We start from the raw sequence: 144,179 nt of genomic DNA on the forward strand, positions 1-144,179 counted from the left end.
CCCAGACTCCGAATAATGCACACATTCACTCAGATCTTAATGAAGCCCAGACCCCGAATGATGCACACATTCACTCAGATCTTAATGAAGCCCAGTCCCCGAATAATGCACACATTCACTCAGATCATAATGAAGCCCACACCCCGAATAATGCACACATTCGCTCAGATCTTAATGATGCCCAGACTCAGAATAATGCACACATTCACTCAGACCATAATGAAGCCCAGACCCGGAATAATGCACACATTCACTCAGATCTTAAAGAAGCCCAGACTCAGTATAATGCACACATTCACTCAGACCATAATGAAGCCCAGACCCCGAATAATGCACACATTCACTCGGATCTTAATGAAGCCCAGACCCCGAATAATGCACACATTCACTCGGATCTTAATGAAGCCCAGCCCTCGAATAATGCACACATTTACTCAGATCTTAATGAAGCCCACACCCCGAATAATGCACACATTCACTCAGATCTTAATGAAGCCCACACCCTGAATAATGCACACCATCACTCAGACCATAATGAAGCCCAAACCCCGAATAATGCACACATTCACTCAGATCTTAATGAAGCCCATACCCTGAATAATGCACACATTCACTCAGATCTTAATGAAGCCCAGCCCTCGTATAATGCACACATTCACTCAGATCTTAATGAAGCCCAGACCCCGAATAATGCACACATTCACTCAGATCTTAATGAAGCCCACACCCTGAATAATGCACACATTCACTCAGATCTTAATAAAGCCTACACCATGAATAATGCACACATTCACTCAGATCTTAATGAAGCCCAGACACCGAATAATGCACACATTCACTCAGATCTTAATGAAGCCCAGACCCCGAATAATGTACACATTCACTCAGTTCTTAATGAAGCCCAGACTCCGAATGATGCACACATTCACTCAGATCTTAATGAAGCCCAGACCCCGAATGATGCACACATTCACTCAGATCTTAATGAAGCCCAGTCCCCGAATAATGCACACATTCACTCAGATCTTAATGAAGCCCTGACCCCGAATAATGCACACATTCACTCAGATCTTAATGAAGCCCAGCCCTCGAATAATGCACACATTCACTCAGATCTTAATGAAGCCCAGACCCCGAATAATGCACACATTCACTCAGATCTTAATGAAGGCCAGACCCCGAATAATGCACACATTCACTCAGACTTTAATGAAGCCCAGTCTCCGAATAATGCACACATTCACTCAGATCTTAATGAAGCCCAGCCCTCGAATAATGCACACATTCACTCAGATCTTAATGAAGCCCACACCCCGAATAATGCACACATTCACTCAGATCTTAATGAAGCCCAGACCCCGAATAATGCACACATTCACTCAGACCTTAATGAAGCCCACACCCTGAATAATGCACACATTCACTCAGACCTTAATGAAGCCCACACCCTGAATAATGCACACATCCACTCAGACCTTAATGAAGCCCAGACCCCGAATAATGCACACATTCACTCAGATCTTAATGAAGCCCAGACCCCGAATAATGCACACATTCACTCAGACCTTAATGAAGCCCACACCCTGAATAATGCACACATTCATTCAGACCTTAATGAAGCCCAGACCCTAAATAATGCACACATTCAATCAGACCTTAATGAAGCCCACACCCTGAATAATGCACACATTCACTCAGACCTTAATGAAGCCCACACCCTGAATAATGCACACATCCACTCAGACCTTAATGAAGCCCAGACCCCGAATAATGCACACATTCACTCAGATCTTAATGAAGCCCAGACCCCGAATAATGCACACATTCACTCAGACCTTAATGAAGCCCACACCCTGAATAATGCACACATTCATTCAGACCTTAATGAAGCCCAGACCCTAAATAATGCACACATTCAATCAGACCTTAATGAAGCCCACACCCTGAATAATGCACACATTCACTCAGACCTTAATGAAGCCCAGACCTCGAATAATGCACACATTCACTCAGATCTTAATGAAGCCCAGACCCGAATAATGCACACATTCACTCAGACCTTAATGAAGCCCACACCCCGAATAATGCACACATTCACTCAGACCTAAATGAAGCCCACACCCCGAATAATGCACACTTTCACTCAGATCTTAATGAAGCCCAGACCCCGAATAATGCACACATTCACTCAGAACTTAATGAAGCCCACACCCTGAATAATGCACACATTCACTCAGACCTTAATGAAGCCCATACCCCGAATAATGCACACATTCACTCAGACCTTAATGAAGCCCACACTCCGAATAATGCACACATTCACTCAGACCTTAATGAAGCCCACACCCTGAATAATGCACACATTCACTCAGATCTTAATGAAGCCCACACCCCGAATAATGCACACATTCACTCAGACCTTAATGAAGCCCACACCCCGAATAATGCACACATTCACTCAGACCTTAATGAAGCCCAGACCCCGAATAATGCACACATTCACTCAGACCTTAATGAAGCCCAGACCCTGAATAATGTACACATTCACTCAGACCATAATGAAGCCCAGACCCCGAATAATGCACATATTCACTCAGATCTTAATGAAGCCCAGACCTCGAATAATGCACACATTCACTCAGACCTTAATGAAGCCCAGACCCCGAATAATGCACACATTCACTCAGACCTTAATGAAGCCCACACCCCGAATAATGCACACATTCACTCAGATCTTAATGAAGCCCAGACCCTGAATAATGCACACATTCACTCAGACCTTAATGAAGCCCACACCCCGAATAATGCACACATTCACTCAGATCTTAATGAAGCCCAGACTCCGAATAATACACACATTCACTCAGATCTTAATGAAGCCCAGACCCGAATAATGCACACATTCACTCAGATCTTAATGAAGCCCAGACTCCGAATGATGCACAATTCACTCAGATCTTAATGAAGCCCAGACCCCGAATGATGCACACATTCACTCAGATCTTAATGAAGCCCAGACCCCGAATAATGCACACATTCACTCAGATCATAATGAAGCCCAGACCCCGAATAATGCACATATTCACTCTGATCTTAATGATGCCATTACTCAGAATAATGCACACATTCACTCAGACCATAATGAAGCCCAGACCCCGAATAATGCACACATTCACTCAGATCTTAATGAAGCCCAGACCCCGAATAATGCACACATTCCCTCAGATCTTAATGATGCCCAGACTCAGAATAATGCACACATTCACTCAGACCTTAATGAAGCCCGCAGCCCGAGTATTGCACACATTCACTCAGATCTTAATGAAGCCCCGACCCCGAATAATGCACACATTCACTCAGATCTTAATGAAGCCCAGCCCTCGAATAATGCACACATTCACTCAGATCTTAATGAAGCCCAGACCCCGAATAATGCACACATTCACTCAGATCTGAATGAAGGCCAGACCCCGAATAATGCACACATTCACTCAGATCTTAATGAAGCCCAGCCCTCGAATAATGCATTCACTCAGATCTTAATGAAGCCCAGACCCCGAATAATGCACACATTCACTCAGATCTTAATGATGCCCAGACTCAGAATAATGCACACATTCACTCAGACCTTAATGAAGCCCACACCCCGAATAATGCACACATTCACTCAGATCTTAATGAAGCCCAGACCCTGAATAATGCACACATTCACTCAGACCTTAATGAAGCCCACACCCCGAATAATGCACACATTCACTCAGATCTTAATGAAGCCCAGACTCCGAATAATACACACATTCACTCAGATCTTAATGAAGCCCAGACCCGAATAATGCACACATTCACTCAGACCATAATGAAGCCCAGACCCCGAATAATGCACACATTCACTCAGATCTTAATGAAGCCCAGACCCCGAATAATGCACACATTCCCTCAGATCTTAATGATGCCCAGACTCAGAATAATGCACACATTCACTCAGACCTTAATGAAGCCCGCAGCCCGAGTATTGCACACATTCACTCAGATCTTAATGAAGCCCCGACCCCGAATAATGCACACATTCACTCAGATCTTAATGAAGCCCAGCCCTCGAATAATGCACACATTCACTCAGATCTTAATGAAGCCCAGACCCCGAATAATGCACACATTCACTCAGATCTGAATGAAGGCCAGACCCCGAATAATGCACACATTCACTCAGATCTTAATGAAGCCCAGCCCTCGAATAATGCATTCACTCAGATCTTAATGAAGCCCAGACCCCGAATAATGCACACATTCACTCAGATCTTAATGATGCCCAGACTCAGAATAATGCACACATTCACTCAGACCTTAATGAAGCCCACACCCCGAATAATGCACACATTCACTCAGATCTTAATGAAGCCCAGACCCTGAATAATGCACACATTCACTCAGACCTTAATGAAGCCCACACCCCGAATAATGCACACATTCACTCAGATCTTAATGAAGCCCAGACTCCGAATAATACACACATTCACTCAGATCTTAATGAAGCCCAGACCCGAATAATGCACACATTCACTCAGATCTTAATGAAGCCCAGACTCTGAATGATGCACAATTCACTCAGATCTTAATGAAGCCCAGACCCCGAATGATGCACACATTCACTCAGATCTTAATGAAGCCCAGACCCCGAATAATGCACACATTCACTCAGATCATAATGAAGCCCAGACCCCGAATAATGCACATATTCACTCTGATCTTAATGATGCCCAGACTCAGAATAATGCACACATTCACTCAGACCATAATGAAGCCCAGACCCCGAATAATGCACACATTCACTCAGATCTTAATGAAGCCCTGACCCCGAATAATGCACACATTCCCTCAGATCTTAATGATGCCCAGACTCAGAATAATGCATACATTCACTCAGATCTTAACGAAGCCCAGACCCCGAATAATGCACACATTCACTCAGATCTTAACGAAGCCCAGACCCCGAATAATGCACACATTCACTCAGATCTTAATAATGCCCAGACCCCGCATAATGCACACATTCACTCAGACCATAATGAAGCCCAGACCCCGAATAATGCACACATTCACTCAGATCTTAATGAAGCCCAGACCCCGAATAATGCACACATTCATTCAGATCTTAATGAAGCCCAGACCCTGAATAATGCACACATTCACTCAGATCTTAATGAAGCCCACACCCCGAATAATGCACACATTCACTCAGATCTTAATGAAGCCTACACCCCGATTAATGCACACATTCACTCAGACCTTAATGAAGCCCACACCCTGAATAATGCACACATTCACTTAGATCTTAATGAAGCCCACACCCCGAATAATGCACACATTCACTCAGATCTTAATGAAGCCCACACCCTGAATAATGCACACATTCACTCAGATCTTAATGAAGCCCAGGCCCCGAATAATGCACACATTAACTCAGATCTTAATGAAGCATACACCCCGAATAATGCACACATTCACTCAGATCTTAATGAATCCCAGACCCCGAATAATGCACACATTCACTCAGATCTTAATGAAGCCCAGACCCCGAATAATGCACACATTCACTCAGATCTTAATGAAGCCCAGACCCCGAATAATGCACACATTCACTCAGATCTTAATGGAGCCCAGACCCCGAATAATGCACACATTCACTCAGATCTTAATGGAGCCCACACCCTGAATAATGTACACATTCACTCAGATCTTAATGAAGCCCAGACCCCGAATAATGCACACATTCACTCAGATCTTAATGAAGCCCAGACCCCGAATAATGCACACATTCACTCAGATCTTAATGAAGCCCAGACCCCGAATAATGCACACATTCACTCAGATCTTAATGAAGCCCAGCCCTCGAATAATGCACACATTCACTCAGATCTTAATGAAGCCCACACCCTGAATAATTCACACATTCACTAAGATCTTAATGAAGCCCAGACTCCGAATAATGCACACATTCACTCAGATCTTAATGAAGCCCAGACCCCGAATAATGCACACATTCACTCAGACTTTAATGAAGCCCAGACTCCGAATAATGCACACATTCACTCAGACCTTAATGAAGCCCACACCCCAAATAATGCACACATTCACTCAGATCTTAATGATGCCCAGACCCCGAATAATGCACACATTCACTCAGACCTTAATGAAGCCCAGACTCCGAATAATGCACACATTCACTCAGACCTTAATGAAGCCCACACCCCGAATAATGCACATATTCACTCAGATCTTAATGAAGCCCACACCCCGAGTAATGCACACATTCACTCAGACCTTAATGAAGCCCACACCCCGAATAATGCACACATTCACTCAGACCTTAATGAAGCCCACACCCCGAATAATGCACACATTCACTCAGATCTTAATGAAGCCCAGACCCTGAATAATGCACACATTCACTCAGACCTTAATGAAGCCCACACCCCGAATAATGCACACATTCACTCAGATCTTAATGAAGCCCAGACTCCGAATAATACACACATTCACTCAGATCTTAATGAAGCCCAGACCCGAATAATGCACACATTCACTCAGATCTTAATGAAGCCCAGACTCTGAATGATGCACAATTCACTCAGATCTTAATGAAGCCCAGACCCCGAATGATGCACACATTCACTCAGATCTTAATGAAGCCCAGACCCCGAATAATGCACACATTCACTCAGATCATAATGAAGCCCAGACCCCGAATAATGCACATATTCACTCTGATCTTAATGATGCCCAGACTCAGAATAATGCACACATTCACTCAGACCATAATGAAGCCCAGACCCCGAATAATGCACACATTCACTCAGATCTTAATGAAGCCCTGACCCCGAATAATGCACACATTCCCTCAGATCTTAATGATGCCCAGACTCAGAATAATGCATACATTCACTCAGACCTTAATGAAGCCCGCAGCCCGAGTATTGCACACATTCACTCAGATCTTAATGAAGCCCCGACCCCGAATAATGCACACATTCACTCAGATCTTAATGAAGCCCAGCCCTCGAATAATGCACACATTCAATCAGATCTTAATGAAGCCCAGACCCCGAATAATGCACACATTCACTCAGATCTTAATGAAGGCCAGACCCCGAATAATGCACACATTCACTCAGATCTTAATGAAGCCCAGCCCTCGAATAATGCACACATTCACTCAGATCTTAATGAAGCCCAGCCCTCGAATAATGCATTCACTCAGATCTTAATAATGCCCAGACCCCGAATAATGCACACATTCACTCAGACCATAATGAAGCCCAGACACAGAATAATGCACACATTCACTCAGATCTTAATGAAGCCCATACCCCGAATAATGCACACATTCACTCAGATCTTAATGAAGCCCACACCCCGAATAATGCACACATTCACTCAGATCTTAATAATGCCCAGACCCCGAAAAATGCACACATTCACTCAGACCATAATGAAGCCCAGACCCCGAATAATGCACACATTCACTCAGATCTTAATGAAGCCCAGACCCCGAATAATGCACACATTCACTCAGACCTTAATGAAGCCCACACCCTGAATAATGCACACATTCACTCAGATCTTAATGAAGCCCAGACCCCGAATAATGCACACATTCACTCAGATCTTAATGAAGCCCAGACCCCGAATAATGCACACATTCACTCAGATCTTAATGAAGCCCAGCCCTCGAATAATGCATTCACTCAGATTTTAATGAAGCCCAGACCCCGAATAATGCACACATTCACTCAGATCTTAATGATGCCCAGACTCAGAATAATGCACACATTCACTCAGACCATAATGAAGCCCAGACCCCGAATAATGCACACATTCACTCAGATCTTAACGAAGCCCAGACCCCGAATAATGCACACATTCACTCAGATCTTAATGAAGCCCAGACCCCGAATAATGCACACATTCACTCAGATCTTAACGAAGCCCAGACCCCGAATAATGCACACATTCACTCAGATCTTAATAATGCCCAGACCCCGCATAATGCACACATTCACTCAGACCATAATGAAGCCCAGACCCCGAATAATGCACACATTCACTCAGATCTTAATGAAGCCCAGACCCCGAATAATGCACACATTCACTCAGATCTTAATGAAGCCCAGACCCCGAATAATGCACACATTCACTCAGATCTTAATGAAGCCCACACCCCGAATAATGCACACATTCACTCAGATCTTAATGAAGCCTACACCCCGAATAATGCACACATTCACTCAGACCTTAATGAAGCCCACACCCTGAATAATGCACACATTCACTCAGATCTTAATGAAGCCCAGACCCCGAATAATACACACATTCACTCAGATCTTAATGAAGCCCAGACCCGAATAATGCACACATTCACTCAGATCTTAATGAAGCCCAGACTCTGAATGATGCACAATTCACTCAGATCTTAATGAAGCCCAGACCCCGAATGATGCACACATTCACTCAGATCTTAATGAAGCCCAGACCCCGAATAATGCACACATTCACTCAGATCATAATGAAGCCCAGACCCCGAATAATGCACATATTCACTCTGATCTTAATGATGCCCAGACTCAGAATAATGCACACATTCACTCAGACCATAATGAAGCCCAGACCCCGAATAATGCACACATTCACTCAGATCTTAATGAAGCCCTGACCCCGAATAATGCACACATTCCCTCAGATCTTAATGATGCCCAGACTCAGAATAATGCATACATTCACTCAGATCTTAACGAAGCCCAGACCCCGAATAATGCACACATTCACTCAGATCTTAACGAAGCCCAGACCCCGAATAATGCACACATTCACTCAGATCTTAATAATGCCCAGACCCCGCATAATGCACACATTCACTCAGACCATAATGAAGCCCAGACCCCGAATAATGCACACATTCACTCAGATCTTAATGAAGCCCAGACCCCGAATAATGCACACATTCATTCAGATCTTAATGAAGCCCAGACCCTGAATAATGCACACATTCACTCAGATCTTAATGAAGCCCACACCCCGAATAATGCACACATTCACTCAGATCTTAATGAAGCCTACACCCCGATTAATGCACACATTCACTCAGACCTTAATGAAGCCCACACCCTGAATAATGCACACATTCACTTAGATCTTAATGAAGCCCACACCCCGAATAATGCACACATTCACTCAGATCTTAATGAAGCCCACACCCTGAATAATGCACACATTCACTCAGATCTTAATGAAGCCCAGGCCCCGAATAATGCACACATTAACTCAGATCTTAATGAAGCATACACCCCGAATAATGCACACATTCACTCAGATCTTAATGAATCCCAGACCCCGAATAATGCACACATTCACTCAGATCTTAATGAAGCCCAGACCCTGAATAATGCACACATTCACTCAGATCTTAATGAAGCCCAGACCCCGAATAATGCACACATTCACTCAGATCTTAATGGAGCCCAGACCCCGAATAATGCACACATTCACTCAGATCTTAATGGAGCCCACACCCTGAATAATGTACACATTCACTCAGATCTTAATGAAGCCCAGACCCCGAATAATGCACACATTCACTCAGATCTTAATGAAGCCCAGACCCCGAATAATGCACACATTCACTCAGATCTTAATGAAGCCCAGACCCCGAATAATGCACACATTCACTCAGATCTTAATGAAGCCCAGCCCTCGAATAATGCACACATTCACTCAGATCTTAATGAAGCCCACACCCTGAATAATTCACACATTCACTAAGATCTTAATGAAGCCCAGACTCCGAATAATGCACACATTCACTCAGATCTTAATGAAGCCCAGACCCCGAATAATGCACACATTCACTCAGACTTTAATGAAGCCCAGACTCCGAATAATGCACACATTCACTCAGACCTTAATGAAGCCCACACCCCAAATAATGCACACATTCACTCAGATCTTAATGATGCCCAGACCCCGAATAATGCACACATTCACTCAGACCTTAATGAAGCCCAGACTCCGAATAATGCACACATTCACTCAGACCTTAATGAAGCCCACACCCCGAATAATGCACATATTCACTCAGATCTTAATGAAGCCCACACCCCGAGTAATGCACACATTCACTCAGACCTTAATGAAGCCCACACCCCGAATAATGCACACATTCACTCAGACCTTAATGAAGCCCACACCCCGAATAATGCACACATTCACTCAGATCTTAATGAAGCCCAGACCCTGAATAATGCACACATTCACTCAGACCTTAATGAAGCCCACACCCCGAATAATGCACACATTCACTCAGATCTTAATGAAGCCCAGACTCCGAATAATACACACATTCACTCAGATCTTAATGAAGCCCAGACCCGAATAATGCACACATTCACTCAGATCTTAATGAAGCCCAGACTCTGAATGATGCACAATTCACTCAGATCTTAATGAAGCCCAGACCCCGAATGATGCACACATTCACTCAGATCTTAATGAAGCCCAGACCCCGAATAATGCACACATTCACTCAGATCATAATGAAGCCCAGACCCCGAATAATGCACATATTCACTCTGATCTTAATGATGCCCAGACTCAGAATAATGCACACATTCACTCAGACCATAATGAAGCCCAGACCCCGAATAATGCACACATTCACTCAGATCTTAATGAAGCCCTGACCCCGAATAATGCACACATTCCCTCAGATCTTAATGATGCCCAGACTCAGAATAATGCATACATTCACTCAGACCTTAATGAAGCCCGCAGCCCGAGTATTGCACACATTCACTCAGATCTTAATGAAGCCCCGACCCCGAATAATGCACACATTCACTCAGATCTTAATGAAGCCCAGCCCTCGAATAATGCACACATTCAATCAGATCTTAATGAAGCCCAGACCCCGAATAATGCACACATTCACTCAGATCTTAATGAAGGCCAGACCCCGAATAATGCACACATTCACTCAGATCTTAATGAAGCCCAGCCCTCGAATAATGCACACATTCACTCAGATCTTAATGAAGCCCAGCCCTCGAATAATGCATTCACTCAGATCTTAATAATGCCCAGACCCCGAATAATGCACACATTCACTCAGACCATAATGAAGCCCAGACACAGAATAATGCACACATTCACTCAGATCTTAATGAAGCCCATACCCCGAATAATGCACACATTCACTCAGATCTTAATGAAGCCCACACCCCGAATAATGCACACATTCACTCAGATCTTAATAATGCCCAGACCCCGAAAAATGCACACATTCACTCAGACCTTAATGAAGCCCACACCCTGAATAATGCACACATTCACTCAGATCTTAATGAAGCCCAGACCCCGAATAATGCACACATTCACTCAGATCTTAATGAAGCCCAGACCCCGAATAATGCACACATTCACTCAGATCTTAATGAAGCCCAGCCCTCGAATAATGCATTCACTCAGATTTTAATGAAGCCCAGACCCCGAATAATGCACACATTCACTCAGATCTTAATGATGCCCAGACTCAGAATAATGCACACATTCACTCAGACCATAATGAAGCCCAGACCCCGAATAATGCACACATTCACTCAGATCTTAACGAAGCCCAGACCCCGAATAATGCACACATTCACTCAGATCTTAATGAAGCCCAGACCCCGAATAATGCACACATTCACTCAGATCTTAACGAAGCCCAGACCCCGAATAATGCACACATTCACTCAGATCTTAATAATGCCCAGACCCCGCATAATGCACACATTCACTCAGACCATAATGAAGCCCAGACCCCGAATAATGCACACATTCACTCAGATCTTAATGAAGCCCAGACCCCGAATAATGCACACATTCACTCAGATCTTAATGAAGCCCAGACCCCGAATAATGCACACATTCACTCAGATCTTAATGAAGCCCACACCCCGAATAATGCACACATTCACTCAGATCTTAATGAAGCCTACACCCCGAATAATGCACACATTCACTCAGACCTTAATGAAGCCCACACCCTGAATAATGCACACATTCACTCAGATCTTAATGAAGCCCAGACCCCGAATAATGCACACATTCACTCAGATCTTAATGATGCCCAGACTCAGAATAATGCACACATTCACTCAGACCATAATGAATCCCAGACCCCGAATAATGCACACATTCACTCGGATCTTAATAAAGCCCAGACCCCGAATAATGCACACATTCACTCGGATCTTAATGAAGCCCAGCCCTCGAATAATGCACACATTTACTCAGATCTTAATGAAGCCCACACCCCGAATAATGCACACATTCACTCAGATCTAATGAAGCCCACACCCTGAATAATGCACACATTCACTCAGACCATAATGAAGCCCAAACCCCGAATAATGCACACATTCACTCAGATCTTAATGAAGCCCAGACCCCGAATAATGCACACATTCACTCAGATCTTAATGAAGCCCAGACCTCGAATAATGCACACATTCACTCAGATCTTAATGAAGCCCAGACCCCGAGTAATGCACACATTCACTCAGATCTTAATGAAGCCCACACCCTGAATAATGCACACATTCACTCAGATCTTAATGAAGCCTACACCATGGATAATGCACACATTCACTCAGATCTTAATGAAGTCCAGACCCTGAATAATGCACACATTCACTCAGATCTTAATGAAGTCCAGACCCTGAATAATGCACACATTCACTCAGATCTTAATGAAGCCCACACCCTGAATAATGCACACATTCACTCAGACCTTAATGAAGCCCAGACTCCGAATAACGCACACATTCACTCGGATCTTAAAGAAGTCCAGACCCCGAATAATGCACACATTACCTCAGATCTTAATGAGGTCCAGACCCTGAATAATTCACACATTAACTCAGATCTTAATGAAGCCCAGACCCCGAATAATTCACACATTCACTCAGACCTTAATGAAGCCCACACCCCGAATAATGCACACATTCACTCAGACCTTAATGAAGCCCAGACCCCGAATAATGCACACATTCACCCAGACCTTAATGAAGCCCACACCCTGAATAATGCACACATTCACTCAGACCTTAATGAAGCCCAGACCCCGAATAATGCACACATTCACTAAGATCTTAATGAAGCCCAGACCCCGAATAATGCACACATTCACTCAGACCTTAATGAAGCCCAGACCACGAATAATGCACACATTCACTCAGACCTTAAAGAAGCCCACACCCCGAATAATGCACACATTCACTCAGATCTTAATGAAGCCCAGACCCCGAATAATGCACACATTCACTCAGACCTTAATGAAGCCCACACCCTGAATAATGCGCACATTCACTCAGATCTTAATGAAGCCCAGACTCCGAATAATGCGCACATTCACTCAGATCTTAATGAAGCCCAGACCCCGAATAATGCACACATTCACTCAGATCTTAATGAAGCCCAGACTCCGAATAATGCACACATTCACTCAGATCTTAATGAAGCCCAGACCCCGAATGATGCACACATTCACTCAGATCTTAATGAAGCCCAGTCCCCGAATAATGCACACATTCACTCAGATCATAATGAAGCCCAGACCCCGAATAATGCACACATTCACTCAGACCTTAATGAAGCCCACACCCTGAATAATGCACACATTCACTCAGACCTTAATGAAGTCCACACCCCGAATAATGCACACATTCACTCAGATCTTAATGAAGCCTAGACCCCGAATAATGCACACATTCACTCAGACCTTAATGAAACCCACACCCCGAATAATGCACACATTCACTGAGATCTTAATGAAGCCCAGACCCCGAATAATGCACACATTCACTCAGACCTTAATAAAGCCCACACCCTGAATAATGCACACATTCACTCAGACCTTAATGAAGCCCAGACCCCGAATAATGCACACATTCACTCAGACCTTAATGAAGCCCAGACTCCGAATAATGCACACATTCACTCAGATCTTAATGAAGCCCAGACCCCGAATAATGCACACATTCACTAAGATCTTAATGAAGCCCAGACCCCGAATAATGCACACATTCACTCAGACCTTAATGAAGCCCAGACCCCGAATAATGCACACATTCACTCAGACCTTAAAGAAGCCCACACCCCGAATAATGCACACATTCACTCAGACCTTAATGAAGCCCAGACCCCGAATAATGCACACATTCACTCAGATCTTAATGAAGCCCAGACACCGAATAATGCACACATTCACTCAGATCTTAATGAAGCCCAGACCCCGAATAATGCACACATTCACTCAGATCTTAATGAAGCCCAGACACCGAATAATGCACACATTCACTCAGATCTTAATGAAGCCCAGACACCGAATAATGCACACATTCACTCAGATCTTAATGAAGCCCAGACCCCGAATAATGCACACATTCACTCAGTTCTTAATGAAGCCCAGACTCCGAATAATGCACACATTCACTCAGATCTTAATGAAGCCCAGACCCCGAATGATGCACACATTCACTCAGATCTTAATGAAGCCCAGTCCCCGAATAATGCACACATTCACTCAGATCATAATGAAGCCCACACCCCGAATAATGCACACATTCGCTCAGATCTTAATGATGCCCAGACTCAGAATAATGCACACATTCACTCAGACCATAATGAAGCCCAGACCCGGAATAATGCACACATTCACTCAGATCTTAATGAAGCCCAGACTCAGTATAATGCACACATTCACTCAGACCATAATGAAGCCCAGACCCCGAATAATGCACACATTCACTCGGATCTTAAAGAAGCCCAGACCCCAAATAATGCACACATTCACTCGGATCTTAATGAAGCCCAGCCCTCGAATAATGCACACATTTACTCAGATCTTAATGAAGCCCACACCCCGAATAATGCACACATTCACTCAGATCTTAATGAAGCCCACACCCTGAATAATGCACACATTCACTCAGACCATAATGAAGCCCAAACCCCGAATAATGCACACATTCACTCAGATCTTAATGAAGCCCAGACCCCGAATAATGCACACATTCACTCAGATCTTAATGAAGCCAAGCCCTCGTATAATGCACACATTCACTCAGATCTTAATGAAGCCCAGACCCCGAATAATGCACACATTCACTCAGATCTTAATGAAGCCCACATCCTGAATAATGCACACATTCACTCAGATCTTAATAAAGCCTACACCATGAATAATGCACACATTCACTCAGATCTTAATGAAGCCCAGACACCGAATAATGCACACATTCACTCAGATCTTAATGAAGCCCAGACCCCGAATAATGCACACATTCACTCAGTTCTTAATGAAGCCCAGACTCCGAATGATGCACACATTCACTCAGATCTTAATGAAGCCCAGACACCGAATGATGCACACATTCACTCAGATCTTAATGAAGCCCAGTCCCCGAATAATGCACACATTCACTCAGATCTTAATGAAGCCCTGACCCCGAATAATGCACACATTCACTCAGATCTTAATGAAGCCCAGCCCTCGAATAATGCACACATTCACTCAGATCTTAATGAAGCCCAGACCCCGAATAATGCACACATTCACTCAGATCTTAATGAAGGCCAGACCCCGAATAATGCACACATTCACTCAGACTTTAATGAAGCCCAGACTCCGAATAATGCACACATTCACTCAGATCTTAATGAAGCCCACACCCCGAATAATGCACACATTCACTCAGATCTTAATGAAGCCCAGACCCCGAATAATGCACACATTCACTCAGACCTTAATGAAGCCCACACCCTGAATAATGCACACATTCACTCAGACCTTAATGAAGCCCACACCCTGAATAATGCACACATCCACTCAGACCTTAATGAAGCCCAGACCCCGAATAATGCACACATTCACTCAGATCTTAATGAAGCCCAGACCCCGAATAATGCACACATTCACTCAGACCTTAATGAAGCCCACACCCTGAATAATGCACACATTCATTCAGACCTTAATGAAGCCCAGACCCCAAATAATGCACACATTCAATCAGACCTTAATGAAGCCCAGACTCCGAATAATGCACACATTCACTCAGACCTTAATGAAGCCCACACCCCGAATAATGCACATATTCACTCAGATCTTAATGAAGCCCACACCCCGAGTAATGCAATAATTCACTCAGACCTTAATGAAGCCCACACCCCGAATAATGCACACATTCACTCAGACCTTAATGAAGCCCACACCCCGAATAATGCACACATTCACTCAGATCTTAATGAAGCCCAGACCCTGAATAATGCACACATTCACTCAGACCTTAATGAAGCCCAGACTCAGTATAATGCACACATTCACTCAGACCATAATGAAGCCCAAACCCCGAATAATGCACACATTCACTCGGATCTTAATGAAGCCCAGACCCCGAATAATGCACACATTCACTCGGATCTTAATGAAGCCCAGCCCTCGAATAATGCACACATTTACTCAGATCTTAATGAAGCCCAGACCCCGAATAATGCACACATTCACTCAGATCTTAATGAAGCACAGACTCCGAATAATGCACACATTCACTCAGATCTTAATGAAGCCCAGACCCCGAATAATGCACACATTCACTCAGATCTTAATGAAGCCCAGACTCCGAATAATGCACACATTCACTCAGATCTTAATGAAGCCCAGACCCCGAATGATGCACACATTCACTCAGATCTTAATGAAGCCCAGTCCCCGAATAATGCACACATTCACTCAGATCATAATGAAGCCCACACCCCGAATAATGCACACATTCACTCAGATCTTAATGATGCCCAGACTTAGAATAATGCACACATTCACTCAGACCATAATGAAGCCCAGACCCGGAATAATGCACACATTCACTCAGATCTTAATGAAGCCCAGACTCAGTATAATGCACACATTCACTCAGACCATAATGAAGCCCAGACCCCGAATAATGCACACATTCATTCGGATCTTAATGAAGCCCAGACCCCGAATAATGCACACATTCACTCGGATCTTAATGAAGCCCAGCCCTCGAATAATGCACACATTTACTCAGATCTTAATGAAGCCCACACCCCGAATAATGCACACATTCACTCAGACCTTAATAAAGCCCACACCCTGAATAATGCACACATTCACTCAGACCTTAATGAAGCCCAGACCCCGAATAATGCACACATTCACTCAGACCTTAATGAAGCCCAGACTCCGAATAATGCACACATTCACTCAGACCTTAATGATGCCCAGACCCCGAATAATGCACACATTCACTAAGATCTTAATGAAGCCCAGACCCCGAATAATGCACACATTCACTCAGACCTTAATGAAGCCCAGACCCCGAATAATGCACACATTCACTCAGACCTTAAAGAAGCCCAGACCCCGAATAATGCACACATTCACTCAGATCTTAATGAAGCCCAGACCCCGAATAATGCACACATTCACTCAGACCTTAATGAAGCCCACACCCTGAATAATGCACACATTCACTCAGATCTTAATGAAGCCCAGACACCGAATAATGCACACATTCACTCAGATCTTAATGAAGCCCAGACCCCGAATAATGCACACATTCACTCAGTTCTTAATGAAGCCCAGACTCCGAATAATGCACACATTCACTCAGATCTTAATGAAGCCCAGACCCCGAATGATGCACACATTCACTCAGATCTTAATGAAGCCCAGTCCCCGAATAATGCACACATTCACTCAGATCATAATGAAGCCCACACCCCGAATAATGCACACATTCGCTCAGATCTTAATGATGCCCAGACTCAGAATAATGCACACATTCACTCAGACCATAATGAAGCCCAGACCCGGAATAATGCACACATTCACTCAGATCTTAATGAAGCCCAGACTCAGTATAATGCACACATTCACTCAGACCATAATGAAGCCCAGACCCCGAATAATGCACACATTCACTCGGATCTTAATGAAGCCCAGACCCCGAATAATGCACACATTCACTCGGATCTTAATGAAGCCCAGCCCTCAAATAATGCACACATTTACTCAGATCTTAATGAAGCCCACACCCCGAATAATGCACACATTCACTCAGATCTTAATGAAGCCCACACCCTGAATAATGCACACATTCACTCAGACCATAATGAAGCCCAAACCCCGAATAATGCACACATTCACTCAGATCTTAATGAAGCCCAGACCCCGAATAATGCACACATTCACTCAGATCTTAATGAAGCCCAGCCCTCGTATAATGCACACATTCACTCAGATCTTAATGAAGCCCAGACCCCGAATAATGCACACATTCACTCAGATCTTAATGAAGCCCACACCCTGAATAATGCACACATTCACTCAGATCTTAATAAAGCCTACACCATGAATAATGCACACATTCACTCAGATCTTAATGAAGCCCAGACACCGAATAATGCACACATTCACTCAGATCTTAATGAAGCCCAGACCCCGAATAATGCACACATTCACTCAGTTCTTAATGAAGCCCAGACTCCGAATAATGCACACATTCACTCAGATCCTAATGAAGCCCAGACCCCGAATGATGCACACATTCACTCAGATCTTAATGAAGCCCAGTCCCCGAATAATGCACACATTCACTCAGATCTTAATGAAGCCCTGACCCCGAATAATGCACACATTCACTCAGATCTTAATGAAGCCCAGCCCTCGAATAATGCACACATTCACTCAGATCTTAATGAAGCCCAGACCCCGAATAATGCACACATTCACTCAGATCTTAATGAAGGCCAGACCCCGAATAATGCACACATTCACTCAGACTTTAATGAAGCCCAGACTCCGAATAATGCACACATTCACTCAGATCTTAATGAAGCCCACACCCCGAATAATGCACACATTCACTCAGATCTTAATGAAGCCCAGACCCCGACTAATGCACACATTCACTCAGACCTTAATGAAGCCCACACCCTGAATAATGCACACATTCACTCAGACCTTAATGAAGCCCACACCCTGAATAATGCACACATCCACTCAGACCTTAATGAAGCCCAGACCCCGAATAATGCACACATTCACTCAGATCTTAATGAAGCCCAGACCCCGAATAATGCACACATTCACTCAGACCTTAATGAAGCCCACACCCTGAATAATGCACACATTCATTCAGACCTTAATGAAGCCCAGACCCCAAATAATGCACACATTCAATCAGACCTTAATGAAGCCCACACCCTGAATAATGCACACATTCACTCAGACCTTAATGAAGCCCAGACCTCGAATAATGCACACATTCACTCAGATCTTAATGAAGCCCAGACCCGAATAATGCACACATTCACTCAGACCTTAATGAAGCCCACACCCCGAATAATGCACACATTCACTCAGACCTAAATGAAGCCCACACCCCGAATAATGCACACTTTCACTCAGATCTTAATGAAGCCCAGACCCCGAATAATGCACACATTCACTCAGAACTTAATGAAGCCCACACCCTGAATAATGCACACATTCACTAAGACCTTAATGAAGCCCATACCCCGAATAATGCACACATTCACTCAGACCTTAATGAAGCCCAGACTCCGAATAATGCACACATTCACTCAGACCTTAATGAAGCCCACACCCCGAATAATGCACACATTCACTCAGATCTTAATGAAGCCCACACCCCGAATAATGCACACATTCACTCAGACCTTAATGAAGCCCACACCCCGAATAATGCACACATTCACTCAGACCTTAATGAAGCCCAGACCCCGAATAATGCACACATTCACTCAGACCTTAATGAAGCCCAGACCCTGAATAATGTACACATTCACTCAGACCATAATGAAGCCCAGACCCCGAATAATGCACATATTCACTAAGATCTTAATGAAGCCCAGACCTCGAATAATGCACACATTCACTCAGACCTTAATGAAGCCCAGACCCCGAATAATGCACACATTCACTCAGACCTTAATGAAGCCCACACCCCGAATAATGCACACATTCACTCAGATCTTAATGAAGCCCAGACCCTGAATAATGCACACATTCACTCAGACCTTAATGAAGCCCACACCCCGAATAATGCACACATTCACTCAGATCTTAATGAAGCCCAGACTCCGAATAATACACACATTCACTCAGATCTTAATGAAGCCCAGACCCGAATAATGCACACATTCACTCAGATCTTAATGAAGCCCAGACTCCGAATGATGCACAATTCACTCAGATCTTAATGAAGCCCAGACCCCGAATGATGCACACATTCACTCAGATCTTAATGAAGCCCAGACCCCGAATAATGCACACATTCACTCAGATCATAATGAAGCCCAGACCCCGAATAATGCACATATTCACTCTGATCTTAATGATGCCATTACTCAGAATAATGCACACATTCACTCAGACCATAATGAAGCCCAGACCCCGAATAATGCACACATTCACTCAGATCTTAATGAAGCCCAGACCCCGAATAATGCACACATTCCCTCAGATCTTAATGATGCCCAGACTCAGAATAATGCACACATTCACTCAGACCTTAATGAAGCCCGCAGCCCGAGTATTGCACACATTCACTCAGATCTTAATGAAGCCCCGACCCCGAATAATGCACACATTCACTCAGATCTTAATGAAGCCCAGCCCTCGAATAATGCACACATTCACTCAGATCTTAATGAAGCCCAGACCCCGAATAAAGCACACATTCACTCAGATCTTAATGAAGGCCAGACCCCGAATAATGCACACATTCACTCAGATCTTAATGAAGCCCAGCCCTCGAATAATGCATTCACTCAGATCTTAATGAAGCCCAGACCCCGAATAATGCACACATTCACTCAGATCTTAATGATGCCCAGACTCAGAATAATGCACACATTCACTCAGACCATAATGAAGCCCAGACACAGAATAATGCACACTTTCACTCAGATCTTAATGAAGCCCAGACCCCGAATAATGCACACATTCACTCAGATCTTAATGAAGCCCAGACCCCGAATAATGCACACATTCACTCAGATCTTAATAATGCCCAGACCCCGAATAATGCACACATTCACTCAGACCATAATGAAGCCCAGACCCCGAATAATGCACACATTCACTCAGATCTTAATGAAGCCCAGACCCCGAATAATGCACACATTCACTCAGACCTTAATGAAGCCCACACCCTGAATAATGCACACATTCACTCAGATCTTAATGAAGCCCAGACCCCGAATAATGCACACATTCACTCAGATCTTAATGAAGGCCAGACCCCGAATAATGCACACATTCACTCAGATCTTAATGAAGCCCAGCCCTCGAATAATGCATTCACTCAGATTTTAATGAAGCCCAGACCCCGAATAATGCACACATTCACTCAGATCTTAATGATGCCCAGACCCCGAATAATGCACACATTCACTCAGATCGTAATGAAGCCCACACCCTGAATAATGCACAAATTCACTCAGATGTTAATGAAGCCCAGACTCCGAATAATGCACACATTCACTCAGACCTTAATGAAGCCCACACCCTGAATAATGCACACATTCACTCAGAATAATGCACACATTCACTCAGACCTTAATGAAGCCCAGACCCCGAATAATGCACACATTCACTCAGACCTTAATGAAGCCCACACCCCGAATAATGCACACATTCACTCAGATCTTAATGAAGCCCAGACCCTGAATAATGCACACATTCACTCAGACCTTAATGAAGCCCACACCCCGAATAATGCACACATTCACTCAGATCTTAATGAAGCCCAGACTCCGAATAATACACACATTCACTCAGATCTTAATGAAGCCCAGACCCGAATAATGCACACATTCACTCAGATCTTAATGAAGCCCAGACTCCGAATGATGCACAATTCACTCAGATCTTAATGAAGCCCAGACCCCGAATGATGCACACATTCACTCAGATCTTAATGAAGCCCAGACCCCGAATAATGCACACATTCACTCAGATCATAATGAAGCCCAGACCCCGAATAATGCACATATTCACTCTGATCTTAATGATGCCATTACTCAGAATAATGCACACATTCACTCAGACCATAATGAAGCCCAGACCCCGAATAATGCACACATTCACTCAGATCTTAATGAAGCCCAGACCCCGAATAATGCACACATTCCCTCAGATCTTAATGATGCCCAGACTCAGAATAATGCACACATTCACTCAGACCTTAATGAAGCCCGCAGCCCGAGTATTGCACACATTCACTCAGATCTTAATGAAGCCCCGACCCCGAATAATGCACACATTCACTCAGATCTTAATGAAGCCCAGCCCTCGAATAATGCACACATTCACTCAGATCTTAATGAAGCCCAGACCCCGAATAAAGCACACATTCACTCAGATCTTAATGAAGGCCAGACCCCGAATAATGCACACATTCACTCAGATCTTAATGAAGCCCAGCCCTCGAATAATGCATTCACTCAGATCTTAATGAAGCCCAGACCCCGAATAATGCACACATTCACTCAGATCTTAATGATGCCCAGACTCAGAATAATGCACACATTCACTCAGACCATAATGAAGCCCAGACACAGAATAATGCACACTTTCACTCAGATCTTAATGAAGCCCAGACCCCGAATAATGCACACATTCACTCAGATCTTAATGAAGCCCAGACCCCGAATAATGCACACATTCACTCAGATCTTAATAATGCCCAGACCCCGAATAATGCACACATTCACTCAGACCATAATGAAGCCCAGACCCCGAATAATGCACACATTCACTCAGATCTTAATGAAGCCCAGACCCCGAATAATGCACACATTCACTCAGACCTTAATGAAGCCCACACCCTGAATAATGCACACATTCACTCAGATCTTAATGAAGCCCAGACCCCGAATAATGCACACATTCACTCAGATCTTAATGAAGGCCAGACCCCGAATAATGCACACATTCACTCAGATCTTAATGAAGCCCAGCCCTCGAATAATGCATTCACTCAGATTTTAATGAAGCCCAGACCCCGAATAATGCACACATTCACTCAGATCTTAATGATGCCCAGACCCCGAATAATGCACACATTCACTCAGATCGTAATGAAGCCCACACCCTGAATAATGCACAAATTCACTCAGATGTTAATGAAGCCCAGACTCCGAATAATGCACACATTCACTCAGACCTTAATGAAGCCCACACCCTGAATAATGCACACATTCACTCAGAATAATGCACACATTCACTCAGACCTTAATGAAGCCCACACCCTGAATAATGCACACATTCACTAAGATCTTAATGAAGCCCAGACCCCGAAAAATGCACACATTCACTAAGACCTTAATGAAGCCTACACCCCGAATAATGCACACATTCACTCAGATCTTAATGAAGCCCAGACCCCGAATAATGCACACATTCACTCAGACCTTAATGAAGCCCAGACCCCGAATAATGCACACATTCACTCAGATCTTAATGAAGCCCACACCCTGAATAATGCACAAATTCACTCAGATGTTAATGAAGCCCAGACTCCGAATAATGCACACATTCACTCAGACCTTAATGAAGCCCACACCCTGAATAATGCACACATTCACTCAGAATAATGCACACATTCACTCAGACCTTAATGAAGCCCACACCCTGAATAATGCACACATTCACTAAGATCTTAATGAAGCCCAGACCCAGAATAATGCACACATTCACTCAGATCTCAATGAAGCCCACACCCTGAATAATGCACACATTCACTCAGACCTTAATGAAGCCCACACCCTGAATAATGCACACATCCACTCAGACCTTAATGAAGCCCAGACCCCGAATAATGCACACATTCACTCAGATCTTAATGAAGCCCAGACCCCGAATAATGCACACATTCACTCAGACCTTAATGAAGCCCACACCCTGAATAATGCACACATCCACTCAGACCTTAATGAAGCCCAGACCCCGAATAATGCACACATTCACTCAGATCTTAATGAAGCCCAGACCCCGAATAATGCACACATTCACTCAGACCTTAATGAAGCCCAGACCTCGAATAATGCACACATTCATTCAGACCTTAATGAAGCCCAGACCCCAAATAATGCACACATTCAATCAGACCTTAATGAAGCCCACACCCTGAATAATGCACACATTCACTCAGACCTTAATGAAGCCCAGACCTCGAATAATGCACACATTCACTCAGATCTTAATGAAGCCCAGACCCGAATAATGCACACATTCACTCAGACCTTAATGAAGCCCACACCCCGAATAATGCACACATTCACTCAGACCTAAATGAAGCCCACACCCCGAATAATGCACACTTTCACTCAGATCTTAATGAAGCCCAGACCCCGAATAATGCACACATTCACTCAGAACTTAATGAAGCCCACACCCTGAATAATGCACACATTCACTCAGACCTTAATGAAGCCCATACCCCGAATAATGCACACATTCACTCAGACCTTAATGAAGCCCAGACTCCGAATAATGCACACATTCACTCAGACCTTAATGAAGCCCACACCCCGAATAATGCACACATTCACTCAGATCTTAATGAAGCCCACACCCCGAATAATGCACACATTCACTCAGACCTTAATGAAGCCCACACCCCGAATAATGCACACATTCACTCAGACCTTAATAAAGCCCAGACCCCGAATAATGCACACATTCACTCAGACCTTAATGAAGCCCAGACCCTGAATAATGCACACATTCACTCAGACCATAATGAAGCCCAGACCCCGAATAATGCACATATTCACTAAGATCTTAATGAAGCCCAGACCCCGAATAATGCACACATTCACTCAGACCTTAATGAAGCCCAGACCCCGAATAATGCACACATTCACTCAGACCTTAATGAAGCCCACATCCCGAATAATGCACACATTCACTCAGATCTTAATGAAGCCCAGACCCTGAATAATGCACACATTCACTCAGACCTTAATGAAGCCCACACCCCGAATAATGCACACATTCACTCAGATCTTAATGAAGCCCAGACTCCGAATAATACACACATTCACTCAGATCTTAATGAAGCCCAGACCCGAATAATGCACACATTCACTCAGATCTTAATGAAGCCCAGACTCCGAATGATGCACAATTCACTCAGATCTTAATGAAGCCCAGACCCCGAATGATGCACACATTCACTCAGATCTTAATGAAGCCCAGACCCCGAATAATGCACACATTCACTCAGATCATAATGAAGCCCAGACCCCGAATAATGCACATATTCACTCTGATCTTAATGATGCCCAGACTCAGAATAATGCACACATTCACTCAGACCATAATGAAGCCCAGACCCCGAATAATGCACACATTCACTCAGATCTTAATGAAGCCCAGACCCCGAATAATGCACACATTCCCTCAGATCTTAATGATGCCCAGACTCAGAATAATGCATACATTCACTCAGACCTTAATGAAGCCCGCAGCCCGAGTATTGCACACATTCACTCAGATCTTAATGAAGCCCTGACCCCGAATAATGCACACATTCACTCAGATCTTAATGAAGCCCAGCCCTCGAATAATGCACACATTCACTCAGATCTTAATGAAGCCCAGACCCCGAATAATGCACACATTCACTCAGATCTTAATGAAGGCCAGACCCCGAATAATGCACACATTCACTCAGATCTTAATGAAGCCCAGCCCTCGAATAATGCATTCACTCAGATCTTAATGAAGCCCAGACCCCGAATAATGCACACATTCACTCAGATCTTAATGATGCCCAGACTCAGAATAATGCACACATTCACTCAGACCATAATGAAGCCCAGACACAGAATAATGCACACATTCACTCAGATCTTAATGAAGCCCAGACCCCGAATAATGCACACATTCACTCAGATCTTAATGAAGCCCAGACCCCGAATAATGCACACATTCACTCAGACTTTAATGAAGCCCAGACTCCGAATAATGCACACATTCACTCAGACCTTAATGAAGCCCACACCCAAAATAATGCACACATTCACTCAGATCTTAATGAAGCCCAGACCCCGAATAATGCACACATTCACTCAGACCTTAATGAAGCCCAGACTCCGAATAATGCACACATTCACTCAGACCTTAATAAAGCCCACACCCCGAATAATGCACATATTCACTCAGATCTTAATGAAGCCCACACCCCGAGTAATGCACACATTCACTCAGACCTTAATGAAGCCCACACCCTGAATAATGCACACATTCACTCAGAATAATGCACACATTCACTCAGACCTTAATGAAGCCCACACCCTGAATAATGCACACATTCACTAAGATCTTAATGAAGCCCAGACCCCGAAAAATGCACACATTCACTAAGACCTTAATGAAGCCTACACCCCGAATAATGCACACATTCACTCAGATCTTAATGAAGCCCAGACCCCGAATAATGCACACATTCACTCAGACCTTAATGAAGCCCACACCCTGAATAATGCACACATTCACTCAGACCTTAATGAAGCCCAGACCTCGAATAATGCACACATTCACTCAGATCTTAATGAAGCCCAGACCCGAATAATGCACACATTCACTCAGACCTTAATGAAGCCCACACCCCGAATAATGCACACATTCACTCAGACCTAAATGAAGCCCACACCCCGAATAATGCACACTTTCACTCAGATCTTAATGAAGCCCAGACCCCGAATAATGCACACATTCACTCAGAACTTAATGAAGCCCACACCCTGAATAATGCACACATTCACTCAGACCTTAATGAAGCCCATACCCCGAATAATGCACACATTCACTCAGATCTTAATGAAGCCCAGACTCCGAATAATGCACACATTCACTCAGATCTTAATGAAGTCCAGACCCCGAATAATGCACATATTCACTCAGATCTTAATGAAGCCCAGACTCCGAATAATGCACACATTCACTCAGACCTTAATGAAGCCCAGACCCCGAATAATGCACACATTCACTCAGATCGTAATGAAGCCCACACCCTGAATAATGCACAAATTCACTCAGATGTTAATGAAGCCCAGACTCCGAATAATGCACACATTCACTCAGACCTTAATGAAGCCCACACCCTGAATAATGCACACATTCACTCAGAATAATGCACACATTCACTCAGACCTTAATGAAGCCCACACCCTGAATAATGCACACATTCACTAAGATCTTAATGAAGCCCAGACCCCGAAAAATGCACACATTCACTAAGACCTTAATGAAGCCTACACCCCGAATAATGCACACATTCACTCAGATCTTAATGAAGCCCAGACCCCGAATAATGCACACATTCACTCAGACCTTAATGAAGCCCAGACCCCGAATAATGCACACATTCACTCAGATCTTAATGAAGCCCACACCCTGAATAATGCACAAATTCACTCAGATGTTAATGAAGCCCAGACTCCGAATAATGCACACATTCACTCAGACCTTAATGAAGCCCACACCCTGAATAATGCACACATTCACTCAGAATAATGCACACATTCACTCAGACCTTAATGAAGCCCACACCCTGAATAATGCACACATTCACTAAGATCTTAATGAAGCCCAGGCCCAGAATAATGCACACATTCACTCAGATCTCAATGAAGCCCACACCCTGAATAATGCACACATTCACTCAGACCTTAATGAAGCCCACACCCTGAATAATGCACACATCCACTCAGACCTTAATGAAGCCCAGACCCCGAATAATGCACACATTCACTCAGATCTTAATGAAGCCCAGACCCCGAATAATGCACACATTCACTCAGACCTTAATGAAGCCCACACCCTGAATAATGCACACATCCACTCAGACCTTAATGAAGCCCAGACCCCGAATAATGCACACATTCACTCAGATCTTAATGAAGCCCAGACCCCGAATAATGCACACATTCACTCAGACCTTAATGAAGCCCAGACCTCGAATAATGCACACATTCATTCAGACCTTAATGAAGCCCAGACCCCAAATAATGCACACATTCAATCAGACCTTAATGAAGCCCACAACCTGAATAATGCACACATTCACTCAGACCTTAATGAAGCCCAGACCTCGAATAATGCACACATTCACTCAGATCTTAATGAAGCCCAGACCCGAATAATGCACACATTCACTCAGACCTTAATGAAGCCCACACCCCGAATAATGCACACATTCACTCAGACCTAAATGAAGCCCACACCCCGAATAATGCACACTTTCACTCAGATCTTAATGAAGCCCAGACCCCGAATAATGCACACATTCACTCAGAACTTAATGAAGCCCACACCCTGAATAATGCACACATTCACTCAGACCTTAATGAAGCCCATACCCCGAATAATGCACACATTCACTCAGACCTTAATGAAGCCCAGACTCCGAATAATGCACACATTCACTCAGACCTTAATGAAGCCCAGACCTCGAATAATGCACACATTCACTCAGATCTTAATGAAGCCCAGACCCGAATAATGCACACATTCACTCAGACCTTAATGAAGCCCACACCCCGAATAATGCACACATTCACTCAGACCTAAATGAAGCCCACACCCCGAATAATGCACACTTTCACTCAGATCTTAATGAAGCCCAGACCCCGAATAATGCACACATTCACTCAGAACTTAATGAAGCCCACACCCTGAATAATGCACACATTCACTCAGACCTTAATGAAGCCCATACCCCGAATAATGCACACATTCACTCAGACCTTAATGAAGCCCAGACTCCGAATAATGCACACATTCACTCAGACCTTAATGAAGCCCACACCCCGAATAATGCACACATTCACTCAGATCTTAATGAAGCCCACACCCCGAATAATGCACACATTCACTCAGACCTTAATGAAGCCCACACCCCGAATAATGCACACATTCACTCAGACCTTAATAAAGCCCAGACCCCGAATAATGCACACATTCACTCAGACCTTAATGAAGCCCAGACCCTGAATAATGCACACATTCACTCAGACCATAATGAAGCCCAGACCCCGAATAATGCACATATTCACTAAGATCTTAATGAAGCCCAGACCCCGAATAATGCACACATTCACTCAGACCTTAATGAAGCCCAGACCCCGAATAATGCACACATTCACTCAGACCTTAATGAAGCCCACATCCCGAATAATGCACACATTCACTCAGATCTTAATGAAGCCCAGACCCTGAATAATGCACACATTCACTCAGACCTTAATGAAGCCCACACCCCGAATAATGCACACATTCACTCAGATCTTAATGAAGCCCAGACTCCGAATAATACACACATTCACTCAGATCTTAATGAAGCCCAGACCCGAATAATGCACACATTCACTCAGATCTTAATGAAGCCCAGACTCCGAATGATGCACAATTCACTCAGATCTTAATGAAGCCCAGACCCCGAATGATGCACACATTCACTCAGATCTTAATGAAGCCCAGACCCCGAATAATGCACACATTCACTCAGATCATAATGAAGCCCAGACCCCGAATAATGCACATATTCACTCTGATCTTAATGATGCCCAGACTCAGAATAATGCACACATTCACTCAGACCATAATGAAGCCCAGACCCCGAATAATGCACACATTCACTCAGATCTTAATGAAGCCCAGACCCCGAATAATGCACACATTCCCTCAGATCTTAATGATGCCCAGACTCAGAATAATGCATACATTCACTCAGACCTTAATGAAGCCCGCAGCCCGAGTATTGCACACATTCACTCAGATCTTAATGAAGCCCTGACCCCGAATAATGCACACATTCACTCAGATCTTAATGAAGCCCAGCCCTCGAATAATGCACACATTCACTCAGATCTTAATGAAGCCCAGACCCCGAATAATGCACACATTCACTCAGATCTTAATGAAGGCCAGACCCCGAATAATGCACACATTCACTCAGATCTTAATGAAGCCCAGCCCTCGAATAATGCATTCACTCAGATCTTAATGAAGCCCAGACCCCGAATAATGCACACATTCACTCAGATCTTAATGATGCCCAGACTCAGAATAATGCACACATTCACTCAGACCATAATGAAGCCCAGACACAGAATAATGCACACATTCACTCAGATCTTAATGAAGCCCAGACCCCGAATAATGCACACATTCACTCAGACTTTAATGAAGCCCAGACTCCGAATAATGCACACATTCACTCAGACCTTAATGAAGCCCACACCCAAAATAATGCACACATTCACTCAGATCTTAATGAAGCCCAGACCCCGAATAATGCACACATTCACTCAGACCTTAATGAAGCCCAGACTCCGAATAATGCACACATTCACTCAGACCTTAATAAAGCCCACACCCCGAATAATGCACATATTCACTCAGATCTTAATGAAGCCCACACCCCGAGTAATGCACACATTCACTCAGACCTTAATGAAGCCCACACCCTGAATAATGCACACATTCACTCAGAATAATGCACACATTCACTCAGACCTTAATGAAGCCCACACCCTGAATAATGCACACATTCACTAAGATCTTAATGAAGCCCAGACCCCGAAAAATGCACACATTCACTAAGACCTTAATGAAGCCTACACCCCGAATAATGCACACATTCACTCAGATCTTAATGAAGCCCAGACCCCGAATAATGCACACATTCACTCAGACCTTAATGAAGCCCACACCCTGAATAATGCACACATTCACTCAGACCTTAATGAAGCCCAGACCTCGAATAATGCACACATTCACTCAGATCTTAATGAAGCCCAGACCCGAATAATGCACACATTCACTCAGACCTTAATGAAGCCCACACCCCGAATAATGCACACATTCACTCAGACCTAAATGAAGCCCACACCCCGAATAATGCACACTTTCACTCAGATCTTAATGAAGCCCAGACCCCGAATAATGCACACATTCACTCAGAACTTAATGAAGCCCACACCCTGAATAATGCACACATTCACTCAGACCTTAATGAAGCCCATACCCCGAATAATGCACACATTCACTCAGATCTTAATGAAGCCCAGACTCCGAATAATGCACACATTCACTCAGATCTTAATGAAGTCCAGACCCCGAATAATGCACATATTCACTCAGATCTTAATGAAGCCCAGACTCCGAATAATGCACACATTCACTCAGACCTTAATGAAGCCCAGACCCCGAATAATGCACACATTCACTCAGATCGTAATGAAGCCCACACCCTGAATAATGCACAAATTCACTCAGATGTTAATGAAGCCCAGACTCCGAATAATGCACACATTCACTCAGACCTTAATGAAGCCCACACCCTGAATAATGCACACATTCACTCAGAATAATGCACACATTCACTCAGACCTTAATGAAGCCCACACCCTGAATAATGCACACATTCACTAAGATCTTAATGAAGCCCAGACCCCGAAAAATGCACACATTCACTAAGACCTTAATGAAGCCTACACCCCGAATAATGCACACATTCACTCAGATCTTAATGAAGCCCAGACCCCGAATAATGCACACATTCACTCAGACCTTAATGAAGCCCAGACCCCGAATAATGCACACATTCACTCAGATCTTAATGAAGCCCACACCCTGAATAATGCACAAATTCACTCAGATGTTAATGAAGCCCAGACTCCGAATAATGCACACATTCACTCAGACCTTAATGAAGCCCACACCCTGAATAATGCACACATTCACTCAGAATAATGCACACATTCACTCAGACCTTAATGAAGCCCACACCCTGAATAATGCACACATTCACTAAGATCTTAATGAAGCCCAGGCCCAGAATAATGCACACATTCACTCAGATCTCAATGAAGCCCACACCCTGAATAATGCACACATTCACTCAGACCTTAATGAAGCCCACACCCTGAATAATGCACACATCCACTCAGACCTTAATGAAGCCCAGACCCCGAATAATGCACACATTCACTCAGATCTTAATGAAGCCCAGACCCTGAATAATGCACACATTCACTCAGACCTTAATGAAGCCCACACCCTGAATAATGCACACATCCACTCAGACCTTAATGAAGCCCAGACCCCGAATAATGCACACATTCACTCAGATCTTAATGAAGCCCAGACCCCGAATAATGCACACATTCACTCAGACCTTAATGAAGCCCAGACCTCGAATAATGCACACATTCATTCAGACCTTAATGAAGCCCAGACCCCAAATAATGCACACATTCAATCAGACCTTAATGAAGCCCACAACCTGAATAATGCACACATTCACTCAGACCTTAATGAAGCCCAGACCTCGAATAATGCACACATTCACTCAGATCTTAATGAAGCCCAGACCCGAATAATGCACACATTCACTCAGACCTTAATGAAGCCCACACCCCGAATAATGCACACATTCACTCAGACCTAAATGAAGCCCACACCCCGAATAATGCACACTTTCACTCAGATCTTAATGAAGCCCAGACCCCGAATAATGCACACATTCACTCAGAACTTAATGAAGCCCACACCCTGAATAATGCACACATTCACTCAGACCTTAATGAAGCCCATACCCCGAATAATGCACACATTCACTCAGACCTTAATGAAGCCCAGACTCCGAATAATGCACACATTCACTCAGACCTTAATGAAGCCCACACCCCGAATAATGCACACATTCACTCAGATCTTAATGAAGCCCACACCCCGAATAATGCACACATTCACTCAGACCTTAATGAAGCCCACACCCCGAATAATGCACACATTCACTCAGACCTTAATAAAGCCCAGACCCCGAATAATGCACACATTCACTCAGACCTTAATGAAGCCCAGACCCTGAATAATGCACACATTCACTCAGACCATAATGAAGCCCAGACCCCGAATAATGCACATATTCACTAAGATCTTAATGAAGCCCAGACCCCCAATTATGCACACATTCACTCAGACCTTAATGAAGCCCAGACCCCGAATAATGCACACATTCACTCAGACCTTAATGAAGCCCACATCCCGAATAATGCACACATTCACTCAGATCTTAATGAAGCCCAGACCCTGAATAATGCACACATTCACTCAGACCTTAATGAAGCCCACACCCCGAATAATGCACACATTCACTCAGATCTTAATGAAGCCCAGACTCCGAATAATACACACATTCACTCAGATCTTAATGAAGCCCAGACCCGAATAATGCACACATTCACTCAGATCTTAATGAAGCCCAGACTCCGAATGATGCATAATTCACTCAGATCTTAATGAAGCCCAGACCCCGAATGATGCACACATTCACTCAGATCTTAATGAAGCCCAGACCCCGAATAATGCACACATTCACTCAGATCATAATGAAGCCCAGACCCCGAATAATGCACATATTCACTCTGATCTTAATGATGCCCAGACTCAGAATAATGCACACATTCACTCAGACCATAATGAAGCCCAGACCCCGAATAATGCACACATTCACTCAGATCTTAATGAAGCCCAGACCCCGAATAATGCACACATTCCCTCAGATCTTAATGATGCCCAGACTCAGAATAATGCATACATTCACTCAGACCTTAATGAAGCCCGCAGCCCGAGTATTGCACACATTCACTCAGATCTTAATGAAGCCCTGACCCCGAATAATGCACACATTCACTCAGATCTTAATGAAGCCCAGCCCTCGAATAATGCACACATTCACTCAGATCTTAATGAAGCCCAGACCCCGAATAATGCACACATTCACTCAGATCTTAATGAAGGCCAGACCCCGAATAATGCACACATTCACTCAGATCTTAATGAAGCCCAGCCCTCGAATAATGCATTCACTCAGATCTTAATGAAGCCCAGACCCCGAATAATACACACATTCACTCAGATCTTAATGATGCCCAGACTCAGAATAATGCACACATTCACTCAGACCATAATGAAGCCCAGACACAGAATAATGCACACATTCACTCAGATCTTAATGAAGCCCAGACCCCGAATAATGCACACATTCACTCAGATCTTAATGAAGCCCAGACCCCGAATAATGCACACATTCACTCAGATCTTAATAATGCCCAGACCCCGAATAATGCACACATTCACTCAGACCATAATGAAGCCCAGACCCCGAATAATGCACACATTCACTCAGATCTTAATGAAGCCCAGACCCCGAATAATGCACACATTCACTCAGACCTTAATGAAGCCCACACCCTGAATAATGCACACATTCACTCAGATCTTAATGAAGCCTAGACCCCGAATAATGCACACATTCACTCAGATCTTAATGAAGCCCAGACCCCGAATAATGCACACATTCACTCAGATCTTAATGAAGCCCAGCCCTCGAATAATGCATTCATTCAGATTTTAATGAAGCCCAGACCCCGAATAATGCACACATTCACTCAGATCTTAATGATGCCCAGACTCAGAATAATGCACACATTCACTCAGACCATAATGAAGCCCAGACCCCGAATAATGCATACATTCACTCAGATCTTAACGAAGCCCAGACCCCGAATAATGCACACATTCACTCAGATCTTAATGAAGCCCAGACCCCGAATAATGCACACATTCACTCAGATCTTAATAATGCCCAGACCCCGCATAATGCACACATTCACTCAGACCATAATGAAGCCCAGACCCCGAATAATGCACACATTCACTCAGATCTTAATGAAGCCCAGACCCCGAATAATGCACACATTCACTCAGATCTTAATGAAGCCCAGACCCCGAATAATGCACACATTCACTCAGATCTTAATGAAGCCCAGACTCCGAATAATGCACACATTCACTCAGATCTTAATGAAGCCCAGACCCCGAATAATGCACACATTCACTCAGATCTTAATGAAGCCCAGACTCCGAATAATGCACACATTCACTCAGACCTTAATGAAGCCCAGACCCCGAATAATGCACACATTCACTCAGATCGTAATGAAGCCCACACCCTGAATAATGCACAAATTCACTCAGATGTTAATGAAGCCCAGACTCCGAATAATGCACACATTCACTCAGACCTTAATGAAGCCCACACCCTGAATAATGCACACATTCACTCAGAATAATGCACACATTCACTCAGACCTTAATGAAGCCCACACCCTGAATAATGCACACATTCACTAACATCTTAATGAAGCCCAGACCCCGAATAATGCACACATTCACTAAGACCTTAATGAAGCCTACACCCCGAATAATGCACACATTCACTCAGATCTTAATGAAGCCCAGACCCCGAATAATGCACACATTCACTCAGACCTTAATGAAGCCCAGACCCCGAATAATGCACACATTCACTCAGATCTTAATGAAGCCCACACCCTGAATAATGCACAAATTCACTCAGATGTTAATGAAGCCCAGACTCCGAATAATGCACACATTCACTCAGACCTTAATGAAGCCACACCCTGAATAATGCACACATTCACTCAGAATAATGCACACATTCACTCAGACCTTAATGAAGCCCACACCCTGAATAATGCACACATTCACTAAGATCTTAATGAAGCCCAGACCCCGAATAATGCACACATTCACTCAGATCTCAATGAAGCCCACACCCTGAATAATGCACACATTCACTCAGACCTTAATGAAGCCCACACCCTGAATAATGCACACATCCACTCAGACCTTAATGAAGCCCAGACCCCGAATAATGCACACATTCACTCAGATCTTAATGAAGCCCAGACCCCGAATAATGCACACATTCACTCAGACCTTAATGAAGCCCACACCCTGAATAATGCACACATTCATTCAGACCTTAATGAAGCCCAGACCCCAAATAATGCACACATTCAATCAGACCTTAATGAAGCCCACACCCTGAATAATGCACACATTCACTCAGACCTTAATGAAGCCCAGACCTCGAATAATGCACACATTCACTCAGATCTTAATGAAGCCCAGACCCGAATAATGCACACATTCACTCAGACCTTAATGAAGCCCAGACCTCGAATAATGCACACATTCACTCAGATCTTAATGAAGCCCAGACCCGAATAATGCACACATTCACTCAGACCTTAATGAAGCCCACACCCCGAATAATGCACACATTCACTCAGACCTAAATGAAGCCCACACCCCGAATAATGCAGACATTCACTCAGACCTTAATAAAGCCCAGACCCCGAATAATGCACACATTCACTCAGACCTTAATGAAGCCCAGACCCTGAATAATGCACACATTCACTCAGACCATAATGAAGCCCAGACCCCGAATAATGCACATATTCACTAAGATCTTAATGAAGCCCAGACCCCGAATAATGCACACATTCACTCAGACCTTAATGAAGCCCAGACCCCGAATAATGCACACATTCACTCAGACCTTAATGAAGCCCACACCCCGAATAATGCACACATTCACTCAGATCTTAATGAAGCCCAGACCCTGAATAATGCACACATTCACTCAGACCTTAATGAAGCCCACACCCCGAATAATGCACACATTCACTCAGATCTTAATGAAGCCCAGACTCCGAATAATACACACATTCACTCAGATCTTAATGAAGCCCAGACCCGAATAATGCACACATTCACTCAGATCTTAATGAAGCCCAGACTCCGAATGATGCACAATTCACTCAGATCTTAATGAAGCCCAGACCCCGAATGATGCACACATTCACTCAGATCTTAATGAAGCCCAGACCCCGAATAATGCACACACTCACTCAGATCATAATGAAGCCCAGACCCCGAATAATGCACATATTCACTCTGATCTTAATGATGCCCAGACTCAGAATAATGCACACATTCACTCAGACCATAATGAAGCCCAGACCCCGAATAATGCACACATTCACTCAGATCTTAATGAAGCCCAGACCCCGAATAATGCACACATTCCCTCAGATCTTAATGATGCCCAGACTCAGAATAATGCATACATTCACTCAGACCTTAATGAAGCCCGCAGCCCGAGTATTGCACACATTCACTCAGATCTTAATGAAGCCCTGACCCCGAATAATGCACACATTCACTCAGATCTTAATGAAGCCCAGCCCTCGAATAATGCACACATTCACTCAGATCTTAATGAAGCCCAGACCCCGAATAATGCACACATTCACTCAGATCTTAATGAAGGCCAGACCCCGAATAATGCACACATTCACTCAGATCTTAATGAAGCCCAGCCCTCGAATAATGCATTCACTCAGATCTTAATGAAGCCCAGACCCCGAATAATGCACACATTCACTCAGATCTTAATGATGCCCAGACTCAGAATAATGCACACATTCACTCAGACCATAATGAAGCCCAGACACAGAATAATGCACACATTCACTCAGATCTTAATAATGCCCAGACCCCGAATAATGCACACATTCACTCAGACCATAATGAAGCCCAGACCCCGAATAATGCACACATTCACTCAGATCTTAATGAAGCCCAGACCCCGAATAATGCACACATTTACTCAGACCTTAATGAAGCCCAGACCCTGAATAATGCACACATTCACTCAGATCTTAATGAAGCCTAGACCCCGAATAATGCACACATTCACTCAGATCTTAATGAAGCCCAGACCCCGAATAATGCACACATTCACTCAGATCTTAATGAAGCCCAGCCCTCGAATAATGCATTCATTCAGATTTTAATGAAGCCCAGACCCCGAATAATGCACACATTCACTCAGATCTTAATGATGCCCAGACTCAGAATAATGCACACATTCACTCAGACCATAATGAAGCCCAGACCCCGAATAATGCATACATTCACTCAGATCTTAACGAAGCCCAGACCCCGAATAATGCACACATTCACTCAGATCTTAATGAAGCCCAGACCCCGAATAATGCACACATTCACTCAGATCTTAATAATGCCCAGACCCCGCATAATGCACACATTCACTCAGATCTTAATGAAGCCTACACCCCGAATAATGCACACATTCACTCAGACCTTAATGAAGCCCACACCCTGAATAATGCACACATTCACTCAGATCTTAATGAAGCCTACACCCCGAATAATGCACACATTCACGCAGACCTTAATGAAGCCCACACCCTGAATAATGCACACATTCACTCAGATCTTAATGAAGCCCAGACCCCGAATAATGCACACATTAACTCAGATCTTAATGAAGCATACACCCCGAATAATGCACACATTCACTCAGATCTTAATGAAGCCCAGACCCCGAATAATGCACACATTCACTCAGATCTTAATGAAGCCCAGACCCCGAATAATGCACACATTCACTCAGATCTTAATGAAGCCCAGACCCCGAATAATGCACACATTCACTCAGATCTTAATGAAGCCCAGACCCCGAATAATGCACACATTCACTCAGATCTTAATGAAGCCCAGACCCCGAATAATGCACACATTCACTCAGATCTTAATGAAGCCCAGACCCCGAATAATGCACACATTCACTCAGATCTTAATGAAGCCCAGACCTCGAATCATGCACACATTCACTCAGATCTTAATGAAGCCCAGCCCTCGAATAATGCACACATTCACTCAGATCTTAATGAAGCCCACACCCTGAATAATTCACACATTCACTAAGATCTTAATGAAGCCCAGACTCCGAATAATGCACACATTCACTCAGATCTTAATGAAGCCCAGACCCCGAATAATGCACACATTCACTCAGACTTTAATGAAGCCCAGACTCCGAATAATGCACACATTCACTCAGACCTTAATGAAGCCCACACCCCGAATAATGCACACATTCACTCAGATCTTAATGAAGCCCAGACCCCGAATAATGCACACATTCACTCAGACCTTAATGGAGCCCAAACCCCGAATAATGCACACATTCCCTCAGATCTTAATGATGCCCATACTCAGAATAATGCATACATTCACTCAGACCTTAATGAAGCCCGCAGCCCGAGTATTGCACTCATTCACTCAGATCTTAATGAAGCCCCGACCCCGAATAATGCACACATTCACTCAGATCTTAATGAAGCCCAGCCCTCGAATAATGCACACATTCACTCAGATCTTAATGAAGCCCAGACCCCGAATAATGCACACATTCACTCAGATCTTAATGAAGGCCAGACCCCGAATAATGCACACATTCACTCAGATCTTAATGAAGCCCAGCCCTCGAATAATGCATTCACTCAGATCTTAATGAAGCCCAGACCCCGAATAATGCACACATTCACTCAGATCTTAATGATGCCCAGACTCAGAATAATGCACACATTCACTCAGACCATAATGAAGCCCAGACACAGAATAATGCACACATTCACTCAGATCTTAATGAAGCCCAGACCCCGAATAATGCACACATTCACTCAGATCTTAATGAAGCCCAGACCCCGAATAATGCACACATTCACTCAGATCTTAATAATGCCCAGACCCCGAATAATGCACACATTCACTCAGACCATAATGAAGCCCAGACCCCGAATAATGCACACATTCACTCAGATCGTAATGAAGCCCAGACCCTGAATAATGCACACATTCACTCAGACCTTAATGAAGCCCACACCCTGAATAATGCACACATTCACTCAGATCTTAATGAAGCCCAGACCCCGAATAATGCACACATTCACTCAGATCTTAATGAAGCCAGACCCCGAATAATGCACACATTCACTCAGATCTTAATGAAGCCCAGCCCTCGAATAATGCATTCACTCAGATTTTAATGAAGCCCAGACCCCGAATAATGCACACATTCACTCAGATCTTAATGATGCCCAGACTCAGAATAATGCACACATTCACTCAGACCATAATGAAGCCCAGACCCCGAATAATGCACACATTCACTCAGATCTTAACGAAGCCCAGACCCCGAATAATGCACACATCCACTCAGATCTTAATGAAGCCCAGACCCCGAATAATGCACACATTCACTCAGATCTTAATAATGCCCAGACCCCGCATAATGCACACATTCACTCAGACCATAATGAAGCCCAGACCCCGAATAATGCACACATTCACTCAGATCTTAATGAAGCCCAGACCCCGAATAATGCACACATTCACTCAGATCTTAATGAAGCCCAGACCCCGAATAATGCACACATTCACTCAGATCTTAATGAAGCCCAGACCCCGAATAATGCACACATTCACTCAGATCTTAATGAAGCCCACACCCCGAATAATGCACACATTCACTCAGATCTTAATGAAGCCTACACCCCGAATAATGCACACATTCACTCAGACCTTAATGAAGCCCACACCCTGAATAATGCACACATTCACTCAGATCTTAATGAAGCCTACACCCCGAATAATGCACACATTCACTCAGACCTTAATGAAGCCCACACCCTGAATAATGCACACATTCACTCAGATCTTAATGAAGCCCAGACCCCGAATAATGCACACATTAACTCAGATCTTAATGAAGCATACACCCCGAATAATGCACACATTCACTCAGATCTTAATGAAGCCCCGACCCCGAATAATGCACACATTCACTCAGATCTTAATGAAGCCCACACCCCGAATAATGCACACATTCACTCAGATCTTAATGAAGCCTACACCCCGAATAATGCACACATTCACTCAGACCTTAATGAAGCCCACACCCTGAATAATGCACACATTCACTCAGATCTTAATGAAGCCCACACCCCGAATAATGCACATATTCACTCAGATCTTAATGAAGCCCACACCCCGAGTAATGCACATATTCACTCAGACCTTAATGAAGCCCACACCCTGAATAATGCACACATTCACTCAGAATAATGCACACATTCACTCAGACCTTAATGAAGCCCACACCCTGAATAATGCACACATTCACTAAGATCTTAATGAAGCCCAGACCCCGAAAAATGCACACATTCACTAAGACCTTAATGAAGCCTACACCCCGAATAATGCACACATTCACTCAGATCTTAATGAAGCCCAGACCCCGAATAATGCACACATTCACTCAGACCTTAATGAAGCCCACACCCTGAATAATGCACACATTCACTCAGACCTTAATGAAGCCCAGACCTCGAATAATGCACACATTCACTCAGATCTTAATGAAGCCCAGACCCGAATAATGCACACATTCACTCAGACCTTAATGAAGCCCACACCCCGAATAATGCACACATTCACTCAGACCTAAATGAAGCCCACACCCCGAATAATGCACACTTTCACTCAGATCTTAATGAAGCCCAGACCCCGAATAATGCACACATTCACTCAGAACTTAATGAAGCCCACACCCTGAATAATGCACACATTCACTCAGACCTTAATGAAGCCCATACCCCGAATAATGCACACATTCACTCAGATCTTAATGAAGCCCAGACTCCGAATAATGCACACATTCACTCAGATCTTAATGAAGTCCAGACCCCAAATAATGCACATATTCACTCAGATCTTAATGAAGCCCAGACTCCGAATAATGCACACATTCACTCAGACCTTAATGAAGCCCAGACCCCGAATAATGCACACATTCACTCAGATCGTAATGAAGCCCACACCCTGAATAATGCACAAATTCAATCAGATGTTAATGAAGCCCAGACTCCGAATAATGCACACATTCACTCAGACCTTAATGAAGCCCACACCCTGAATAATGCACACATTCACTCAGAATAATGCACACATTCACTCAGACCTTAATGAAGCCCACACCCTGAATAATGCACACATTCACTAAGATCTTAATGAAGCCCAGACCCCGAAAAATGCACACATTCACTAAGACCTTAATGAAGCCTACACCCCGAATAATGCACACATTCACTCAGATCTTAATGAAGCCCAGACCCCGAATAATGCACACATTCACTCAGACCTTAATGAAGCCCAGACCCCGAATAATGCACACATTCACTCAGATCTTAATGAAGCCCACACCCTGAATAATGCACAAATTCACTCAGATGTTAATGAAGCCCAGACTCCGAATAATGCACACATTCACTCAGACCTTAATGAAGCCCACACCCTGAATAATGCACACATTCACTCAGAATAATGCACACATTCACTCAGACCTTAATGAAGCCCACACCCTGAATAATGCACACATTCACTAAGATCTTAATGAAGCCCAGACCCAGAATAATGCACACATTCACTCAGATCTCAATGAAGCCCACACCCTGAATAATGCACACATTCACTCAGACCTTAATGAAGCCCACACCCTGAATAATGCACACATCCACTCAGACCTTAATGAAGCCCAGACCCCGAATAATGCACACATTCACTCAGATCTTAATGAAGCCCAGACCCCGAATAATGCACACATTCACTCAGACCTTAATGAAGCCCACACCCTGAATAATGCACACATCCACTCAGACCTTAATGAAGCCCAGACCCCGAATAATGCACACATTCACTCAGATCTTAATGAAGCCCAGACCCCGAATAATGCACACATTCACTCAGACCTTAATGAAGCCCAGACCTCGAATAATGCACACATTCATTCAGACCTTAATGAAGCCCAGACCCCAAATAATGCACACATTCAATCAGACCTTAATGAAGCCCACACCCTGAATAATGCACACATTCACTCAGACCTTAATGAAGCCCAGACCTCGAATAATGCACACATTCACTCAGATCTTAATGAAGCCTACACCCCGAATAATGCACACATTCACTCAGAACTTAATGAAGCCCACACCCTGAATAATGCACACATTCACTCAGACCTTAATGAAGCCCATACCCCGAATAATGCACACATTCACTCAGATCTTAATGAAGCCCAGACTCCGAATAATGCACACATTCACTCAGATCTTAATGAAGTCCAGACCCCAAATAATGCACATATTCACTCAGATCTTAATGAAGCCCAGACTCCGAATAATGCACACATTCACTCAGACCTTAATGAAGCCCAGACCCCGAATAATGCACACATTCACTCAGATCGTAATGAAGCCCACACCCTGAATAATGCACAAATTCAATCAGATGTTAATGAAGCCCAGACTCCGAATAATGCACACATTCACTCAGACCTTAATGAAGCCCACACCCTGAATAATGCACACATTCACTCAGAATAATGCACACATTCACTCAGACCTTAATGAAGCCCACACCCTGAATAATGCACACATTCACTAAGATCTTAATGAAGCCCAGACCCCGAAAAATGCACACATTCACTAAGACCTTAATGAAGCCTACACCCCGAATAATGCACACATTCACTCAGATCTTAATGAAGCCCAGACCCCGAATAATGCACACATTCACTCAGACCTTAATGAAGCCCAGACCCCGAATAATGCACACATTCACTCAGATCTTAATGAAGCCCACACCCTGAATAATGCACAAATTCACTCAGATGTTAATGAAGCCCAGACTCCGAATAATGCACACATTCACTCAGACCTTAATGAAGCCCACACCCTGAATAATGCACACATTCACTCAGAATAATGCACACATTCACTCAGACCTTAATGAAGCCCACACCCTGAATAATGCACACATTCACTAAGATCTTAATGAAGCCCAGACCCAGAATAATGCACACATTCACTCAGATCTCAATGAAGCCCACACCCTGAATAATGCACACATTCACTCAGACCTTAATGAAGCCCACACCCTGAATAATGCACACATCCACTCAGACCTTAATGAAGCCCAGACCCCGAATAATGCACACATTCACTCAGATCTTAATGAAGCCCAGACCCCGAATAATGCACACATTCACTCAGACCTTAATGAAGCCCACACCCTGAATAATGCACACATCCACTCAGACCTTAATGAAGCCCAGACCCCGAATAATGCACACATTCACTCAGATCTTAATGAAGCCCAGACCCCGAATAATGCACACATTCACTCAGACCTTAATGAAGCCCAGACCTCGAATAATGCACACATTCATTCAGACCTTAATGAAGCCCAGACCCCAAATAATGCACACATTCAATCAGACCTTAATGAAGCCCACACCCTGAATAATGCACACATTCACTCAGACCTTAATGAAGCCCAGACCTCGAATAATGCACACATTCACTCAGATCTTAATGAAGCCCAGACCCGAATAATGCACACATTCACTCAGACCTTAATGAAGCCCACACCCCGAATAATGCACACATTCACTCAGACCTAAATGAAGCCCACACCCCGAATAATGCACACTTTCACTCAGATCTTAATGAAGCCCAGACCCCGAATAATGCACACATTCACTCAGAACTTAATGAAGCCCACACCCTGAATAATGCACACATTCACTCAGACCTTAATGAAGCCCACACCCCGAATAATGCACACATTCACTCAGACCTTAATGAAGCCCAGACTCCGAATAATGCACACATTCACTCAGACCTTAATGAAGCCCACACCCCGAATAATGCACACATTCACTCAGATCTTAATGAAGCCCACACCCCGAATAATGCACACATTCACTCAGACCTTAATGAAGCCCACACCCCGAATAATGCACACATTCACTCAGACCTTAATAAAGCCCAGACCCCGAATAATGCACACATTCACTCAGACCTTAATGAAGCCCAGACCCTGAATAATGCACACATTCACTCAGACCATAATGAAGCCCAGACCCCGAATAATGCACATATTCACTAAGATCTTAATGAAGCCCAGACCCCGAATAATGCACACATTCACTCAGACCTTAATGAAGCCCAGACCCCGAATAATGCACACATTCACTCAGACCTTAATGAAGCCCACATCCCGAATAATGCACACATTCACTCAGATCTTAATGAAGCCCAGACCCTGAATAATGCACACATTCACTCAGACCTTAATGAAGCCCAGACCCCGAATAATGCACACATTCACTCAGATCTTAATGAAGCCCAGACTCCGAATAATACACACATTCACTCAGATCTTAATGAAGCCCAGACCCGAATAATGCACACATTCACTCAGATCTTAATGAAGCCCAGACTCCGAATGATGCACAATTCACTCAGATCTTAATGAAGCCCAGACCCCGAATGATGCACACATTCACTCAGATCTTAATGAAGCCCAGACCCCGAATAATGCACACATTCACTCAGATCATAATGAAGCCCAGACCCCGAATAATGCACATATTCACTCTGATCTTAATGATGCCCAGACTCAGAATAATGCACACATTCACTCAGACCATAATGAAGCCCAGACCCCGAATAATGCACACATTCACTCAGATCTTAATGAAGCCCAGACCCCGAATAATGCACACATTCCCTCAGATCTTAATGATGCCCAGACTCAGAATAATGCATACATTCACTCAGACCTTAATGAAGCCCGCAGCCCGAGTATTGCACACATTCACTCAGATCTTAATGAAGCCCTGACCCCGAATAATGCACACATTCACTCAGATCTTAATGAAGCCCAGCCCTCGAATAATGCACACATTCACTCAGATCTTAATGAAGCCCAGACCCCGAATAATGCACACATTCACTCAGATCTTAATGAAGGCCAGACCCCGAATAATGCACACATTCACTCAGATCTTAATGAAGCCCAGCCCTCGAATAATGCATTCACTCAGATCTTAATGAAGCCCAGACCCCGAATAATGCACACATTCACTCAGATCTTAATGATGCCCAGACTCAGAATAATGCACACATTCACTCAGACCATAATGAAGCCCAGACACAGAATAATGCACACATTCACTCAGATCTTAATGAAGCCCAGACCCCGAATAATGCACACATTCACTCAGATCTTAATGAAGCCCAGACCCCGAATAATGCACACATTCACTCAGATCTTAATAATGCCCAGACCCCGAATAATGCACACATTCACTCAGACCATAATGAAGCCCAGACCCCGAATAATGCACACATTCACTCAGATCTTAATGAAGCCCAGACCCCGAATAATGCACACATTCACTCAGACCTTAATGAAGCCCACACCCTGAATAATGCACACATTCACTCAGATCTTAATGAAGCCTAGACCCCGAATAATGCACACATTCACTCAGATCTTAATGAAGCCCAGACCCCGAATAATGCACACATTCACTCAGATCTTAATGAAGCCCAGCCCTCGAATAATGCATTCATTCAGATTTTAATGAAGCCCAGACCCCGAATAATGCACACATTCACTCAGATCTTAATGATGCCCAGACTCAGAATAATGCACACATTCACTCAGACCATAATGAAGCCCAGACACAGAATAATGCACACATTCACTCAGATCTTAATGAAGCCCAGACCCCGAATAATGCACACATTCACTCAGATCTTAATGAAGCCCAGACCCCGAATAATGCACACATTCACTCAGATCTTAATAATGCCCAGACCCCGAATAATGCACACATTCACTCAGACCATAATGAAGCCCAGACCCCGAATAATGCACACATTCACTCAGATCTTAATGAAGCCCAGACCCCGAATAATGCACACATTCACTCAGACCTTAATGAAGCCCACACCCTGAATAATGCACACATTCACTCAGATCTTAATGAAGCCTAGACCCAGAATAATGCACACATTCACTCAGATCTTAATGAAGCCCAGACCCCGAATAATGCACACATTCACTCAGATCTTAATGAAGCCCAGCCCTCGAATAATGCATTCATTCAGATTTTAATGAAGCCCAGACCCCGAATAATGCACACATTCACTCAGATCTTAATGATGCCCAGACTCAGAATAATGCACACATTCACTCAGACCATAATGAAGCCCAGACCCCGAATAATGCATACATTCACTCAGATCTTAACGAAGCCCAGACCCCGAATAATGCACACATTCACTCAGATCTTAATGAAGCCCAGACCCCGAATAATGCACACATTCACTCAGATCTTAATAATGCCCAGACCCCGCATAATGCACACATTCACTCAGACCATAATGAAGCCCAGACCCCGAATAATGCACACATTCACTCAGATCTTAATGAAGCCCAGACCCCGAATAATGCACACATTCACTCAGATCTTAATGAAGCCCAGACCCCGAATAATGCACACATTCACTCAGATCTTAATGAAGCCCAGACTCCGAATAATGCACACATTCACTCAGATCTTAATGAAGCCCAGACCCCGAATAATGCACACATTCACTCAGATCTTAATGAAGCCCAGGCTCCGAATAATGCACACATTCACTCAGACCTTAATGAAGCCCAGACCCCGAATAATGCACACATTCACTCAGATCTTAATGAAGCCCACACCCTGAATAATGCACAAATTCACTCAGATGTTAATGAAGCCCAGACTCCGAATAATGCACACATTCACTCAGACCTTAATGAAGCCCACACCCTGAATAATGCACACATTCACTCAGAATAATGCACACATTCACTCAGACCTTAATGAAGCCCACACCCTGAATAATGCACACATTCACTAAGATCTTAATGAAGCCCAGACCCCGAATAATGCACACATTCACTAAGACCTTAATGAAGCCTACACCCCGAATAATGCACACATTCACTCAGATCTTAATGAAGCCCAGACCCCGAATAATGCACACATTCACTCAGACCTTAATGAAGCCCAGACCCCGAATAATGCACACATTCACTCAGATCTTAATGAAGCCCACACCCTGAATAATGCACAAATTCACTCAGATGTTAATGAAGCCCAGACTCCGAATAATGCACACATTCACTCAGACCTTAATGAAGCCACACCCTGAATAATGCACACATTCACTCAGAATAATGCACACATTCACTCAGACCTTAATGAAGCCCACACCCTGAATAATGCACACATTCACTAAGATCTTAATGAAGCCCAGACCCCGAATAATGCACACATTCACTCAGATCTCAATGAAGCCCACACCCTGAATAATGCACACATTCACTCAGACCTTAATGAAGCCCACACCCTGAATAATGCACACATCCACTCAGACCTTAATGAAGCCCAGACCCCGAATAATGCACACATTCACTCAGATCTTAATGAAGCCCAGACCCCGAATAATGCACACATTCACTCAGACCTTAATGAAGCCCACACCCTGAATAATGCACACATTCATTCAGACCTTAATGAAGCCCAGACCCCAAATAATGCACACATTCAATCAGACCTTAATGAAGCCCACACCCTGAATAATGCACACATTCACTCAGACCTTAATGAAGCCCAGACCTCGAATAATGCACACATTCACTCAGATCTTAATGAAGCCCAGACCCGAATAATGCACACATTCACTCAGACCTTAATGAAGCCCACACCCCGAATAATGCACACATTCACTCAGACCTAAATGAAGCCCACACCCCGAATAATGCACACTTTCACTCAGATCTTAATGAAGCCCAGACCCCGAATAATGCACACATTCACTCAGAACTTAATGAAGCCCACACCCTGAATAATGCACACATTCACTCAGACCTTAATGAAGCCCACACCCCGAATAATGCACACATTCACTCAGACCTTAATGAAGCCCAGACTCCGAATAATGCACACATTCACTCAGACCTTAATGAAGCCCACACCCCGAATAATACACACATTCACTCAGATCTTAATGAAGCCCACACCCCGAATAATGCACACATTCACTCAGACCTTAATGAAGCCCACACCCCGAATAATGCAGACATTCACTCAGACCTTAATAAAGCCCAGACCCCGAATAATGCACACATTCACTCAGACCTTAATGAAGCCCAGACCCCGAATAATGCACACATTCACTCAGACCATAATGAAGCCCAGACCCCGAATAATGCACATATTCACTAAGATCTTAATGAAGCCCAGACCCCGAATAATGCACACATTCACTCAGACCTTAATGAAGCCCAGACCCCGAATAATGCACACATTCACTCAGACCTTAATGAAGCCCAGACCCCGAATAATGCACACATTCACTCAGACCTTAATGAAGCCCAGACCCCGAATAATGCACACATTCACTCAGATCTTAATGAAGCCCAGACCCTGAATAATGCACACATTCACTCAGACCTTAATGAAGCCCACACCCCGAATAATGCACACATTCACTCAGATCTTAATGAAGCCCAGACTCCGAATAATACACACATTCACTCAGATCTTAATGAAGCCCAGACCCGAATAATGCACACATTCACTCAGATCTTAATGAAGCCCAGACTCCGAATGATGCACAATTCACTCAGATCTTAATGAAGCCCAGACCCCGAATGATGCACACATTCACTCAGATCTTAATGAAGCCCAGACCCCGAATAATGCACACATTCACTCAGATCATAATGAAGCCCAGACCCCGAATAATGCACATATTCACTCTGATCTTAATGATGCCCAGACTCAGAATAATGCACACATTCACTCAGACCATAATGAAGCCCAGACCCCGAATAATGCACACATTCACTCAGATCTTAATGAAGCCCAGACCCCGAATAATGCACACATTCCCTCAGATCTTAATGATGCCCAGACTCAGAATAATGCATACATTCACTCAGACCTTAATGAAGCCCTCAGCCCGAGTATTGCACACATTCACTCAGATCTTAATGAAGCCCTGACCCCGAATAATGCACACATTCACTCAGATCTTAATGAAGCCCAGCCCTCGAATAATGCACACATTCACTCAGATCTTAATGAAGCCCAGACCCCGAATAATGCACACATTCACTCAGATCTTAATGAAGGCCAGACCCCGAATAATGCACACATTCACTCAGATCTTAATGAAGCCCAGCCCTCGAATAATGCATTCACTCAGATCTTAATGAAGCCCAGACCCCGAATAATGCACACATTCACTCAGATCTTAATGATGCCCAGACTCAGAATAATGCACACATTCACTCAGACCATAATGAAGCCCAGACACAGAATAATGCACACATTCACTCAGATCTTAATGAAGCCCAGACCCTGAATAATGCACACATTCACTCAGATCTTAATGAAGCCCAGACCCCGAATAATGCACACATTCACTCAGATCTTAATAATGCCCAGACCCCGAATAATGCACACATTCACTCAGACCATAATGAAGCCCAGACCCCGAATAATGCACACATTCACTCAGATCTTAATGAAGCCCAGACCCCGAATAATGCACACATTCACTCAGACCTTAATGAAGCCCAGACCCTGAATAATGCACACATTCACTCAGATCTTAATGAAGCCTAGACCCCGAATAATGCACACATTCACTCAGATCTTAATGAAGCCCAGACCCCGAATAATGCACACATTCACTCAGATCTTAATGAAGCCCAGCCCTCGAATAATGCATTCATTCAGATTTTAATGAAGCCCAGACCCCGAATAATGCACACATTCACTCAGATCTTAATGATGCCCAGACTCAGAATAATGCACACATTCACTCAGACCATAATGAAGCCCAGACCCCGAATAATGCATACATTCACTCAGATCTTAACGAAGCCCAGACCCCGAATAATGCACACATTCACTCAGATCTTAATGAAGCCCAGACCCCGAATAATGCACACATTCACTCAGATCTTAATAATGCCCAGACCCCGCATAATGCACACATTCACTCAGATCTTAATGAAGCCTACACCCCGAATAATGCACACATTCACTCAGACCTTAATGAAGCCCACACCCTGAATAATGCACACATTCACTCAGATCTTAATGAAGCCTACACCCCGAATAATGCACACATTCACGCAGACCTTAATGAAGCCCACACCCTGAATAATGCACACATTCACTCAGATCTTAATGAAGCCCAGACCCCGAATAATGCACACATTAACTCAGATCTTAATGAAGCATACACCCCGAATAATGCACACATTCACTCAGATCTTAATGAAGCCCAGACCCCGAATAATGCACACATTCACTCAGATCTTAATGAAGCCCAGCCCTCGAATAATGCATTCATTCAGATTTTAATGAAGCCCAGACCCCGAATAATGCACACATTCACTCAGATCTTAATGATGCCCAGACTCAGAATAATGCACACATTCACTCAGACCATAATGAAGCCCAGACACAGAATAATGCACACATTCACTCAGATCTTAATGAAGCCCAGACCCCGAATAATGCACACATTCACTCAGATCTTAATGAAGCCCAGACCCCGAATAATGCACACATTCACTCAGATCTTAATAATGCCCAGACCCCGAATAATGCACACATTCACTCAGACCATAATGAAGCCCAGACCCCGAATAATGCACACATTCACTCAGATCTTAATGAAGCCCAGACCCCGAATAATGCACACATTCACTCAGACCTTAATGAAGCCCACACCCTGAATAATGCACACATTCACTCAGATCTTAATGAAGCCTAGACCCAGAATAATGCACACATTCACTCAGATCTTAATGAAGCCCAGACCCCGAATAATGCACACATTCACTCAGATCTTAATGAAGCCCAGCCCTCGAATAATGCATTCATTCAGATTTTAATGAAGCCCAGACCCCGAATAATGCACACATTCACTCAGATCTTAATGATGCCCAGACTCAGAATAATGCACACATTCACTCAGACCATAATGAAGCCCAGACCCCGAATAATGCATACATTCACTCAGATCTTAACGAAGCCCAGACCCCGAATAATGCACACATTCACTCAGATCTTAATGAAGCCCAGACCCCGAATAATGCACACATTCACTCAGATCTTAATAATGCCCAGACCCCGCATAATGCACACATTCACTCAGACCATAATGAAGCCCAGACCCCGAATAATGCACACATTCACTCAGATCTTAATGAAGCCCAGACCCCGAATAATGCACACATTCACTCAGATCTTAATGAAGCCCAGACCCCGAATAATGCACACATTCACTCAGATCTTAATGAAGCCCAGACTCTGAATAATGCACACATTCACTCAGATCTTAATGAAGCCCAGACCCCGAATAATGCACACATTCACTCAGATCTTAATGAAGCCCAGACTCCGAATAATGCACACATTCACTCAGACCTTAATGAAGCCCAGACCCCGAATAATGCACACATTCACTCAGATCTTAATGAAGCCCACACCCTGAATAATGCACAAATTCACTCAGATGTTAATGAAGCCCAGACTCCGAATAATGCACACATTCACTCAGACCTTAATGAAGCCCACACCCTGAATAATGCACACATTCACTCAGAATAATGCACACATTCACTCAGACCTTAATGAAGCCCACACCCTGAATAATGCACACATTCACTAAGATCTTAATGAAGCCCAGACCCCGAATAATGCACACATTCACTAAGACCTTAATGAAGCCTACACCCCGAATAATGCACACATTCACTCAGATCTTAATGAAGCCCAGACCCCGAATAATGCACACATTCACTCAGACCTTAATGAAGCCCAGACCCCGAATAATGCACACATTCACTCAGATCTTAATGAAGCCCACACCCTGAATAATGCACAAATTCACTCAGATGTTAATGAAGCCCAGACTCCGAATAATGCACACATTCACTCAGACCTTAATGAAGCCACACCCTGAATAATGCACACATTCACTCAGAATAATGCACACATTCACTCAGACCTTAATGAAGCCCACACCCTGAATAATGCACACATTCACTAAGATCTTAATGAAGCCCAGACCCCGAATAATGCACACATTCACTCAGATCTCAATGAAGCCCACACCCTGAATAATGCACACATTCACTCAGACCTTAATGAAGCCCACACCCTGAATAATGCACACATCCACTCAGACCTTAATGAAGCCCAGACCCCGAATAATGCACACATTCACTCAGATCTTAATGAAGCCCAGACCCCGAATAATGCACACATTCACTCAGACCTTAATGAAGCCCACACCCTGAATAATGCACACATTCATTCAGACCTTAATGAAGCCCAGACCCCAAATAATGCACACATTCAATCAGACCTTAATGAAGCCCACACCCTGAATAATGCACACATTCACTCAGACCTTAATGAAGCCCAGACCTCGAATAATGCACACATTCACTCAGATCTTAATGAAGCCCAGACCCGAATAATGCACACATTCACTCAGACCTTAATGAAGCCCACACCCCGAATAATGCACACATTCACTCAGACCTAAATGAAGCCCACACCCCGAATAATGCACACTTTCACTCAGATCTTAATGAAGCCCAGACCCCGAATAATGCACACATTCACTCAGAACTTAATGAAGCCCACACCCTGAATAATGCACACATTCACTCAGACCTTAATGAAGCCCAGACCCCGAATAATGCACACATTCACTCAGACCTTAATGAAGCCCACATCCCGAATAATGCACACATTCACTCAGATCTTAATGAAGCCCAGACCCTGAATAATGCACACATTCACTCAGACCTTAATGAAGCCCAGACCCCGAATAATGCACACATTCACTCAGATCTTAATGAAGCCCAGACTCCGAATAATACACACATTCACTCAGATCTTAATGAAGCCCAGACCCGAATAATGCACACATTCACTCAGATCTTAATGAAGCCCAGACTCCGAATGATGCACAATTCACTCAGATCTTAATGAAGCCCAGACCCCGAATGATGCACACATTCACTCAGATCTTAATGAAGCCCAGACCCCGAATAATGCACACATTCACTCAGATCATAATGAAGCCCAGACCCCGAATAATGCACATATTCACTCTGATCTTAATGATGCCCAGACTCAGAATAATGCACACATTCACTCAGACCATAATGAAGCCCAGACCCCGAATAATGCACACATTCACTCAGATCTTAATGAAGCCCAGACCCCGAATAATGCACACATTCCCTCAGATCTTAATGATGCCCAGACTCAGAATAATGCATACATTCATTCAGACCTTAATGAAGCCCGCAGCCCGAGTATTGCACACATTCACTCAGATCTTAATGAAGCCCTGACCCCGAATAATGCACACATTCACTCAGATCTTAATGAAGCCCAGCCCTCGAATAATGCACACATTCACTCAGATCTTAATGAAGCCCAGACCCCGAATAATGCACACATTCACTCAGATCTTAATGAAGGCCAGACCCCGAATAATGCACACATTCACTCAGATCTTAATGAAGCCCAGCCCTCGAATAATGCATTCACTCAGATCTTAATGAAGCCCAGACCCCGAATAATGCACACATTCACTCAGATCTTAATGATGCCCAGACTCAGAATAATGCACACATTCACTCAGACCATAATGAAGCCCAGACACAGAATAATGCACACATTCACTCAGATCTTAATGAAGCCCAGACCCCGAATAATGCACACATTCACTCAGATCTTAATGAAGCCCAGACCCCGAATAATGCACACATTCACTCAGATCTTAATAATGCCCAGACCCCGAATAATGCACACATTCACTCAGACCATAATGAAGCCCAGACCCCGAATAATGCACACATTCACTCAGATCTTAATGAAGCCCAGACCCCGAATAATGCACACATTCACTCAGACCTTAATGAAGCCCACACCCTGAATAATGCACACATTCACTCAGATCTTAATGAAGCCTAGACCCCGAATAATGCACACATTCACTCAGATCTTAATGAAGCCCAGACCCCGAATAATGCACACATTCACTCAGATCTTAATGAAGCCCAGCCCTCGAATAATGCATTCATTCAGATTTTAATGAAGCCCAGACCCCGAATAATGCACACATTCACTCAGATCTTAATGATGCCCAGACTCAGAATAATGCACACATTCACTCAGACCATAATGAAGCCCAGACACAGAATAATGCACACATTCACTCAGATCTTAATGAAGCCCAGACCCCGAATAATGCACACATTCACTCAGATCTTAATGAAGCCCAGACCCCGAATAATGCACACATTCACTCAGATCTTAATAATGCCCAGACCCCGAATAATGCACACATTCACTCAGACCATAATGAAGCCCAGACCCCGAATAATGCACACATTCACTCAGATCTTAATGAAGCCCAGACCCCGAATAATGCACACATTCACTCAGACCTTAATGAAGCCCACACCCTGAATAATGCACACATTCACTCAGATCTTAATGAAGCCTAGACCCAGAATAATGCACACATTCACTCAGATCTTAATGAAGCCCAGACCCCGAATAATGCACACATTCACTCAGATCTTAATGAAGCCCAGCCCTCGAATAATGCATTCATTCAGATTTTAATGAAGCCCAGACCCCGAATAATGCACACATTCACTCAGATCTTAATGATGCCCAGACTCAGAATAATGCACACATTCACTCAGACCATAATGAAGCCCAGACCCCGAATAATGCATACATTCACTCAGATCTTAACGAAGCCCAGACCCCGAATAATGCACACATTCACTCAGATCTTAATGAAGCCCAGACCCCGAATAATGCACACATTCACTCAGATCTTAATAATGCCCAGACCCCGCATAATGCACACATTCACTCAGACCATAATGAAGCCCAGACCCCGAATAATGCACACATTCACTCAGATCTTAATGAAGCCCAGACCCCGAATAATGCACACATTCACTCAGATCTTAATGAAGCCCAGACCCCGAATAATGCACACATTCACTCAGATCTTAATGAAGCCCAGACTCCGAATAATGCACACATTCACTCAGATCTTAATGAAGCCCAGACCCCGAATAATGCACACATTCACTCAGATCTTAATGAAGCCCAGACTCCGAATAATGCACACATTCACTCAGACCTTAATGAAGCCCAGACCCCGAATAATGCACACATTCACTCAGATCTTAATGAAGCCCACACCCTGAATAATGCACAAATTCACTCAGATGTTAATGAAGCCCAGACTCCGAATAATGCACACATTCACTCAGACCTTAATGAAGCCCACACCCTGAATAATGCACACATTCACTCAGAATAATGCACACATTCACTCAGACCTTAATGAAGCCCACACCCTGAATAATGCACACATTCACTAAGATCTTAATGAAGCCCAGACCCCGAATAATGCACACATTCACTAAGACCTTAATGAAGCCTACACCCCGAATAATGCACACATTCACTCAGATCTTAATGAAGCCCAGACCCCGAATAATGCACACATTCACTCAGACCTTAATGAAGCCCAGACCCCGAATAATGCACACATTCACTCAGATCTTAATGAAGCCCACACCCTGAATAATGCACAAATTCACTCAGATGTTAATGAAGCCCAGACTCCGAATAATGCACACATTCACTCAGACCTTAATGAAGCCACACCCTGAATAATGCACACATTCACTCAGAATAATGCACACATTCACTCAGACCTTAATGAAGCCCACACCCTGAATAATGCACACATTCACTAAGATCTTAATGAAGCCCAGACCCCGAATAATGCACACATTCACTCAGATCTCAATGAAGCCCACACCCTGAATAATGCACACATTCACTCAGACCTTAATGAAGCCCACACCCTGAATAATGCACACATCCACTCAGACCTTAATGAAGCCCAGACCCCGAATAATGCACACATTCACTCAGATCTTAATGAAGCCCAGACCCCGAATAATGCACACATTCACTCAGACCTTAATGAAGCCCACACCCTGAATAATGCACACATTCATTCAGACCTTAATGAAGCCCAGACCCCAAATAATGCACACATTCAATCAGACCTTAATGAAGCCCACACCCTGAATAATGCACACATTCACTCAGACCTTAATGAAGCCCAGACCTCGAATAATGCACACATTCACTCAGATCTTAATGAAGCCCAGACCCGAATAATGCACACATTCACTCAGACCTTAATGAAGCCCACACCCCGAATAATGCACACATTCACTCAGACCTAAATGAAGCCCACACCCCGAATAATGCACACTTTCACTCAGATCTTAATGAAGCCCAGACCCCGAATAATGCACACATTCACTCAGAACTTAATGAAGCCCACACCCTGAATAATGCACACATTCACTCAGACCTTAATGAAGCCCACACCCCGAATAATGCACACATTCACTCAGACCTTAATGAAGCCCAGACTCCGAATAATGCACACATTCACTCAGACCTTAATGAAGCCCACACCCCGAATAATACACACATTCACTCAGATCTTAATGAAGCCCACACCCCGAATAATGCACACATTCACTCAGACCTTAATGAAGCCCACACCCCGAATAATGCAGACATTCACTCAGACCTTAATAAAGCCCAGACCCCGAATAATGCACACATTCACTCAGACCTTAATGAAGCCCAGACCCCGAATAATGCACACATTCACTCAGACCATAATGAAGCCCAGACCCCGAATAATGCACATATTCACTAAGATCTTAATGAAGCCCAGACCCCGAATAATGCACACATTCACTCAGACCTTAATGAAGCCCAGACCCCGAATAATGCACACATTCACTCAGACCTTAATGAAGCCCAGACCCCGAATAATGCACACATTCACTCAGACCTTAATGAAGCCCAGACCCCGAATAATGCACACATTCACTCAGATCTTAATGAAGCCCAGACCCTGAATAATGCACACATTCACTCAGACCTTAATGAAGCCCACACCCCGAATAATGCACACATTCACTCAGATCTTAATGAAGCCCAGACTCCGAATAATACACACATTCACTCAGATCTTAATGAAGCCCAGACCCGAATAATGCACACATTCACTCAGATCTTAATGAAGCCCAGACTCCGAATGATGCACAATTCACTCAGATCTTAATGAAGCCCAGACCCCGAATGATGCACACATTCACTCAGATCTTAATGAAGCCCAGACCCCGAATAATGCACACATTCACTCAGATCATAATGAAGCCCAGACCCCGAATAATGCACATATTCACTCTGATCTTAATGATGCCCAGACTCAGAATAATGCACACATTCACTCAGACCATAATGAAGCCCAGACCCCGAATAATGCACACATTCACTCAGATCTTAATGAAGCCCAGACCCCGAATAATGCACACATTCCCTCAGATCTTAATGATGCCCAGACTCAGAATAATGCATACATTCACTCAGACCTTAATGAAGCCCGCAGCCCGAGTATTGCACACATTCACTCAGATCTTAATGAAGCCCTGACCCCGAATAATGCACACATTCACTCAGATCTTAATGAAGCCCAGCCCTCGAATAATGCACACATTCACTCAGATCTTAATGAAGCCCAGACCCCGAATAATGCACACATTCACTCAGATCTTAATGAAGGCCAGACCCCGAATAATGCACACATTCACTCAGATCTTAATGAAGCCCAGCCCTCGAATAATGCATTCACTCAGATCTTAATGAAGCCCAGACCCCGAATAATGCACACATTCACTCAGATCTTAATGATGCCCAGACTCAGAATAATGCACACATTCACTCAGACCATAATGAAGCCCAGACACAGAATAATGCACACATTCACTCAGATCTTAATGAAGCCCAGACCCTGAATAATGCACACATTCACTCAGATCTTAATGAAGCCCAGACCCCGAATAATGCACACATTCACTCAGATCTTAATAATGCCCAGACCCCGAATAATGCACACATTCACTCAGACCATAATGAAGCCCAGACCCCGAATAATGCACACATTCACTCAGATCTTAATGAAGCCCAGACCCCGAATAATGCACACATTCACTCAGACCTTAATGAAGCCCAGACCCTGAATAATGCACACATTCACTCAGATCTTAATGAAGCCTAGACCCCGAATAATGCACACATTCACTCAGATCTTAATGAAGCCCAGACCCCGAATAATGCACACATTCACTCAGATCTTAATGAAGCCCAGCCCTCGAATAATGCATTCATTCAGATTTTAATGAAGCCCAGACCCCGAATAATGCACACATTCACTCAGATCTTAATGATGCCCAGACTCAGAATAATGCACACATTCACTCAGACCATAATGAAGCCCAGACCCCGAATAATGCATACATTCACTCAGATCTTAACGAAGCCCAGACCCCGAATAATGCACACATTCACTCAGATCTTAATGAAGCCCAGACCCCGAATAATGCACACATTCACTCAGATCTTAATAATGCCCAGACCCCGCATAATGCACACATTCACTCAGATCTTAATGAAGCCTACACCCCGAATAATGCACACATTCACTCAGACCTTAATGAAGCCCACACCCTGAATAATGCACACATTCACTCAGATCTTAATGAAGCCTACACCCCGAATAATGCACACATTCACGCAGACCTTAATGAAGCCCACACCCTGAATAATGCACACATTCACTCAGATCTTAATGAAGCCCAGACCCCGAATAATGCACACATTAACTCAGATCTTAATGAAGCATACACCCCGAATAATGCACACATTCACTCAGATCTTAATGAAGCCCAGACCCCGAATAATGCACACATTCACTCAGATCTTAATGAAGCCCAGCCCTCGAATAATGCATTCATTCAGATTTTAATGAAGCCCAGACCCCGAATAATGCACACATTCACTCAGATCTTAATGATGCCCAGACTCAGAATAATGCACACATTCACTCAGACCATAATGAAGCCCAGACACAGAATAATGCACACATTCACTCAGATCTTAATGAAGCCCAGACCCCGAATAATGCACACATTCACTCAGATCTTAATGAAGCCCAGACCCCGAATAATGCACACATTCACTCAGATCTTAATAATGCCCAGACCCCGAATAATGCACACATTCACTCAGACCATAATGAAGCCCAGACCCCGAATAATGCACACATTCACTCAGATCTTAATGAAGCCCAGACCCCGAATAATGCACACATTCACTCAGACCTTAATGAAGCCCACACCCTGAATAATGCACACATTCACTCAGATCTTAATGAAGCCTAGACCCAGAATAATGCACACATTCACTCAGATCTTAATGAAGCCCAGACCCCGAATAATGCACACATTCACTCAGATCTTAATGAAGCCCAGCCCTCGAATAATGCATTCATTCAGATTTTAATGAAGCCCAGACCCCGAATAATGCACACATTCACTCAGATCTTAATGATGCCCAGACTCAGAATAATGCACACATTCACTCAGACCATAATGAAGCCCAGACCCCGAATAATGCATACATTCACTCAGATCTTAACGAAGCCCAGACCCCGAATAATGCACACATTCACTCAGATCTTAATGAAGCCCAGACCCCGAATAATGCACACATTCACTCAGATCTTAATAATGCCCAGACCCCGCATAATGCACACATTCACTCAGACCATAATGAAGCCCAGACCCCGAATAATGCACACATTCACTCAGATCTTAATGAAGCCCAGACCCCGAATAATGCACACATTCACTCAGATCTTAATGAAGCCCAGACCCCGAATAATGCACACATTCACTCAGATCTTAATGAAGCCCAGACTCCGAATAATGCACACATTCACTCAGATCTTAATGAAGCCCAGACCCCGAATAATGCACACATTCACTCAGATCTTAATGAAGCCCAGACTCCGAATAATGCACACATTCACTCAGACCTTAATGAAGCCCAGACCCCGAATAATGCACACATTCACTCAGATCTTAATGAAGCCCACACCCTGAATAATGCACAAATTCACTCAGATGTTAATGAAGCCCAGACTCCGAATAATGCACACATTCACTCAGACCTTAATGAAGCCCACACCCTGAATAATGCACACATTCACTCAGAATAATGCACACATTCACTCAGACCTTAATGAAGCCCACACCCTGAATAATGCACACATTCACTAAGATCTTAATGAAGCCCAGACCCCGAATAATGCACACATTCACTAAGACCTTAATGAAGCCTACACCCCGAATAATGCACACATTCACTCAGATCTTAATGAAGCCCAGACCCCGAATAATGCACACATTCACTCAGACCTTAATGAAGCCCAGACCCCGAATAATGCACACATTCACTCAGATCTTAATGAAGCCCACACCCTGAATAATGCACAAATTCACTCAGATGTTAATGAAGCCCAGACTCCGAATAATGCACACATTCACTCAGACCTTAATGAAGCCACACCCTGAATAATGCACACATTCACTCAGAATAATGCACACATTCACTCAGACCTTAATGAAGCCCACACCCTGAATAATGCACACATTCACTAAGATCTTAATGAAGCCCAGACCCCGAATAATGCACACATTCACTCAGATCTCAATGAAGCCCACACCCTGAATAATGCACACATTCACTCAGACCTTAATGAAGCCCACACCCTGAATAATGCACACATCCACTCAGACCTTAATGAAGCCCAGACCCCGAATAATGCACACATTCACTCAGATCTTAATGAAGCCCAGACCCCGAATAATGCACACATTCACTCAGACCTTAATGAAGCCCACACCCTGAATAATGCACACATTCATTCAGACCTTAATGAAGCCCAGACCCCAAATAATGCACACATTCAATCAGACCTTAATGAAGCCCACACCCTGAATAATGCACACATTCACTCAGACCTTAATGAAGCCCAGACCTCGAATAATGCACACATTCACTCAGATCTTAATGAAGCCCAGACCCGAATAATGCACACATTCACTCAGACCTTAATGAAGCCCACACCCCGAATAATGCACACATTCACTCAGACCTAAATGAAGCCCACACCCCGAATAATGCACACTTTCACTCAGATCTTAATGAAGCCCAGACCCCGAATAATGCACACATTCACTCAGAACTTAATGAAGCCCACACCCTGAATAATGCACACATTCACTCAGACCTTAATGAAGCCCATACCCCGAATAATGCACACATTCACTCAGACCTTAATGAAGCCCAGACTCCGAATAATGCACACATTCACTCAGACCTTAATGAAGCCCACACCCCGAATAATACACACATTCACTCAGATCTTAATGAAGCCCACACCCCGAATAATGCACACATTCACTCAGACCTTAATGAAGCCCACACCCCGAATAATGCAGACATTCACTCAGACCTTAATAAAGCCCAGACCCCGAATAATGCACACATTCACTCAGACCTTAATGAAGCCCAGACCCCGAATAATGCACACATTCACTCAGACCTTAATGAAGCCCACACCCCGAATAATGCACACATTCACTCAGATCTTAATGAAGCCCAGACCCTGAATAATGCACACATTCACTCAGACCTTAATGAAGCCCACACCCCGAATAATGCACACATTCACTCAGATCTTAATGAAGCCCAGACTCCGAATAATACACACATTCACTCAGATCTTAATGAAGCCCAGACCCGAATAATGCACACATTCACTCAGATCTTAATGAAGCCCAGACTCCGAATGATGCACAATTCACTCAGATCTTAATGAAGCCCAGACCCCGAATGATGCACACATTCACTCAGATCTTAATGAAGCCCAGACCCCGAATAATGCACACATTCACTCAGATCATAATGAAGCCCAGACCCCGAATAATGCACATATTCACTCTGATCTTAATGATGCCCAGACTCAGAATAATGCACACATTCACTCAGACCATAATGAAGCCCAGACCCCGAATAATGCACACATTCACTCAGATCTTAATGAAGCCCAGACCCCGAATAATGCACACATTCCCTCAGATCTTAATGATGCCCAGACTCAGAATAATGCATACATTCACTCAGACCTTAATGAAGCCCGCAGCCCGAGTATTGCACACATTCACTCAGATCTTAATGAAGCCCTGACCCCGAATAATGCACACATTCACTCAGATCTTAATGAAGCCCAGCCCTCGAATAATGCACACATTCACTCAGATCTTAATGAAGCCCAGACCCCGAATAATGCACACATTCACTCAGATCTTAATGAAGCCCAGACCCCGAATAATGCACACATTCACTCAGATCTTAATAATGCCCAGACCCCGAATAATGCACACATTCACTCAGACCATAATGAAGCCCAGACCCCGAATAATGCACACATTCACTCAGATCTTAATGAAGCCCAGACCCCGAATAATGCACACATTCACTCAGACCTTAATGAAGCCCAGACCCTGAATAATGCACACATTCACTCAGATCTTAATGAAGCCTAGACCCCGAATAATGCACACATTCACTCAGATCTTAATGAAGCCCAGACCCCGAATAATGCACACATTCACTCAGATCTTAATGAAGCCCAGCCCTCGAATAATGCATTCATTCAGATTTTAATGAAGCCCAGACCCCGAATAATGCACACATTCACTCAGATCTTAATGATGCCCAGACTCAGAATAATGCACACATTCACTCAGACCATAATGAAGCCCAGACCCCGAATAATGCATACATTCACTCAGATCTTAACGAAGCCCAGACCCCGAATAATGCACACATTCACTCAGATCTTAATGAAGCCCAGACCCCGAATAATGCACACATTCACTCAGATCTTAATAATGCCCAGACCCCGCATAATGCACACATTCACTCAGATCTTAATGAATCCTACACCCCGAATAATGCACACATTCACTCAGACCTTAATGAAGCCCACACCCTGAATAATGCACACATTCACTCAGATCTTAATGAAGCCTACACCCCGAATAATGCACACATTCACGCAGACCTTAATGAAGCCCACACCCTGAATAATGCACACATTCACTCAGATCTTAATGAAGCCCAGACCCCGAATAATGCACACATTAACTCAGATCTTAATGAAGCATACACCCCGAATAATGCACACATTCACTCAGATCTTAATGAAGCCCAGACCCCGAATAATGCACACATTCACTCAGATCTTAATGAAGCCCAGACCCCGAATAATGCACACATTCACTCAGATCTTAATGAAGCCCAGACCCCGAATAATGCACACATTCACTCAGATCTTAATGAAGCCCACACCCCGAATAATGCACACATTCACTCAGATCTTAATGAAGCCCAGACCCCGAATAATGCACACATTCACTCAGATCTTAATGAAGCCCAGACCCCGAATAATGCACACATTCACTCAGATCTTAATGAAGCCCAGACCTCGAATCATGCACACATTCACTCAGATCTTAATGAAGCCCAGCCCTCGAATAATGCACACATTCACTCAGATCTTAATGAAGCCCACACCCTGAATAATTCACACATTCACTAAGATCTTAATGAAGCCCAGACTCCGAATAATGCACACATTCACTCAGATCTTAATGAAGCCCAGACCCCGAATAATGCACACATTCACTCAGACTTTAATGAAGCCCAGACTCCGAATAATGCACACATTCACTCAGATCTTAATGAAGCCCAGACCCCGAATAATGCACACATTCACTCAGACCTTAATGGAGCCCAAACCCCGAATAATGCACACATTCCCTCAGATCTTAATGATGCCCATACTCAGAATAATGCATACATTCACTCAGACCTTAATGAAGCCCGCAGCCCGAGTATTGCACTCATTCACTCAGATCTTAATGAAGCCCCGACCCCGAATAATGCACACATTCACTCAGATCTTAATGAAGCCCAGCCCTCGAATAATGCACACATTCACTCAGATCTTAATGAAGCCCAGACCCCGAATAATGCACACATTCACTCAGATCTTAATGAAGGCCAGACCCCGAATAATGCACACATTCACTCAGATCTTATTGAAGCCCAGCCCTCGAATAATGCATTCACTCAGATCTTAATGAAGCCCAGACCCCGAATAATGCACACATTCACTCAGATCTTAATGATGCCCAGACTCAGAATAATGCACACATTCACTCAGACCATAATGAAGCCCAGACACAGAATAATGCACACATTCACTCAGATCTTAATGAAGCCCAGACCCCGAATAATGCACACATTCACTCAGATCTTAATGAAGCCCAGACCCCGAATAATGCACACATTCACTCAGATCTTAATAATGCCCAGACCCCGAATAATGCACACATTCACTCAGACCATAATGAAGCCCAGACCCCGAATAATGCACACATTCACTCAGATCGTAATGAAGCCCAGACCCTGAATAATGCACACATTCACTCAGACCTTAATGAAGCCCACACCCTGAATAATGCACACATTCACTCAGATCTTAATGAAGCCCAGACCCCGAATAATGCACACATTCACTCAGATCTTAATGAAGCCAGACCCCGAATAATGCACACATTCACTCAGATCTTAATGAAGCCCAGCCCTCGAATAATGCATTCACTCAGATTTTAATGAAGCCCAGACCCCGAATAATGCACACATTCACTCAGATCTTAATGATGCCCAGACTCAGAATAATGCACACATTCACTCAGACCATAATGAAGCCCAGACCCCGAATAATGCACACATTCACTCAGATCTTAACGAAGCCCAGACCCCGAATAATGCACACATCCACTCAGATCTTAATGAGGCCCAGACCCCGAATAATGCACACATTCACTCAGATCTTAATAATGCCCAGACCCCGCATAATGCACACATTCACTCAGACCATAATGAAGCCCAGACCCCGAATAATGCACACATTCACTCAGATCTTAATGAAGCCCAGACCCCGAATAATGCACACATTCACTCAGATCTTAATGAAGCCCAGACCCCGAATAATGCACACATTCACTCAGATCTTAATGAAGCCCACACCCCGAATAATGCACACATTCACTCAGATCTTAATGAAGCCTACACCCCGAATAATGCACACATTCACTCAGACCTTAATGAAGCCCACACCCTGAATAATGCACACATTCACTCAGATCTTAATGAAGCCTACACCCCGAATAATGCACACATTCACTCAGACCTTAATGAAGCCCACACCCTGAATAATGCACACATTCACTCAGATCTTAATGAAGCCCAGACCCCGAATAATGCACACATTAACTCAGATCTTAATGAAGCATACACCCCGAATAATGCACACATTCACTCAGATCTTAATGAAGCCCCGACCCCGAATAATGCACACATTCACTCAGATCTTAATGAAGCCCAGCCCTCGAATAATGCACACATTCACTCAGATCTTAATGAAGCCCAGACCCCGAATAATGCACACATTCACTCAGATCTTAATGAAGGCCAGACCCCGAATAATGCACACATTCACTCAGATCTTAATGAAGCCCAGCCCTCGAATAATGCATTCACTCAGATCTTAATGAAGCCCAGACCCCGAATAATGCACACATTCACTCAGATCTTAATGATGCCCAGACTCAGAATAATGCACACATTCACTCAGACCATAATGAAGCCCAGACACAGAATAATGCACACTTTCACTCAGATCTTAATGAAGCCCAGACCCCGAATAATGCACACATTCACTCAGATCTTAATGAATCCCAGACCCCGAATAATGCACACATTCACTCAGATCTTAATAATGCCCAGACCCCGAATAATGCACACATTCACTCAGACCATAATGAAGCCCAGACCCCGAATAATGCACACATTCACTCAGATCTTAATGAAGCCCAGACCCCGAATAATGCACACATTCACTCAGACCTTAATGAAGCCCACACCCTGAATAATGCACACATTCACTCAGATCTTAATGAAGCCCAGACCCCGAATAATGCACACATTCACTCAGATCTTAATGAAGGCCAGACCCCGAATAATGCACACATTCACTCAGATCTTAATGAAGCCCAGCCCTCGAATAATGCATTCACTCAGATTTTAATGAAGCCCAGACCCCGAATAATGCACACATTCACTCAGATCTTAATGATGCCCAGACTCAGAATAATGCACACATTCACTCAGACCATAATGAAGCCCAGACCCCGAATAATGCACACATTCACTCAGATCTTAACGAAGCCCAGACCCCGAATAATGCACACATTCACTCAGATCTTAACGAAGCCCAGCCCCGAATAATGCACACATTCACTCAGATCTTAATAATGCCCAGACCCCGCATAATGCACACATTCACTCAGACCATAATGAAGCCCAGACCCCGAATAATGCACACATTCACTCAGATCTTAATGAAGCCCAGACCCCGAATAATGCACACATTCATTCAGATCTTAATGAAGCCCAGACCCCGAATAATGCACACATTCATTCAGATCTTAATGAAGCCCAGACCCCGAATAATGCACACATTCACTCAGATCTTAATGAAGCCCACATCCCGAATAATGCACACATTCACTCAGATCTTAATGAAGCCTACACCCCGATTAATGCACACATTCACTCAGACCTTAATGAAGCCCACACCCTGAATAATGCACACATTCACTCAGATCTTAATGAAGCCCACACCCCGAATAATGCACACATTCACTCAGATCTTAATGAAGCCCACACCCTGAATAATGCACACATTCACTCAGATCTTAATGAAGCCCAGACCCCGAATAATGCACACATTAACTCAGATCTTAATGAAGCATACACCCCGAATAATGCACACATTCACTCAGATCTTAATGAATCCCAGACCCCGAATAATGCACACATTCACTCAGATCTTAATGAAGCCCAGACCCTGAATAATGCACACATTCACTCAGATCTTAATGAAGCCCAGACCCCGAATAATGCACACATTCACTCAGATCTTAATGGAGCCCAGACCCCGAATAATGCACACATTCACTCAGATCTTAATGGAGCCCACACCCTGAATAATGCACACATTCACTCAGATCTTAATGAAGCCCAGACCCCGAATAATGCACACATTCACTCAGATCTTAATGAAGCCCAGACCCCGAATAATGCACACATTCACTCAGATCTTAATGAAGCCCAGACCCCGAATAATGCACACATTCACTCAGATCTTAATGAAGCCCAGACCTCGAATCATGCACACATTCACTCAGATCTTAATGAAGCCCAGCCCTCGAATAATGCACACATTCACTCAGATCTTAATGAAGCCCACACCCTGAATAATTCACACATTCACTAAGATCTTAATGAAGCCCAGACTCCGAATAATGCACACATTCACTCAGATCTTAATGAAGCCCAGACCCCGAATAATGCACACATTCACTCAGACTTTAATGAAGCCCAGACTCCGAATAATGCACACATTCACTCAGACCTTAATGAAGCCCACACCCCAAATAATGCTCACATTCACTCAGATCTTAATGAAGCCCAGACCCCGAATAATGCACACATTCACTCAGACCTTAATGAAGCCCAGACTCCGAATAATGCACACATTCACTCAGACCTTAATGAAGCCCACACCCCGAATAATGCACATATTCACTCAGATCTTAATGAAGCCCACACCCCGAGTAATGCACACATTCACTCAGACCTTAATGAAGCCCACACCCTGAATAATGCACACATTCACTCAGAATAATGCACACATTCACTCAGACCTTAATGAAGCCCACACCCTGAATAATGCACACATTCACTAAGATCTTAATGAAGCCCAGACCCCGAAAAATGCACAAATTCACTAAGACCTTAAGGAAGCCTACACCCCGAATAATGCACACATTCACTCAGATCTTAATGAAGCCCAGACCCCGAATAATGCACACATTCACTCAGACCTTAATGAAGCCCACACCCTGAATAATGCACACATTCACTCAGACCTTAATGAAGCCCAGACCTCGAATAATGCACACATTCACTCAGATCTTAATGAAGCCCAGACCCGAATAATGCACACATTCACTCAGACCTTAATGAAGCCCACACCCCGAATAATGCACACATTCACTCAGACCTTAATGAAGCCCAGACCCCGAATAATGCACACATTCACTCAGACCTTAATGAAGCCCACACCCCGAATAATGCACACATTCACTCAGACCTTAATGAAGCCCAGACCTCGAATAATGCACACATTCACTCAGATCTTAATGAAGCCCAGACCTCGAATAATGCACACATTCACTCAGATCTTAATGAAGCCCAGACCCGAATAATGCACACATTCACTCAGACCTTAATGAAGCCCACACCCCGAATAATGCACACTTTCACTCAGATCTTAATGAAGCCCAGACCTCGAATAATGCACACATTCACTCAGATCTTAATGAAGCCCAGACCCGAATAATGCACACATTCACTCAGACCTAAATGAAGCCCACACCCCGAATAATGCACACTTTCACTCAGATCTTAATGAAGCCCAGACCCCGAATAATGCACACATTCACTCAGAACTTAATGAAGCCCACACCCTGAATAATGCACACATTCACTCAGACCTTAATGAAGCCCATACCCCGAATAATGCACACATTCACTCAGATCTTAATGAAGCCCAGACTCCGAATAATGCACACATTCACTCAGATCTTAATGAAGTCCAGACCCCGAATAATGCACATATTCACTCAGATCTTAATGAAGCCCAGACTCCGAATAATGCACACATTCACTCAGACCTTAATGAAGCCCAGACCCCGAATAATGCACACATTCACTCAGATCGTAATGAAGCCCACACCCTGAATAATGCACAAATTCAATCAGATGTTAATGAAGCCCAGACTCCGAATAATGCACACATTCACTCAGACCTTAATGAAGCCCACACCCTGAATAATGCACACATTCACTCAGAATAATGCACACATTCACTCAGACCTTAATGAAGCCCACACCCTGAATAATGCACACATTCACTAAGATCTTAATGAAGCCCAGACCCCGAAAAATGCACACATTCACTAAGACCTTAATGAAGCCTACACCCCGAATAATGCACACATTCACTCAGATCTTAATGAAGCCCAGACCCCGAATAATGCACACATTCACTCAGACCTTAATGAAGCCCAGACCCCGAATAATGCACACATTCACTCAGATCTTAATGAAGCCCACACCCTAAATATTGCACAAATTCACTCAGATGTTAATGAAGCCCAGACTCCGAATAATGCACACATTCACTCAGACCTTAATGAAGCCCACACCCTGAATAATGCACACATTCACTCAGAATAATGCACACATTCACTCAGACCTTAATGAAGCCCACACCCTGAATAATGCACACATTCACTAAGATCTTAATGAAGCCCAGACCCAGAATAATGCACACATTCACTCAGATCTCAATGAAGCCCACACCCTGAATAATGCACACATTCACTCAGACCTTAATGAAGCCCACACCCTGAATAATGCACACATCCACTCAGACCTTAATGAAGCCCAGACCCCGAATAATGCACACATTCACTCAGATCTTAATGAAGCCCAGACCCCGAATAATGCACACATTCACTCAGACCTTAATGAAGCCCACACCCTGAATAATGCACACATCCACTCAGACCTTAATGAAGCCCAGACCCCGAATAATGCACACATTCACTCAGATCTTAATGAAGCCCAGACCCCGAATAATGCACACATTCACTCAGACCTTAATGAAGCCCAGACCTCGAATAATGCACACATTCATTCAGACCTTAATGAAGCCCAGACCCCAAATAATGCACACATTCAATCAGACCTTAATGAAGCCCACACCCTGAATAATGCACACATTCACTCAGACCTTAATGAAGCCCAGACCTCGAATAATGCACACATTCACTCAGATCTTAATGAAGCCCAGACCCGAATAATGCACACATTCACTCAGACCTTAATGAAGCCCACACCCCGAATAATGCACACATTCACTCAGACCTAAATGAAGCCCACACCCCGAATAATGCACGCTTTCACTCAGATCTTAATGAAGCCCAGACCCCGAATAATGCACACATTCACTCAGAACTTAATGAAGCCCACACCCTGAATAATGCACACATTCACTCAGACCTTAATGAAGCCCATACCCCGAATAATGCACACATTCACTCAGACCTTAATGAAGCCCAGACTCCGAATAATGCACACATTCACTCAGACCTTAATGAAGCCCACACCCCGAATAATGCACACATTCACTCAGATCTTAATGAAGCCCACACCCCGAATAATGCACACATTCACTCAGACCTTAATGAAGCCCACACCCTGAATAATGCACACATTCACTCAGACCTTAATAAAGCCCAGACCCCGAATAATGCACACATTCACTCAGACCTTAATGAAGCCCAGACCCTGAATAATGCACACATTCACTCAGACCATAATGAAGCCCAGACCCCGAATAATGCACATATTCACTAAGATCTTAATGAAGCCCAGACCCCGAATAATGCACACATTCACTCAGACCTTAATGAAGCCCAGACCCCGAATAATGCACACATTCACTCAGACCTTAATGAAGCCCACATCCCGAATAATGCACACATTCACTCAGATCTTAATGAAGCCCAGACCCTGAATAATGCACACATTCACTCAGACCTTAATGAAGCCCACACCCCGAATAATGCACACATTCACTCAGATCTTAATGAAGCCCAGACTCCGAATAATACACACATTCACTCAGATCTTAATGAAGCCCAGACCCGAATAATGCACACATTCACTCAGATCTTAATGAAGCCCAGACTCCGAATGATGCACAATTCACTCAGATCTTAATGAAGCCCAGACCCCGAATGATGCACACATTCACTCAGATCTTAATGAAGCCCAGACCCCGAATAATGCACACATTCACTCAGATCATAATGAAGCCCAGACCCCGAATAATGCACATATTCACTCTGATCTTAATGATGCCCAGACTCAGAATAATGCACACATTCACTCAGACCATAATGAAGCCCAGACCCCGAATAATGCACACATTCACTCAGATCTTAATGAAGCCCAGACCCCGAATAATGCACACATTCCCTCAGATCTTAATGATGCCCAGACTCAGAATAATGCATACATTCACTCAGACCTTAATGAAGCCCGCAGCCCGAGTATTGCACACATTCACTCAGATCTTAATGAAGCCCTGACCCCGAATAATGCACACATTCACTCAGATCTTAATGAAGCCCAGCCCTCGAATAATGCACACATTCACTCAGATCTTAATGAAGCCCAGACCCCGAATAATGCACACATTCACTCAGATCTTAATGAAGGCCAGACCCCGAATAATGCACACATTCACTCAGATCTTAATGAAGCCCAGCCCTCGAATAATGCATTCACTCAGATCTTAATGAAGCCCAGACCCCGAATAATGCACACATTCACTCAGATCTTAATGATGCCCAGACTCAGAATAATGCACACATTCACTCAGACCATAATGAAGCCCAGACACAGAATAATGCACACATTCACTCAGATCTTAATGAAGCCCAGACCCCGAATAATGCACACATTCACTCAGATCTTAATGAAGCCCAGACCCCGAATAATGCACACATTCACTCAGATCTTAATAATGCCCAGACCCCGAATAATGCACACATTCACTCAGACCATAATGAAGCCCAGACCCCGAATAATGCACACATTCACTCAGATCTTAATGAAGCCCAGACCCCGAATAATGCACACATTCACTCAGACCTTAATGAAGCCCACACCCTGAATAATGCACACATTCACTCAGATCTTAATGAAGCCTAGACCCCGAATAATGCACACATTCACTCAGATCTTAATGAAGCCCAGACCCCGAATAATGCACACATTCACTCAGATCTTAATGAAGCCCAGCCCTCGAATAATGCATTCACTCAGATCTTAATGAAGCCCAGACCCCGAATAATGCACACATTCACTCAGATCTTAATAATGCCCAGACCCCGCATAATGCACACATTCACTCAGACCATAATGAAGCCCAGACCCCGAATAATGCACACATTCACTCAGATCTTAATGAAGCCCAGACCCCGAATAATGCACACATTCACTCAGATCTTAATGAAGCCCAGACTCCGAATAATGCACACATTCACTCAGATCTTAATGAAGCCCAGACCCCGAATAATGCACACATTCACTCAGATCTTAATGAAGCCCAGACTCCGAATAATGCACACATTCACTCAGACCTTAATGAAGCCCAGACCCCGAATAATGCACACATTCACTCAGATCTTAATGAAGCCCACACCCTGAATAATGCACAAATTCACTCAGATGTTAATGAAGCCCAGACTCCGAATAATGCACACATTCACTCAGACCTTAATGAAGCCCACACCCTGAATAATGCACACATTCACTCAGAATAATGCACACATTCACTCAGACCTTAATGAAGCCCACACCCTGAATAATGCACACATTCACTAAGATCTTAATGAAGCCCAGACCCCGAATAATGCACACATTCACTAAGACCTTAATGAAGCCTACACCCCGAATAATGCACACATTCACTCAGATCTTAATGAAGCCCAGACCCCGAATAATGCACACATTCACTCAGACCTTAATGAAGCCCAGACCCCGAATAATGCACACATTCACTCAGATCTTAATGAAGCCCACACCCTGAATAATGCACAAATTCACTCAGATGTTAATGAAGCCCAGACTCCGAATAATGCACACATTCACTCAGACCTTAATGAAGCCACACCCTGAATAATGCACACATTCACTCAGAATAATGCACACATTCACTCAGACCTTAATGAAGCCCACACCCTGAATAATGCACACATTCACTAAGATCTTAATGAAGCCCAGACCCCGAATAATGCACACATTCACTCAGATCTCAATGAAGCCCACACCCTGAATAATGCACACATTCACTCAGACCTTAATGAAGCCCACACCCTGAATAATGCACACATCCACTCAGACCTTAATGAAGCCCAGACCCCGAATAATGCACACATTCACTCAGATCTTAATGAAGCCCAGACCCCGAATAATGCACACATTCACTCAGACCTTAATGAAGCCCACACCCTGAATAATGCACACATTCATTCAGACCTTAATGAAGCCCAGACCCCAAATAATGCACACATTCAATCAGACCTTAATGAAGCCCACACCCTGAATAATGCACACATTCACTCAGACCTTAATGAAGCCCAGACCTCGAATAATGCACACATTCACTCAGATCTTAATGAAGCCCAGACCCGAATAATGCACACATTCACTCAGACCTTAATGAAGCCCACACCCCGAATAATGCACACATTCACTCAGATCTTAATAATGCCCAGACCCCGAATAATGCACACATTCACTCAGACCATAATGAAGCCCAGACCCCGAATAATGCACACATTCACTCAGATCTTAATGAAGCCCAGACCCCGAATAATGCACACATTCACTCAGACCTTAATGAAGCCCAGACCCTGAATAATGCACACATTCACTCAGATCTTAATGAAGCCTAGACCCCGAATAATGCACACATTCACTCAGACCTTAATGAAGCCCACACCCCGAATAATACACACATTCACTCAGATCTTAATGAAGCCCACACCCCGAATAATACATTCATTCAGATTTTAATGAAGCCCACACCCCGAATAATGCACACATTCACTCAGATCTTAATGATGCCCAGACTCAGAATAATGCACACATTCACTCAGACCATAATGAAGCCCAGACCCCGAATAATGCATACATTCACTCAGATCTTAACGAAGCCCAGACCCCGAATAATGCACACATTCACTCAGATCTTAATGAAGCCCAGACCCCGAATAATGCACACATTCACTCTGATCTTAATAATGCCCAGACCCCGAATAATGCACACATTCACTCAGATCTTAATGAAGCCCAGACTCCGAATAATACACACATTCACTCAGATCTTAATGAAGCCCAGACCCGAATAATGCACACATTCACTCAGATCTTAATGAAGCCCAGACTCCGAATGATGCACACATTCACGCAGACCTTAATGAAGCCCACACCCTGAATAATGCACACATTCACTCAGATCTTAATGAAGCCCAGACCCCGAATAATGCACACATTAACTCAGATCTTAATGAAGCATACACCCCGAATAATGCACACATTCACTCAGATCTTAATGAAGCCCAGACCCCGAATAATGCACACATTCACTCAGATCTTAATGAAGCCCAGACCCCGAATAATGCACACATTCACTCAGATCTTAATGAAGCCCAGACCCCGAATAATGCACACATTCACTCAGATCTTAATGAAGCCCACACCCCGAATAATGCACACATTCACTCAGATCTTAATGAAGCCCAGACCCCGAATAATGCACACATTCACTCAGATCTTAATGAAGCCCAGACCCCGAATAATGCACACATTCACTCAGATCTTAATGAAGCCCAGACCTCGAATCATGCACACATTCACTCAGATCTTAATGAAGCCCAGCCCTCGAATAATGCACACATTCACTCAGATCTTAATGAAGCCCACACCCTGAATAATTCACACATTCACTAAGATCTTAATGAAGCCCAGACTCCGAATAATGCACACATTCACTCAGATCTTAATGAAGCCCAGACCCCGAATAATGCACACATTCACTCAGACTTTAATGAAGCCCAGACTCCGAATAATGCACACATTCACTCAGATCTTAATGAAGCCCAGACCCCGAATAATGCACACATTCACTCAGACCTTAATGGAGCCCAAACCCCGAATAATGCACACATTCCCTCAGATCTTAATGATGCCCATACTCAGAATAATGCATACATTCACTCAGACCTTAATGAAGCCCGCAGCCCGAGTATTGCACTCATTCACTCAGATCTTAATGAAGCCCCGACCCCGAATAATGCACACATTCACTCAGATCTTAATGAAGCCCAGCCCTCGAATAATGCACACATTCACTCAGATCTTAATGAAGCCCAGACCCCGAATAATGCACACATTCACTCAGATCTTAATGAAGGCCAGACCCCGAATAATGCACACATTCACTCAGATCTTAATGAAGCCCAGCCCTCGAATAATGCATTCACTCAGATCTTAATGAAGCCCAGACCCCGAATAATGCACACATTCACTCAGATCTTAATGATGCCCAGACTCAGAATAATGCACACATTCACTCAGACCATAATGAAGCCCAGACACAGAATAATGCACACATTCACTCAGATCTTAATGAAGCCCAGACCCCGAATAATGCACACATTCACTCAGATCTTAATGAAGCCCAGACCCCGAATAATGCACACATTCACTCAGATCTTAATAATGCCCAGACCCCGAATAATGCACACATTCACTCAGACCATAATGAAGCCCAGACCCCGAATAATGCACACATTCACTCAGATCGTAATGAAGCCCAGACCCTGAATAATGCACACATTCACTCAGACCTTAATGAAGCCCACACCCTGAATAATGCACACATTCACTCAGATCTTAATGAAGCCCAGACCCCGAATAATGCACACATTCACTCAGATCTTAATGAAGCCAGACCCCGAATAATGCACACATTCACTCAGATCTTAATGAAGCCCAGCCCTCGAATAATGCATTCACTCAGATTTTAATGAAGCCCAGACCCCGAATAATGCACACATTCACTCAGATCTTAATGATGCCCAGACTCAGAATAATGCACACATTCACTCAGACCATAATGAAGCCCAGACCCCGAATAATGCACACATTCACTCAGATCTTAACGAAGCCCAGACCCCGAATAATGCACACATCCACTCAGATCTTAATGAAGCCCAGACCCCGAATAATGCACACATTCACTCAGATCTTAATAATGCCCAGACCCCGCATAATGCACACATTCACTCAGACCATAATGAAGCCCAGACCCCGAATAATGCACACATTCACTCAGATCTTAATGAAGCCCAGACCCCGAATAATGCACACATTCACTCAGATCTTAATGAAGCCCAGACCCCGAATAATGCACACATTCACTCAGATCTTAATGAAGCCCACACCCCGAATAATGCACACATTCACTCAGATCTTAATGAAGCCTACACCCCAAATAATGCACACATTCACTCAGACCTTAATGAAGCCCACACCCTGAATAATGCACACATTCACTCAGATCTTAATGAAGCCTACACCCCGAATAATGCACACATTCACTCAGACCTTAATGAAGCCCACACCCTGAATAATGCACACATTCACTCAGATCTTAATGAAGCCCAGACCCCGAATAATGCACACATTAACTCAGATCTTAATGAAGCATACACCCCGAATAATGCACACATTCACTCAGATCTTAATGAAGCCCCGACCCCGAATAATGCACACATTCACTCAGATCTTAATGAAGCCCAGCCCTCGAATAATGCACACATTCACTCAGATCTTAATGAAGCCCAGACCCCGAATAATGCACACATTCACTCAGATCTTAATGAAGGCCAGACCCCGAATAATGCACACATTCACTCAGATCTTAATGAAGCCCAGCCCTCGAATAATGCATTCACTCAGATCTTAATGAAGCCCAGACCCCGAATAATGCACACATTCACTCAGATCTTAATGATGCCCAGACTCAGAATAATGCACACATTCACTCAGACCATAATGAAGCCCAGACACAGAATAATGCACACTTTCACTCAGATCTTAATGAAGCCCAGACCCCGAATAATGCACACATTCACTCAGATCTTAATGAAGCCCAGACCCCGAATAATGCACACATTCACTCAGATCTTAATAATGCCCAGACCCCGAATAATGCACACATTCACTCAGACCATAATGAAGCCCAGACCCCGAATAATGCACACATTCACTCAGATCTTAATGAAGCCCAGACCCCGAATAATGCACACATTCACTCAGACCTTAATGAAGCCCACACCCTGAATAATGCACACATTCACTCAGATCTTAATGAAGCCCAGACCCCGAATAATGCACACATTCACTCAGATCTTAATGAAGGCCAGACCCCGAATAATGCACACATTCACTCAGATCTTAATGAAGCCCAGCCCTCGAATAATGCATTCACTCAGATTTTAATGAAGCCCAGACCCCGAATAATGCACACATTCACTCAGATCTTAATGATGCCCAGACTCAGAATAATGCACACATTCACTCAGACCATAATGAAGCCCAGACCCCGAATAATGCACACATTCACTCAGATCTTAACGAAGCCCAGACCCCGAATAATGCACACATTCACTCAGATCTTAACGAAGCCCAGCCCCGAATAATGCACACATTCACTCAGATCTTAATAATGCCCAGACCCCGCATAATGCACACATTCACTCAGACCATAATGAAGCCCAGACCCCGAATAATGCACACATTCACTCAGATCTTAATGAAGCCCAGACCCCGAATAATGCACACATTCATTCAGATCTTAATGAAGCCCAGACCCCGAATAATGCACACATTCACTCAGATCTTAATGAAGCCCACATCCCGAATAATGCACACATTCACTCAGATCTTAATGAAGCCTACACCCCGATTAATGCACACATTCACTCAGACCTTAATGAAGCCCACACCCTGAATAATGCACACATTCACTCAGATCTTAATGAAGCCCACACCCCGAATAATGCACACATTCACTCAGATCTTAATGAAGCCCACACCCTGAATAATGCACACATTCACTCAGATCTTAATGAAGCCCAGACCCCGAATAATGCACACATTAACTCAGATCTTAATGAAGCATACACCCCGAATAATGCACACATTCACTCAGATCTTAATGAATCCCAGACCCCGAATAATGCACACATTCACTCAGATCTTAATGAAGCCCAGACCCTGAATAATGCACACATTCACTCAGATCTTAATGAAGCCCAGACCCCGAATAATGCACACATTCACTCAGATCTTAATGGAGCCCAGACCCCGAATAATGCACACATTCACTCAGATCTTAATGGAGCCCACACCCTGAATAATGTACACATTCACTCAGATCTTAATGAAGCCCAGACCCCGAATAATGCACACATTCACTCAGATCTTAATGAAGCCCAGACCCCGAATAATGCACACATTCACTCAGATCTTAATGAAGCCCAGACCCCGAATAATGCACACATTCACTCAGATCTTAATGAAGCCCAGACCTCGAATCATGCACACATTCACTCAGATCTTAATGAAGCCCAGCCCTCGAATAATGCACACATTCACTCAGATCTTAATGAAGCCCACACCCTGAATAATTCACACATTCACTAAGATCTTAATGAAGCCCAGACTCCGAATAATGCACACATTCACTCAGATCTTAATGAAGCCCAGACCCCGAATAATGCACACATTCACTCAGACTTTAATGAAGCCCAGACTCCGAATAATGCACACATTCACTCAGACCTTAATGAAGCCCACACCCCAAATAATGCTCACATTCACTCAGATCTTAATGAAGCCCAGACCCCGAATAATGCACACATTCACTCAGACCTTAATGAAGCCCAGACTCCGAATAATGCACACATTCACTCAGACCTTAATGAAGCCCACACCCCGAATAATGCACATATTCACTCAGATCTTAATGAAGCCCACACCCCGAGTAATGCACACATTCACTCAGACCTTAATGAAGCCCACACCCTGAATAATGCACACATTCACTCAGAATAATGCACACATTCACTCAGACCTTAATGAAGCCCACACCCTGAATAATGCACACATTCACTAAGATCTTAATGAAGCCCAGACCCCGAAAAATGCACAAATTCACTAAGACCTTAAGGAAGCCTACACCCCGAATAATGCACACATTCACTCAGATCTTAATGAAGCCCAGACCCCGAATAATGCACACATTCACTCAGACCTTAATGAAGCCCACACCCTGAATAATGCACATATTCACTCAGACCTTAATGAAGCCCAGACCTCGAATAATGCACACATTCACTCAGATCTTAATGAAGCCCAGACCCGAATAATGCACACATTCACTCAGACCTTAATGAAGCCCACACCCCGAATAATGCACACATTCACTCAGACCTAAATGAAGCCCACACCCCGAATAATGCACACTTTCACTCAGATCTTAATGAAGCCCAGACCCCGAATAATGCACACATTCACTCAGAACTTAATGAAGCCCACACCCTGAATAATGCACACATTCACTCAGACCTTAATGAAGCCCATACCCCGAATAATGCACACATTCACTCAGATCTTAATGAAGCCCAGACTCCGAATAATGCACACATTCACTCAGATCTTAATGAAGTCCAGACCCCGAATAATGCACATATTCACTCAGATCTTAATGAAGCCCAGACTCCGAATAATGCACACATTCACTCAGACCTTAATGAAGCCCAGACCCCGAATAATGCACACATTCACTCAGATCGTAATGAAGCCCACACCCTGAATAATGCACAAATTCAATCAGATGTTAATGAAGCCCAGACTCCGAATAATGCACACATTCACTCAGACCTTAATGAAGCCCACACCCTGAATAATGCACACATTCACTCAGAATAATGCACACATTCACTCAGACCTTAATGAAGCCCACACCCTGAATAATGCACACATTCACTAAGATCTTAATGAAGCCCAGACCCCGAAAAATGCACACATTCACTAAGACCTTAATGAAGCCTACACCCCGATTAATGCACACATTCACTCAGATCTTAATGAAGCCCAGACCCCGAATAATGCACACATTCACTCAGACCTTAATGAAGCCCAGACCCCGAATAATGCACACATTCACTCAGATCTTAATGAAGCCCACACCCTAAATATTGCACAAATTCACTCAGATGTTAATGAAGCCCAGACTCCGAATAATGCACACATTCACTCAGACCTTAATGAAGCCCACACCCTGAATAATGCACACATTCACTCAGAATAATGCACACATTCACTCAGACCTTAATGAAGCCCACACCCTGAATAATGCACACATTCACTAAGATCTTAATGAAGCCCAGACCCAGAATAATGCACACATTCACTCAGATCTCAATGAAGCCCACACCCTGAATAATGCACACATTCACTCAGACCTTAATGAAGCCCACACCCTGAATAATGCACACATCCACTCAGACCTTAATGAAGCCCAGACCCCGAATAATGCACACATTCACTCAGATCTTAATGAAGCCCAGACCCCGAATAATGCACACATTCACTCAGACCTTAATGAAGCCCACACCCTGAATAATGCACACATCCACTCAGACCTTAATGAAGCCCAGACCCCGAATAATGCACACATTCACTCAGATCTTAATGAAGCCCAGACCCCGAATAATGCACACATTCACTCAGACCTTAATGAAGCCCAGACCTCGAATAATGCACACATTCATTCAGACCTTAATGAAGCCCAGACCCCAAATAATGCACACATTCAATCAGACCTTAATGAAGCCCACACCCTGAATAATGCACACATTCACTCAGACCTTAATGAAGCCCAGACCTCGAATAATGCACACATTCACTCAGATCTTAATGAAGCCCAGACCCGAATAATGCACACATTCACTCAGACCTTAATGAAGCCCACACCCCGAATAATGCACACATTCACTCAGACCTAAATGAAGCCCACACCCCGAATAATGCACACTTTCACTCAGATCTTAATGAAGCCCAGACCCCGAATAATGCACACATTCACTCAGAACTTAATGAAGCCCACACCCTGAATAATGCACACATTCACTCAGACCTTAATGAAGCCCATACCCCGAATAATGCACACATTCACTCAGACCTTAATGAAGCCCAGACTCCGAATAATGCACACATTCACTCAGACCTTAATGAAGCCCACACCCCGAATAATGCACACATTCACTCAGATCTTAATGAAGCCCACACCCCGAATAATGCACACATTCACTCAGACCTTAATGAAGCCCACACCCAGAATAATGCACACATTCACTCAGACCTTAATAAAGCCCAGACCCCGAATAATGCACACATTCACTCAGACCTTAATGAAGCCCAGACCCTGAATAATGCACACATTCACTCAGACCATAATGGAGCCCACACCCTGAATAATGTACACATTCACTCAGATCTTAATGAAGCCCAGACCCCGAATAATGCACACATTCACTCAGATCTTAATGAAGCCCAGACCCCGAATAATGCACACATTCACTCAGATCTTAATGAAGCCCAGACCCCGAATAATGCACACATTCACTCAGATCTTAATGAAGCCCAGACCTCGAATCATGCACACATTCACTCAGATCTTAATGAAGCCCAGCCCTCGAATAATGCACACATTCACTCAGATCTTAATGAAGCCCACACCCTGAATAATTCACACATTCACTAAGATCTTAATGAAGCCCAGACTCCGAATAATGCACACATTCACTCAGATCTTAATGAAGCCCAGACCCCGAATAATGCACACATTCACTCAGACTTTAATGAAGCCCAGACTCCGAATAATGCACACATTCACTCAGACCTTAATGAAGCCCACACCCCAAATAATGCTCACATTCACTCAGATCTTAATGAAGCCCAGACCCCGAATAATGCACACATTCACTCAGACCTTAATGAAGCCCAGACTCCGAATAATGCACACATTCACTCAGACCTTAATGAAGCCCACACCCCGAATAATGCACATATTCACTCAGATCTTAATGAAGCCCACACCCCGAGTAATGCACACATTCACTCAGACCTTAATGAAGCCCACACCCTGAATAATGCACACATTCACTCAGAATAATGCACACATTCACTCAGACCTTAATGAAGCCCACACCCTGAATAATGCACACATTCACTAAGATCTTAATGAAGCCCAGACCCCGAAAAATGCACAAATTCACTAAGACCTTAAGGAAGCCTACACCCCGAATAATGCACACATTCACTCAGATCTTAATGAAGCCCAGACCCCGAATAATGCACACATTCACTCAGACCTTAATGAAGCCCACACCCTGAATAATGCACATATTCACTCAGACCTTAATGAAGCCCAGACCTCGAATAATGCACACATTCACTCAGATCTTAATGAAGCCCAGACCCGAATAATGCACACATTCACTCAGACCTTAATGAAGCCCACACCCCGAATAATGCACACATTCACTCAGACCTAAATGAAGCCCACACCCCGAATAATGCACACTTTCACTCAGATCTTAATGAAGCCCAGACCCCGAATAATGCACACATTCACTCAGAACTTAATGAAGCCCACACCCTGAATAATGCACACATTCACTCAGACCTTAATGAAGCCCATACCCCGAATAATGCACACATTCACTCAGATCTTAATGAAGCCCAGACTCCGAATAATGCACACATTCACTCAGATCTTAATGAAGTCCAGACCCCGAATAATGCACATATTCACTCAGATCTTAATGAAGCCCAGACTCCGAATAATGCACACATTCACTCAGACCTTAATGAAGCCCAGACCCCGAATAATGCACACATTCACTCAGATCGTAATGAAGCCCACACCCTGAATAATGCACAAATTCAATCAGATGTTAATGAAGCCCAGACTCCGAATAATGCACACATTCACTCAGACCTTAATGAAGCCCACACCCTGAATAATGCACACATTCACTCAGAATAATGCACACATTCACTCAGACCTTAATGAAGCCCACACCCTGAATAATGCACACATTCACTAAGATCTTAATGAAGCCCAGACCCCGAAAAATGCACACATTCACTAAGACCTTAATGAAGCCTACACCCCGATTAATGCACACATTCACTCAGATCTTAATGAAGCCCAGACCCCGAATAATGCACACATTCACTCAGACCTTAATGAAGCCCAGACCCCGAATAATGCACACATTCACTCAGATCTTAATGAAGCCCACACCCTAAATATTGCACAAATTCACTCAGATGTTAATGAAGCCCAGACTCCGAATAATGCACACATTCACTCAGACCTTAATGAAGCCCACACCCTGAATAATGCACACATTCACTCAGAATAATGCACACATTCACTCAGACCTTAATGAAGCCCACACCCTGAATAATGCACACATTCACTAAGATCTTAATGAAGCCCAGACCCAGAATAATGCACACATTCACTCAGATCTCAATGAAGCCCACACCCTGAATAATGCACACATTCACTCAGACCTTAATGAAGCCCACACCCTGAATAATGCACACATCCACTCAGACCTTAATGAAGCCCAGACCCCGAATAATGCACACATTCACTCAGATCTTAATGAAGCCCAGACCCCGAATAATGCACACATTCACTCAGACCTTAATGAAGCCCACACCCTGAATAATGCACACATCCACTCAGACCTTAATGAAGCCCAGACCCCGAATAATGCACACATTCACTCAGATCTTAATGAAGCCCAGACCCCGAATAATGCACACATTCACTCAGACCTTAATGAAGCCCAGACCTCGAATAATGCACACATTCATTCAGACCTTAATGAAGCCCAGACCCCAAATAATGCACACATTCAATCAGACCTTAATGAAGCCCACACCCTGAATAATGCACACATTCACTCAGACCTTAATGAAGCCCAGACCTCGAATAATGCACACATTCACTCAGATCTTAATGAAGCCCAGACCCGAATAATGCACACATTCACTCAGACCTTAATGAAGCCCACACCCCGAATAATGCACACATTCACTCAGACCTAAATGAAGCCCACACCCCGAATAATGCACACTTTCACTCAGATCTTAATGAAGCCCAGACCCCGAATAATGCACACATTCACTCAGAACTTAATGAAGCCCACACCCTGAATAATGCACACATTCACTCAGACCTTAATGAAGCCCATACCCCGAATAATGCACACATTCACTCAGACCTTAATGAAGCCCAGACTCCGAATAATGCACACATTCACTCAGACCTTAATGAAGCCCACACCCCGAATAATGCACACATTCACTCAGATCTTAATGAAGCCCACACCCCGAATAATGCACACATTCACTCAGACCTTAATGAAGCCCACACCCCGAATAATGCACACATTCACTCAGACCTTAATAAAGCCCAGACCCCGAATAATGCACACATTCACTCAGACCTTAATGAAGCCCAGACCCTGAATAATGCACACATTCACTCAGACCATAATGAAGCCCAGACCCCGAATAATGCACATATTCACTAAGATCTTAATGAAGCCCAGACCCCGAATAATGCACACATTCACTCAGACCTTAATGAAGCCCAGACCCCGAATAATGCACACATTCACTCAGACCTTAATGAAGCCCACATCCCGAATAATGCACACATTCACTCAGATCTTAATGAAGCCCAGACCCTGAATAATGCACACATTCACTCAGACCTTAATGAAGCCCTCACCCCGAATAATGCACACATTCACTCAGATCTTAATGAAGCCCAGACTCCGAATAATACACACATTCACTCAGATCTTAATGAAGCCCAGACCCGAATAATGCACACATTCACTCAGATCTTAATGAAGCCCAGACTCCGAATGATGCACAATTCACTCAGATCTTAATGAAGCCCAGACCCCGAATGATGCACACATTCACTCAGATCTTAATGAAGCCCAGACCCCGAATAATGCACACATTCACTCAGATCATAATGAAGCCCAGACCCCGAATAATGCACATATTCACTCTGATCTTAATGATGCCCAGACTCAGAATAATGCACACATTCACTCAGACCATAATGAAGCCCAGACCCCGAATAATGCACACATTCACTCAGATCTTAATGAAGCCCAGACCCCGAATAATGCACACATTCCCTCAGATCTTAATGATGCCCAGACTCAGAATAATGCATACATTCACTCAGACCTTAATGAAGCCCGCAGCCCGAGTATTGCACACATTCACTCAGATCTTAATGAAGCCCTGACCCCGAATAATGCACACATTCACTCAGATCTTAATGAAGCCCAGCCCTCGAATAATGCACACATTCACTCAGATCTTAATGAAGCCCAGACCCCGAATAATGCACACATTCACTCAGATCTTAATGAAGGCCAGACCCCGAATAATGCACACATTCACTCAGATCTTAATGAAGCCCAGCCCTCGAATAATGCATTCACTCAGATCTTAATGAAGCCCAGACCCCGAATAATGCACACATTCACTCAGATCTTAATGATGCCCAGACTCAGAATAATGCACACATTCACTCAGACCATAATGAAGCCCAGACACAGAATAATGCACACATTCACTCAGATCTTAATGAAGCCCAGACCCCGAATAATGCACACATTCACTCAGATCTTAATGAAGCCCAGACCCCGAATAATGCACACATTCACTCAGATCTTAATAATGCCCAGACCCCGAATAATGCACACATTCACTCAGACCATAATGAAGCCCAGACCCCGAATAATGCACACATTCACTCAGATCTTAATGAAGGCCAGACCCCGAATAATGCACACATTCACTCAGACCTTAATGAAGCCCACACCCTGAATAATGCACACATTCACTCAGATCTTAATGAAGCCTAGACCCCGAATAATGCACACATTCACTCAGATCTTAATGAAGCCCAGACCCCGAATAATGCACACATTCACTCAGATCTTAATGAAGCCCAGCCCTCGAATAATGCATTCATTCAGATTTTAATGAAGCCCAGACCCCGAATAATGCACACATTCACTCAGATCTTAATGATGCCCAGACTCAGAATAATGCACACATTCACTCAGACCATAATGAAGCCCAGACCCCGAATAATGCATACATTCACTCAGATCTTAACGAAGCCCAGACCCCGAATAATGCACACATTCACTCAGATCTTAATGAAGCCCAGACCCCGAATAATGCACACATTCACTCAGATCTTAATAATGCCCAGACCCCGCATAATGCACACATTCACTCAGACCATAATGAAGCCCAGACCCCAAATAATGCACACATTCACTCAGATCTTAATGAAGCCCAGACCCCGAATAATGCACACATTCACTCAGATCTTAATGAAGCCCAGACCCCGAATAATGCACACATTCACTCAGATCTTAATGAAGCCCAGACTCCGAATAATGCACACATTCACTCAGATCTTAATGAAGCCCAGACCCCGAATAATGCACACATTCACTCAGATCGTAATGAAGCCCAGACTCCGAATAATGCACACATTCACTCAGACCTTAATGAAGCCCAGACCCCGAATAATGCACACATTCACTCAGATCTTAATGAAGCCCACACCCTGAATAATGCACAAATTCACTCAGATGTTAATGAAGCCCAGACTCCGAATAATGCACACATTCACTCAGACCTTAATGAAGCCCACACCCTGAATAATGCACACATTCACTCAGAATAATGCACACATTCACTCAGACCTTAATGAAGCCCACACCCTGAATAATGCACACATTCACTAAGATCTTAATGAAGCCCAGACCCCGAATAATGCACACATTCACTAAGACCTTAATGAAGCCTACACCCCGAATAATGCACACATTCACTCAGATCTTAATGAAGCCCAGACCCCGAATAATGCACACATTCACTCAGACCTTAATGAAGCCCAGACCCCGAATAATGCACACATTCACTCAGATCTTAATGAAGCCCACACCCTGAATAATGCACAAATTCACTCAGATGTTAATGAAGCCCAGACTCCGAATAATGCACACATTCACTCAGACCTTAATGAAGCCACACCCTGAATAATGCACACATTCACTCAGAATAATGCACACATTTACTCAGACCTTAATGAAGCCCAGACCCCGAATAATGCACACATTCACTCAGATCTTAATGAAGCCCAGACCCCGAATAATGCACACATTCACTCAGATCTTAATGAAGCCCACACCCTGAATAATGCACAAATTCACTCAGATGTTAATGAAGCCCAGACTCCGAATAATGCACACATTCACTCAGACCTTAATGAAGCCCACACCCTGAATAATGCACACATTCACTCAGAATAATGCACACATTCACTCAGACCTTAATGAAGCCCACACCCTGAATAATGCACACATTCACTAAGATCTTAATGAAGCCCAGACCCCGAATAATGCACACATTCACTAAGACCTTAATGAAGCCTACACCCCGAATAATGCACACATTCACTCAGATCTTAATGAAGCCCAGACCCCGAATAATGCACACATTCACTCAGACCTTAATGAAGCCCAGACCCCGAATAATGCACACATTCACTCAGATCTTAATGAAGCCCACACCCTGAATAATGCACAAATTCACTCAGATGTTAATGAAGCCCAGACTCCGAATAATGCACACATTCACTCAGACCTTAATGAAGCCACACCCTGAATAATGCACACATTCACTCAGAATAATGCACACATTTACTCAGACCTTAATGAAGCCCACACCCTGAATAATGCACACATTCACTAAGATCTTAATGAAGCCCAGACCCCGAATAATGCACACATTCACTCAGATCTCAATGAAGCCCACACCCTGAATAATGCACACATTCACTCAGACCTTAATGAAGCCCACACCCTGAATAATGCACACATCCACTCAGACCTTAATGAAGCCCAGACCCCGAATAATGCACACATTCACTCAGATCTTAATGAAGCCTAGACCCCGAATAATGCACACATTCAATCAGACCTTAATGAAGCCCACACCCTGAATAATGCACACATTCATTCAGACCTTAATGAAGCCCAGACCCCAAATAATGCACACATTCAATCAGACCTTAATGAAGCCCACACCCTGAATAATGCACACATTCACTCAGACCTTAATGAAGCCCAGACCTCGAATAATGCACACATTCACTCAGATCTTAATGAAGCCCAGACCCGAATAATGCACACATTCACTCAGACCTTAATGAAGCCCACACCCCGAATAATGCACACATTCACTCAGACCTAAATGAAGCCCACACCCCGAATAATGCACACTTTCACTCAGATCTTAATGAAGCCCAGACCCCGAATAATGCACACATTCACTCAGAACTTAATGAAGCCCACACCCTGAATAATGCACACATTCACTCAGACCTTAATGAAGCCCATACCCCGAATAATGCACACATTCACTCAGACCTTAATGAAGCCCAGACTCCGAATAATGCACACATTCACTCAGACCTTAATGAAGCCCACACCCCGAATAATACACACATTCACTCAGATCTTAATGAAGCCCACACCCCGAATAATGCACACATTCACTCAGACCTTAATGAAGCCCACACCCCGAATAATGCAGACATTCACTCAGACCTTAATAAAGCCCAGACCCCGAATAATGCACACATTCACTCAGACCTTAATGAAGCCCAGACCCTGAATAATGCACACATTCACTCAGACCATAATGAAGCCCAGACCCCGAATAATGCACATATTCACTAAGATCTTAATGAAGCCCAGACCCCGAATAATGCACACATTCACTCAGACCTTAATGAAGCCCAGACCCCGAATAATGCACACATTCACTCAGACCTTAATGAAGCCCACACCCCGAATAATGCACACATTCACTCAGATCTTAATGAAGCCCAGACCCTGAATAATGCACACATTCACTCAGACCTTAATGAAGCCCACACCCCGAATAATGCACACATTCACTCAGATCTTAATGAAGCCCAGACTCCGAATAATACACACATTCACTCAGATCTTAATGAAGCCCAGACCCGAATAATGCACACATTCACTCAGATCTTAATGAAGCCCAGACTCCGAATGATGCACAATTCACTCAGATCTTAATGAAGCCCAGACCCCGAATGATGCACACATTCACTCAGATCTTAATGAAGCCCAGACCCCGAATAATGCACACATTCACTCAGATCATAATGAAGCCCAGACCCCGAATAATGCACATATTCACTCTGATCTTAATGATGCCCAGACTCAGAATAATGCACACATTCACTCAGACCATAATGAAGCCCAGACCCCGAATAATGCACACATTCACTCAGATCTTAATGAAGCCCAGACCCCGAATAATGCACACATTCCCTCAGATCTTAATGATGCCCAGACTCAGAATAATGCATACATTCACTCAGACCTTAATGAAGCCCGCAGCCCGAGTATTGCACACATTCACTCAGATCTTAATGAAGCCCTGACCCCGAATAATGCACACATTCACTCAGATCTTAATGAAGCCCAGCCCTCGAATAATGCACACATTCACTCAGATCTTAATGAAGCCCAGACCCCGAATAATGCACACATTCACTCAGATCTTAATGAAGGCCAGACCCCGAATAATGCACACATTCACTCAGATCTTAATGAAGCCCAGCCCTCGAATAATGCATTCACTCAGATCTTAATGAAGCCCAGACCCCGAATAATGCACACATTCACTCAGATCTTAATGATGCCCAGACTCAGAATAATGCACACATTCACTCAGACCATAATGAAGCCCAGACACAGAATAATGCACACATTCACTCAGATCTTAATGAAGCCCAGACCCTGAATAATGCACACATTCACTCAGATCTTAATGAAGCCCAGACCCCGAATAATGCACACATTCACTCAGATCTTAATAATGCCCAGACCCCGAATAATGCACACATTCACTCAGACCATAATGAAGCCCAGACCCCGAATAATGCACACATTCACTCAGATCTTAATGAAGCCCAGACCCCGAATAATGCACACATTCACTCAGACCTTAATGAAGCCCAGACCCTGAATAATGCACACATTCACTCAGATCTTAATGAAGCCTAGACCCCGAATAATGCACACATTCACTCAGATCTTAATGAAGCCCAGACCCCGAATAATGCACACATTCACTCAGATCTTAATGAAGCACAGCCCTCGAATAATGCATTCATTCAGATTTTAATGAAGCCCAGACCCCGAATAATGCACACATTCACTCAGATCTTAATGATGCCCAGACTCAGAATAATGCACACATTCACTCAGACCATAATGAAGCCCAGACCCCGAATAATGCATACATTCACTCAGATCTTAACGAAGCCCAGACCCCGAATAATGCACACATTCACTCAGATCTTAATGAAGCCCAGACCCCGAATAATGCACACATTCACTCAGATCTTAATAATGCCCAGACCCCGCATAATGCACACATTCACTCAGATCTTAATGAAGCCTACACCCCGAATAATGCACACATTCACTCAGACCTTAATGAAGCCCACACCCTGAATAATGCACACATTCACTCAGATCTTAATGAAGCCTACACCCCGAATAATGCACACATTCACGCAGACCTTAATGAAGCCCACACCCTGAATAATGCACACATTCACTCAGATCTTAATGAAGCCCAGACCCCGAATAATGCACACATTAACTCAGATCTTAATGAAGCATACACCCCGAATAATGCACACATTCACTCAGATCTTAATGAAGCCCAGACCCCGAATAATGCACACATTCACTCAGATCTTAATGAAGCCCAGACCCCGAATAATGCACACATTCACTCAGATCTTAATGAAGCCCAGACCCCGAATAATGCACACATTCACTCAGATCTTAATGAAGCCCAGACCCCGAATAATGCACACATTCACTCAGATCTTAATGAAGCCCACACCCCGAATAATGCACACATTCACTCAGATCTTAATGAAGCCCAGACCCCGAATAATGCACACATTCACTCAGATCTTAATGAAGCCCAGACCTCGAATCATGCACACATTCACTCAGATCTTAATGAAGCCCAGCCCTCGAATAATGCACACATTCACTCAGATCTTAATGAAGCCCACACCCTGAATAATTCACACATTCACTAAGATCTTAATGAAGCCCAGACTCCGAATAATGCACACATTCACTCAGATCTTAATGAAGCCCAGACCCCGAATAATGCACACATTCACTCAGACTTTAATGAAGCCCAGACTCCGAATAATGCACACATTCACTCAGACCTTAATGAAGCCCACACCCCGAATAATGCACACATTCACTCAGATCTTAATGAAGCCCAGACCCCGAATAATGCATACATTCACTCAGACCTTAATGGAGCCCAAACCCCGAATAATGCACACATTCCCTCAGATCTTAATGATGCCCATACTCAGAATAATGCATACATTCACTCAGACCTTAATGAAGCCCGCAGCCCGAGTATTGCACTCATTCACTCAGATCTTAATGAAGCCCCGACCCCGAATAATGCACACATTCACTCAGATCTTAATGAAGCCCAGCCCTCGAATAATGCACACATTCACTCAGATCTTAATGAAGCCCAGACCCCGAATAATGCACACATTCACTCAGATCTTAATGAAGGCCAGACCCCGAATAATGCACACATTCACTCAGATCTTAATGAAGCCCGGCCCTCGAATAATGCATTCACTCAGATCTTAATGAAGCCCAGACCCCGAATAATGCACACATTCACTCAGATCTTAATGATGCCCAGACTCAGAATAATGCACACATTCACTCAGACCATAATGAAGCCCAGACACAGAATAATGCACACATTCACTCAGATCTTAATGAAGCCCAGACCCCGAATAATGCACACATTCACTCAGATCTTAATGAAGCCCAGACCCCGAATAATGCACACATTCACTCAGATCTTAATAATGCCCAGACCCCGAATAATGCACACATTCACTCAGACCATAATGAAGCCCAGACCCCGAATAATGCACACATTCACTCAGATCGTAATGAAGCCCAGACCCTGAATAATGCACACATTCACTCAGACCTTAATGAAGCCCACACCCTGAATAATGCACACATTCACTCAGATCTTAATGAAGCCCAGACCCCGAATAATGCACACATTCACTCAGATCTTAATGAAGCCAGACCCCGAATAATGCACACATTCACTCAGATCTTAATGAAGCCCAGCCCTCGAATAATGCATTCACTCAGATTTTAATGAAGCCCAGACCCCGAATAATGCACACATTCACTCAGATCTTAATGATGCCCAGACTCAGAATAATGCACACATTCACTCAGACCATAATGAAGCCCAGACCCCGAATAATGCACACATTCACTCAGATCTTAACGAAGCCCAGACCCCGAATAATGCACACATCCACTCAGATCTTAATGAAGCCCAGACCCCGAATAATGCACACATTCACTCAGATCTTAATAATGCCCAGACCCCGCATAATGCACACATTCACTCAGACCATAATGAAGCCCAGACCCCGAATAATGCACACATTCACTCAGATCTTAATGAAGCCCAGACCCCGAATAATGCACACATTCACTCAGATCTTAATGAAGCCCAGACCCCGAATAATGCACACATTCACTCAGATCTTAATGAAGCCCACACCCCGAATAATGCACACATTCACTCAGATCTTAATGAAGCCTACACCCCGAATAATGCACACATTCACTCAGACCTTAATGAAGCCCACACCCTGAATAATGCACACATTCACTCAGATCTTAATGAAGCCTACACCCCGAATAATGCACACATTCACTCAGACCTTAATGAAGCCCACACCCTGAATAATGCACACATTCACTCAGATCTTAATGAAGCCCAGACCCCGAATAATGCACACATTAACTCAGATCTTAATGAAGCATACACCCCGAATAATGCACACATTCACTCAGATCTTAATGAAGCCCAGACCCCGAATAATGCACACATTCACTCAGATCTTAATGAAGCCCAGACCCTGAATAATGCACACATTCACTCAGATCTTAATGAAGCCCAGACCCCGAATAATGCACACATTCACTCAGATCTTAATGAAGCCCAGACCCCGAATAATGCACACATTCACTCAGATCTTAATGAATCCCACACCCTGAATAATGTACACATTCACTCAGATCTTAATAAAGCCCAGACCCCGAATAATGCACACATTCACTCAGATCTTAATGAAGCCCAGACCCCGAATAATGCACACATTCACTCAGATCTTAATGAAGCCCAGACCCCGAATAATATACACATTCACTCAGATCTTAATGAAGCCCAGACCTCGAATCATGCACACATTCACTCAGATCTTAATGAAGCCCAGCCCTCGAATAATACACACATTCACTCAGATCTTAATGAAGCCCACACCCTGAATAATTCACACATTCAATAAGATCTTAATGAAGCCCAGACTCCGAATAATGCACACATTCACTCAGATCTTAATGAAGCCCAGACCCCGAATAATGCACACATTCACTCAGACTTTAATGAAGCCCAGACTCTGAATAATGCACACATTCACTCAGACCTTAATGAAGCCCACACCCCGAATAATGCACACATTCACTCAGATCTTAATGAAGCCCAGACCCCGAATAATGCACACATTCACTCAGACCTTAATGAAGCCCACACCCTGAATAATGCACACATTCACTCAGACCTTAATGAAGCCCACACCCTGAATAATGCACACATCCACTCAGACCTTAATGAAGCCCACACCCCGAATAATGCACACATTCACTCAGATCTTAATGAAGCCCAGACCCCGAATAATGCACACAATCACTCAGACCTTAATGAAGCCCACACCCTGAATAATGCACACATTCACTCAGACCTTAATGAAGCCCAGACCCCAAATAATGCACACATTCACTCAGACCTTAATGAAGCCCACACCCTGAATAATGCACACATTCACTCAGACCTTAATGAAGCCCAGACCTCGAATAATGCACACATTCACTCAGATCTTAATGAAGCCCAGACCCCGAATAATGCACACATTCACTCAGACCTTAATGAAGCCCACACCCCGAATAATGCACACATTCACTCAGACATTAATGAAGCCCACACCCCGAATAATGCACACTTTCACTCAGATCTTAATGAAGCCCAGACCCCGAATAATGCACACATTCACTCAGAACTTAATGAAGCCCACACCCTGAATAATGCACACATTCACTCAGACCTTAATGAAGCCCATACCCCGAATAATGCACACATTCACTCAGACCTTAATGAAGCCCAGACTCCGAATAATGCACACATTCACTCAGACCTTAATGAAGCCCAGACCCCGAATAATGCACACATTCACTCATATCTTAATGAAGCCCACACCCCGAATAATGCACACATTCACTCAGACCTTAATGAAACCCACACCCCGAATAATGCACATATTCACTCAGATCTTAATGAAGCCCACACCCCGAGTAATGCACACATTCACTCAGACTTCAATGAAGCCCACACCCCGAATAATGCACACTTTCACTCAGATCTTAATGAAGCCCAGACCCCGAATAATGCACACATTCACTCAGACCTTAATGAAGCCCACATCCTGAATAATGCACACATTCACTCAGACCTTAATGAAGCCCATACCCCGAATAATGCACACATTCACTCAGACCTTAATGAAGCCCAGACTCCGAATAATGCACACATTCACTCATATCTTAATGAAGCCCAGACCCCGAATAATGCACACATTCACTCAGACCTTAATGAAACCCACACCCCGAATAATGCACATATTCACTCAGATCTTAATGAAGCCCACACCCCGAGTAATGCACACATTTACTCACACCTTAATGAAGGCCACACCCCGAATAATGCACACATTCACTCAGACCTTAAAGAAGCCCAGACCCCGAATAATGCACACATTCACCCAGACCTTAATGAAGCCCACACCCTGAATAATGCACACATTCACTCAGACCTTAATGAAGCCCAGACCCCGAAAAATGCACACATTCACTAAGACCTTAATGAAGCCCAGACCCCGAATAATGCACACATTCACTCAGACCTTAATGAAGCCCAGACCCCGAATAATGCACACATTCACTCAGACCTTAAAGAAGCCCACACCCCGAATAATGTACACATTCACTCAGATCTTAATGAAGCCCAGACCCCGAATAATGCACACATTCACTCAGACCTTAATGAAGCCCAGACCCTGAATAATGCACACATTCACTCAGATCTTAATGAAGCCCAGACTCCGAATAATGCACACATTCACTCAGATCTTAATGAAGCCCAGACCCCGAATAATGCACACATTCACTCAGATCTTAATGAAGCCCAGACTCCGAATAATGCACACATTCACTCAGATCTTAATGAAGCCCAGACCCCGAATGATGCACACATTCACTCAGATCTTAATGAAGCCCAGTCCCCGAATAATGCACACATTCACTCAGATCATAATGAAGCCCACACCCCGAATAATGCACACATTCACTCAGACCTTAATAAAACCCACACCCCGAATAATGCACACATTCACTCAGACCTTAATGAAGCCCAGACCCCGAATAATGCAGACATTCACTCAGACCTTAATAAAGCCCAGACCCCGAATAATGCACACATTCACTCAGACCTTAATGAAGCCCAGACCCTGAATAATGCACACATTCACTCAGACCATAATGAAGCCCAGACCCCGAATAATGCACATATTCACTAAGATCTTAATGAAGCCCAGACCCCGAATAATGCACACATTCACTCAGACCTTAATGAAGCCCAGACCCCGAATAATGCACACATTCACTCAGACCTTAATGAAGCCCACACCCCGAATAATGCACACATTCACTCAGATCTTAATGAAGCCCAGACCCTGAATAATGCACACATTCACTCAGACCTTAATGAAGCCCACACCCCGAATAATGCACACATTCACTCAGATCTTAATGAAGCCCAGACTCCGAATAATGCACACATTCACTCAGATCTTAATGAAGCCCAGACCCGAATAATGCACACATTCACTCAGATCTTAATGAAGCCCAGACTCCGAATGATGCACAATTCACTCAGATCTTAATGAAGCCCAGACCCCGAATGATGCACACATTCACTCAGATCTTAATGAAGCCCAGACCCCGAATAATGCACACATTCACTCAGATCATAATGAAGCCCAGACCCCGAATAATGCACATATTCACTCTGATCTTAATGATGCCCAGACTCAGAATAATGCACACATTCACTCAGACCATAATGAAGCCCAGACCCCGAATAATGCACACATTCACTCAGATCTTAATGAAGCCCAGACCCCGAATAATGCACACATTCCCTCAGATCTTAATGATGCCCAGACTCAGAATAATGCATACATTCACTCAGACCTTAATGAAGCCCGCAGCCCGAGTATTGCACACATTCACTCAGATCTTAATGAAGCCCTGACCCCGAATAATGCACACATTCACTCAGATCTTAATGAAGCCCAGCCCTCGAATAATGCACACATTCACTCAGATCTTAATGAAGCCCAGACCCCGAATAATGCACACATTCACTCAGATCTTAATGAAGGCCAGACCCCGAATAATGCACACATTCACTCAGATCTTAATGAAGCCCAGCCCTCGAATAATGCATTCACTCAGATCTTAATGAAGCCCAGACCCCGAATAATGCACACATTCACTCAGATCTTAATGATGCCCAGACTCAGAATAATGCACACATTCACTCAGACCATAATGAAGCCCAGACACAGAATAATGCACACATTCACTCAGATCTTAATGAAGCCCAGACCCTGAATAATGCACACATTCACTCAGATCTTAATGAAGCCCAGACCCCGAATAATGCACACATTCACTCAGATCTTAATAATGCCCAGACCCCGAATAATGCACACATTCACTCAGACCATAATGAAGCCCAGACCCTGAATAATGCACACATTCACTAAGATCTTAATGAAGCCCAGACCCCGAATAATGCACACATTCACTCAGACCTTAATGAAGCCCACACCCTGAATAATGCACACATTCACTCAGATCTTAATGAAGCCTAGACCCCGAATAATGCACACATTCACTCAGATCTTAATGAAGCCCAGACCCCGAATAATGCACACATTCACTCAGATCTTAATGAAGCCCAGCCCTCGAATAATGCATTCATTCAGATTTTAATGAATCCCAGACCCCGAATAATGCACACATTCACTCAGATCTTAATGATGCCCAGACTCAGAATAATGCACACATTCACTCAGACCATAATGAAGCCCAGACCCCGAATAATGCATACATTCACTCAGATCTTAACGAAGCCCAGACCCCGAATAATGCACACATTCACTCAGATCTTAATGAAGCCCAGACCCCGAATAATGCACACATTCACTCAGATCTTAATAATGCCCAGACCCCGCATAATGCACACATTCACTCAGATCTTAATGAAGCCTACACCCTTAATAATGCACACATTCACTCAGACCTTAATGAAGCCCACACCCTGAATAATGCACACATTCACTCAGATCTTAATGAAGCCTACACCCCGAATAATGCACACATTCACGCAGACCTTAATGAAGCCCACACCCTGAATAATGCACACATTCACTCAGATCTTAATGAAGCCCAGACCCCGAATAATGCACACATTAACTCAGATCTTAATGAAGCATACACCCCGAATAATGCACACATTCACTCAGATCTTAATGAAGCCCAGACTCCGAATAATGCACACATTCACTCAGATCTTAATGAAGCCCAGACCCCGAATGATGCACACATTCACTCAGATCTTAATGAAGCCCAGTCCCCGAATAATGCACACATTCACTCAGATCATAATGAAGCCCACACCCCGAATAATGCACACATTCACTCAGACCTTAATAAAACCCACACCCCGAATAATGCACACATTCACTCAGACCTTAATGAAGCCCAGACCCCGAATAATGCAGACATTCACTCAGACCTTAATGAAGCCCAGACCCTGAATAATGCACACATTCACTCAGACCATAATGAAGCCCAGACCCCGAATAATGCACATATTCACTAAGATCTTAATGAAGCCCAGACCCCGAATAATGCACACATTCACTCAGACCTTAATGAAGCCCAGACCCCGAATAATGCACACATTCACTCAGACCTTAATGAAGCCCACACCCCGAATAATGCACACATTCACTCAGATCTTAATGAAGCCCAGACCCTGAATAATGCACACATTCACTCAGACCTTAATGAAGCCCACACCCCGAATAATGCACACATTCACTCAGATCTTAATGAAGCCCAGACTCCGAATAATACACACATTCACTCAGATCTTAATGAAGCCCAGACCCGAATAATGCACACATTCACTCAGATCTTAATGAAGCCCAGACTCCGAATGATGCACAATTCACTCAGATCTTAATGAAGCCCAGACCCCGAATGATGCACACATTCACTCAGATCTTAATGAAGCCCAGACCCCGAATAATGCACACATTCACTCAGATCATAATGAAGCCCAGACCCCGAATAATGCACATATTCACTCTGATCTTAATGATGCCCAGACTCAGAATAATGCACACATTCACTCAGACCATAATGAAGCCCAGACCCCGAATAATGCACACATTCACTCAGATCTTAATGAAGCCCAGACCCCGAATAATGCACACATTCCCTCAGAACTTAATGATGCCCAGACTCAGAATAATGCATACATTCACTCAGACCTTAATGAAGCCCGCAGCCCGAGTATTGCACACATTCACTCAGATCTTAATGAAGCCCTGACCCCGAATAATGCACACATTCACTCAGATCTTAATGAAGCCCAGCCCTCGAATAATGCACACATTCACTCAGATCTTAATGAAGCCCAGACCCCGAATAATGCACACATTCACTCAGATCTTAATGAAGGCCAGACCCCGAATAATGCACACATTCACTCAGATCTTAATGAAGCCCAGCCCTCGAATAATGCATTCACTCAGATCTTAATGAAGCCCAGACCCCGAATAATGCACACATTCACTCAGATCTTAATGATGCCCAGACTCAGAATAATGCACACATTCACTCAGACCATAATGAAGCCCAGACACAGAATAATGCACACATTCACTCAGATCTTAATGAAGCCCAGACCCTGAATAATGCACACATTCACTCAGATCTTAATGAAGCCCAGACCCCGAATAATGCACACATTCACTCAGATCTTAATAATGCCCAGACCCCGAATAATGCACACATTCACTCAGACCATAATGAAGCCCAGACCCCGAATAATGCACACATTCACTCAGATCTTAATGAAGCCCAGACCCCGAATAATGCACACATTCACTCAGACCTTAATGAAGCCCACACCCTGAATAATGCACACATTCACTCAGATCTTAATGAAGCCTAGACCCCGAATAATGCACACATTCACTCAGATCTTAATGAAGCCCAGACCCCGAATAATGCACACATTCACTCAGATCTTAATGAAGCCCAGCCCTCGAATAATGCATTCATTCAGATTTTAATGAATCCCAGACCCCGAATAATGCACACATTCACTCAGATCTTAATGATGCCCAGACTCAGAATAATGCACACATTCACTCAGACCATAATGAAGCCCAGACCCCGAATAATGCATACATTCACTCAGATCTTAACGAAGCCCAGACCCCGAATAATGCACACATTCACTCAGATCTTAATGAAGCCCAGACCCCGAATAATGCACACATTCACTCAGATCTTAATAATGCCCAGACCCCGCATAATGCACACATTCACTCAGATCTTAATGAAGCCTACACCCTTAATAATGCACACATTCACTCAGACCTTAATGAAGCCCACACCCTGAATAATGCACACATTCACTCAGATCTTAATGAAGCCTACACCCCGAATAATGCACACATTCACGCAGACCTTAATGAAGCCCACACCCTGAATGATGCACAGATTCACTCAGATCTTAATGAAGCCCAGACCCCGAATAATGCACACATTAACTCAGATCTTAATGAAGCATACACCCCGAATAATGCACACATTCACTCAGATCTTAATGAAGCCCAGACCCCGAATAATGCACACATTCACTCAGATCTTAATGAAGCCCAGACCCCGAATAATGCACACATTCACTCAGATCTTAATGAAGCCCAGACCCCGAATAATGCACACATTCACTCAGATCTTAATGAAGCCCAGACCCCGAATAATGCACACATTCACTCAGATCTTAATGAAGCCCACACCCCGAATAATGCACACATTCACTCAGATCTTAATGAAGCCCAGACCCCGAATAATGCACACATTCACTCAGATCTTAATGAAGCCCAGACCCCGAATAATGCACACATTCACTCAGATCTTAATGAAGCCCAGACCTCGAATCATGCACACATTCACTCAGATCTTAATGAAGCCCAGCCCTCGAATAATGCACACATTCACTCAGATCTTAATGAAGCCCACACCCTGAATAATTCACACATTCACTAAGATCTTAATGAAGCCCAGACTCCGAATAATGCACACATTCACTCAGATCTTAATGAAGCCCAGACCCCGAATAATGCACACATTCACTCAGACTTTAATGAAGCCCAGACTCCGAATAATGCACACATTCACTCAGACCTTAATGAAGCCCACACCCCGAATAATGCACACATTCACTCAGATCTTAATGAAGCCCAGACCCCGAATAATGCACACATTCACTCAGACCTTAATGGAGCCCAAACCCCGAATAATGCACACATTCCCTCAGATCTTAATGATGCCCATACTCAGAATAATGCATACATTCACTCAGACCTTAATGAAGCCCGCAGCCCGAGTATTGCACTCATTCACTCAGATCTTAATGAAGCCCCGACCCCGAATAATGAACACATTCACTCAGATCTTAATGAAGCCCAGCCCTCGAATAATGCACACATTCACTCAGATCTTAATGAAGCCCAGACCCCGAATAATGCACACATTCACTCAGATCTTAATGAAGGCCAGACCCCGAATAATGCACACATTCACTCAGATCTTAATGAAGCCCAGCCCTCGAATAATGCATTCACTCAGATCTTAATGAAGCCCAGACCCCGAATAATGCACACATTCACTCAGATCTTAATGATGCCCAGACTCAGAATAATGCACACATTCACTCAGACCATAATGAAGCCCAGACACAGAATAATGCACACATTCACTCAGATCTTAATGAAGCCCAGACCCCGAATAATGCACACATTCACTCAGATCTTAATGAAGCCCAGACCCCGAATAATGCACACATTCACTCAGATCTTAATAATGCCCAGACCCCGAATAATGCACACATTCACTCAGACCATAATGAAGCCCAGACCCCGAATAATGCACACATTCACTCAGATCGTAATGAAGCCCAGACCCTGAATAATGCACACATTCACTCAGACCTTAATGAAGCCCACACCCTGAATAATGCACACATTCACTCAGATCTTAATGAAGCCCAGACCCCGAATAATGCACACATTCACTCAGATCTTAATGAAGCCAGACCCCGAATAATGCACACATTCACTCAGATCTTAATGAAGCCCAGCCCTCGAATAATGCATTCACTCAGATTTTAATGAAGCCCAGACCCCGAATAATGCACACATTCACTCAGATCTTAATGATGCCCAGACTCAGAATAATGCACACATTCACTCAGACCATAATGAAGCCCAGACCCCGAATAATGCACACATTCACTCAGATCTTAACGAAGCCCAGACCCCGAATAATGCACACATCCACTCAGATCTTAATGAAGCCCAGACCCCGAATAATGCACACATTCACTCAGATCTTAATAATGCCCAGACCCCGCATAATGCACACATTCACTCAGACCATAATGAAGCCCAGACCCCGAATAATGCACACATTCACTCAGATCTTAATGAAGCCCAGACCCCGAATAATGCACACATTCACTCAGATCTTAATGAAGCCCAGACCCCGAATAATGCACACATTCACTCAGATATTAATGAAGCCCACACCCCGAATAATGCACACATTCACTCAGATCTTAATGAAGCCTACACCCCGAATAATGCACACATTCACTCAGACCTTAATGAAGCCCACACCCTGAATAATGCACACATTCACTCAGATCTTAATGAAGCCTACACCCCGAATAATGCACACATTCACTCAGACCTTAATGAAGCCCACACCCTGAATAATGCACACATTCACTCAGATCTTAATGAAGCCCAGACCCCGAATAATGCACACATTAACTCAGATCTTAATGAAGCATACACCCCGAATAATGCACACATTCACTCAGATCTTAATGAAGCCCAGACCCCGAATAATGCACACATTCACTCAGATCTTAATGAAGCCCAGACCCTGAATAATGCACACATTCACTCAGATCTTAATGAAGCCCAGACCCCGAATAATGCACACATTCACTCAGATCTTAATGAAGCCCAGACCCCGAATAATGCACACATTCACTCAGATCTTAATGAAGCCCACACCCTGAATAATGTACACATTCACTCAGATCTTAATAAAGCCCAGACCCCGAATAATGCACACATTCACTCCACTCAGATCTTAATGAAGCCCAGACCCCGAATAATGCACACATTCACTCAGATCTTAATGAAGCCCAGACCCCGAATAATGTACACATTCACTCAGATCTTAATGAAGCCCAGACCTCGAATCATGCACACATTCACTCAGATCTTAATGAAGCCCAGCCCTCGAATAATACACACATTCACTCAGATCTTAATGAAGCCCACACCCTGAATAATTCACACATTCAATAAGATCTTAATGAAGCCCAGACTCCGAATAATGCACACATTCACTCAGATCTTAATGAAGCCCAGACCCCGAATAATGCACACATTCACTCAGACTTTAATGAAGCCCAGACTCTGAATAATGCACACAATCACTCAGACCTTAATGAAGCCCACACCCTGAATAATGCACACATTCACTCAGACCTTAATGAAGCCCAGACCCCAAATAATGCACACATTCACTCAGACCTTAATGAAGCCCACACCCTGAATAATGCACACATTCACTCAGACCTTAATGAAGCCCAGACCTCGAATAATGCACACATTCACTCAGATCTTAATGAAGCCCAGACCCCGAATAATGCACACATTCACTCAGACCTTAATGGAGCCCACACCCCGAATAATGCACACATTCACTCAGACATTAATGAAGCCCACACCCCGAATAATGCACACTTTCACTCAGATCTTAATGAAGCCCAGACCCCGAATAATGCACACATTCACTCAGAACTTAATGAAGCCCACACCCTGAATAATGCACACATTCACTCAGACCTTAATGAAGCCCATACCCCGAATAATGCACACATTCACTCAGACCTTAATGAAGCCCAGACTCCGAATAATGCACACATTCACTCAGATCTTAATGAAGCCCAGACCCCGAATAATGCACACATTCACTCAGACCTTAATGGAGCCCAGACCCCGAATAATGCACACATTCACTCAGATCTTAATGAAGCCCAGACCCCGAATAATGCACACATTCACTCAGATCTTAATGAAGCCCAGACCCCGAATAATGCACACATTCACTCAGATCTTAATGAAGCCCACACCCCGAATAATGCACACATTCACTCAGATCTTAATGAAGCCCAGACCCCGAATAATGCACACATTCACTCAGATCTTAATGAAGCCCAGACCCCGAATAATGCACACATTCACTCAGATCTTAATGAAGCCCAGCCCTCGAATAATGCACACATTCACTCAGATCTTAATGAAGCCCACACCCTGAATAATTCACACATTCACTAAGATCTTAATGAAGCCCAGACTCCGAATAATGCACACATTCACTCAGATCTTAATGAAGCCCAGACCCCGAATAATGCACACATTCACTCAGACTTTAATGAAGCCCAGACTCCGAATAATGCACACATTCACTCAGACCTTAATGAAGCCCACACCCCGAATAATGCACACATTCACTCAGATCTTAATGAAGCCCAGACCCCGAATAATGCACACATTCACTCAGACCTTAATGGAGCCCAAACCCCGAATAATGCACACATTCCCTCAGATCTTAATGATGCCCATACTCAGAATAATGCATACATTCACTCAGACCTTAATGAAGCCCGCAGCCCGAGTATTGCACTCATTCACTCAGATCTTAATGAAGCCCCGACCCCGAATAATGAACACATTCACTCAGATCTTAATGAAGCCCAGCCCTCGAATAATGCACACATTCACTCAGATCTTAATGAAGCCCAGACCCCGAATAATGCACACATTCACTCAGATCTTAATGAAGGCCAGACCCCGAATAATGCACACATTCACTCAGATCTTAATGAAGCCCAGCCCTCGAATAATGCATTCACTCAGATCTTAATGAAGCCCAGACCCCGAATAATGCACACATTCACTCAGATCTTAATGATGCCCAGACTCAGAATAATGCACACATTCACTCAGACCATAATGAAGCCCAGACACAGAATAATGCACACATTCACTCAGATCTTAATGAAGCCCAGACCCCGAATAATGCACACATTCACTCAGATCTTAATGAAGCCCAGACCCCGAATAATGCACACATTCACTCAGATCTTAATAATGCCCAGACCCCGAATAATGCACACATTCACTCAGACCATAATGAAGCCCAGACCCCGAATAATGCACACATTCACTCAGATCGTAATGAAGCCCAGACCCTGAATAATGCACACATTCACTCAGACCTTAATGAAGCCCACACCCTGAATAATGCACACATTCACTCAGATCTTAATGAAGCCCAGACCCCGAATAATGCACACATTCACTCAGATCTTAATGAAGCCAGACCCCGAATAATGCACACATTCACTCAGATCTTAATGAAGCCCAGCCCTCGAATAATGCATTCACTCAGATTTTAATGAAGCCCAGACCCCGAATAATGCACACATTCACTCAGATCTTAATGATGCCCAGACTCAGAATAATGCACACATTCACTCAGACCATAATGAAGCCCAGACCCCGAATAATGCACACATTCACTCAGATCTTAACGAAGCCCAGACCCCGAATAATGCACACATCCACTCAGATCTTAATGAAGCCCAGACCCCGAATAATGCACACATTCACTCAGATCTTAATAATGCCCAGACCCCGCATAATGCACACATTCACTCAGACCATAATGAAGCCCAGACCCCGAATAATGCACACATTCACTCAGATCTTAATGAAGCCCAGACCCCGAATAATGCACACATTCACTCAGATCTTAATGAAGCCCAGACCCCGAATAATGCACACATTCACTCAGATATTAATGAAGCCCACACCCCGAATAATGCACACATTCACTCAGATCTTAATGAAGCCTACACCCCGAATAATGCACACATTCACTCAGACCTTAATGAAGCCCACACCCTGAATAATGCACACATTCACTCAGATCTTAATGAAGCCTACACCCCGAATAATGCACACATTCACTCAGACCTTAATGAAGCCCACACCCTGAATAATGCACACATTCACTCAGATCTTAATGAAGCCCAGACCCCGAATAATGCACACATTAACTCAGATCTTAATGAAGCATACACCCCGAATAATGCACACATTCACTCAGATCTTAATGAAGCCCAGACCCCGAATAATGCACACATTCACTCAGATCTTAATGAAGCCCAGACCCTGAATAATGCACACATTCACTCAGATCTTAATGAAGCCCAGACCCCGAATAATGCACACATTCACTCAGATCTTAATGAAGCCCAGACCCCGAATAATGCACACATTCACTCAGATCTTAATGAAGCCCACACCCTGAATAATGTACACATTCACTCAGATCTTAATAAAGCCCAGACCCCGAATAATGCACACATTCACTCCACTCAGATCTTAATGAAGCCCAGACCCCGAATAATGCACACATTCACTCAGATCTTAATGAAGCCCAGACCCCGAATAATGTACACATTCACTCAGATCTTAATGAAGCCCAGACCTCGAATCATGCACACATTCACTCAGATCTTAATGAAGCCCAGCCCTCGAATAATACACACATTCACTCAGATCTTAATGAAGCCCACACCCTGAATAATTCACACATTCAATAAGATCTTAATGAAGCCCAGACTCCGAATAATGCACACATTCACTCAGATCTTAATGAAGCCCAGACCCCGAATAATGCACACATTCACTCAGACTTTAATGAAGCCCAGACTCTGAATAATGCACACATTCACTCAGACCTTAATGAAGCCCACACCCCGAATAATGCACACATTCACTCAGATCTTAATGAAGCCCAGACCCCGAATAATGCACACATTCACTCAGACCTTAATGAAGCCCACACCCTGAATAATGCACACATTCACTCAGACCTTAATGAAGCCCACACCCTGAATAATGCACACATCCACTCAGACCTTAATGAAGCCCACACCCCGAATAATGCACACATTCACTCAGATCTTAATGAAGCCCAGACCCCGAATAATGCACACAATCACTCAGACCTTAATGAAGCCCACACCCTGAATAATGCACACATTCACTCAGACCTTAATGAAGCCCAGACCCCAAATAATGCACACATTCACTCAGACCTTAATGAAGCCCACACCCTGAATAATGCACACATTCACTCAGACCTTAATGAAGCCCAGACCTCGAATAATGCACACATTCACTCAGATCTTAATGAAGCCCAGACCCCGAATAATGCACACATTCACTCAGACCTTAATGGAGCCCACACCCCGAATAATGCACACATTCACTCAGACATTAATGAAGCCCACACCCCGAATAATGCACACTTTCACTCAGATCTTAATGAAGCCCAGACCCCGAATAATGCACACATTCACTCAGAACTTAATGAAGCCCACACCCTGAATAATGCACACATTCACTCAGACCTTAATGAAGCCCATACCCCGAATAATGCACACATTCACTCAGACCTTAATGAAGCCCAGACTCCGAATAATGCACACATTCACTCAGACCTTAATGAAGCCCAGACCCCGAATAATGCACACATTCACTCATATCTTAATGAAGCCCACACCCCGAATAATGCACACATTCACTCAGACCTTAATGAAACCCACACCCCGAATAATGCACATATTCACTCAGATCTTAATGAAGCCCACACCCCGAGTAATGCACACATTCACTCAGACTTTAATGAAGCCCACACCCCGAATAATGCACACTTTCACTCAGATCTTAATGAAGCCCAGACCCCGAATAATGCACACATTCACTCAGACCTTAATGAAGCCCACATCCTGAATAATGCACACATTCACTCAGACCTTAATGAAGCCCATACCCCGAATAATGCACACATTCACTCAGACCTTAATGAAGCCCAGACTCCGAATAATGCACACATTCACTCATATCTTAATGAAGCCCAGACCCCGAATAATGCACACATTCACTCAGACCTTAATGAAACCCACACCCCGAATAATGCACATATTCACTCAGATCTTAATGAAGCCCACACCCCGAGTAATGCACACATTCACTCAGACCTTAATGAAGCCCACACCCCGAATAATGCACACATTCACTCAGACCTTAAAGAAGCCCAGACCCCGAATAATGCACACATTCACCCAGACCTTAATGAAGCCCACAACCTGAATAATGCACACATTCACTCAGACCTTAATGAAGCCCAGACCCCGAAAAATGCACACATTCACTAAGACCTTAATGAAGCCCAGACCCCGAATAATGCACACATTCACTCAGACCTTAAAGAAGCCCACACCCCGAATAATGTACACATTCACTCAGATCTTAATGAAGCCCAGACCCCGAATAATGCACACATTCACTCAGACCTTAATGAAGCCCAGACCCTGAATAATGCACACATTCACTCAGATCTTAATGAAGCCCAGACTCCGAATAATGCACACATTCACTCAGATCTTAATGAAGCCCAGACCCCGAATAATGCACACATTCACTCAGATCTTAATGAAGCCCAGACTCTGAATAATGCACACATTCACTCAGATCTTAATGAAGCCCAGACCCCGAATGATGCACACATTCACTCAGATCTTAATGAAGCCCAGTCCCCGAATAATGCACACATTCACTCAGATCATAATGAAGCCCACACCCCGAATAATGCACACATTCACTCAGACCTTAATAAAACCCACACCCCGAATAATGCACACATTCACTCAGACCTTAATGAAGCCCAGACCCCGAATAATGCACACATTCACTCAGACCTTAATGAAGCCCAGACTCCGAATAATGCACACATTCACTCAGACCTTAATGAAGCCCACACCCCGAATAATGCACATATTCACTCAGATCTTAATGAAGCCCACACCCCGAGTAATGCACACATTCACTCAGACCTTAATGAAGCCCACACCCCGAATAATGCACACATTCACTCAGACCTTAAAGAAGCCCAGACCCCGAATAATGCACACATTCACCCAGACCTTAATGAAGCCCACACCCCGAATAATGCACACATTCACTCAGACCTTAATGAAGCCCAGACCCCGAATAATGCACACATTCACTCAGACCTTAATGAAGCCCACACCCTGAATAATGCACACATTCACTCAGATCTTAATGAAGCCCAGACCCCGAATAATGCACACATTCCCTCAGATCTTAATGAAGCCCAGACCCCGAATAATACACACATTCACTCAGATCTTAATGAAGCCCAGACCCCGAATAATGCACACATTCACTCAGATCTTAATGATGCCCAGACTCAGAATAATGCACACATTCACTCAGACCATAATGAAGCCCAGACCCCGAATAATGCACACATTCACTCAGATCTTAATGAAGCCCAGACTCAGTATAATGCACACATTCACTCAGACCATAATGAAGCCCAGACCCTGAATAATGCACACATTAACTCGGATCTTAATGAAGCCCAGACCCCGAATAATGCACACATTCACTCGGATCTTAATGAAGCCCAGCCCTCGAATAATGCACACATTTACTCAGATCTTAATGAAGCCCACACCCCGAATAATGCACACATTCACTCAGATCTTAATGAAGCCCACACCCTGAATAATGCACACATTCACTCAGACCATAATGAAGCCCAAACCCTGAATAATGCACACATTCACTCAGATCTTAATGAAGCCCAGACCCCGAATAATGCACACATTCACTCAGATCTTAATGAAGCCCAGCCCTCGAATAATGCACACATTCACTCAGATCTTAATGAAGCCCAGACCCCGAATAATGCACACATTCACTCAGATCTTAATGAAGCCCACACCCTGAATAATGCACACATTCACTCAGATCTTAATGAAGCCTACACCATGAATAATGCACACATTCACTCAGATCTTAATGAAGTCCAGGCCCTGAATAATGCACACATTCACTCAGATCTTAATGAAGCCCACACCCTGAATAATGCAAACATTCTCTCAGACCTTAATGAAGCCCAGACTCCGAATAATGCACACATTCACTCAGACCTTAATGAAGCCCACAGCCTCAATAATGCACACATTCACCCAGATCTTAATGAAGTCCAGACCCCGAATAATGCACACATTAACTCAGATCTTAATGAGGTCCAGACCCTGAATAATGCACACATTAACTCAGATCTTAATGAAGCCCAGACCCCGAATAATTCACACATTCACTCAGACCTTAATGAAGCCCACACCCCGAATAATGCACACATTCACTCAGACCTTAATGAAGCCCAGACCCCGAATAATGCACAAATTCACCCAGACCTTAATGAAGCCCACACCCTGAATAATGCACACATTCACTCAGACCTTAATGAAGCCCAGACCCCGAATAATGCACACATTCACTAAGATCTTAATGAAGCCCAGACCCCGAATAATGCACACATTCACTCAGACCTTAATGAAGCCCAGACCCCGAATAATGCACACATTCACTCAGACCTTAAAGAAGCCCACACCCCGAATAATGCACACATTCACTCAGATCTTAATGAAGCCCAGACCCCGAATAATGCACACATTCACTCAGACCTTAATGAAGCCCACACCCTGAATAATGCACACATTCACCAAGATCTTAATGAAGCCCAGACTCCGAATAATGCGCACATTCACTCAGATCTTAATGAAGCCCAGACCCCGAATAATGCACACATTCACTCAGATCTTAATGAAGCCCAGACTCCGAATAATGCACACATTCACTCAGATCTTAATGAAGCCCAGACCCCGAATGATGCACACATTCACTCAGATCTTAATGAAGCCCAGTCCCTGAATAATGCACACATTCACTCAGATCATAATGAAGCCCAGACCCCGAATAATGCACACATTCACTCAGACCTTAATGAAGCCCACACCCTGAATAATGCACACATTCACTCAGATCTTAATGAAGCCTAGACCCCGAATAATGCACACATTCACTCAGACCTTAATGAAACCCACACCCCGAATAATGCACACATTCCCTCAGATCTTAGTGAAGCCCAGACCCCGAATAATGCACACATTCACTCAGACCTTAATGAAGCCCACACCCTGAATAATGCACACATTCACTCAGACCTTAATGAAGCCCATACCCCGAATAATGCACACATTCACTCAGACCTTAATGAAGCCCAGACCCCGAAAAATGCACACATTCACTCAGACCTTAATGAAGCCCAGACTCCGAATAATGCACACATTCACTCAGACCTTAATGAAGCCCACACCCCGAATAATGCACATATTCACTCAGATCTTAATGAAGCCCACACCCCGAATAATGCACGCATTCACTCAGACCTTAATGAAGCCCACACCCCGAATAATGCACACATTCACTCAGACCTTAAAGAAGCCCAGACCCCGAATAATGCACACATTCACCCAGACCTTAATGAAGCCCACACCCTGAATAATGCACACATTCACTCAGACCTTAATGAAGCCCAGACCCCGAATAATGCACACATTCACTCAGATCTTAATGAAGCCCAGACCCCGAATAATGCACACATTCACTCAGACCTTAATGAAGCCCAGACCCCGAATAATGCACACATTCACTCAGACCTTAAAGAAGCCCACACCCCGAATAATGCACACATTCACTCAGATCTTAATGAAGCCCACACCCCGAATAATGCACATATTCACTCAGATCTTAATGAAGCCCACACCCCGAATAATGCACACATTCACTCAGACCTTAATGAAGCCCACACCCCGAATAATGCACACATTCACTCAGACCTTAAAGAAGCCCAGACCCTGAATAATACACACATTCACTCAGATCTTAATGAAGCCCACACCCCGAATAATGTACACATTCACTCAGATCTTAATAAAGCCCAGACCCCGAATAATGCACACATTCACTCAGATCTTAATGAAGCCCAGACCCCGAATAATGCACACATTCACTCAGATCTTAATGAAGCCCAGACCCCGAATAATGTACACATTCACTCAGATCTTAATGAAGCCCAGACCTCGAATCATGCACACATTCACTCAGATCTTAATGAAGCCCAGCCCTCGAATAATGCACACATTCACTCAGATCTTAATGAAGCCCACACCCTGAATAATTCACACATTCACTAAGATCTTAATGAAGCCCAGACTCCGAATAATGCACACATTCACTCAGATCTTAATGAAGCCCAGACCCCGAATAATGCACACATTCACTCAGACTTTAATGAAGCCCAGACTCTGAATAATGCACACATTCACTCAGACCTTAATGAAGCCCACACCCCGAATAATGCACACATTCACTCAGATCTTAATGAAGCCCAGACCCCGAATAATGCACACATTCACTCAGACCTTAATGAAGCCCACACCCTGAATAATGCTCACATTCACTCAGACCTTAATGAAGCCCACACCCTGAATAATGCACACATCCACTCAGACCTTAATGAAGCCCACACCCCGAATAATGCACACATTCACTCAGATCTTAATGAAGCCCAGACCCCGAATAATGCACACAATCACTCAGACCTTAATGAAGCCCACACCCTGAATAATGCACACATTCACTCAGACCTTAATGAAGCCCAGACCCCAAATAATGCACACATTCACTCAGACCTTAATGAAGCCCACACCCTGAATAATGCACACATTCACTCAGACCTTAATGAAGCCCAGACCTCGAATAATGCACACATTCACTCAGATCTTAATGAAGCCCAGACCCCGAATAATGCACACATTCACTCAGACCTTAATGAAGCCCACACCCCGAATAATGCACACATTCACTCAGACATTAATGAAGCCCACACCCCGAATAATGCACACTTTCACTCAGATCTTAATGAAGCCCAGACCCCGAATAATGCACACATTCACTCAGACCTTAATGAAGCCCAGACCCCGAATAATGCACACATTCACTCAGATCTTAATGAAGCCAGACCCCGAATAATGCACACATTCACTCAGATCTTAATGAAGCCCAGCCCTCGAATAATGCATTCACTCAGATTTTAATGAAGCCCAGACCCCGAATAATGCACACATTCACTCAGATCTTAATGATGCCCAGACTCAGAATAATGCACACATTCACTCAGACCATAATGAAGCCCAGACCCCGAATAATGCACACATTCACTCAGATCTTAACGAAGCCCAGACCCCGAATAATGCACACATCCACTCAGATCTTAATGAAGCCCAGACCCCGAATAATGCACACATTCACTCAGATCTTAATAATGCCCAGACCCCGCATAATGCACACATTCACTCAGACCATAATGAAGCCCAGACCCCGAATAATGCACACATTCACTCAGATCTTAATGAAGCCCAGACCCCGAATAATGCACACATTCACTCAGATCTTAATGAAGCCCAGACCCCGAATAATGCACACATTCACTCAGATATTAATGAAGCCCACACCCCGAATAATGCACACATTCACTCAGATCTTAATGAAGCCTACACCCCGAATAATGCACACATTCACTCAGACCTTAATGAAGCCCACACCCTGAATAATGCACACATTCACTCAGATCTTAATGAAGCCTACACCCCGAATAATGCACACATTCACTCAGACCTTAATGAAGCCCACACCCTGAATAATGCACACATTCACTCAGATCTTAATGAAGCCCAGACCCCGAATAATGCACACATTAACTCAGATCTTAATGAAGCATACACCCCGAATAATGCACACATTCACTCAGATCTTAATGAAGCCCAGACCCCGAATAATGCACACATTCACTCAGATCTTAATGAAGCCCAGACCCTGAATAATGCACACATTCACTCAGATCTTAATGAAGCCCAGACCCCGAATAATGCACACATTCACTCAGATCTTAATGAAGCCCAGACCCCGAATAATGCACACATTCACTCAGATCTTAATGAAGCCCACACCCTGAATAATGTACACATTCACTCAGATCTTAATAAAGCCCAGACCCCGAATAATGCACACATTCACTCCACTCAGATCTTAATGAAGCCCAGACCCCGAATAATGCACACATTCACTCAGATCTTAATGAAGCCCAGACCCCGAATAATGTACACATTCACTCAGATCTTAATGAAGCCCAGACCTCGAATCATGCACACATTCACTCAGATCTTAATGAAGCCCAGCCCTCGAATAATACACACATTCACTCAGATCTTAATGAAGCCCACACCCTGAATAATTCACACATTCAATAAGATCTTAATGAAGCCCAGACTCCGAATAATGCACACATTCACTCAGATCTTAATGAAGCCCAGACCCCGAATAATGCACACATTCACTCAGACTTTAATGAAGCCCAGACTCTGAATAATGCACACATTCACTCAGACCTTAATGAAGCCCACACCCCGAATAATGCACACATTCACTCAGATCTTAATGAAGCCCAGACCCCGAATAATGCACACATTCACTCAGACCTTAATGAAGCCCACACCCTGAATAATGCACACATTCACTCAGACCTTAATGAAGCCCACACCCTGAATAATGCACACATCCACTCAGACCTTAATGAAGCCCACACCCCGAATAATGCACACATTCACTCAGATCTTAATGAAGCCCAGACCCCGAATAATGCACACAATCACTCAGACCTTAATGAAGCCCACACCCTGAATAATGCACACATTCACTCAGACCTTAATGAAGCCCAGACCCCAAATAATGCACACATTCACTCAGACCTTAATGAAGCCCACACCCTGAATAATGCACACATTCACTCAGACCTTAATGAAGCCCAGACCTCGAATAATGCACACATTCACTCAGATCTTAATGAAGCCCAGACCCCGAATAATGCACACATTCACTCAGACCTTAATGGAGCCCACACCCCGAATAATGCACACATTCACTCAGACATTAATGAAGCCCACACCCCGAATAATGCACACTTTCACTCAGATCTTAATGAAGCCCAGACCCCGAATAATGCACACATTCACTCAGAACTTAATGAAGCCCACACCCTGAATAATGCACACATTCACTCAGACCTTAATGAAGCCCATACCCCGAATAATGCACACATTCACTCAGACCTTAATGAAGCCCAGACTCCGAATAATGCACACATTCACTCAGACCTTAATGAAGCCCAGACCCCGAATAATGCACACATTCACTCATATCTTAATGAAGCCCACACCCCGAATAATGCACACATTCACTCAGACCTTAATGAAACCCACACCCCGAATAATGCACATATTCACTCAGATCTTAATGAAGCCCACACCCCGAGTAATGCACACATTCACTCAGACTTTAATGAAGCCCACACCCCGAATAATGCACACTTTCACTCAGATCTTAATGAAGCCCAGACCCCGAATAATGCACACATTCACTCAGACCTTAATGAAGCCCACATCCTGAATAATGCACACATTCACTCAGACCTTAATGAAGCCCATACCCCGAATAATGCACACATTCACTCAGACCTTAATGAAGCCCAGACTCCGAATAATGCACACATTCACTCATATCTTAATGAAGCCCAGACCCCGAATAATGCACACATTCACTCAGACCTTAATGAAACCCACACCCCGAATAATGCACATATTCACTCAGATCTTAATGAAGCCCACACCCCGAGTAATGCACACATTCACTCAGACCTTAATGAAGCCCACACCCCGAATAATGCACACATTCACTCAGACCTTAAAGAAGCCCAGACCCCGAATAATGCACACATTCACCCAGACCTTAATGAAGCCCACACCCTGAATAATGCACACATTCACTCAGACCTTAATGAAGCCCAGACCCCGAAAAATGCACACATTCACTAAGACCTTAATGAAGCCCAGACCCCGAATAATGCACACATTCACTCAGACCTTAAAGAAGCCCACACCCCGAATAATGTACACATTCACTCAGATCTTAATGAAGCCCAGACCCCGAATAATGCACACATTCACTCAGACCTTAATGAAGCCCAGACCCTGAATAATGCACACATTCACTCAGATCTTAATGAAGCCCAGACTCCGAATAATGCACACATTCACTCAGATCTTAATGAAGCCCAGACCCCGAATAATGCACACATTCACTCAGATCTTAATGAAGCCCAGACTCTGAATAATGCACACATTCACTCAGATCTTAATGAAGCCCAGACCCCGAATGATGCACACATTCACTCAGATCTTAATGAAGCCCAGTCCCCGAATAATGCACACATTCACTCAGATCATAATGAAGCCCACACCCCGAATAATGCACACATTCACTCAGACCTTAATAAAACCCACACCCCGAATAATGCACACATTCACTCAGACCTTAATGAAGCCCAGACCCCGAATAATGCACACATTCACTCAGACCTTAATGAAGCCCAGACTCCGAATAATGCACACATTCACTCACACCCCGAATAATGCACATATTCACTCAGATCTTAATGAAGCCCACACCCCGAGTAATGCACACATTCACTCAGACCTTAATGAAGCCCACACCCCGAATAATGCACACATTCACTCAGACCTTAAAGAAGCCCAGACCCCGAATAATGCACACATTCACCCAGACCTTAATGAAGCCCACACCCCGAATAATGCACACATTCACTCAGACCTTAATGAAGCCCAGACCCCGAATAATGCACACATTCACTCAGACCTTAATGAAGCCCAGACCCCGAATAATGCACACATTCACTCAGACCTTAATGAAGCCCACACCCTGAATAATGCACACATTCACTCAGATCTTAATGAAGCCCAGACCCCGAATAATGCACACATTCCCTCAGATCTTAATGAAGCCCAGACCCCGAATAATACACACATTCACTCAGATCTTAATGAAGCCCAGACCCCGAATAATGCACACATTCACTCAGATCTTAATGATGCCCAGACTCAGAATAATGCACACATTCACTCAGACCATAATGAAGCCCAGACCCCGAATAATGCACACATTCACTCAGATCTTAATGAAGCCCAGACTCAGTATAATGCACACATTCACTCAGACCATAATGAAGCCCAGACCCTGAATAATGCACACATTAACTCGGATCTTAATGAAGCCCAGACCCCGAATAATGCACACATTCACTCGGATCTTAATGAAGCCCAGCCCTCGAATAATGCACACATTTACTCAGATCTTAATGAAGCCCACACCCCGAATAATGCACACATTCACTCAGATCTTAATGAAGCCCACACCCTGAATAATGCACACATTCACTCAGACCATAATGAAGCCCAAACCCTGAATAATGCACACATTCACTCAGATCTTAATGAAGCCCAGACCCCGAATAATGCACACATTCACTCAGATCTTAATGAAGCCCAGCCCTCGAATAATGCACACATTCACTCAGATCTTAATGAAGCCCAGACCCCGAATAATGCACACATTCACTCAGATCTTAATGAAGCCCACACCCTGAATAATGCACACATTCACTCAGATCTTAATGAAGCCTACACCATGAATAATGCACACATTCACTCAGATCTTAATGAAGTCCAGGCCCTGAATAATGCACACATTCACTCAGATCTTAATGAAGCCCACACCCTGAATAATGCAAACATTCTCTCAGACCTTAATGAAGCCCAGACTCCGAATAATGCACACATTCACTCAGACCTTAATGAAGCCCACAGCCTCAATAATGCACACATTCACCCAGATCTTAATGAAGTCCAGACCCCGAATAATGCACACATTAACTCAGATCTTAATGAGGTCCAGACCCTGAATAATGCACACATTAACTCAGATCTTAATGAAGCCCAGACCCCGAATAATTCACACATTCACTCAGACCTTAATGAAGCCCACACCCCGAATAATGCACACATTCACTCAGACCTTAATGAAGCCCAGACCCCGAATAATGCACAAATTCACCCAGACCTTAATGAAGCCCACACCCCGAATAATGCACACATTCACTCAGACCTTAATGAAGCCCAGACCCCGAATAATGCACACATTCACTAAGATCTTAATGAAGCCCAGACCCCGAATAATGCACACATTCACTCAGACCTTAATGAAGCCCAGACCCCGAATAATGCACACATTCACTCAGACCTTAAAGAAGCCCACACCCCGAATAATGCACACATTCACTCGAATCTTAATGAAGCCCAGACCCCGAATAATGCACACATTCACTCAGACCTTAATGAAGCCCAGACCCTGAATAATGCACACATTCACTCAGATCTTAATGAAGCCCAGACTCCGAATAATGCGCACATTCACTCAGATCTTAATGAAGCCCAGACCCCGAATAATGCACACATTCACTCAGATCTTAATGAAGCCCAGACTCCGAATAATGCACACATTCACTCAGATCTTAATGAAGCCCAGACCCCGAATGATGCACACATTCACTCAGATCTTAATGAAGCCCAGTCCCCGAATAATGCACACATTCACTCAGATCATAATGAAGCCCAGACCCCGAATAATGCACACATTCACTCAGACCTTAATGAAGCCCACACCCTGAATAATGCACACATTCACTCAGATCTTAATGAAGCCCAGACCCCGAATAATGCACACATTCACTCAGACCTTAATGAAACCCACACCCCGAATAATGCACACATTCACTCAGATCTTAGTGAAGCCCAGACCCCGAATAATGCACACATTCACTCAGACCTTAATGAAGCCCACACCCTGAATAATGCACACATTCACTCAGACCTTAATGAAGCCCATAACCCGAATAATGCACACATTCACTCAGACCTTAATGAAGCCCAGACCCCGAAAAATGCACACATTCACTCAGACCTTAATGAAGCCCAGACTCCGAATAATGCACACATTCACTCAGACCTTAATGAAGCCCACACCCCGAATAATGCACATATTCACTCAGATCTTAATGAAGCCCACACCCCGAATAATGCACGCATTCACTCAGACCTTAATGAAGCCCACACCCCGAATAATGCACACATTCACTCAGACCTTAAAGAAGCCCAGACCCCGAATAATGCACACATTCACCCAGACCTTAATGAAGCCCACACCCTGAATAATGCACACATTCACTCAGACCTTAATGAAGCCCAGACCCCGAATAATGCACACATTCACTCAGATCTTAATGAAGCCCAGACCCCGAATAATGCACACATTCACTCAGACCTTAATGAAGCCCAGACCCCGAATAATGCACACATTCACTCAGACCTTAAAGAAGCCCACACCCCGAATAATGCACACATTCACTCAGATCTTAATGAAGCCCACACCCCGAATAATGCACATATTCACTCAGATCTTAATGAAGCCCACACCCCGAATAATGCACACATTCACTCAGACCTTAATGAAGCCCACACCCCGAATAATGCACACATTCACTCAGACCTTAGAGAAGCCCAGACCCTGAATAATACACACATTCACTCAGATCTTAATGAAGCCCACACCCCGAATAATGTACACATTCACTCAGATCTTAATAAAGCCCAGACCCCGAATAATGCACACATTCACTCAGATCTTAATGAAGCCCAGACCCCGAATAATGCACACATTCACTCAGATCTTAATGAAGCCCAGACCCCGAATAATGTACACATTCACTCAGATCTTAATGAAGCCCAGACCTCGAATCATGCACACATTCACTCAGATCTTAATGAAGCCCAGCCCTCGAATAATGCACACATTCACTCAGATCTTAATGAAGCCCACACCCTGAATAATTCACACATTCACTAAGATCTTAATGAAGCCCAGACTCCGAATAATGCACACATTCACTCAGATCTTAATGAAGCCCAGACCCCGAATAATGCACACATTCACTCAGACTTTAATGAAGCCCAGACTCTGAATAATGCACACATTCACTCAGACCTTAATGAAGCCCACACCCCGAATAATGCACACATTCACTCAGATCTTAATGAAGCCCAGACCCCGAATAATGCACACATTCACTCAGACCTTAATGAAGCCCACACCCTGAATAATGCTCACATTCACTCAGACCTTAATGAAGCCCACACCCTGAATAATGCACACATCCACTCAGACCTTAATGAAGCCCACACCCCGAATAATGCACACATTCACTCAGATCTTAATGAAGCCCAGACCCCGAATAATGCACACAATCACTCAGACCTTAATGAAGCCCACACCCTGAATAATGCACACATTCACTCAGACCTTAATGAAGCCCAGACCCCAAATAATGCACACATTCACTCAGACCTTAATGAAGCCCACACCCTGAATAATGCACACATTCACTCAGACCTTAATGAAGCCCAGACCTCGAATAATGCACACATTCACTCAGATCTTAATGAAGCCCAGACCCCGAATAATGCACACATTCACTCAGACCTTAATGAAGCCCACACCCCGAATAATGCACACATTCACTCAGACATTAATGAAGCCCACACCCCGAATAATGCACACTTTCACTCAGATCTTAATGAAGCCCAGACCCCGAATAATGCACACATTCACTCAGACCTTAATGAAACCCACACCCTGAATAATGCACACATTTACTCAGACCTTAATGAAGCCCATACCCCGAATAATGCACACATTCACTCAGACCTTAATGAAGCCCAGACTCCGAATAATGCACACATTCACTCAGACCTTAATGAAGCCCAGACCCCGAATAATGCACACATTCACTCATATCTTAATGAAGCCCACACCCCGAATAATGCACACATTCACTCAGACCTTAATGAAACCCACACCCCGAATAATGCACATATTCACTCAGATCTTAATGAAGCCCACACCCCGAGTAATGCACACATTCACTCAGACCTTAATGAAGCCCACACCCCGAATAATGCACACTTTCACTCAGATCTTAATGAAGCCCAGACCCCGAATAATGCACACATTCACTCAGACCTTAATGAAGCCCACACCCTGAATAATGCACACATTCACTCAGACCTTAATGAAGCCCATACCCCGAATAATGCACACATTCACTCAGACCTTAATGAAGCCCAGACTCCGAATAATGCACACATTCACTCAGATCTTAATGAAGCCCACACCCTGAATAATGCACACATTCACTCAGACCATAATGAAGCCCAAACCCTGAATAATGCACACATTCACTCAGATCTTAATGAAGCCCAGACCCCGAATAATGCACACATTCACTCAGATCTTAATGAAGCCCAGCCCTCGAATAATGCACACATTCACTCAGATCTTAATGAAGCCCAGACCCCGAATAATGCACACATTCACTCAGATCTTAATGAAGCCCACACCCTGAATAATGCACACATTCACTCAGATCTTAATGAAGCCTACACCATGAATAATGCACACATTCACTCAGATCTTAATGAAGTCCAGGCCCTGAATAATGCACACATTCACTCAGATCTTAATGAAGCCCACACCCTGAATAATGCAAACATTCTCTCAGACCTTAATGAAGCCCAGACTCCGAATAATGCACACATTCACTCAGACCTTAATGAAGCCCACAGCCTCAATAATGCACACATTCACCCAGATCTTAATGAAGTCCAGACCCCGAATAATGCACACATTAACTCAGATCTTAATGAGGTCCAGACCCTGAATAATGCACACATTAACTCAGATCTTAATGAAGCCCAGACCCCGAATAATTCACACATTCACTCAGACCTTAATGAAGCCCACACCCCGAATAATGCACACATTCACTCAGACCTTAATGAAGCCCAGACCCCGAATAATGCACAAATTCACCCAGACCTTAATGAAGCCCACACCCCGAATAATGCACACATTCACTCAGACCTTAATGAAGCCCAGACCCCGAATAATGCACACATTCACTAAGATCTTAATGAAGCCCAGACCCCGAATAATAAACACATTCACTCAGACCTTAATGAAGCCCAGACCCCGAATAATGCACACATTCACTCAGACCTTAAAGAAGCCCACACCCCGAATAATGCACACATTCACTCAGATCTTAATGAAGCCCAGACCCCGAATAATGCACACATTCACTCAGACCTTAATGAAGCCCAGACCCTGAATAATGCACACATTCACTCAGATCTTAATGAAGCCCAGACTCCGAATAATGCGCACATTCACTCAGATCTTAATGAAGCCCAGACCCCGAATAATGCACACATTCACTCAGATCTTAATGAAGCCCAGACTCCGAATAATGCACACATTCACTCAGATCTTAATGAAGCCCAGACCCCGAATGATGCACACATTCACTCAGATCTTAATGAAGCCCAGTCCCCGAATAATGCACACATTCACTCAGATCATAATGAAGCCCAGACCCCGAATAATGCACACATTCACTCAGACCTTAATGAAGCCCAGACCCTGAATAATGCACACATTCACTCAGATCTTAATGAAGCCCAGACCCCGAATAATGCACACATTCACTCAGACCTTAATGAAACCCACACCCCGAATAATGCACACATTCACTCAGATCTTAGTGAAGCCCAGACCCCGAATAATGCACACATTCACTCAGACCTTAATGAAGCCCACACCCTGAATAATGCACACATTCACTCAGACCTTAATGAAGCCCATACCCCGAATAATGCACACATTCACTCAGACCTTAATGAAGCCCAGACCCCGAAAAATGCACACATTCACTCAGACCTTAATGAAGCCCAGACTCCGAATAATGCACACATTCACTCAGACCTTAATGAAGCCCACACCCCGAATAATGCACATATTCACTCAGACCTTAATGAAGCCCACACCCCGAATAATGCACGCATTCACTCAGACCTTAATGAAGCCCACACCCCGAATAATGCACACATTCACTCAGACCTTAAAGAAGCCCAGACCCCGAATAATGCACACATTCACCCAGACCTTAATGAAGCCCACACCCTGAATAATGCACACATTCACTCAGACCTTAATGAAGCCCAGACCCCGAATAATGCACACATTCACTCAGATCTTAATGAAGCCCAGACCCCGAATAATGCACACATTCACTCAGACCTTAATGAAGCCCAGACCCCGAATAATGCACACATTCACTCAGACCTTAAAGAAGCCCACACCCCGAATAATGCACACATTCACTCAGATCTTAATGAAGCCCACACCCCGAATAATGCACATATTCACTCAGATCTTAATGAAGCCCACACCCCGAATAATGCACACATTCACTCAGACCTTAATGAAGCCCACACCCCGAATAATGCACACATTCACTCAGACCTTAGAGAAGCCCAGACCCTGAATAATACACACATTCACTCAGATCTTAATGAAGCCCACACCCCGAATAATGTACACATTCACTCAGATCTTAATAAAGCCCAGACCCCGAATAATGCACACATTCACTCAGATCTTAATGAAGCCCAGACCCCGAATAATGCACACATTCACTCAGATCTTAATGAAGCCCAGACCCCGAATAATGTACACATTCACTCAGATCTTAATGAAGCCCAGACCTCGAATCATGCACACATTCACTCAGATCTTAATGAAGCCCAGCCCTCGAATAATGCACACATTCACTCAGATCTTAATGAAGCCCACACCCTGAATAATTCACACATTCACTAAGATCTTAATGAAGCCCAGACTCCGAATAATGCACACATTCACTCAGATCTTAATGAAGCCCAGACCCCGAATAATGCACACATTCACTCAGACTTTAATGAAGCCCAGACTCTGAATAATGCACACATTCACTCAGACCTTAATGAAGCCCACACCCCGAATAATGCACACATTCACTCAGATCTTAATGAAGCCCAGACCCCGAATAATGCACACATTCACTCAGACCTTAATGAAGCCCACACCCTGAATAATGCTCACATTCACTCAGACCTTAATGAAGCCCACACCCAGAATAATGCACACATCCACTCAGACCTTAATGAAGCCCACACCCCGAATAATGCACACATTCACTCAGATCTTAATGAAGCCCAGACCCCGAATAATGCACACAATCACTCAGACCTTAATGAAGCCCACACCCTGAATAATGCACACATTCACTCAGACCTTAATGAAGCCCAGACCCCAAATAATGCACACATTCACTCAGACCTTAATGAAGCCCACACCCTGAATAATGCACACATTCACTCAGACCTTAATGAAGCCCAGACCTCGAATAATGCACACATTCACTCAGATCTTAATGAAGCCCAGACCCCGAATAATGCACACATTCACTCAGACCTTAATGAAGCCCACACCCCGAATAATGCACACATTCACTCAGACATTAATGAAGCCCACACCCCGAATAATGCACACTTTCACTCAGATCTTAATGAAGCCCAGACCCCGAATAATGCACACATTCACTCATACCTTAATGAAACCCACACCCTGAATAATGCACACATTTACTCAGACCTTAATGAAGCCCATACCCCGAATAATGCACACATTCACTCAGACCTTAATGAAGCCCAGACTCCGAATAATGCACACATTCACTCAGACCTTAATGAAGCCCAGACCCCGAATAATGCACACATTCACTCATATCTTAATGAAGCCCACACCCCGAATAATGCACACATTCACTCAGACCTTAATGAAACCCACACCCCGAATAATGCACATATTCACTCAGATCTTAATGAAGCCCACACCCCGAGTAATGCACACATTCACTCAGACCTTAATGAAGCCCACACCCCGAATAATGCACACTTTCACTCAGATCTTAATGAAGCCCAGACCCCGAATAATGCACACATTCACTCAGACCTTAATGAAGCCCACACCCTGAATAATGCACACATTCACTCAGACCTTAATGAAGCCCATACCCCGAATAATGCACACATTCACTCAGACCTTAATGAAGCCCAGACTCCGAATAATGCACACATTCACTCAGACCTTAATGAAGCCCAGACCCCGAATAATGCACACATTCACTCAGACCTTAATGAAACCCACACCCCGAATAATGCACATATTCACTCAGATCTTAATGAAGCCCACACCCCGAGTAATGCACACATTCACTCAGACCTTAATGAAGCCCACACCCCGAATAATGCACACATTCACTCAGACCTTAAAGAAGCCCAGACCCCGAATAATGCACACATTCACCCAGACCTTAATGAAGCCCACACCCTGAATAATGCACACATTCACTCAGACCTTAATGAAGCCCAGACCCCAAAAAATGCACACATTTACTAAGATCTTAATGAAGCCCAGACCCCGAATAATGCACACATTCACTCAGACCTTAATGAAGCCCAGACAGCGAATAATGCACACATTCACTCAGACCTTAAAGAAGCCCACACCCCGAATAATGCACACATTCACTCAGATCTTAATGAAGCCCAGACCCCGAATAATGCACACATTCACTCAGACCTTAATGAAGCCCACACCCTGAATAATGCACACATTCACTCAGATCTTAATGAAGCCCAGACTCCGAATAATGCATACATTCACTCAGATCTTAATGAAGCCCAGACCCCGAATAATGCACACATTCACTCAGATCTTAATGAAGCCCAGACTCCGAATAATGCACACATTCACTCAGATCTTAATGAAGCCCAGACCCCGAATGATGCACACATTCACTCAGATCTTAATGAAGCCCAGTCCCCGAATAATGCACACATTCACTCAGATCATAATGAAGCCCACACCCCGAATAATGCACACATTCACTCAGACCTTAATAAAACCCACACCCCGAATAATGCACACATTCACTCAGACCTTAATGAAGCCCAGACCCCGAATAATGCACACATTCACTCAGACCTTAATGAAGCCCAGACTCCGAATAATGCACACATTCACTCAGACCTTAATGAAGCCCACACCCCGAATAATGCACACATTCACTCAGATCTTAATGAAGCCCACACCCCGAGTAATGCACACATTCACTCAGACCTTAATGAAGCCCACACCCCGAATAATGCACACATTCACTCAGACCTTAAAGAAGCCCAGACCCCGAATAATGCACACATTCACCCAGACCTTAATGAAGCCCACACCCTGAATAATGCACACATTCACTCAGACCTTAATGAAGCCCAGACCCCGAATAATGCACACATTCACTCAGACCTTAATGAAGCCCAGACCCCGAATAATGCACACATTCACTCAGACCTTAAAGAAGCCCACACCCCGAATAATGCACACATTCACTCAGATCTTAATGAAGCCCAGACCCCGAATAATGCACACATTCACTCAGACCTTAATGAAGCCCACACCCTGAATAATGCACACATTCACTCAGATCTTAATGAAGCCCAGACTCCGAATAATGCACACATTCACTCAGATCTTAATGAAGCCCAGACCCCGAATAATACACACATTCACTCAGATCTTAATGAAGCCCAGACTCCGAATAATGCACACATTCACTCAGATCTTAATGAAGCCCAGACCCCGAATGATGCACACATTCACTCAGATCTTTATGAAGCCCAGTCCCCGAATAATGCACACATTCACTCAGATCATAATGAAGCCACCACCCCGAATAATGCACACATTCACTCAGATCTTAATGATGCCCAGACTCAGAATAATGCACACATTCACTCAGACCATAATGAAGCCCAGACCCCGAATAATGCACACATTCACTCAGATCTTAATGAAGCCCAGACTCAGTATAATGCACACATTCACTCAGACCATAATGAAGCCCAGACCCCGAATAATGCACACATTAACTCGGATCTCAATGAAGCCCAGACCCCGAATAATGCACACATTCACTCGGATCTTAATGAAGCCCAGCCCTCGAATAATGCACACATTTACTCAGATCTTAATGAAGCCCACACCCCGAATAATGCACATATTCACTCAGATCTTAATGAAGCCCACACCCTGAATAATGCACACATTCACTCAGACCATAATGAAGCCCAAACCCTGAATAATGCACACATTCACTCAGATCTTAATGAAGCCCAGACCCCGAATAATGCACACATTCCCTCAGATCTTAATGAAGCCCAGCCCTCGAATAATGCACACATTCACTCAGATCTTAATGAAGCCCAGACCCCGAATAATGCACACATTCACTCAGATCTTAATGAAGCCCACACCCTGAATAATGCACACATTCACTCAGATCTTAATGAAGCCTACACCATGAATAATGCACACATTCACTCAGATCTTAATGAAGTCCAGGCCCTGACTAATGCACACATTCACTCAGATCTTAATGAAGCCCACACCCTGAATAATGCAAACATTCTCTCAGACCTTAATGAAGCCCAGACTCCGAATAATGCACACATTCACTCAGACCTTAATGAAGCCCACAGCCTCAATAATGCACACATTCACCCAGATCTTAATGAAGTCCAGACCCCGAATAATGCACACATTAACTCAGATCTTAATGAGGTCCAGACCCTGAATAATGCACACATTAACTCAGATCTTAATGAAGCCCAGACCCCGAATAATTCACACATTCACTCAGACCTTAATGAAGCCCACACCCCGAATAATGCACACATTCACTCAGACCTTAATGAAGCCCAGACCCCGAATAATGCACACATTCACCCAGACCTTAATGAAGCCCACACCCTGAATAATGCACACATTCACTCAGACCTTAATGAAGCCCAGACCCCGAATAATGCACACATTCACTAAGATCTTAATGAAGCCCAGACCCCGAATAATGCACACAATCACTCAGACCTTAATGAAGCCCAGACCCCGAATAATGCACACATTCACTCAGACCTTAAAGAAGCCCACACCCCGAATAATGCACACATTCACTCAGATCTTAATGAAGCCCAGACCCCGAATAATGCACACATTCACTCAGACCTTAATGAAGCCCACACCCTGAATAATGCACACATTCACTCAGATCTTAATGAAGCCCAGACTCCGAATAATGCGCACATTCACTCAGATCTTAAAGAAGCCCAGACCCCGAATAATGCACACATTCACTCAGATCTTAATGAAGCCCAGACTCCGAATAATGCACACATTCACTCAGATCTTAATGAAGCCCAGACCCCGAATGATGCACACATTCACTCAGATCATAATGAAGCCCAGACCCCGAATAATGCACACATTCACTCAGACCTTAATGAAGCCCACACCCTGAATAATGCACACATTCACTCAGATCTTAATGAAGCCTAGACCCCGAATAATGCACACATTCACTCAGACCTTAATGAAACCCACACCCCGAATAATGCACACATTCACTCAGATCTTAGTGAAGCCCAGACCCCGAATAATGCACACATTCACTCAGACCTTAATAAAGCCACACCCTGAATAATGCACACATTCACTCAGACCTTAATGAAGCCCATACCCCGAATAATGCACACATTCACTCAGACCTTAATGAAGCCCAGACCCCGAAAAATGCACACATTCACTCAGACCTTAATGAAGCCCAGACTCCAAATAATGCACACATTCACTCAGACCTTAATGAAGCCCACACCCCGAATAATGCACATATTCACTCAGATCTTAATGAAGCCCACACCCCGAATAATGCACACATTCACTCAGACCTTAATGAAGCCCACACCCCGAATAATGCACACATTCACTCAGACCTTAAAGAAGCCCAGACCCCGAATAATGCACACATTCACCCAGACCTTAATGAAGCCCACACCCTGAATAATGCACACATTCACTCAGACCTTAATGAAGCCCAGACCCCGAATAATGCACACATTCACTCAGATCTTAATGAAGCCCAGACCCCGAATAATGCACACATTCACTCAGACCTTAATGAAGCCCACACCCCGAATAATGCACACATTCACTCAGACCTTAAAGAAGCCCACACCCCGAATAATGCACACATTCACTCAGACCTTAATGAAGCCCAAACCCCGAATAATGCACACATTCACTCAGACCTTAATGAAGCCCACACCCTGAATAATGCACACATTCACTCAGATCTTAATGAAGCCCAGACTCCGAATAATGCACACATTCACTCAGATCTTAATGAAGCCCAGACTCCGAATAATGCACACATTCACTCAGATCTTAATGAAGCCCAGACTCCGAATAATGCACACATTCACTCAGATCTTAATGAAGCCCAGACCCCGAATGATGCACACATTCACTCAGATCTTAATGAAGCCCAGTCCCCGAATAATGCACACATTCACTCAGATCATAATGAAGCCCACACCCCGAATAATGCACATATTCACTCAGACCTTAATAAAGCCCACACCCTGAATAATGCACACATTCACTCAGACCTTAATGAAGCCCAGACCCCGAATAATGCACACATTCACCCAGACCTTAATGAAGCCCACACCCTGAATAATGCACACATTCACTCAGACCTTAATGAAGCCCAGACCCCGAATAATGCACACATTCACTAAGATCTTAATGAAGCCCAGACCCCGAATAATGCACACAATCACTCAGACCTTAATGAAGCCCAGACCCCGAATAATGCACACATTCACTCAGACCTTAAAGAAGCCCACACCCCGAATAATGCACACATTCACTCAGATCTTAATGAAGCCCAGACCCCGAATAATGCACACATTCACTCAGACCTTAATGAAGCCCACACCCTGAATAATGCACACATTCACTCAGATCTTAATGAAGCCCAGACTCCGAATAATGCGCACATTCACTCAGATCTTAAAGAAGCCCAGACCCCGAATAATGCACACATTCACTCAGATCTTAATGAAGCCCAGACTCCGAATAATGCACACATTCACTCAGATCTTAATGAAGCCCAGACCCCGAATGATGCACACATTCACTCAGATCATAATGAAGCCCAGACCCCGAATAATGCACACATTCACTCAGACCTTAATGAAGCCCACACCCTGAATAATGCACACATTCACTCAGATCTTAATGAAGCCTAGACCCCGAATAATGCACACATTCACTCAGACCTTAATGAAACCCACACCCCGAATAATGCACACATTCACTCAGATCTTAGTGAAGCCCAGACCCCGAATAATGCACACATTCACTCAGACCTTAATAAAGCCACACCCTGAATAATGCACACATTCACTCAGACCTTAATGAAGCCCATACCCCGAATAATGCACACATTCACTCAGACCTTAATGAAGCCCAGACCCCGAAAAATGCACACATTCACTCAGACCTTAATGAAGCCCAGACTCCAAATAATGCACACATTCACTCAGACCTTAATGAAGCCCACACCCCGAATAATGCACATATTCACTCAGATCTTAATGAAGCCCACACCCCGAATAATGCACACATTCACTCAGACCTTAATGAAGCCCACACCCCGAATAATGCACACATTCACTCAGACCTTAAAGAAGCCCAGACCCCGAATAATGCACACATTCACCCAGACCTTAATGAAGCCCACACCCTGAATAATGCACACATTCACTCAGACCTTAATGAAGCCCAGACCCCGAATAATGCACACATTCACTCAGATCTTAATGAAGCCCAGACCCCGAATAATGCACACATTCACTCAGACCTTAATGAAGCCCACACCCCGAATAATGCACACATTCACTCAGACCTTAAAGAAGCCCACACCCCGAATAATGCACACATTCACTCAGACCTTAATGAAGCCCAAACCCCGAATAATGCACACATTCACTCAGACCTTAATGAAGCCCACACCCTGAATAATGCACACATTCACTCAGATCTTAATGAAGCCCAGACTCCGAATAATGCACACATTCACTCAGATCTTAATGAAGCCCAGACTCCGAATAATGCACACATTCACTCAGATCTTAATGAAGCCCAGACTCCGAATAATGCACACATTCACTCAGATCTTAATGAAGCCCAGACCCCGAATGATGCACACATTCACTCAGATCTTAATGAAGCCCAGTCCCCGAATAATGCACACATTCACTCAGATCATAATGAAGCCCACACCCCGAATAATGCACATATTCACTCAGACCTTAATAAAGCCCACACCCTGAATAATGCACACATTCACTCAGACCTTAATGAAGCCCAGACCCCGAATAATGCACACATTCACTCAGACCTTAATGAAGCCCAGACTCCGAATAATGCACACATTCACTCAGACCTTAATGAAGCCCACACCCCGAGTAATGCACACATTCACTCCGATCTTAATGAAGCCCACACCCCGAGTAATGCACACATTCACTCAGACCTTAATGAAGCCCACACCCCGAATAATGCACACATTCACTCAGACCTTAAAGAAGCCCAGACCCCGAATAATGCACACATTCACTCAGACCTTAATGAAGCCCAGACCCCGAATAATGCACACATTCACTAAGATCTTAATGAAGCCCAGACCCCGAATAATGCACACATTCACTCAGACCTTAATGAAGCCCAGACCCCGAATAATGCACACATTCACTCAGACCTTAAAGAAGCCCACACCCCGAATAATGCACACATTCACTCAGATCTTAATGAAGCCCAGACCCCGAATAATGCACACATTCACTCAGACCTTAATGAAGCCCACACCCTGAATAATGCACACATTCACTCAGATCTTAATGAAGCCCAGACTCCGAATAATGCACACATTCACTCAGATCTTAATGAAGCCCAGACCCCGAATAATGCACATATTCACTCAGATCTTAATGAAGTCCAGACTCCGAATAATGCACACATTCACTCAGATCTTAATGAAGCCCAGACCCCGAATGATGCACACATTCACTCAGATCTTAATGAAGCCCAGTCCCCGAATAATGCACACATTCACTCAGATCATAATGAAGCCCACACCCCGAATAATGCACACATTCACTCAGATCTTAATGATGCCCAGACTCAGAATAATGCACACATTCACTCAGACCATAATGAAGCCCAGACCCCGAATAATGCACACATTCACTCAGATCTTAATGAAGCCCAGACTCAGTATAATGCACACATTCACGCAGACCATAATGAAGCCCAGACCCCGAATAATGCACACATTCACTCGGATCTTAATGAAGCCCAGACCCCGAATAATGCACACATTCACTCGGATCTTAATGAAGCCCAGCCCTCGAATAATGCACACATTTACTCAGATCTTAATGAAGCCCACACCCCGAATAATGCACACATTCACTCAGATCTTAATGAAGCCCACACCCTGAATAATGCACACATTCACTCAGAACATAATGAAGCCCAGACCCCGAATAATGCACACTTTCACTCAGATCTTAATGAAGCCCAGACCCCGAATAATGCACACATTCACTCAGACCTTAATGAAGCCCACACCCTGAATAATGCACACATTCACTCAGACCTTAATGAAGCCCATACCCCGAATAATGCACACATTCACTCAGACCTTAATGAAGCCCAGACTCCGAATAATGCACACATTCACTCAGACCTTAATGAAGCCAAGACCCCGAATAATGCACACATTCACTCAGACCTTAATGAAACCCACACCCCGAATAATGCACATATTCACTCAGATCTTAATGAAGCCCACACCCCGAGTAATGCACACATTCACTCAGACCTTAATGAAGCCCACACCCCGAATAATGCACACATTCACTCAGACCTTAAAGAAGCCCAGACCCCGAATAATGCACACATTCACCCAGACCTTAATGAAGCCCACACCCTGAATAATGCACACATTCACTCAGACCTTAATGAAGCCCAGACCCCGAAAAATGCACACATTTACTAAGATCTTAATGAAGCCCAGACCCCGAATAATGCACACATTCACTCAGACCTTAATGAAGCCCAGACCCCGAATAATGCACACATTCACTCAGACCTTAAAGAAGCCCAGACCCCGAATAATGCACACATTCACTCAGATCTTAATGAAGCCCAGACCCCGAATAATGCACACATTCACTCAGACCTTAATGAAGCCCACACCCTGAATAATGCACACATTCACTCAGATCTTAATGAAGCCCAGACTCCGAATAATGCATACATTCACTCAGATCTTAATGAAGCCCAGACCCCGAATAATGCACACATTCACTCAGATCTTAATGAAGCCCAGACTCCGAATAATGCACACATTCACTCAGATCTTAATGAAGCCCAGACCCCGAATAATGCACACAATCACTCAGACCTTAATGAAGCCCAGACCCCGAATAATGCACACATTCACTCAGACCTTAAAGAAGCCCACACCCCGAATAATGCACACATTCACTCAGATCTTAATGAAGCCCAGACCCCGAATAATGCACACATTCACTCAGACCTTAATGAAGCCCACACCCTGAATAATGCACACATTCACTCAGATCTTAATGAAGCCCAGACTCCGAATAATGCACACATTCACTCAGATCTTAATGAAGCCCAGACCCCGAATAATGCACACATTCACTCAGATCTTAATGAAGCCCAGACTCCGAATAATGCACACATTCACTCAGATCTTAATGAAGCCCAGACCCCGAATGATGCACACATTCACTCAGATCATAATGAAGCCCAGACCCCGAATAATGCACACATTCACTCAGACCTTAATGAAGCCCACACCCTGAATAATGCACACATTCACTCAGACCTTAATGAAGCCCAGACCCCGAATAATGCACACATTCACCCAGACCTTAATGAAGCCCACACCCTGAATAATGCACACATTCACTCAGACCTTAATGAAGCCCAGACCCCGAATAATGCACACATTCACTCAGATCTTAATGAAGCCCAGACCCCGAATAATGCACACATTCACTCAGACCTTAATGAAGCCCAGACCCTGAATAATGCACACATTCACTCAGACCTTAAAGAAGCCCACACCCCGAATAATGCACACATTCACTCAGATCTTAATGAAGCCCACACCCCGAATAATGCACATATTCACTCAGATCTTAATGAAGCCCACACCCCGAATAATGCACACATTCACTCAGACCTTAATGAAGCCCACACCCCGAATAATGCACACATTCACTCAGACCTTAAAGAAGCCCAGACCCTGAATAATACACACATTCACTCAGATCTTAATGAAGCCCACACCCCGAATAATGTACACATTCACTCAGATCTTAATAAAGCCCAGACCCCGAATAATGCACACATTCACTCAGATCTTAATGAAGCCCAGACCCCGAATAATGCACACATTCACTCAGATCTTAATGAAGCCCAGACCCCGAATAATGTACACATTCACTCAGATCTTAATGAAGCCCAGACCTCGAATCATGCACACATTCACTCAGATCTTAATGAAGCCCAGCCCTCGAATAATGCACACATTCACTCAGATCTTAATGAAGCCCACACCCTGAATAATTCACACATTCACTAAGATCTTAATGAAGCCCAGACTCCGAATAATGCACACATTCACTCAGATCTTAATGAAGCCCAGACCCCGAATAATGCACACATTCACTCAGATCTTAATGAAGCCCACACCCTGAATAATTCACACATTCACTAAGATCTTAATGAAGCCCAGACTCCGAATAATGCACACATTCACTCAGATCTTAATGAAGCCCAGACCCCGAATAATGCACACATTCACTCAGATCTTAATGAAGCCCAGACCCCGAATAATGCACACATTCACTCAGACCTTAATGAAGCCCACACCCTGAATAATGCTCACATTCACTCAGACCTTAATGAAGCCCACACCCTGAATAATGCACACATCCACTCAGACCTTAATGAAGCCCACACCCCGAATAATGCACACATTCACTCAGATCTTAATGAAGCCCAGACCCCGAATAATGCACACAATCACTCAGACCTTAATGAAGCCCACACCCTGAATAATGCACACATTCACTCAGACCTTAATGAAGCCCAGACCCCGAATAATGCACACATTCACTCAGACCTTAATGAAGCCCACACCCTGAATAATGCACACATTCACTCAGACCTTAATGAAGCCCAGACCTCGAATAATGCACACATTCACTCAGATCTTAATGAAGCCCAGACCCCGAATAATGCACACATTCACTCAGACCTTAATGAAGCCCACACCCCGAATAATGCACACATTCACTCAGACATTAATGAAGCCCACACCCCGAATAATGCACACTTTCACTCAGATCTTAATGAAGCCCAGACCCCGAATAATGCACACATTCACTCAGACCTTAATGAAACCCACACCCTGAATAATGCACACATTTACTCAGACCTTAATGAAGCCCATACCCCGAATAATGCACACATTTACTCAGACCTTAATGAAGCCCAGACTCCGAATAATGCAAACATTCACTCAGACCTTAATGAAGCCCAGACCCCGAATAATGCACACATTCACTCATATCTTAATGAAGCCCACACCCCGAATAATGCACACATTCACTCAGACCTTAATGAAACCCACACCCCGAATAATGCACATATTCACTCAGATCTTAATGAAGCCCACACCCCGAGTAATGCACACATTCACTCAGACCTTAATGAAGCCCACACCCCGAATAATGCACACTTTCACTCAGATCTTAATGAAGCCCAGACCCCGAATAATGCACACATTCACTCAGACCTTAATGAAGCCCACACCCTGAATAATGCACACATTCACTCAGACCTTAATGAAGCCCATACCCCGAATAATGCACACATTCACTCAGACCTTAATGAAGCCCAGACTCCGAATAATGCACACATTCACTCAGACCTTAATGAAGCCCAGACCCCGAATAATGCACACATTCACTCAGACCTTAATGAAACCCACACCCCGAATAATGCACATATTCACTCAGATCTTAATGAAGCCCACACCCCGAGTAATGCACACATTCACTCAGACCTTAATGAAGCCCACACCCCGAATAATGCACACATTCACTCAGACCTTAAAGAAGCCCAGACCCCGAATAATGCACACATTCACCCAGACCTTAATGAAGCCCACACCCTGAATAATGCACACATTCACTCAGACCTTAATGAAGCCCAGACCCCCAAAAATGCACACATTTACTAAGATCTTAATGAAGCCCAGACCCCGAATAATGCACACATTCACTCAGACCTTAATGAAGCCCAGACCCCGAATAATGCACACATTCACTCAGACCTTAAAGAAGCCCACACCCCGAATAATGCACACATTCACTCAGATCTTAATGAAGCCCAGACCCCGAATAATGCACACATTCACTCAGACCTTAATGAAGCCCACACCCTGAATAATGCACACATTCACTCAGATCTTAATGAAGCCCAGACTCCGAATAATGCATACATTCACTCAGATCTTAATGAAGCCCAGACCCCGAATAATGCACACATTCACTCAGATCTTAATGAAGCCCAGACTCCGAATAATGCACACATTCACTCAGATCTTAATGAAGCCCAGACCCCGAATGATGCACACATTCACTCAGATCTTAATGAAGCCCAGTCCCCGAATAATGCACACATTCACTCAGATCATAATGAAGCCCACACCCCGAATAATGCACACATTCACTCAGACCTTAATAAAACCCACACCCCGAATAATGCACACATTCACTCAGACCTTAATGAAGCCCAGACCCCGAATAATGCACACATTCACTCAGACCTTAATGAAGCCCAGACTCCGAATAATGCACACATTCACTCAGACCTTAATGAGGCCCACACCCCGAATAATGCACACATTCACTCAGATCTTAATGAAGCCCACACCCCGAGTAATGCACACATTCACTCAGACCTTAATGAAGCCCACACCCCGAATAATGCACACATTCACTCAGACCTTAAAGAAGCCCAGACCCCGAATAATGCACACATTCACCCAGACCTTAATGAAGCCCACACCCTGAATAATGCACACATTCACTCAGACCTTAATGAAGCCCAGACCCCGAATAATGCACACATTCACTCAGACCTTAATGAAGCCCAGACCCCGAATAATGCACACATTCACTCAGACCTTAAAGAAGCCCACACCCCGAATAATGCACACATTCACTCAGATCTTAATGAAGCCCAGACCCCGAATAATGCACACATTCACTCAGACCTTAATGAAGCCCACACCCTGAATAATGCACACATTCACTCAGATCTTAATGAAGCCCAGACTCCGAATAATGCACACATTCACTCAGATCTTAATGAAGCCCAGACCCCGAATAATACACACATTCACTCAGATCTTAATGAAGCCCAGACTCCGAATAATGCACACATTCACTCAGATCTTAATGAAGCCCAGACCCCGAATGATGCACACATTCACTCAGATCTTAATGAAGCCCAGTCCCCGAATAATGCACACATTCACTCAGATCATAATGAAGCCACCACCCCGAATAATGCACACATTCACTCAGATCTTAATGATGCCCAGACTCAGAATAATGCACACATTCACTCAGACCATAATGAAGCCCAGACCCGAATAATGCACACATTCACTCAGATCTTAATGAAGCCCAGACTCAGTATAATGCACACATTCACTCAGACCATAATGAAGCCCAGACCCCGAATAATGCACACATTCACTCGGATCTTAATGAAGCCCAGCCCTCGAATAATGCACACATTTACTCAGATCTTAATGAAGCCCACACCCCGAATAATGCACACATTCACTCAGATCTTAATGAAGCCCACACCCTGAATAATGCACACATTCACTCAGACCATAATGAAGCCCAAACCCTGAATAATGCACACATTCACTCAGATCTTAATGAAGCCCAGACCCCGAATAATGCACACATTCACTCAGATCTTAATGAAGTCCAGCCCTCGAATAATGCACACATTCACTCAGATCTTAATGAAGCCCAGACCCCGAATAATGCACACATTCACTCAGATCTTAATGAAGCCCACACCCTGAATAATGCACACATTCACTCAGATCTTAATGAAGCCTACACCATGAATAATGCACACATTCACTCAGATCTTAATGAAGTCCAGGCCCTGACTAATGCACACATTCACTCAGATCTTAATGAAGCCCACACCCTGAATAATGCAAACATTCTCTCAGACCTTAATGAAGCCCAGACTCCGAATAATGCACACATTCACTCAGATCTTAATGAAGCCCAGACCCCGAATAATACACACATTCACTCAGATCTTAATGAAGCCCAGACTCCGAATAATGCACACATTCACTCAGATCTTAATGAAGCCCAGACCCCGAATGATGCACACATTCACTCAGATCTTAATGAAGCCCAGTCCCCGAATAATGCACACATTCACTCAGATCATAATGAAGCCCACACCCCGAATAATGCACATATTCACTCAGACCTTAATAAAGCCCACATCCTGAATAATGCACACATTCACTCAGACCTTAATGAAGCCCAGACCCCGAATAATGCACACATTCACTCAGACCTTAATGAAGCCCAGACTCCGAATAATGCACACATTCACTCAGACCTTAATGAAGCCCACACCCCGAGTAATGCACACATTCACTCCGATCTTAATGAAGCCCACACCCCGAGTAATGCACACATTCACTCAGACCTTAATGAAGCCCACACCCCGAATAATGCACACATTCACTCAGACCTTAAAGAAGCCCAGACCCCGAATAATGCACACATTCACTCAGACCTTAATGAAGCCCAGACCCCGAATAATGCACACATTCACTAAGATCTTAATGAAGCCCAGACCCCGAATAATGCACACATTCACTCAGACCTTAATGAAGCCCAGACTCCGAATAATGCACACATTCACTCAGACCTTAATGAAGCCCAGACCCCGAATAATGCACACATTCACTCAGATCTTAATGAAGCCCACACCCCGAATAATGCACACATTCACTCAGATCTTAATGAAGCCCAGACCCCGAATAATGCACACATTCACTCAGATCTTAATGAAGCCCAGACTCCGAATAATGCACACATTCACTCAGATCTTAATGAAGCCCAGACCCCGAATGATGCACACATTCACTCAGATCATAATGAAGCCCAGACCCCGAATAATGCACACATTCACTCAGACCTTAATGAAGCCCACACCCTGAATAATGCACACATTCACTCAGATCTTAATGAAGCCTAGACCCCGAATAATGCACACATTCACTCAGACCTTAATGAAACCCACACCCCGAATAATGCACACATTCACTCAGATCTTAGTGAAGCCCAGACCCCGAATAATGCACACATTCACTCAGACCTTAATAAAGCCACACCCTGAATAATGCACACATTCACTCAGACCTTAATGAAGCCCATACCCCGAATAATGCACACATTCACTCAGACCTTAATGAAGCCCAGACCCCGAAAAATGCACACATTCACTCAGACCTTAATGAAGCCCAGACTCCAAATAATGCACACATTCACTCAGACCTTAATGAAGCCCACACCCCGAATAATGCACATATTCACTCAGATCTTAATGAAGCCCACACCCCGAATAATGCACACATTCACTCAGACCTTAATGAAGCCCACACCCCGAATAATGCACACATTCACTCAGACCTTAAAGAAGCCCAGACCCCGAATAATGCACACATTCACCCAGACCTTAATGAAGCCCACACCCTGAATAATGCACACATTCACTCAGACCTTAATGAAGCCCAGACCCCGAATAATGCACACATTCACTCAGATCTTAATGAAGCCCAGACCCCGAATAATGCACACATTCACTCAGACCTTAATGAAGCCCACACCCCGAATAATGCACACATTCACTCAGACCTTAAAGAAGCCCACACCCCGAATAATGCACACATTCACTCAGACCTTAATGAAGCCCAAACCCCGAATAATGCACACATTCACTCAGACCTTAATGAAGCCCACACCCTGAATAATGCACACATTCACTCAGATCTTAATGAAGCCCAGACTCCGAATAATGCACACATTCACTCAGATCTTAATGAAGCCCAGACTCCGAATAATGCACACATTCACTCAGATCTTAATGAAGCCCAGACCCCGAATGATGCACACATTCACTCAGATCTTAATGAAGCCCAGTCCCCGAATAATGCACACATTCACTCAGATCATAATGAAGCCCACACCCCGAATAATGCACATATTCACTCAGACCTTAATAAAGCCCACACCCTGAATAATGCACACATTCACTCAGACCTTAATGAAGCCCAGACCCCGAATAATGCACACATTCACTCAGACCTTAATGAAGCCCAAACTCCGAATAATGCACACATTCACTCAGACCTTAATGAAGCCCACACCCCGAGTAATGCACACATTCACTCCGATCTTAATGAAGCCCACACCCCGAGTAATGCACACATTCACTCAGACCTTAATGAAGCCCACACCCCGAATAATGCACACATTCACTCAGACCTTAAAGAAGCCCAGACCCCGAATAATGCACACATTCACTCAGACCTTAATGAAGCCCAGACCCCGAATAATGCACACATTCACTAAGATCTTAATGAAGCCCAGACCCCGAATAATGCACACATTCACTCAGACCTTAATGAAGCCCAGACCCCGAATAATGCACACATTCACTCAGACCTTAAAGAAGCCCACACCCCGAATAATGCACACATTCACTCAGATCTTAATGAAGCCCAGACCCCGAATAATGCACACATTCACTCAGACCTTAATGAAGCCCACACCCTGAATAATGCACACATTCACTCAGATCTTAATGAAGCCCAGACTCCGAATAATGCACACATTCACTCAGATCTTAATGAAGCCCAGACCCCGAATAATGCACATATTCACTCAGATCTTAATGAAGTCCAGACTCCGAATAATGCACACATTCACTCAGATCTTAATGAAGCCCAGACCCCGAATGATGCACACATTCACTCAGATCTTAATGAAGCCCAGTCCCCGAATAATGCACACATTCACTCAGATCATAATGAAGCCCACACCCCGAATAATGCACACATTCACTCAGATCTTAATGATGCCCAGACCCCGAATAATGCACATATTCACTCAGATCTTAATGAAGTCCAGACTCCGAATAATGCACACATTCACTCAGATCTTAATGAAGCCCAGACCCCGAATGATGCACACATTCACTCAGATCTTAATGAAGCCCAGTCCCCGAATAATGCACACATTCACTCAGATCATAATGAAGCCCACACCCCGAATAATGCACACATTCACTCAGACCATAATGAAGCCCAGACCCCGAATAATGCACACATTCACTCAGATCTTAATGAAGCCCAGACTCAGTATAATGCACACATTCACGCAGACCATAATGAAGCCCAGACCCCGAATAATGCACACATTCACTCGGATCTTAATGAAGCCCAGACCCCGAATAATGCACACATTCACTCGGATCTTAATGAAGCCCAGCCCTCGAATAATGCACACATTTACTCAGATCTTAATGAAGCCCACACCCCGAATAATGCACACATTCACTCAGATCTTAATGAAGCCCACACCCTGAATAATGCACACATTCACTCAGAACATAATGAAGCCCAGACCCCGAATAATGCACACATTCACTCAGATCTTAATGAAGCCCAGACCCCGAATAATGCACACATTCACTCAGATCTTAATGAAGCCCAGCCCTCGAATAATGCACACATTCACTCAGATCTTAATGAAGCCCAGACCCCGAATAATGCACACATTCACTCAGATCTTAATGAAGCCCACACCCTGAATAATGCACACATTCACTCAGATCTTAATGAAGCCCAGTCCCCGAATAATGCACACATTCACTCAGATCTTAATGATGCCCAGACTCAGAATAATGCACACATTCACTCAGACCATAATGAAGCCCAGACCCCGAATAATGCACACATTCACTCAGATCTTAACGAAGCCCAGACCCTGAATAATGCACACATTCACTCAGATCTTAATGAAGCCCAGACCCCGAATAATGCACACATTCACTCAGATCTTAATAATGCCCAGACCCCGCATAATGCACACATTCACTCAGACCATAATGAAGCCCAGACCCCGAATAATGCACACATTCACTCAGATCTTAATGAAGCCCAGACCCCGAATAATGCACACATTCACTCAGATCTTAATGAAGCCCAGACCCCGAATAATGCACACATTCACTCAGATCTTAATGAAGCCCACACCCCGAATAATGCACACATTCACTCAGATCTTAATGAAGCCTACACCCCGAATAATGCACACATTCACTCAGACCTTAATGAAGCCCACACCCTGAATAATGCACACATTCACTCAGATCTTAATGAAGCCTACACCCCGAATAATGCACACATTCACTCAGACCTTAATGAAGCCCACACCCTGAATAATGCACACATTCACTCAGATCTTAATGAAGCCCAGACCCCGAATAATGCACACATTAACTCAGATCTTAATGAAGCATACACCCCGAATAATGCACACATTCACTCAGATCTTAATGAAGCCCAGACCCCGAATAATGTACACATTCACTCAGATCTTAATGAAGCCCAGACCCCGAATAATGCACACATTCACTCAGATCTTAATGAAGCCCAGACCCCGAATAATGCACACATTCACTCAGATCTTAATGAAGCCCAGACCCCGAATAATGCACACATTCACTTAGATCTTAATGAAGCCCACACCCTGAATAATGTACACATTCACTCAGATCTTAATGAAGCCCAGACCCCGAATAATGCACACATTCACTCAGATCTTAATGAAGCCCAGACCCCGAATAATGCACACATTCACTCAGATCTTAATGAAGCCCAGACCCCGAATAATGCACACATTCACTCAGATCTTAATGAAGCCCAGACCTCGAATCATGCACACATTCACTCAGATCTTAATGAAGCCCAGCCCTCGAATAATGCACACATTCACTCAGATCTTAATGAAGCCCAGACTCCGAATAATGCACACATTCACTCAGATCTTAATGAAGCCCAGACCCCGAATAATGCACACATTCACTCAGACTTTAATGAAGCCCAGACTCCGAATAATGCACACATTCACTCAGACCTTAATGAAGCCCACACCCCGATTAATGCACACATTCACTCAGATCTTAATGAAGCCCAGACCCCGAATAATGCACACATTCACTCAGACCTTAATGAAGCCCACACCCTGAATAATGCACACATCCACTCAGACCTTAATGAAGCCCACAACCCGAATAATGCACACATTCACTCAGACCTTAATGAAGCCCAGACCCCAAATAATGCACACATTCACTCAGACCTTAATGAAGCCCACACCCCG

Source organism: Ambystoma mexicanum, chromosome 7p (assembly GCF_040938575.1).
Source record: "Ambystoma mexicanum isolate Mex_15411 chromosome 7p, UKY_AmexF1_1, whole genome shotgun sequence".
In the NCBI taxonomy this organism is placed as follows: Eukaryota; Metazoa; Chordata; class Amphibia; order Caudata; family Ambystomatidae; genus Ambystoma; species Ambystoma mexicanum.